Raw genomic sequence first — 140,367 nt, forward strand, 5'->3', positions numbered from 1 at the left:
GATGGTGACGTCCCATTTACACTACAGAGTAAGGCCACTGAGGCAGGGAGGCAAGAGCTTTTTATGGAGGGGAGGGCACAAGGCAGAGCAGATCCCAAATTGCCACAACCCTGACTTCTAGCCTGAGGACTTTCCTAGTAACTATGGCATAAATGGTAGAAAGGAGCTGGGCTTTTGGATCACACACTCTTGGTTTGTGTCCCATCTCTACAACTTTGTTTTGTTACTTAATCTTGCTGAACCTGTTTTTCTCATCCAAAAACTGGGATAATAATACAAGCTCTCAGGGTTGTTGTGCTGATTACATGAAACAATATATATATGAAACGTGCTTCGCTGCAAGTGGTTTTCAAACTACTGACCACAAAAGCATACACGCACCATTTAAAAATTCTTTTTCACATAAGTCAGTATATAAAATATACATATTTAAATATACACAACTGAAACAAAGGTTTCACAGAAAGAATATTTACTACTTGAGAGTCACTTGGTATTTTCTATTTATTCTATTTTGTTTTTCTAAATGCCGGTTCAACTACATTGTTTTAAGGACTCCTAACGGGTAACTATATAATTTAAAAAACAAAACAAAACACTGTTGGAAACCATACAGTTGTCCGTAATTACGATTATTATATTCTCTAGTTTAGCCTGATGGCTGGGAATCTTCGTCGCTAGGGCAACAAAGGGAAGAGGTCAAGGTTATTAGGTCAAGCCCTGGGAGCTAGTTGCCTGGGGAACACATCGGGTCCCCCCGCCCCCCGGGTCAGGGTTGGTCTACCCCTTGCTCCCCGGAGCTCTGGAGGAAAGGAGTGGCCCAGGCCCCTGTCACTCAAGTCGGTAGCTGGGTAAGCCCGCCCCCACGCCCAGAGGGCTCGGAAGACCCACCTCCTGTTTTAAGATTAAGCGACGAAGGCCGCGATTGGAGGCTCAGGCGGTGACATAACTTTCCGCTTCGGCTGGCCTTCCGCTCGGGCGGCTCTCGGGAGGGGTTCGGGGAACACTTAGCGGCGCTCCCCGGTCCCTCGGCCCTTGCAAGTGCGATGAGGTCGGTTAGCTACGTGCAGCGCGTGGCCCTGGAATTTAGTGGGAGCCTCTTCCCGCACGCGATCTGCCTCGGGGACGTCGATAACGACACGGTCAGTCTCGCATGCGCACTGCGACAGATGCGGCCCGGCTCTGCTGCTCGGCTCAGGGTGGGGCGGGGCCGGGGAAGCGGAGAAGCCCCCGCGGCGTGCGGCGTGCGCGTCGCGCGTGCGCAGTGGGGCTGGTGCGGTGGCCTACGGGAGAACTTGAGGGTAGCTTCTGTTCCCGGACGTCGGGACGGAATTGCTCTGGTTTCGTGGTCTGGCGTTCTTTTAGGGGCATAGATAACTGACCCTTTGCTTAAGTCAGTAACTTGTTCACAGTGGGTGCCTGGTAAACCGGTGGCCAGATCTCCGGTTCATTGCTTCTGTTGTGATGCCTTCTCCAGGGGCAACACCTCTCAAATATTACCTTTCGAAGTCTCAAAATAAGCTTACAGAGCGCCTTTGCTGCTATGACACGTGCCCCTTAAGCGGGAATACACTGCTGTACTTTCCTGCTTCTCCAGGCCTCCACCCCAGTCTTGCAGGGTTTCTATAGCGCCTGCCCCATAGGGTCTGGCAACTTGAAAGCGCTACTCCTTGGTTGAATTACAAAAACAGTTTACATCTACCGTTTCATCTCTCCCCAGTCGTTTTTTTCCTCGTTGTTTAAATCAGTTAATACAGGTAAAGCAGGCAATGCCTGGCAACACAGCTAACGCTGAGTGTTAGTGTTGTTAGTATTAGCCTCTATTTTTCCGCAAATATTTATTCAACTGTCCATCGTGCGCCAAGGACTGTACTAAATTCTGGGAATTCCAAAATGAACAAGACAGCGCCAGCCCTCAGGTAGTTCATAGTCAGGTGGGGTGATAGTCACAAGAATAACAAAATATGCATTGATTAAAATATGTAAAGAGTTTTGGGGTGGAGCCTCAAAGTGGATGGGGGCTGTTGCTGGTGTGAGACGCTCTTTTGACAGACTGTATGTTTTCGTTCGTTATTTCAGATTTTTAATGCAAAGCACCTTATTTCCATCCTGTTCTACCCTCTCTCCCGTCTCCCCCATCTCCCTATTCTGCCTCCTTACTTCTTATTCTCACCTCCCTAACCGTTCTGTGCTCTATTCCCTGGAAAAAAACAAGGGCTAAAACATGCCCCTTCTCCCCCACGCCCGGCCGCCTCCCCCCCAGCCTCCTTTGTGCTGTGATAGAGAAGATATATTATGAGGCCTCTTTTGGCTCTCCTCCCTGGAGGGAGGAAGGAGTTATTCTCATAAATTTGTATTGTTTTCTGGGCTTTCGCATTTCTTCATATGCCAAGCGTTACAATTTTATGAGAAAATCAAGAGAGGCATTTTCAAATAGTAAATTAACAGTGACTTTAGGTGTGCATTCTTTTCTGTGTTATCTGATTGTCTTCTTTGTTTAAAAGGGAAAAATACATGCCTTTTTTCATAGCTTCACAGCATCAGCTTTTTTGGAAATTGAACTTTTCTAAGTGGATTGCACTAATAGACTAAGTTCTGCAATATTAGATATATTGTACTACCTTTTTTTTTTTAATCTGAGTTGTAAACTTCATAAGGATGGAAATTTTTATCTGTTTTTTCACTGCTGTATTACCAACACTTAGAATAGTGCCTGGCACATAGTAGGCACTCATCAAATGTTTGTTGACTAAACGAAGACAGTTATGGAAAGCAAATGTGATTATGTCTCTGAAAGCAGTTTGAAGGGCTTTGCCTGTTATTGATAAATATAACTGAAAGAAGGGCAAGTAGTTGAGATAGTTGCCTAGTGATTGTGTGTGGTACATTAAGCCTGCATGAGAGTGGATAGAAATTCTGTTATTGGTTCCTCAGGCTAGCATTTGGAGATTTGGGGCAGGAAAAAGACTTATTTCATCCTAATAAATCAGTAACCTAAAGTTCTTTGAAGTTAACTTATTTCCTGGTAAGTTGGGGGAGGAGAAGGCAGAAATAGAATGTACACCCTCTTGGACTGCCCACAAAAAGCCTGGCTACACCAGGGGGATGTCTCTAGAAGGCTGTAGCAGATCAAAGACCTCACCTCCTCTCTCCTTGAGTATTTCTGGTGATGGTACTCTCCAGCTGGGGTGCTTTAGTGTCAGCGAGTGACCTCCAGAGGCCAGAGCCAGGATCAGCCACAGAGAAGCAGGACTGTTGGGAAGTTATAGCTGTGGGAAAGCAGATGGGCCACTTTGGTAATGTCCCTTTCCAGGAGACCAGCCATTACCTCATTGTCATTGCCTGTCTTGCCTGTCATTGCCTGGCTGGGTCAGATCTACTTGCACACCGTTTTATGATTTTATTCCTGTGTCTGTGCCCTTGTTAAACAGTGAGGCTCAGCAGGGAGTCTGCGACATTTATCTTCCTACCCTCAACTCATTGTCTAGCTTTACCTGAAAAGTCAAGGGCTGACTGAGCATTCTTTTTCATTCTGATTTTTCTTTGTTTCTTAAAAAAATCTTTTTGGGGGGCGCCTGGGTGGCTCAGTCGTTAAGCGTCTGCCTTCGGCTCAGGTCATGATCCCGGGGTCCTGGGAAGCCTCCTTCTCCCTCTCTCGCTCCCGCTCCCCCTGCTTGTGTTCCCTCTCTCGCTGTGTCTCTCTCTGTCAAATAAATAAATAAAATCTTTTTTTAAAAAATTTTATTTATTTATTTTTAAAGATTTTATTTATTTATTTATTTGAGAGAGAGAGTGAGCATAAGCTGGGGGGGGGCGCAGAGGGAGAGGCAGACTCCCCGCTGAGCAGGGAGCCAGATGTGGAGCTCGATCCCAGGACCCGTCCCCCGTATCATGACCTGAGCTGAAGGCAGACGCTTAACAGACTGAGCCATCCAGGCACCCCCCAAAAATCCTTTTTGTTATTAGCCTATTAAGTAAACCTTTATTGAGGGCCTGCTATGGACTGTGGCGTTTGTTGAATGAATGTATTAAAAAGAATGGATTGTGTGAAAGATTCTAGGGTCCCTAGCGTTGGAGGCCTTTAACTAGAGGCTGAAAACCACCTGGTGTTAGTGCTCGCGCTATGCCAGTCACTGTTTTAAAGGCCTTGTGCTGTTAGCTCAATTTCGCGACAACCTTATGTGGCAGATACCCTTATGATCTTCGTTTTATAGATGAGAAAATTGAAGCATAGGAAGCTGGATTCAAATTCAGGTAGCCGCACTGAGCCTCTGGGCAATGCAGCTGCTCTCCTGTGTCTGTCCAAATTCTATGGGGCAGACGTAATGGAAACATAGGTGGAGAGATGTTAACTTAAAAAACACTTTATCCTTCTGTCATCTAATATTCCACCAGAAACTCCGATAACTATTTAAAAAAATAAATAGAAGATTCAAATCAAGTAAATCATTATTAATAAATCCCAGTTCATTTTTAACTTTTCCTTACTGTTGATCTGTTATGTCTTTGTTGCCTTTAGAATTAAAGCTCTTGAGAAACTAATATTCACTCTGTTTTGAGGATAGGAAGGAGGTGTTGACTGGCTCCGCCCCCCAAGAGGAAATCAGGAAGCTGTTTGTAGAAAAGGGGTTTGGTGGTACCTTGTTACCACTGCTAGGCCCTGGAAAGGTAGCCAGCCTTTGGGGAACCACTGGGCCAGATACAAATAGTGAAGAGGCTTTGCGCAGGGCGCCCCCTCCTGAAAGCTCGGCCACCACTTGAGGGCGCCAGAGGCCCAGAGCATGGAGGCTGATGCTCGCAACCCCTTCATGCTGTCCCGTCCAGCACCTCCATCCCCTTTGTGTTCACTCACACACACCGTGATCAAAAGGTCTTGCTAGAAAGAGGAGGACCCCCAGAGCTGACCTTGTCTTTTCATTTGGACCTTGATTAAATACACAATCTGAGGTTTATAATTTTCCAAAAGTTAAATATTTTGGGTTGTTTTCAAAACATGTCCCATTGACAATGGACAGATTTGGAAGAGCTTCTTCCGGTCCTTCTGTCAGGCATGCAGGCCATGGAACTGTTCCCTTGTCAGACTTTTCTGGGAAGGGTCATAGATTTCTTTCTCTCTCTTTTTTTTTTAAGATTTTTTTTTTTATTTATTTAAGAGAGAGAGAGAGTACAAGATGGGGAGAGAGGCAGAGGCAGAGGCAGACTCCCCGCTGAGCAAGGAGCCCGATGCGGGACTCAATCCCAGGACCTGGGATCATGACCTGGAGCCAAAGGCAGATGCTTAACTGACTGAGCAACCCAGGTGCCCTGGGTTGTAGATTTCTATATTGCCCCATTCTGCTAACCCCCCTGACACACACACACACACACACACACACACACACACGTACACACACACACCTACAGGGAAATAAAGAAACTCTGGGAAACTGTGGCATTGTTAGTTGCAAAAGATTTTTTTTTTTTTGCTAAAGTTGATGAAGATACAAGTTGAGGTCTTGTGATGTCCCCCGGAGGGACCCCATAGAGAAAAGCTTGAGGTGGTTCCATAAGATCCCATCCTGACTAACCCTCTCTTCTCTCCCCATTCGAAGTTAAATGAACTGGTGGTGGGGGACACCAGCGGAAAGCTGTTCGTATATAAGAATGATGACAGCCGGCCGTGGCTCACCTGTTCCTGCCAGGGCATGGTCAGTGTTCAACTCCCTGGGGCTCGAGGGGCGGAGGGATCCTTCCTGTGCGGGTACTGTCAAAGCTCAGCTGCACAGGAGCCCACCAGTGTGTCTCATTTCACCAGCTCCTCAGACCAGCTGCTGTTTCAGGGTTCATTCGATTCAGGGAGGGGAGCCGCTGGGCAGCGTGCTCCCAGCTGGTGGGCTGTTTTTTATTTTCTGTTGTGGAGTGGTTCCCTTAATACTTTAAAAGCTGCCGAGGTCATCTGATTTTATAAAGCATAGTAGAAAATGGGGGCAGTACTTTGAAGAAGTCTAGAAATAGATAAACTGGCTATACTAGATTTGAAACTTTTGTTCAGCCCAGACCGTCTTAACTACTTTAGGTCTTCCTATTGGTGTATGGGTAAACCAAACCCATAGCGCAAGAACTCCATTAGCGTGAACTATTAGTGTAGGTCACATGGCACAAGTTTTCAGCGAACGATGGTTAGTTAGCGAACCCTCTCCTTGCTCATGGAGTTTAAGGAGTACTGGTCTCCCTCAGTGTGTCTACCCTTTTCTTTGCAGCTGACTTGTGTTGGGGTTGGAGATGTATGTAATAAAGGAAAGGTAAGAACCCTCGGGGGTGTTGGGACTTTGGTAGAACTCCAAGGCTTTACCTAGATCGATCCCCATCCCCTGGTGGAAACTTCTTCAGCCCTCTCACTTCTGTGCTTTAATAACAAAGCTCGTGCCCAAATGTCCCTCCCCAGTCCATCCCTCCCATGCCTCTGCCTCTCCCAGAACCTGGTGGTGGCGGTGAGTGCTGAAGGATGGTTTCACCTGTGTGACCTGACACCTGCCAAGGCCCTGGATGCTTCTGGGCACCATGAGAGCCTAACAGGAGAGGAGCAGCATCCAGTGTTCAAGCAGCACATCCCTGCCAACACCAAGGTCATGCTGATCAGCGACATCGGTGGGTATGGCTGTCTCTGCAAGCAGCCTGGGGGAATAGGAGTCAATGGGTAGTAGAGCCACTCTCAAGGGATTCAGGGAGGTAGTTAGCATTCATGTGCACAATTATTATGCATTTTATGTTGAGTCACTGAGCCCCCATTATAAACTAGGTATCATTCTAGGCAGTGGGATTGCAGCAGTGAATAAAACGGACAAAAGTCACTGCCTTCTTGGACCTTTACTGGGAAGGGACGGAAAATAAACAGTATAAAATGTTGTAAGAAAATGAAGTCGTATATTAGAAGGTAGGACGTGCCATGGAGAAAAGAAACCACAGAACGGGGCTAGCGAGTGTCAGGGTGGAGAAGTAGAGGTACCAATTCTAAATGGAGTTGTCAGGGAAGTCCTTGCTGGGAAAGTGACATTTGGTAGAACACTGAAGGTGGTAAGGGAGTGAGCCCTGCAGATACAGGGCTTGATGTTTTGGCCCGAAGCTGTCTTGAAGGTGGTGGTAGGTACATGGCATGAGCCAGGACACTTGAGTTGTGTATCTGAGAGGAACAGCAGGAGGGAAGAAGTGACAGGACCTGCGGAGCAGACACAAAGTGCGTGAGGGTTCACTTCGGATCTGAAGTTGTGGAGGGTAAAGGCGCCAGTAACAGTGATACTAGTGGAGGGGCAGGGAGGACATGTGTGAAGGATTCGAGCTCGTGACTACACATTTGGCTCCAGACGCATCTTACTTTCTGGATCCGCAGATGGAGATGGGTGTTGTGAGCTGGTGGTAGGTTACACGGACCGTGTGGTCCGGGCTTTCCGCTGGGAAGATCTGGGCGAGGGCACTGAGCATCCGACGGGGCAGCTGGTGTCGCTCAAGAAATGGACACTGGAGGGTCAGGTGAGAGGCTGAGTGTGGGGCTCGGGGGCCTCAGGGGGCAGGGAGGAGGCCTTCCTGGAGGGGCTCCAAGGAGAACAGTCGTGGGCCACGGTTTAGGGTGGGAGGAAGGGAACATCTCCGTGTTGAGAGAAATCCAAAGAAGAGAGTTTCAAATCAGGGTCTTAGGGGCAAATGACTAACCATAGGCAGAGAGGAGGAAGCACCGGGTAAGAATTAGGAGGCTGCAGGTGGTGTGATGTGCTCTGTGGCAGGGTGTGGACCCCATAGGACGGGTGCACAGTGGTGAGCAGGTGAGCTGTACGGAGAGAATGGCACTGGGCAGGAGCCCCGTGAACTCACATTCTTCCTCCTGCTGCTGCCCTTGAACCCCGGGGCATGGTCCCCAGGGCCCCTGCCCCACACTCTCCCCTGTTCTCTGCAGGGTCCCACTTCCTTCTGTCCCCAGCCCTCTGTCAGCCCCTGTTCCCTGGTGCAGGTGGACAGTCTCTCAGTGACTCCGGGGCCCCTGGGTGTGCTGGAACTGATGGTATCTCAGCCGGGCTGTGCGTATGCCATTCTGCTGTGTACTTGGAACAAGGACACCGGACCGCCCCCTACCTCAGAGGGAGCCCCGGAGGGCAGTAGGTAAGGGTGCAGGCCTGTGGACGGCATGGGGTGCATGGAATCCAGGAGGGTGCATGGAACTCCAGATGTGTCTGTAGTTGACAGAGCTGCTTCAGCCGGGTCCCGGCACAGTACCTTTGCCCCACTAAAGAAGATTATCTGGGGACCCAGGGAATCCTGGGCTTTAACCTTATAACACCCGGAGGAGATTCCAAGATTCTAACTGGGCAGCTCTATCCCTCTCTCTTGTACTTGCCACATGGGCCAGACAGGCTCAGCGATTGGTTTCCAGGCTGATTCACATCCTGGGAGCTCATAAGGAGATTGGGGCCACAAAAGTCCTGGAGAACTAGGTTCACTTGATCCCCACTGAGTACCCCCCACTGCCCCACACAGGGAGGCCCTAGCTGCCCGAGATGTCATGTTGCACCAGACTTCTGGCCGCATCCACAACAAGAACGTCTCCACCCACCTCATTGGCAACATCAAACGAGGTGAAGGTGGGCTGCGGGTGCAAGAGGGAGCCGGGCGGGTAAGCATCAGTCCTGGGAGAGTGGAGGTGCAGGGCCTTCCCTTCCTCCCTGCCTTGGACCACCCCTCACCCTCTACGCTCTGACCTTGCCCTGCCCTTCACGTTTTCTTCTTCCGGTCCTTCTGTCGCACCTGCAGGCCACAACGCTGAGAGGGGTGGCTCTGGCCTCTTTGCCCTCTGCACCCTGGATGGTGAGTTCCTGCGGGGTCGGGGGCTGTGTGCCTGTGGGGTCCGCTCAGGGGTCCTGTCTCGCCCACCCCAGCCTGCCTGCCCCCCCCCCACCTTTGCAGGGACACTGAAGCTTATGGAGGAAGCAGACAAGCTGTTGTGGTCGGTGCAGGTGGATCACCAGCTCTTCGCCCTGGAGAAGTTGGATGTCACGGTGAGAGGAATGTTCTTACCTTCTTGACGTGGGGAGCTGAGATTTAAGTGAGACATTCTCCTTTCACGATTCCCTCTCCACCTTTATCTCCGTCTCTTCAGACGGACTCTAACTGCATCTCAGGCGTGTGTGTTTCTCCGTGCTCAGCACTGTCCCCTTCTCGGCAGCACGTGGCCAGCACCCTGTGGCGGCAGGAATGGCTCCAACGAGAAATGAGTTGTTAGGGTCCAGAAGTGAGTTCCTCACCCCAACTCCAGATGTACGTCCTGTCATTGTGTGCTCGTCTGTCTGCGAGCCTCTCTATGCTAAGGCCGCGGCCCCCGAGTCTGCAGATGGGGCCAGGCTTTGCCGCACCGTTGTGCACGCGGGTTGGTTTAGGAGAAGAGGCCCGAGGCTTTAAAGCCAGGAGAACAGGCCTGGGTTTGAGCCTGACTCTGCACCGCCTCCCTGCCCTGTTGAGTGACTGCGCGTGAGCGACTTCGCTTCCGTAAGCTGGAGTGTCCTCCCTGGGAGGCTGGGAATACCGTTGCCCACTTCACGGGCTGTGTGGCCACGGATGCGCGGAGGGAGTTCTGTAAGAAACTTAGGCTCGTTTTCTTTCCCAGCTGGCTGTTTGTCACACGGGGCCAGATGCACTGCTCCTTCATCTTTCATCCAGCCCCCATCTCGAGGGCTCTTTGTGCAACAGCTGCTGGCCACCCCTGCAGCCTGGTCTCCGGCTTTTTTCAGGGCAACGGGTGTGAGGAGGTGGTGGCCTGTGCCTGGGATGGACAGACATATATCATTGATCACAACCGTACCGTCGTCCGCTTCCAAGTGGACGAGAACATCCGAGCCTTCTGTGCAGGTGGGACCCCGGCCCGTGGTCCCTCTCTAACCACCGTTTGTCTGCCTCTCATGTCCACTCTCTCTGCGTCCCCTAACGCAAGGCTTCATAAACAAACGGGCTCTTCAGCACTTGTGTTAGAGGGTGATGGGGGGTACTAAGTTGCCGTCTGTACAGTTTTTTTGTTTTTGGGGTCTTTTTTTTAAGACTTTATTTATTTGAGGGTGAGGGGAGAAAGAACAAGCAGGGGAGGGGCAGACAGAGAAGCAGGCTCCCCGCCGAGCAGGGAGCCCGATGTGGGGCTCAATCCCAGGACCCTGGGATCATGACCTGAGCCAAAGGCAGACGCTTGACCGACTGAGCCACCCAGGCGCCTCTTACGGTTTTAAATAAGGAATAAAAGAGAGTGACAGGCCCATCTCTGAATATCTTCAAGAATGGGCTGAGTTTGGAGTGCCTGGGTGGCTCAGTCGGTTAAGTGTCTGCCTTCAGCTCAGGTCATGATCCCAGGGTCCTGGGGTCGAGCCCCATGTCAGGCTCCCTGCTCAGTGGGGAGCCTGCTTCTCCCTCTGCCTGCCACTACCCCACTCATTCCCTTTCTCTCTCTCTCTCTCTTTCTCTCTCTCTCTCTCTCTCTCTGTCAAATACATAAATAAAATCTTAAAAAAAAAAAGGCTAATTCAAAAAAGCATGGGCTGAGTTCTTATCATCTCTCCGTCTGGGATGTGTGAAGACACTGGGAAGTTCTTTCCCATCCGAGCATGTCAGAACTCTGTGAGGAACATTCTCGCAGAGCATTCGCATTAGTTCCAAATCAGGGACTTGGAAAGCAGCACTGGCTCTTTCAGGGGACATGGGGATATCTTTGGTTGCTGAGATGCTAAGAATTGCACAGCACTCTAGGGTACATTCTCCAGTGTCCTGAAAGGTTAAAATGACTTTGAAGAAGGGATTGCCACTAAAGAGAAGCCTGAGTCTCTGATTGTGTTTTGCTAACCTACCACTTGGACTACCAAGACTACCCTTCATTCCTGCAGGGCTATCACTAAGATGGGAAAATCAACAGCTCTCACTTTTAGGGTGCTATTCTACCTGGTGTTTTTCCATATCTGAAATGGGCCACGTATTTTACCTGTTTTTCTGAGTTCCCACCACAGACGGAATAGAAAGAGGGCCTTCGGTTTTCTGCTTGACATCTGTGGGAGGGTGGAGAGTCTGCTGACTGCAAGCCTGCATCGTGTACTCTGGCCCTCCCACGGGGACTGGAACTCTCTGACCTCTGTCTCACCCTCCACACCCCTCAGGCCTCTATGCCTGCAAGGAGGGCCGCAACAGCCCCTGCCTCGTGTACGTCACGTTCAACCAGAAGATCTACGTATACTGGGAGGTGCAGCTTGAGCGGATGGAGTCGACCAATCTGCTGAAGCTGCTGGAGGCTGAGCCAGAGTTCCAGAGCCTCCTACAGGAGCTGGGCGTGGGTGAGTCCCAGGAGAACTTGCAGCTGGAGCAGCCCTGTGCCAGGTGCCCAGGAGATCCCCAACCTCTGACCCCCCCTTTTCTTGCCCTCAGATCCTGGCGATGTCCCAGCTGTCCGTGACCTGCTTCACCAGACCCTCTACCGTCCAGACCAGCCACCACAGAGCACTCCTGCGAGCCTCCACATTCCCACCTAGCCGGACTTGCCTCTTAGCTGAAGAAGGAGCCTCCTGAACCACCCCCCCGCCCCAGGTATCCATGGTGCTGGCAGAATAGGGAGCAAACATCACAGAGGAGCATGGAAGGATGGCGGCCACCCTAGGGGGGGTGTAAACTGTAGCCTTCATGGTCTTCTTGGTGAAAGAAGAGGCGAGTTGACCCTCTGTCCGTTTCCTTGTGTACCTTACCCATCACATCGGCAGGATCATAGGGACCCCAACCTCATTCCACATCATCTGGGACTGCCCCCTCCCCAGAGCTCCCCAGTTTCCTTGTGTGGCAAACAGACTTGTTTGTGAGTAGGGGGCACAAATCTTGTAAGGTGCTTGTAAAGAAAGCAGGCATTGGGGCCAGTGGAGCAATGAGTTAAGGGCCCCCCCCCATTATTCCGAGCTCCAGCTCCCTTGGCACAGCTCCAAGTCGTTGGAATTAGTGATTATTGCAGAAACAGCCCACCGTTTTGCTTTTGAGGAGAGTCTTTCAGGACATTTTACATTCTGGTCTTAACTGTTCCCAGCAACCCTGAGATGATTTTCTTCAGTTTAGCAAAGAAACAAACCGGGGCCTAGCACTTTCTCATTTTGCCATGTGTAAGTACTGTGCAGCTTCGTGGGCCTTGCTTCCATGTCCCCCCAGAACACTCTGTGAGACAATGGACATTTAAAATCTGATGCAGGTTTAGAATCCAGACCACAACAGAATTATATCTTGGGCCAATTTTATCCCTTCTGCTCTCGATTCTGCACGCTCTAATTCAGTGTTTTTTCACATTACAGGTTGCAATCCTTTGGTGGGTTGTGGTCAGCATTTTTTGGCTTAAATGAAATAGGGCAGAATAAAATAGAACGAAAAATATCAGAGCATATCGCTCACAGTATGGGGAAGTATTGTTTTGTTACGGTTGTGCGTGTGCATCTGTGTACTGAGTACAAGGTAAAATGCATTTCCTGCCATGGGTTGTGTCCAGGGGAGTTTGAAACCATTGTTCTCAATTATCTCGACCCAGCCGGATGGATCAACGTGGGGGAAGGTCCACATTCACACTGCCTTTCCGGTAGGAAGCCAGGGCAGAGTTATCAATTCAGACTCTGATCAACATGGAGGAAGACCAGAGAAGGAGATCAGCATATAGAGAAACAGGTGTTTATTCAAATGGAGAAGCAGCTGAGCCGAAGGCCTGCCCCTGGGTCCGGGGTCTGCAATTACAGAAGCAGCAAGAGGAGGAAGGGAAAAGGCGGGGCCAGGGAAGCAGAGGTGATGGGGTGAGGCAGGAGGGGCGAGGGTAATCCTTATTACACATGTGCTAGGGAGCCCCCTCTTCTTCTTCTGAGGGCAGGGAAAGGCAAGACCAGAGGTCAGAGGGCAGCTGGGTGGTGTCCTGCTTCTTCTCTGATCTACCCCAGACTCATGATTTTGTTTCCACTCCAAGAGCCCTAGTTTCCTAGCTGAGGTTAGTTAGACCCCTCTCTTCCTCTACCCCTAACCTATGACCCGAGGGACTGAAACCAGCCAGAAAGACACTCTGGAGTCTGGCTCCTTAAGGTCTGGGTTCCTCTCTTCACAGTGAAGGCGAAAAGCCTCCTTGTCTTTTCGCTTTGGCTCAGAGCCTGGCAGGGGATAGAAAGCCACTGATTCCAACATAAGATAAGATCAAGCTCAGGAGGCCAGAGATGAGAGGAAGGGAGAGGTGAGGTGAGGTGAGGAGTTCTAGAAATAAGAAAGAATACTGGTTAGGCGCAGTCTGAGTACTGAGCACCCCGCCATCCTGTCCACCTTGTGGGGCCAGTTCCTGACAGCACTCCTCCAACCCCCCCATCCCCCCCTGAAGTTCAGGGTCCCACTGTGTGAAAAAGCAAGTGGAGGAGGAGAGCTGCCTGGAGAAATGGTAAAGGTCCATCCAAGGTCTTGCACAGGGTGATCCCTGGCGTCAGACGTTGGCAACCCCAGAAAAGGTAACGAAGGAAGCTCCCAGCCTCGTGAGGCCCGGCGTTCCTCTACCAGCTCACCTTCCCATTGCACTGGAGTATTTGGTTGCCTGTTTCTTCCCCCACTCAACTGTGAGCAGTCGTGTGCAGAATCAGAAAGGTAGGCGTCAGCAGGGACAGGGCCCCGGGCGGGTGAGGTGCGGCAGTCTAGTTGGGAAAGGTAATGAGCCCCCGAGGCGAGGGGAGGGGCGTGGGAGTGAAGGCCCCCGAGGGGTGGGTGGGGTGGATGGCGGCGGACAGGTGAAGCACGGTCAAGGCCGCAGCCTTTGACTCGGGCCAGTCCCTACTAGGCCACGCTTAACGTCCTTTCCCGCAGTCCTGACTTGGAGGGGAATGGGAGGCGAGAAGCCAGGCCCCTGAGATCACGGGCCCTCTGTCTCGAAGACTCCTGGAAGCTTGGGCAGTGGCTGAGAAGCAGAGAGGAATGTGGCTGACTGAGGGACGGCAGGGTCAGGGTGGTGACAGGAGGGACAGACAAAGTAGTCCCCAGCTACCTGGCTGTAGTAATGCCCCATTCCCCCCCATACGGCTCTTCCCCCAGGCAAGGTCCTTCCCCTGGGGACCGACTGGTTCAGCAGTCACTGGCCAGGCTCTTGGTACAGAGGCAGGAAGGGCAGCTCTGGGAAGGGGGCTCTCAGGCGCAGTACTCCACGCTCCAGGTCGATACAGCACTGTGGGGGGGGGGGGGCGGGGACAGCGGCACCTCTCTCAGCAGGGAGCCGCTCTCTCAGGCCCCTCCCACTTCCCACAGCCTCCCCCTGCTCCTTGCTCTTGCCCCTGTTTCCATTCACCTGGAGCCCTGGGCTCGGGGGACAGTGGGACCTGGTTCTTACTTTTCACTTGTGGGCAAATAAGGAACCTCTAAGGAAGCGAAGGTGAAATCACGACATCTCCTGGTCTTTCTCATCAGAAGCTGAGCCACACTTCCACGCCTGTGCCTTTTACCTCCTTTTCCCAGCCCTTTGGGTCAGGCTCCAAGTGTGGGTCAAGCGCTAGCATCCTCCTTACCTTGAGAGAAAGCAGTGTCTGTAGCCCCAGGCAGAACTCGGGACTCTCAACATCTGCAGGAATCATTTGAAAACAGACGAGGCTGGAGGGGCCCCCAGTGGTCACGGTGCCCTCCTGTCAACGCTCGCTCCTTGTCTGCCCACCCCCTCCCCCGGGTCTGAGGATCTGGGCCCAGAGACAGGGGACTCCCCAGCCAGGAGAGGAAAGTGGGAGAGGAGGAAGAGGGCTGGGAATGAAGGGAGGACTCACCCACCACCTGAGCCGAGCAGGCCACCGTCTCCTGGCCCAGCTGAAGCTCCAGCTGCTCCACCTGGGTGGGGGGCCCAGGTGCCAGGCCGCCCCCTGGGGCTTTGAGGACCTTCCCTAACCTGTGGTTGGGAAGCAAGGGTTATGGCCACCCCAGCCCCAGCCCCCAGCTGACACCCCTGCCCACACACTTGGGTTCTCACCCAATCCCTTGGCCCCACGTGGGGTCTAAATCCTCGTCTTTGCTGTCAGAGACCCCCCATCAAGGCTTTTTTTTTTTTAATCACAGCTTTCTCGATATATACTTGATAGACCACAAAAGTCACCCTTTTATAAACGCAGTGGGTTTTAGTAGATTCATAGAGTTAATGCAACTACTACCACTATCTCATTTCAGAATATTGCCTGAATATTTTCCGCCATCCATTCTTGCGGGCCGCGCTCTTACCCCAGGCGGCTGAGGCATCCAGCGGAGATCTGGTTGTGGTGGGTGCCCGTGTCCACGGCCACCCGAAGCTCCTGGTCTCGGCACTGAGGAAGAGGGTCGTGGGGGACTCCGTGAGCCCCCGGGGGGGAAGGGATCGGACTTGGATCCTTCACCTTTCCCAGCCCTTGGATGTTTCCCTCTCCGAAACAAGTGAAGGGAAAGAACCGAGTCTTTCAAAGTGATTTTTATGGCACTCACCCAACTGAGGCCAAACCGGCTCTTAGATGAAGGCATCAAAAAAGGAAGTAGAGCTCCCCACGGGGAGTCCATACACTTGGGAGCGGTTTGACCAGAAATGGAGATCTGTTTGTGGGGAGAAATTCTTGGGAGGCTGAGGGCCTAGTTTAGAGAGGTCTGGGTGAGGGATAGAGGAGGGAGCGAGAAGACCAGGCTGCCGGGAACTTCACATGTGGGTAAGCGACAGGCTCACCACAGAAACCAAGACCGGTTCGCTTTCTTCTGGACATATACACACATTATGGGTGACGCTCAGATATCCCAAATGCATGCAATTTTCTCATTCCGGGCATTTATTGAGCACCTACTATGTGTGAGATTTGTGGCTGGAAGGCACAGGGGTGAATGCTGTGCTTGGGTGTATGGCATGTAACCCGCATGCTAGAAAGTGTTAAGGTCTACGAAAGGATTGGCAGTGACGTGCCCTAGACGAGAGGGAGGAGAGGCTGTTTCCTCCTGGGAAAGTCAGGAAAGGCTCCAAGGAGGAGGTACCATTTGAGGCCTTAGGCTGTCACCTTGGAACACACGACCTTTTTCTGAGTGTGTGTGGGGGGGTGGGTTGCAGGATGCCTACGTGCAGGCACCGTTCACGGACGGAGAAGGCACTGAAGAGTACTCACACATTCGCATTCGAAGACTGTGTTTGATAAAGGGAAGGAGGAATGACGATGACAGGTGGCACAGCATGGAGGGAAGATGGGTTGAGGCAGAGAGTAAAGCATGTACAGGATCCCAGTTTTTGGTCCAGGCTGGGGGGAGGGGTGCCTTTTCTCCCTCCCTCCTCCCCTCACCACCCAGGGGAGAAAGGAGGGTGGCTGAAGTGAGCCAGTCACAGGCAGGATCGTTCATGAAAGCCGGTGCCCTGGGGGGCCTCTCACCTTGCAGTTGACCAGAAGAGCCGGAATCTCTGTCTTGCTGGTCTTCCTCCTGCTCTCCTGGCCATGAATCAGGGCCTGCACCAGGGGAGACTCCCCCTGAAGCCGACTCTGGTTTCCCTCCACCAGGCGTCTCTGGATCACGCTGTGCGGCTGCTGGCTCCATCACAAAATGAAGAAGGCAGACAGGTCTAAACCCGAGTCTCCAGGCCACTCAGTTCTCCCACCTTAGCCACATCCCACGATGATCCCCAACCGCACCCCAGTCCTGCATCTCACGGGAGTAAGAAAGGGGCAGGAGCTTACCCAAGGATCCCAGCAGTCAGAGCATTAGAGCAGAGTGAACCCCAGTATCACATCATGCCAGTTTGCTGGGATCCCAGGAGACTGCTCAGCAATGAAGAAATGGGAAGACAACAGTCCATTCTGGGTCAGACTGACCTATAGGCCGGCACGACCTCTCAGGGACTAGTATGCGTGGGGAGCTTTTATCTCTGGTCTAGAACACATTATTTTTGACTTTTTTTTTCTCTGTTTCCCCCTTTGACCTCACCCTTCCATGGGCTGCAGATGCCAGGGTTGATGATGTGATGAAAAAAAATGAGTAACAGGGGGCACCTGGGTGGCTCAGTCGTTAAGCGTCTGCCTTCGGCTCAGGTCATGATCCCAGAGTCCTGGGATCGAGCCCCGCATCGGGCTCCCTGCTCGGCGGGAGGCCTGCTTCTCCCTCTCCCACTCCCCCTGCTCGTGTTCCCTCTCTCACTGTGTCTCTCTCTGTCAAAAAACTAAATAAAATCTTTAAAAAAAAATGAGTAACAACAAACGGAAGACAAAAGAAGTCACGTCTTCAAAACTAGGAAGCCTGAACTCGCCCTCACCTGCAACCAGCTTCCCTCTGTCCGGTCACTTCACTCCCTAAGTTCTGCCGGCTTTGCCTTCTGTATTTATTGAGTCCATCCCTGCTTTGTATCACTGGTTTTGTTCAAGCCTCACCCCAGCTGGCCTGGGTCACCGGGCCGCCTCCCTAAGTTCCTAAGAACCTGCCTCCAGTACCGTTGCCTCTCAGATATACCTGCTCGAAGCCAGTGATGATTAAAGCCCTCATGACTCAAAGTGTGGCCCTCAGATCAGTAGCTTTAACATCACTTGGAAGCCTGTTAAAAATGCAGAATCGAGACCTGCTGAATCAGAAGCTTCATCTTAACAAGATGCCCTGATGATTTGTGTGCATGTCCAAGTCTGAGAAGCACCAACGTAAAACAAAACTGTTACTCCTGTTTAAAATCGATCAAAGCACAGCCGCCTCCTGCCACCTACGTGCTAAAGCCTGAACTTTTTAAGGTGACGCACAGCCCAGCTGACCTGGCCACTGCCTGGTCTGCAGCCTTGTCCCCCGCTCGGCACATCTGCCCCTGTGACCCTGCTTGTACTGCTTACCCCAGGCTGCTGTTCGCCTCCACACCTTGGCTCCTGCTCAGCCCCCTTCCTCAGACTCCTCTTTCTCATTCTCTAGGCCAGACTGGATGACTGGTTCCACATACTTTGTTCAGGAACTACTCTTTAGGGGCATCTGGGTGGCTCAGTTGGTTAGCATCTGAAAGCATCTGCCTTGTGCTCAGGTCATGATCCTGGTGTCCTGGGATCAAGCCCCGCATCGGGCTCTCTGCTCAGTGAGGAGTCTGCTTCTCCCTCTGTCCTTCACCCCACTCATGCTCTCTCTCTCTCTCAAGCGAATAGATAAAATCTTTTTTTTTAAAGATTTTATATTTATTTGACAGAGACACAGCGAGAGAGGGAACACAAGCAGGGGGAGTGGGAGAGGGAGAAGCTCCTCTGCGGGGAGCCCGACGCAGGGCTCAATCTCAGGACCCTGGGACCATGACCTGAGCCAAAGGCAGGCGCTTAATGACTGAGCCACCCAGGCGCCCGTAAATAAAATCTTTTTAAAAAAAAAATGGGCTACTCTTTATTTGGGAGAGAGATTTTTATCTAAGTCTGAAATTCCGTACATATCCTGGAATTAATGTGCAGTTTACCTCCTCCGGGAAGCCCTCTCTGACTTCTCTGTACTCTTCATTCCACACACCAGGCTGGGGCCAGCACCCCTTCTCTTAGCTCCCTTTGTCATGCTTCTCACAGATGTGATTTGTGGATTTTAACTCCCCCATGAGCCTGGAGAGCCTGTGAGGTCAGGTCTTTATATCCCAAGGCTTAGCTTAGCATATGGTAGGCACTCAATAAATGTTTGTTGAAGAATGACTATCTGCCCAGGCTGCACACATGCTTCTCCACCTGCCCTGTCTTCTTGGGAACCTGGGATTGTTTTTCTACCCTTGGTTTAATGAGGCCCTTGAGGCTGGCTCCTCCTGCCAACAAGGCTGCCAGCAGGAGACCCAGCTCCGGGAAAAGGGCAGTGAACTCGAACCGGCCGGAAAGAGCGGCCCTGCGGTTCCCAGCCCTCCTCCCACCTTTCCCACGATGGAGGCAGGCTTCAGGCCCCCAGTGCTGTGCAGTTCGCTCCCGAGTTATCCTAGGGAGGGAGACAGTGGGGTCCTCCCAGGTGTCTTCACTCCCAAAGCCACACAACGGAACTGCTTGAGATAATTCTCTGGGAGGTCCTGAGGCAGAGGGGTGAGGTGAGAAGCTCGGGACTTCTCATCAGAAGGCTGCACCTGCCCTTCCGGGATGGCAGTGTTCATAGAGCCTCTTCTCCAGGGCCAGAGAAATGTAGGATGGTCTCCAAACCACAGAGCCTTTGAGGACCAGCTCCCCCGTTGCCCTGTTTCTGCCTATTTCTCAGCTGTGCTTGCTGTGTACGCGAGGAGGGAGCAGCCCTGAAGTTCCCTGAACTGAGATCTCAGTCACTTTTCCTCTCTGGGCGCTGCTGGGAATCAGCTGGGAATCGGCTGGCCTCTCGGCTGGGTTCCTGGAGGGGGACCATTGGTCTAGAAGGAATATGGCAGGGCTAGGTCAGGAAAGGGAGAGAGCGGCTACATTAGTCTCCTGGCTAACGCCAGGCTGAGGCCCCTGGAGTTGACTTTGCGCCTCTCAGGTTGCAGGACTGCCATCCCCTCGGACCCTCTGACGAGGAATTGCGTGAGGGTACAGAGTGCTTCCAAGCCCTTCTACCAAAGTCTTGCTTTCTTCTAGGAGCCAGAGGCCAGATAGGATTCCATATTCTCTAGACCCTAGAGAGCTTATTTTCTCTCTCGAGCCAAATGGAGTAGTAGCTGGAGGAACAATCCTAATTAGACCTTAGATAGTACTTTCTGTTTTCTAGGCACTCTTCGAAGACCCTTAGAGGTATTAGTTCTGCCACTCCCACGGCAACCCGATGAGGGAGATACTACTAATTTTGTCCTCGTTTAGCAGATGAAGAAACAAGCTCAGAGACAAAGCAACTTGCCCAAGGTAGCAAGTGGCAGAGCCAGGATCTGAACCCAAGCAGCCTGGCTCCAAAGCCCATGCTCTTCACCACTCTCTCAGAGGGAGATGAGTGTACGCAGCTGTCCCCCGACCCACTCACCTCCTCGTTGTTACGTGCCCCCCCCCCCATTCCCGCTGGAGGCCACAGCCGCTGCAGGAGGTGGAAGGAAAGGAGGCTGGAAGGGCCAGTGCCCCTACAAGGGAGTAAGGGGGCATTCTGGAGGGTCGGTGGCTCAGGCAAGAGCCATGCAAAACCCTGGGCTCTGGAAAGGCCAGAGGCCCTTACTGCTTCCATTGTGCAGGGGAAAGACAACAGAATGGCCAGAGCTGGTAGGAGGAAATTTGTTGTTTCGGGATAGGACAGAAACCACAACCCTAAGCTGGCCAGGCCTCCAGGCCCTTCCAGCAGCTAATGACTGCTCCAGAAGGTTCCTGTGTCCTTGTAAGCCTCTTCTCCTAAAGAGCACATCTCCTCATCATCCCAAGACAAACCTTGGACTGTTTGCGAGAAGCTGAGCAATGCAAACAGGGTCTCCCAGAGCCACCAAACCATGGGACCATCCCCAGTGAAGAGTCTGAGAGCGGTCAGAGCGGAGCCCCTCAAACTGGGACTAACTCTGCCCCATTCTCGGCAAAGGAGAGGGGATCTGAAGGCTTAGGGACTGTTTTTTTCCAGCCCTCCACCCCCCTCCCCAGGATACAGGGAGATGGAGAGGAAGAGTGGGGAGAGGGCTGCCTCACCAAGTCCTTGGAGGTGCCGAGCCTCTTGAGGCTGTCCAGGGGGAGCAGGTCGGCAGAGTCCTTGTGCAGGAACTGGGTGGCCTGTCTGAGCCGGCGCTGCTGGCTCAGGGGGGCTCGGTCCCCAAGCGCTGCCTCCTGTCCCCTCCTCCTCCTGGAGTCTCCCTCCTCTCTCCTGGCCTCCTGCCTGGTGCTCACAGCCCCTGCGGGGCTTGACGAGCTTGATGAGCAGGGTGGGGGCTGCTGAACAGTCCTTCCCTCCATCCCCTCTGCCTCCTGCTTCCCGCCTGTGCCCGCTCCCGGGACGGCAGCTCTCCTGATGGGAGGGTCTCCACGGGGGCAGAGGAAATCAATAAATAATGTGCAGGAGCAGCCGCGTCAGACACCAGTTTCCAGGGATTGCAGTAGAGGGAGTGAGGCTCCGGCTGGAAAAACCCAGCGCTCCAGGAGAAGGGGGGTTGGCAGGGCCTGCAGGTGGCAGGCTCTGCAGCGTATCCAACTCTGGGGTCCTGGTCAGAGTGGTTGGTGGAAGGGGTGTGTGTGTGTGTGTGTGTGTGTGTGTGTGTATGGCAGGCTCTGCAGCGTATCCAACTCTGGGGTCCTGGTCAGAGTGGTTGGTGGAAGGGGTGTGTGTGTGTGTGTGTGTGTGTGTGTGTGTGTGTGTGTATGCCTGCAAGCTCGAGGGCGTGTAAGAGTGTTGTAAACTGTCAGGGTGTCCGTGCCAGCTTGTTTGAAAGGCGGTGGGCGTGGGTGTGCGGGGGGAGTCAGCCTGCGTGCTTGCTGCGTGCGTGGGAGGCAGGCACGTGCATCCATGTGCATGCGCCCTCCCTTCTCCTGGGGCTGTCCCGTTGCTCTCTCCACTGGGCTTCTCTGCAGGTCGAGGGTGGGGTGCAGGCCAGTAGCTAGGTTCAGAACAGAGAGGGGCAGCCTCAGAATGTCCTTCCCTCCTCTCCTCCCCATCAACAGGAGAGGTCTCACCTTTCTGGGTCTCGACCTTTCGGCGTGGCAGGTGTCAAGAGTCTTTAGCTAATGTACTCTGCGTTCTGGGTCCCAGGGGGCGGGGGCGGCAAGAGCAGCTCTGAATCTCCCCACAAGCGGGGCCCCAGCTTCTCCCTCTTCTTTATGTAAGGCTGATTCAGTCCTGGCTCTTTAAAAAGTGTTATAATTCAAACACTCAGAAAGTTATCAGGAGGGGCACCTGGGTGGCTCAGGTGGTTAAGCGTCTGCCTTCCGCTCAGGTCATGACCTCTGGGTCCTGGGATTGAGCCCAACGATCTGGCTCCCTGTTCAGCGGGGAGTCTACTTCTCCCCCTCCCTCTACCCTTCTCCCTGCTCATGCTCAGACAAATAAATAAAATCTTTAAAAAGAAAGAAAGTTATCAAGAATAACCAATATCGGGCGCCTGGGTGGCTCAGTTGGTTAAGCAACTGCCTTCAGCTCAGGTCATGATCCTGGAGTCCCGGGATCGAGTCCCACATCAGGCTCCCTGCTCTGCGGGGAGTCTGCTTCTCCCTCTGACCCTCTTCCCTCTCGTGCTCTCTATCTCTCATTCTCTCTCTCTCAAATAAATAATAAAATAAAATCTTTGAAGAAAAAAAAAAAGAATAACCAATATCTTTTACTGGCTACCTCAGTTAAAAAAAATTACCGAACTATTATAAATATAGTTGAAGCGACCCCTGCAGCTCTCCTCCCCAGACAAAATCCCTTCTTCAATCTGTGTTTCACCATTCCCATACTTGTCCCTTTATTCTTTATGCATATGTATATACATGTATCCTAAGCAACATATCATTTAGTTTTGCCTGACCCATTACATATGTCCTTCTGCAGTTTGTCCTTTTTGTGCTCAGTATTTTATTAGTGAGATTCATCCATGAGATATGCATTGCTCTATTAATTCTCTTTAACTGCTGTATGTTATTCCTCTGTGAATGCATCATGTTTAGGAAATTTAGGTTATTTTTCGCTAGATTTTGTTTTTGTTTTTATTTTTGTAAGTAGGCTCCATGCCCAACATGGGGCTTGAACTCACGACCCTGAGTTCAAGAGTCACATGCTCTACTGACTGAGCCAGCCAGGCGCCCCTTAGGTCATTTTTCATTTACAAACAATGGTACTAATAATATTTTTACATGTACTTCCTGGGCACACGTGTAAACATTTCTCTAGAGTGCATACCTGGGTGTGGAATGGCTGGGGCCTCAGATACACAGCTTCTCCCCCGTTAGCATAATGCCAACTTGCCCTCCAGAGTATTTATACCAATGTGCACTCCAGTTATCCGTATTCGGGGGTTCCTCGGCCTCCACTTCCTCACCAGCACTTGGAATCAAACCTTTTACAGCCCTGACTCATCTGTCATCAGATTTTTCTCTCCAGCCTTTTACCTTCACCATCATCAAAATGCATTGGGTCAAGCACCTGCGCACATGTGTTGGACACGTACAGGATGGGAGCCCCAATCAAATCTTACTCCCTAGGGGCACAGTCTAATCCAGATATCGCCAAGGTGCACACACACATTCAGAGGGACAAGATTTCCAACGGCCTCCTGCAGACCCAGCCTGTTTGAAGCATTTTCACAGCCATGACAAGTATATGAGGAAGAATTGCATTGTGATCCTGTTTATAGACGAGAGAAATAGCTAAGTGTTATGGGTCACATTGTGCCCCCCCCACAAATTTGTACATTGAAGTCCCAACTCCCAGCACTTCAGAATGTAACCTTATTAGGAGACAGGGTCTTTAGAGAGATAATCAAGTTAACATGAGGTCACTAGGGTTGACCCTAATCCAACATGACTGTGTCCTTGCTAAAAGGGGAAATTTGGACACAAATTCCCGCACACAGGAAGAATGCCCCATAAACGTGAAGCCTGAGAGTGGCTGATGCATCTATAAGCCAAAGGGTGCCAAAGGTTGCCAAAGGTTGCCAGTATCCACCAGAAGCTGGGAGAAGGAGGGCCTGGGCCAGATCCTTTCTCAGCACCCTCAAAAAGAATCAACCTTGCTGGCACCTTGATCTTGGACTTCCAGCCTCCAGAACTGTGAGACAATACATTTCTGTGGTTTAAGCCATCTGGTTAGTGGTACTTGCTATGGCGGTCCCAGGAAGCTAATACACTGAGACTTAGAAATCTCACCTAACATTCAGTTACTGTATGGCAGAGCCAGGAATCAGACCCTTGTGTTCTGTCTCCCAAGTCCTGTGCAATGTCCACCATGCAAAAAGAGAAGACTGATGAAGACGATAAGCACGGAATGAACACCAAACTGTAGTGTGATTCCATTGATCAAGTTCTGGCCCACCTGCACCCTGGTTTCATTTACACTCAGTTTCAGTGGAATATTCCAGCTCCCTCCCATGCCTTGACATCCATTACTGCCACACATTTGCCTGGGATAGAGCTCAAAGAGGATCCACTGACAACATTGTGCTGGTTCCTGTGGTTGCTTCACTAGGGCCAACTATATGCATTGATAGATCAGGGAGTGGCCTACATACACAATGCTGGATGGGCCCAATGCTGAAATGTGTCTCCTCCCACTTTGTTTTTGGCAATTCACTCCTTAGGTTTGAAAATTCTTCAACATCTTCAGGAGGTCTTGATTAATTCATTTTTTTTTAGGAAGACTAATGCTATTAATGAAGAACAATGAGATGATTCCAGCGCATTTAGCAAAGTTGCCTCAGGCCAGGCTGACAACATGGATGGGATGTCTCCAAACTCTTAGGTGCACTTCGGTCTGCAGACTGAACTCCAGGGAAGAGTGAACACACCTTTGGTATAGAATGGAGACTTTGGAGTTGGCAGTTTAGATGGGGTGAGGTTCAGGATAGCATCACCTCTATTACAGTTGCTCTGACAAGGCCTTTGTTGCCTGGTGCTGGGAAGCACTGGTGCTCAGGAAATGCCATTTTCTGGAATGTAGCTGTGCAAAAGAGTCAAGTTGGTCCCTGTGTTCTGTGACCCAAACTAATGCTCTCTAATGCTTCACTATCTATCTCACCATCTGGGACTGGGACTCAGCAATAAGGAAACTCTTTCGCGTTTTTGTGATCCTCACTTACTTCCTTTGTAAATTTGTCCCCCCGCCCCCGCCCCCGCCAAATTGCAGAGAGAATGGGAATGTTCTGGCAATGCAAAACTCTGAGTTCTTCTTTCTCAGGAGCTAAAGCACTCCCATTGATAAGATGATGAACCCAATGCTATCTACTCATCCAATGCAATCCATATCAAAATACCAGTAGTATTTTTCACAGAACTAGAATGAACAACCCTAAAATTTGTATGGAACCACAGAAGGCACTGAATAGCCAAAGCAAGCTTGAAAAAGAAAAGCAAAGCTGAAGGCATCACAATTCTAGATTTCAAGTTATATACAAAGCTGCAGTAACCAAAACAGTATGGTCCTGGCACAAAAACAGACAATAAATCAATGGAACAGAATAAAGAGAACCCAGAAATAAACCCACACTTACATGGTCAGTTAATCTACGACAACGGAAACAAGAACAATGGGGAAAAGACAGTCTCTTCAACAAATTGTGTTGGGAAAACTGGACAGCAACATGCAAAAGAATGAAACTGGACCACTATCTTACACCACACACAAACATAAACTCAAAATGGATTAAAGACATAAATGTAAGACTTGAAACCATAAAAATCCTAGAAGAAAACATAGGCAGTAAACTCATGGACATCAACCTTAGCAACACTTTTGTGGATCTGACTCCAAAGGCAATGGCAACAAAAGCAAAAATAAACAATTGTGGGGTGCCTGGGTGGCTCAGTTGTTAAGCGTCTGCCTTTGGCTCAGGTCATGATCCGGGGGTCCTGGGATCAAGCCCCACATGGGGCTCCCTGCTCCACGGGAAGCCTGTTCTCCCTCTCCCATCCCCCCTGCTTGTGTTACCTCTCTCTCTGTCAAATAAAGAAATAAAATCTTAAAAAAAAATAAAAAATAAACAATTGTGACTACACCAAAATAAAAAGCTTCTGCACAGAGAAGGAAACCATTAATAAAACAAAAAGGCAGCCTACTGAATGGGAGAAGATATTTTCAAGCGAGGTATCTGGCAAGGGGCTAATATTCAGAATATATAAAGAACTCATACAACTCAATAACAAAAGCCTCCCAAATAATCCTATTTGGGCAGAGAACCTGAATGGACATTTTTCCAAAGAAGACATACAAGGCATACATGATCAATAGACACATGAAAAGATGCTCAACATCACTCATCATCAGGGAAATACAAATCAAAATCACAGTATCACCTCAGACCAGTCAGAATAGTGTGCTGGCGGGGATGTGGAGAAAGGGGATCCCTCTTGCACTGTTGATGGGAATGCAAACTGGTGCAGCCACTCTGGAAAACGGTATGCAGTTTCCTCAAAAAACTAAAAATAGAGCTATCATATGATCCAGTAATTCTACTTTTAGGTATTCACCCAAAGAAAATAAAAACACTAATTCAAAAAGATACATGCACCTCTATGTTTATTGCAGTGTTATTTATAATAGTCAAGATATGGAAGCAACCTAAATGTCCATCAATGGATATATGGATAAAGAAGATGTGGTATAAAATCGCACTACTGGGTACTCACCCGCCGAAAATGAAAACACTAATTCAAAAAGATATATACACCTTTATGTATATTGCAGCACTATTTACAATAGCCAAATAATGGAAATGACCCAAGTGCCCATCCATAAATGAATAAAGAAGATGTAATGTGTACACACACACACACACACACACACACACACAGTGGAATACTACTCAGCCATAAAAAGGATGAGATCTTGCCATTTGCAGCAACATAGATGGACCTAGCGGGTTTTATGCTAAGTTAAATAAATCAGACAGAGAAAGGCAAATGTCACATGATTTCACTTATATGTGGAATCTAAAAAAACAAAACAAGTGAATAAACAAACAAAAAACAGAAACAGATCCATAAGTACAGAGAACAAACTGATGGTCGTGGGAGGGGAGAGGGTAGGGGGTTTTGGCAAAACAGGTAGAGGGGATTAAGAGGTACAAACTTCTAGCTATAAAATAAATAAGTCATGAGGGTGAAAATTATAGCCTAGGGAATATAATCATTAATATTGTAATAACTTTGTAGGGTGACTAATGGTGACTACATTTAATCATGATTGAGCACTGCATAATGTATATAATCGTCAAATCACTATATAGTACACCTGGAACTAATATTATATGTCAACTGTACTTTGACTTTAAAAAATCTAGGCTTGTCTAACTAAAAAAAAAAAATAGAGAGAGAGAAATGGAAAAATGCCAGGGAATGTTCTGAGGCCAGTTTGTATACTCAGCGGGTGGTCTGTATCTTTGCCAACAACTTACCTCACTTCCCTCTCCTGGTCATTTTTTTTTAAGTTTATTTATTTTTAGTAATCTCTGTACCCAATGTGGGGCCCAAAACCCTGATCAAGAGTTGCATGCTCTTCTAATAAGCCAGCCAGGCACCCCATCCCCTGGTCATTTTTTAACCTGAAGGTTATAGAACTCAACAAACCAATTCATTAGCAAGGAATAACTACACTGAATTCCAAAGATGAGACACAGGAGGAGAAAACTTCCAGGAGCACTATTGAGGAAGATTAAACCAGTCTTCTATTATCAGGAGTAGAAGTGGAGATTTTCCTCTCATTTTTTCCATCTTGTGGTTCACATAGATGGTGAAGTGAATGGATCCAAATTCAGAAATTTTGCGAGAAAAAAATGGAAGCATGAGATTTGGCTCCCTCACTGCATTGATTCTCCTCTGAATTACAGCAAATTTTCCTTTCATTCAGTCAAAAAGGATTTATTGAGCGCCTACTCTATGTCAGACACTGAGGTAGGCTCTGGGCGTACAATGGTGAACCAGATGAAAGGCCCGCCCTCACGAAGTTCACATTGTAAGGAGGAAGGCAGATGGTGAACAACTACATTTAGAACAACAGGTAGTGATGAGAGAGCCATGGGGGTCAGGCGATGGGTAGATGACACCATGCATAGATGAGAACAAGGTGAGGGAGAGGGCTGTGCACGTAGCTGGAGGAAGGGGGTCGCACACGGAGAACTGGGAATCATGCAGGTGAGAAAGGCTATAGGCTGGGACGGTGCTTGTCCCCACGCACACCCGGACAGGGTAGAGCTGCACCTCTGCATCCCTTCTGTCTGGTCTGGCTCCTCAGTGACCAGTCACTCACACCAGGAAGATGAGCGGGGGTAGAGAGCATTGTCTCCAGCTATTGAGAGAATGGAGTTACCTTGTCTACTCCAGGATGGAACCCTCTTCCTGGCTCTCCTTGGCACAGTGCTCTTTCCCCCGGGGTTAACAAGCCACCAAACCCTGAGTCCGACAGACCTGAGAGGGTTGGGATTCCCTCTACTGAAAGAGTACACAGAATGCTGCTGTGTGGGTTCCAGAACAGCAGTATTTCTAGCGATGTATTTCTAGCGATGAGGAAGGCGGAGAGAGGCATCGAACATAAGGTTCTCTTGGTCTTCACGCTCACAGGCTCCGGATCTTCTGGAGAACTTTCTGCCTTTAGATAAAACCAGACCACACCTTATACTTGCCAGTGGGTATCAGACAATCATTAGCAAGTCTAGATTTGTGTTGGCCAAGACAGCAGTCACCAGCTACAGATGGTTATCGAGTACTTGAGGTGCGGCTGGTCTAAAGAGAGCTTTGTTGTACGTGTAAACTATACACCAGATTTTGAAAACAATACAAGAAACAATGTGAAATACTTCAATTATTTTTACATAGTTTACATTATTTTATATGGATAATATTTTGGATCTATTGTATTAAACAAAATATGTTATAAAAATGAACTTCAGGATGCCTAGGTGGCTCAGTTGGTTAAGCATCTGCCTTCAGCTCAAGTCATGATCTCCAGGTCCTGGGAATCAAGTCCCACATCGGGCTCCTTGCTCAGTGGGGAGCCTGCTTCTCCCTCTGCCTGTCACTCCCCCTGCTTCTGCTGTCTCTCTTTCTGACAAGTAAATAAAATCTTTAAATGAACTTCACCATTTTTACTTTTTTATTTATTTAAAAATTTATTTATTTATTTGGGGGGGGCATGAGAGTGCAGGGTGGCAGGGAGAGGCAGAGGGAGGGAGAAAGAGTTTCAAGCAGACCCTGAGCAGAGCCTGGAGCCCTGAGCAGGGCTCAATCACATGACCCCAAGATCACAACCTGAGCCAAAACCAAGAGTCAGAAGCTCAACCAACTGAGTCACCCAGGCGCCCCAACGTTTTACTTTTTTTTAATATGGCAACTAACAAATTTAAAGTCACATATACAGGTCTATTATATTTCTACTGGATGGCACTGGTCTAAATAGATTCACAGCTCATTTCCTTGAACCTGATATAATCTGTGTGAGCAACTCTCTGCTCTTTCAGGAAGTTCTTCTTTATATCTAATCTAAATCCCTGTAGCTATTATTCAAAATCCCTGCCTTCTTGTCCAAGCCTCAATGTTGATGGAGATGAACTGGTTCCCACCTTCCTTGGGATAAGCTTTCATGCCTCTAAATATCTTTATACCTCTTCTTTTTAGCCTTTTTTCTTCAAGGCTTGAGTAGTGCTGATTCTTAACTCTGACAGTAGGGATGGGGAGGAGAGCTCATTTGGCCGGGTGAAATCACCCAGACATTGCTCTGCCACATAAGGAAATTCCCAGAATATTCTTCATAGAATGGGTCATTCAGAGCTTAGACAAACAGCTCCCTTGAGCCCGTGGAAGGTTAAGGGCAGTCAGCTCTATTTCGGGCTTTCTCCTCTGGCCCTGTCAGATCTGCTGAGGACAGGAATAAAGCTGTTTTCCAGAATTCTCCTGTCCAGCAAGGGTCCCAGGAAGTCTGTGCCAATTTTGAAATTTATCGCCCTACCTCCACCCCAAAGACTACCAGACTATGACAACGTTTTATATTTGGCACTTGGTTGATCTTCTCCTACTTTATGGATGGCAAAACCAAGGCACAGAAAATCCCAGGGTTCATCTCCATTGACGAAACCAGACCGAACATGGTATTTTGAAATCAGATAAAGCTTGGTCAAGTATTCCAACTCAGTTATTAACTAACTCTGAGTGAGGTGCTTAAGCTTTTGGAATCTACTTCCTCTCCTGTAAAATTGAAATGACATGTAATTTGTAGAATTTCCATGAAGTTTAAATGAGAGGCAGGAAAGCAAATTGGTTAAGAGCGCTCTGTGCCTCAGTTTACTCCTCTCTAAAATGGAGATTATGATGGGACCTATCTCACAGTGTGAGGATTAAACGGGGTGATTCTTGGAAAGTTCTCAAAACACTGCCTAACACGTAATGAGTGCTGAGTAAATGTTTGCTGTTGTTGGGGAGCTGTACATGTCAATACACACATGTGTGCTTGCACACACACATGCACACTCTCAGATGCCTCTCCCCTTTGCTCCCAGAGTACAACTGGATTGGTTATCTCTGACATTATTTCTCACACTATTTTTAATTACTTGTCCACCTTCCCACCAGACCCTAGGCTTTCTAAGGGTGGGTTTTTTTTATCCCCCCTGTCTTTTCTCTCTCTTCTTAGCCAAAATTAGTTGAACGAATGGGTCGGCAGGACTCCTGTGGACACAGGAGGAAATGTGCCATTATTAACCCATCTACTCAGGCGATGAGACACTAGAACAGCCCGTTGAGTTCCCCACCTGAACTTGGCAGCAGAATCCAACTAATGCCCTGGGCTCTCCCTCCAGACCCCCGTCTATTCATTCCCCTTTCTTTTGCACCCACAGGAAGTACTTGCCAATTCCTCTCATCTCCTGGGGTCTGTGCCAAAATCTGGATCCTGCAAATGCCCTCAGCGGATCTGACAAAGCTGCCCGGCGCCTCCACCCATGCTGGACCTTGTTGCTTCAGAGACTCCTGCTTTGCCTTTCCTCTGGCTTCAGCACGTCTCCTCTTCCCTCCTGGGTTTATCTGCTTTCTTTCCTGCTTCCATTTTCCTCCATTCTCCCCTCTCTCCTCGCTGAAGCTTTGGGCTGGCCCTTGGCACCTCTGGCCATGACCCCCATTTCCTAGTGATACTCGTGCCAAAGAATTCACTGGCTATTTGCTAGGAACCATGTATGATACCTAGTGTCAGTGTTGACTGAACATCCGGGGAGAATGGTGGTAGGCTAAGAGGAGCCACCCTGCAAAACCTTGACCTTCGGCTTGGAACAATGGCAAGATGCAACAACATGGAGGTGTTTGTAAGGTTTTGTCCTGGGACCTGCAGAGAGTGTGTCAGCTTGAGATTACCGTGAGATGGGCAACTATATGAATGACCGCCGAAACCACTAGTTATGATGATACATAGGAAGAAGCAACTATTTGTATAGTAAATAAGTAAAGGTCAGTGGACACCACACGTAGGAGAGGGCTTGGAGGCTGATAGAGAAACAAGAAGATGAAGGGCTTGGAGCAAGCGAGTCAGCAATGAGTAGACATAAAAAGGCCAGAGGATCCTGAGGAAGGTGGGAAGTGAGTCTGGGGGAGAAAGAATGTCTGATTTGTCACCTCAGGGAGCAGCAATGGGGCTTTTAGAGGCCTGGCAATTAGACGGGACAAGGCAGGCAGACAGCCAGATGAAGACTGAAGACTGAAGATCATGGTTGACAGTGTGGCTAGCTCTGCACCCCTCCCAGGGGTTCCCAGCCAGCCCCACAGCTTCCGACATGCACTGACCCTCCCAACCATCCCCCCCACCCCCGAGTCAGGCTCATGAGACTAATACCTGCCTGAGGCAGAGGGAAGTTGCGGAAGGGGAGGTGTTGACCCAGAAATGGCTCTGAGGCCTCTGTGCTGGGATTAATTAGTGTCCATGAAGCCCGTGCCATTCAGCAGAGCACGGGGTGTTCTGGGATTGGTGTGCTGGGTATGTTGGGGGAGGAATGTTCACTCTGCTTCCCCTCGAAAGTTACGGTGAGAGAGTAGATCTTTAAGGCAGGCCGGGGAGAGCAATCCCCCGCTCCACCCCAACAAAGGCTTTCAAGAACTCCATACTTCTTAGTGTATGTGGGGCAGGGTGAGGGGGATGGTGTTCATGGCTGCTAGCAGGCTGAGCTGGGGATCGCCTTGGAAGAGTCCCCAGGCCCAAGAGGGGGTCTGGATACTATTGCTGTCCCTCAGATCTCCACAGCCCAGTGCAGCTCAGGAATTTCAGGAGTCTTGCTTCTGCATCTCAGGCTGGCCTGTGGACAAGAAGGCCTCTGATGATCCTGTAGTCCCCCCTTGCCAGCAGGAAGGAGGTTGCTATCCAGAGAGCTGAGCAGAAAGGCGGTGGGTCGGGTGGAAATCCCGACGGGAGGCTAGCAGCCTCTGGACTGGTGTGGGTCTGCCAAGGCAGGAGTCTGTGTACGTGCGCCTTACCTTTCGGCCTTCCCGTAGCTTCCAGGCCAGCGGGGGAGGAGGCTTTCTCTGGAGAAATCCAGTGGCCTCCTTCCCCCGACTCTCTAACTCTCCATATTAACCCTCTAAGTTTCCCTGGGGCCTCTCACTGTGCAGGTTGATGATGACCTTTGGGAGGGGCATCATTACTCTCAGGCTTTCAGTTTCCTCATCTGCAAGGTGGGATTACTAGGGTACACATCAGTGGAATAAAGAAAATAGTAGAAGTGAAGTACCTGCAAAGTGTCTGGCCCAGTGTAGACCCTCCATAAATGGAGCCATCAACCAGTCATCACTCATAGAATAAAAACAATGGGTGGGATGTTGTTCAGCCATAAAGAGGCGTTAAGTACCGACACATGCGAGGTGTGGATGAACAAAACCCAGGCATCGGTAGGCTAGTCGCTGAGGTAGAATAATAGAAGAGAAGTGGGATGACAACACAGGCCCTTAAGTCCCAGCCCCCAGCCCAGTGTCTCCCGTCTGCTTCCGGGAGGGCGGGGATGCCTGGCTGTGTAGCCCCGAGCAAGCCGCTTCTCCATGGGCCTCGGTTTGCCATCTAAACCCTGCAGCTCCCCCAGCTTGTGCTCTCTCTCTGACAAACAAATAACATCTTTTTAAAAAATTAAAAAATAGGGCGCCTGGGTGGCTTAGTTGGTTAAGCGACTGCCTTCGGCTCAGGTCATGATCCTGGAGTCCCGGGATCGAGTCCCGCATCGGGCTCCCTGCTCGGCAGGGAGTCTGCTTCTCCCTCTGACCCTCTTCCCTCTCGTGCTATCTCCCATTCTCTCTCTCTCAAGTAAATAAAAATAAAATCTTTAAAAAATAAATAAAAAATAAATAAAAAATAAAAAAATAAGTAAATAAATAAACCCTAACGGGGTTCGACTTGTGTCCTCACAGCCTGCCCAGTCCTGACCTGTTAGGACTCTAGGTAAAGGGACCTCCTGCTTTCCGCCATTGTCCTTAACCCAGAGTGGGAAGGAGGGGCACATTCCCCAAGCCGTCACTCCCCTGGAGTACTCAGGGGACTCTCCTTCACCCCCGGGGCTCTGGTCCCCGCCCACCGCCCACACATCCTGGGAGGAGTGTTAGGAAGAATGACTACTGAAGAGAACCACAGATGTGGAACCAGAAGGAAATCTGGAAACTCTCTATCACACCCCATTTACTGTAATTGTTTTTAATTGAGACTAAATCCGCATAACAAAACAATTGCCATTTTTAAAGTATACAGTTCAGTGGCATTTTGTTCATTCGTGATGTTCTGCAACCACTCCTATCTAGTTCAAAAATACTTTCCCCACCCTAAAAGAAAACCCTGTACCCACTGAGCAGTCAGTCCCCACTTGCCCCTCTCCCAGCGCCTGGCAACCACCAACTCACCTTCTGTCTCTATGGACTCGCCTTTTCTAGATATTTCATAGAAATAGAATCATATCATACGTGGCCTTTTGTGCCTGACTTCTTTCACCCAGCGTCATTTAAAAAAAAAAAAAAAGGTTTTATTTATTTGAGAAAGTGAAAGAGAGTGAGCAAGTGAGACAGAGCACGGGCGTGGGGTGGGGAGGGGTGGGGAGGTTCAGAGGGAGAGGGAGAAGCAGGCTCCCCACTGAGCCGACAGCCTGACACGGGGCTCCATCCCAGGACCCTGAGATCATGACCTGAGCCTAAGGCAGATGCTTCACCGACTGAGCCACCCAGGCGCCCCGCAGCGTCACATTTTCAAGGTTCATCCACATCGTAGCATGGGTCAGTACTTAATGCCTCTTTATGGCTGAACAACATTCCACCCATTGTTTTTATTCTATGAGTGATGACTGGTTGATGGCTTCATTTATGGAGGGTCTACACTGGGCCAGACACTTTGCAGGTACTTCACTTCTATTATTTTCTTTATTCCACTGATTTGTACCCTAGTAATCCCACCTTGCAGATGAGGAAACTGAAAGCCTGAGAGTAATAATGCCCCTCCCAAAGGTCATATAGCTGGTTAGTGGTCAAACCAGGGCTGGAACCCTGGTGGGGTTTCAATTCCCAGGTACCTAGGGGGCTTGAGAAAAGCGGGCAAGAGGGCAGTGGTCAGAAGGCCAGGAGAAGCCCCGCTGAGGAAGATCACCAACCTGGGGTAGGACAGGGGCACGAGGAGGTGAGGCGGGCCCGCACCATACAAGTTCTCCCCTTCCAGCCACCTCCCTGCTGCCCCTTCTCCTGGGCCTCCCACACCAAATCTCTACCCTAGCTGGGGGCAGCACCTTTCTGACCAACAGGATTTGCCTGCCTCCACCTCAGGCCCCTTGTCTCTGGCCCCCCACAACAAAAGCTGGGGCATCCGGGGTTACCTGTAGCACAGGCCCAAGGCCCTAACATAATGCTCTGAGATGACCACCATTTTACCTTGAATCTCTACTTTGCTCTACTTCTGTCCCTCCGCAGAGACCTGGCCAGCCTTCCTCAGCCCTGACTTTTCCATTCTCTGGCACCAGTCTTGGCCTGACCTCGGCTCCCAAACCCTGTGGGGGAATGGCAACCCAGCAGAGTTGCTTCTGGTCTTTGTCCAGACATCACATGGTCTAGGGAGGTAGGGAATCGAAGTTATTTTGCCTCAGAAGCTTCCTGTACCCTGACCAATCCCAGTTTTGTTCCAAATGGGTTATGGGAGTCAAGGTAACTTCATAGCCATATTGCTTACAGTGCCTCGTCCCCCACCCCAACACACACACACACACACGCGCGCGCACACACACACACACACACACACACCCCTTCTTCCTCCCCACTCCTCATTCTGTCCCTAAAAACTGGATCCCCCTCTGCTGTCCCTGCTCTACCCTCACTCAATCTTCCCACCTGCTATGAGAGAGTCCTCCAAGGAAGACAGATAATAATTTAGTTTCAGTAGAGTCTCTAGGAGCCTGGGGGACAGAGGTGGCTTGCAGTTGGAGGGATGGTGGTGAGGCTCTGTTGTGCAGAAGCCAGTCCTTCAGCCACCCCAGAGGCTTCTTGCTGAAGGTGTACTGGTTGGGAACACTGTAGCCCACCACAGTCCTCGCCCAGATGGAGGCTCTATCTTTAGATCTGTCCAGGTCTTCTCTTTGTCTTCCTTGCTAAGGTTTTACCAGGCGGCGGTGCTTTGGAGAGATGACAGAGGGGCAAGGCCACCCGGTTCTCTATCAGGGTTTGGTAATTCCTCACAAGGTCCTGGCTCAGGGGTGCGCTGGGCAGCAAGGCCAGTTTTAGCACCCTCTCCTGGTAATGGGGCAGAGGGTTCGGGCAGAGCCAGCCCCTGGCAAAACCACTGGGAAGTGGGTTGGGCATGAGTTGGAGGCCTCGGGGCTCAAACCTTCCACCAGCTGAGATGTGCCGGTACCTGTTGGAGGAAAGGGGTATAACAGAGAGGTCAAAGGAGAGGTGTGGCCATGGTGGGAGGAGTAAGAAAGGAAAGCATGATGCTTTTCTCATAGCTTAATAAAAGTTTATTTTGGGGCGCCTGGGTGGCTCAGTTGGTTAGGTTTCTGCTTTCCTCTCGGGTCAGGATCCCAAGGTCCTGGGATCGAGCCCCACATCGGGGTCCCTGCTCAGTGGGGAGCCTGCTTCTCCTTCTCCCTCTGCCTGCCACTGCCCCTGCTTGTGCTCTCTCTTGTCAAAGAAATAAATAAAATCTTTAAAAAAAAAATTAATAAATAAGAGTTTATTTTCACAATGCTACAAAGGTAAGACCCCCAATTTATAATTCTTCATGTTCCTCTCAAAAGAAAAATTTTTTAAAGATTATTTATTTATTTATTTGAGATTTATTTTATTTTATTTATAAAATTTATTTAATTAATTAATTAATTTATTTATTTATTTATTCCTACTCAGCGGGGAATCTGCTTCTCCCTCTCCCTCGGCCTCTCCCCCCAGCCCCCGCTTGTGCTCTCTCTCAAATAAATAAAATCTTTAAAAATGAAATAAAAAAATAAAAAAAAAAACAGTTGAATAGTGGCAAATTTGCTGTGCTTCAACATGCTTTGCAGCTCATCCAGCAGATATCCCCGTTTGCTGTCTTTGGTTTACATGAGACATACTCAGGCCTGGCTGCATGTTAGAATCACTCCTAGGGAGCTTTTTTAAAAAATTCCTGTGCTCAGGCTGCCCACTCCCCGGGCCAACTAAATCAGAATCTCATGAACGGGCCTCAGACCTCACCATTTTTTAAAGAGGCCCAGGTGATTGTAATGTGCTACCAGAGTTGAGAACGGCTGGGTTTATGTATAAATATTCTATTTCCCAGCAATATCGTGGGCATCGTGAAGCTTAGACCTGTCTGGACCTCTCCTTTGACCTCTCTGTTCTCTGCATACCCCTTTCCTCCAACAGGTACCGGCACATCTCAGCTGGTGGAAGGTTTGAGCCCTGAGGCCTCCAACCCATGCCCAACCCACTTCCCAGTGGTTTTGCCAGGGGCTGGCTCTGCCCGAACCCTCTCACGCTCAAAATGTGCCCTCTCGCTGATCTAGAGACTTTTTTTTTTTAAAAGATTTATTTATTTGAGAGAGAGAGAGAGTGAACAAGCATGAGCAGGGGGAGGGGCAGAGGGAGAGGGAGAGAGAGAATCCACAAGCATGTGAGTGCAGAGCCTGACAGGCGGCTGGACAAGAGGCTCGGCCCCAGGACCCTGAGAACACGACCTGAGCTGAAATCGAGAGTTGGCCGCTTAACTGACTGAGCCACCCAGGCGCCTCCGATCTAGTGACATTTTTTTTTTTAAAAGATTTTATTTATTTATTTGACAGAGAGAGACACACGGCGAGAGAGGGAACACAAGCAGGGGGAGAGGGAGAGGGAGAAGCAGGCCTCCTGCCGAGCAGGGAGCCCGATGCGGGGCTCGATCCCAGGATCCCGGGATCACGACCTGAGCCGACGGCAGACGCTTAACGGCTGAGCCACCCAGGCGCCTCCGATCTAGTGACATTTTTAAAGGTACTTTAACCCCTTACAGAACTGCTCCGAAGGAACAACAGGACGAGATGGGCCCTTCCTCTCACCATTCTGTCTTGTTCCCTCCTGGTGAACTTGTACACATTCTTCAAAGTTCAGCTCATGTACCACGTCCTCTGTGAACCGCAAAACCTTGTCTGGGACTCCTTCATTCCTGGCTCCAGTGACTGGGCCTCCAGCAACAAACAGAGGGAAACAAGGATCCTCCTCTCATGGGGATGCCGTACTAATGACACGATTTACTGAGCCCCCTCTCTATGCCAGACACCACGCCTTCTCATCTTCTAACAACCCTGCAGGGTACCAGGTACATCTCCAATACATACTTGGGTAAAGTGAGGCTCAGAGAAAGTCAAGGTGGTACAGCAAGTTTGCTATCGAGCTGGGTAGATTGCTACCTAGATGTGGGTGGCTCCTGAGCCCATGGAGCTCCTGCCCTCACACACATTCTCTGTACCCCCAGCACTGCGCTGAGCTCTTTTTGTGGATAATTGTGGTTTTCTTATGCTGTCTTTATAGAACATTATATCACATCAGAAGTAGCGGTGAACATGTCTGATTCCCCAGTCAGGCAAGAGGGAAAGTGGTTAGGCGTGCAGTTCCGGAACTGATCCGTCTGGGTTCGAATCCCAGCTCTGCCCCTTTACTGGCCATATGAACTTGGGCGAGTTAAGTGACTTCCCTGTTTCAGATGCCCCATCTGTAAAATGGGGTTGCTCGTAAGAGTTTCTAATCGGAGTAGTGGGAGGTGATAAATAATATATTTATCTCAAGTGATTACAACTTCTGGCACTATCATTTCACGGAAGTTAATTTTTATCGTTATTTTGGGTGGGGGCGCGATCTAAGTCTTATCACCTTTGTATGCCTAGTGTTAGCACATACTAGCAATCAACAATCCGTCCTGCAAGGGCTGCAGACAGAAGCCAAAGTCCTGAATAATCTCTCAAAATCACCAACTGTTGGCATTTTTTGAAAAGATTAAAAATCTCCGCGGCCTCCCCTCCAGCCCCTCACTGCTTCTGTTAATGCCCTCGGGGTTGGAATTTTAGATATTCTATCCTTATTCCCCCTTTCCTGTCTTATCCCCTTGGAAACGGGACTCAGTACGGGGAACAACCGGGCTGTGCGTTCCCACGGTGGACAGTGAGGGAAAGCTGCAGGGCGCTCCATTAACCCCTTTCACGTTCCTGTCTCTGCTCAGACTTGTCAACCCTCCATCCCCTTCTTTCCACCTTTCTGAGGGCTTCCTGCCCTTCCAGCCCTCACCCGGTTTCCGCACAAAGCCTTCCTGGGGGGACGCTCCAGCCCACAGCGACCCCTCCCTCCTCTGCATTTCTGTAGTAACATCTGTTTTTTGTATAGTGCTTTCATATCTCCGGTAACCTATTTTATCGTCTCCCATTGAGGGAGAAGTGGTGTTTACCGTCTGCATTTTATCAGTGATGGAATTGGGTCTGGAAGAACTAAACAGTCTGCCAAGTCTGGACTTTAATCCAAACCTCTGACTATAGCTCTCAGCTCTTTCCATTAGTAACTGATATTCTTACAACACTCACTGTCTGTGTCACACTTTGGACACATAGGGTGCATGGGCTTGTGTTGTTAGCTGCCCCTCCAAGCCTGTAGGGAGGTATCGGCCTTTCCTAAGCTCCCTGGAGGAAGGGAATGGATGACTTTTGTCTGTACCCCCAGGGCCTAGCAGGTGTTAAGCGCCTAGGTGTACCCCGTGCATTCTAGTGATACGGTTAGGCGATTTCCCCTGGCTGGCCTTCCCTTGCCTCCACACCTTCCTTCCAGCCACATTCAGCTAGAGTACCAAGGGAGCCATCAGAAACAGGGACGAGAGAGAGGGAGCGTCACCTGAACATGAGTAGGCTGTGTGAGCCCCCCCACCCCGAGCCCCCGAGGAAGGAGCTCCTCTTCTTGAAGTTCTCTGGGCACAGGATGTTGCCCTTGGTGTCGAGTGGAGGTGCCCTCACTTCGCTCCTCAGTTTGAGTTTCTCCAGCTCCCTCACTTCCTGTATCGTCCTGACAATCACCTGGTTCTTCCTGTTCTCGTCCACGAAGATAGGAGTACAGCAGATGAAGCTCAGGAAACTGTTCCGACCCACCCAGGAGGGAGGGGGGATGGGGGGCTCTGCTGGGGGGCAGCCATGGGCCCTGGGGTCCGTCAGCCAGCGCCACACGTGGCTATCGTAGGGCCTGTCAGGCCTGGTGGGAAAGGCGGCAGGCAAACGGCCCACATCAAGCCACGTGTGAAAGCCCCAGGTGTGCTGTGCTGCATCCTTCGAAGGGTAGATTAGTCGGCGACGCACCTCAGACTTGACCTCCGTGCAGGGCGGCGGCTTCAGGGCCAGCCGGTGGTGGGCCTGCCGGGTGAAGCCGGGCCACTCCCAGGACTCACTGGGGAGGAGGAACTCACGTTGAGCCCACGTTTGGTGGGTCAGGAGGGGCTCGCTGGCGTGGGCCATCTAGGGAGAGACAAACGGGAGCCTGGGGGACCACTCTGCCTCTCTCTCCCAGGAGCGGCCGCAGAGACAACAAGAGGCCGGCCTCCTCAGACCCCAGATTCTCATCAGGACCCTGGCGGCCTGGCCGAAAACCATGTCTCCATTCCTGCCCTGCCGTCAGAAGTTCTGTCTGTTCTGTAGGGGTCCCCTGGGTTTCTCACCTTCTGCTCTCTCTCCCACCCCCTCTCCTCAGCTATCTCCCTGCCCTTCACTCTTTACGTTACCGGTCCTCTCCACTCTGGCTGCCACCCCCACCCCCTGCCTGGAACTGGTGCTCCTAACACGGTACATCAGGCCTGAAGAAACTGTGAGGGGGAAATGCCCCTTACTAAGCAACACGGAGGAGGAAAATCTTTCTCCAGAGAATGCAGCCCAGGGTTTCTTCTCTCCCGGACTCGTCCTGTTACTCGTTTCTCTGTCATCCGTGCATTTCCCTCACTTCTCATCCAAACACAGGCAAGTATGGAAAACACCTAGAAAGCTGGTTCCTTCCCTTTCCTGTGTCCCACCTCCTGTGAAATCCACAGTAGCCACTATGTATTGACACTGTGCTAAACACATCCACAACTCAATTAAGCCTCATAGTCCTATGAGCAAAGTGTTGTTAATTGTCCCATCTCAAGGATACCAAAGGCAAGACAAAATGAGGGTGACTAAGTCACCCAAGGTTGCCAGGTCAGTGAGGGGCAGAGCTGGGACTCGAGCCATCTCCTGTGCTACCCAAAATGCCTCCTCCTCCTTTCCACCCTAGAACTTGGATTCCAAAAACTCACCTGTCTCTTGGGCCCACTCCGCTGTCATTTCTCTCTGACCGCCCCAGTAGGTGGGGCTGGGAGATGTAATAACCAGGCATCTCCTTTTCTCTGTTCTGAGCTGTGTTCACAATACCATAGGAATAAGAGAGGAAGACGGTAGAAGAGCTCTGGGCCAGACCTACTGACCAGAAGAAAGTATGGCCCACCCCAGGGGGACAGCCCTTAGCCCAGCAGAGTGCAGACAGATAGGCTGTGGAGATGGGGCCCCACCTCCTACCTGCAAGAAAGGTTTATGGACATGGGGTGGATCATCCCGCCCTCTGGGTTGTCTTTGTGGGCTACTGGCCATTCCCCCTGTGGGCCTGATTGCCAGGAGGGGCCGCTTTGTAGGGAAGACTTTCCTGGCAGCATTGTTTGCTGTTGGGGTTGCTATGGTGATGCTTCCTGGATGGTGACGCAGGAGGCAGCCCTTACCTCCCCCTGGGAGGGCTCATCAGTCCCTTGGGCCCTTGGCTGCCTTCCAGGTGAGACAGGCAGGGGATAGGGCTCATATGTTTTTAGCAAAAGATGGTAACCAGAGGGGCTTCCGGGGATGGACTTGCCTAGGAGGGGCAGGAAGAGAAAAGGCCTCGCTTCCAGGTCCTGGGTTGGGGTAGAGGTGGTCCTGAGGTACCTATAACTGGGCCCATCCTTCCCTACTGCTCCAGGAGGTGAGGGCCCTGCCCCTCTGTAGGCCTTTCCCTTACAGGGAGCGCTAAAGGGCCAAGTCAACCATCAGGTTCAGAGGTGCTGAAGAGGCTGGCCATGGAGGACCAGCCTGGGAGATCTGCCAGTTTCTGTGCTAGAAAGGATGTGTGTGCCTGTGCAGGATATGGGAGGCAGTCCAGGCCAAAGCCCTCAGCACTCTCATGTGCTTCTTCGCGCTGGCTTCAGGCCTTACCTCTTCCCGGTCACCACCATCTCCATCGTCTCCCATGGTCTTGTCCAACCCCTCTGTATGCCTCAGGGACCAGACACTGACACGCCAGAGACCACACTTCCACCCTGAATTTTATTGACAGTTATGGTAGTGTTCTTGAGCTGGCTCACATGCATGCGGTCAGTTGGGGCCTAGGGTGGCTCTTTGCAAAGCTGAAGTGTGAGCTAAGGAAGCTAGGCAGGGCAGGGCCCCTTCAGTCTTCTCAAGCCTTGGGCCAAGTTCTTGGCAATGGCTAGTCTCTCTGGCATGATTAGGGACATTATCAGAGAAACGTCTCATGGGAGCACATCTAGGGACCCACATTCTTTGCTTCAGATGCATCCATTCCCCCACCCCCAATTCAACTCTTGACCCATTACAAGAGACCTTTTCACATCAGGATTTCTTCTTGCAGGAAAGCGGACTTGGAAACATGGGAAGGTGGGAGGGAGGGGCAATAAGAGGGACCCTAGGAAGCTGACCTGCTTGTCTGGGTGCCTACAGTAAAGAGCCCTTGAGGCAGGTGTCCTGGGCCTGGAAGAAACCATGCACTGCAGGTCCTCCCTTCTCCAGGAATTAAAAGCAAGGAACAGAAGCAAACTGAAACCCCTTGTCATCCTACCCACCTTCTGGCAGTCTCTAGATAATGATCTAAGGAAATAAGCTTACATTTATAATTAGAGGATAATTTGGAGAATATACACTATTTACAAGGGCCACCCTGCAAGAAGCAGGGAAGGTGGGAAACTGCTGGGCACAGGTGTAAACAGTCTGGGGAGTTCCTAATCTCTTTTTACCCTTGTTTTTGCTGTTCCCACCCTTCAGCCCCTAGCAGGGAGAGTGAGGAACCGGATTCTCTTGGGGAGCACTGGTGGCACAGTGACCGGTCACCAGGACCTCGCTGCTTGCAGAGGGCTCAGTAGTGGCCATGGCGTGACCAGGCGAAGTGGAGCTAGAGGAGTGGACGGTCCCGCCTGCTGTCCTCACTCCAGATGAGGCTTGGATGGCCCAGCCACACGAGCCCCTGGAAGTGTGGACGGCATGGGCAGCAAGGGTAAGGTCAGGCCTCTACCACAGCTCAGGAATGAACTGAGCCCAGTTGATGCTGTCAGGGCCCAGAGGGTCCTCCTCCAGGCCAGGAAAGCTGATGTCCAGCAGGATCTTGCTGAGGCTGTCATTCATTGTGTCCAGAACCAGGCCTTCTGTCAGAGAACGGTTGGCAGAAAGGCCGGCCACCTCTGGCCCAGGGGAGTGTGGCTTGGGGACTTCCATATCTGAGGGGGAGGAGGTACTGAAGGGGTCAGAGGTGAGGTCAAAGGGCTCCGAATTGAGGAGCTCTCGGGGTGAGTCAAAGAGGGGGATACTTTTCAGCGGGGTGGTGCTAAAATCCGTGGGCCCCAGGGAATCAGGCAGGGGGCCAAAGGCAGCCTGTGGGGGTTGTACTGGGCTGAAATCTAGCCCCCCTCCTTTGGCTGGGGGTGTGAGCCTCCAGGATTCAGGGGTCACGGGGAGGACAGATTTGCTCGGGGTGGAGGAGATGGGCAGCGTCTCCTTAATGGGGGTCTTAAAAGGTCCTCCCTCCTCTTGGGAGTAGCCAAGCTGGGAGGCAGGCTCGGAGGACTCTGCAGGCAAAGGGAGCTCTGTGGCTCGCTGGGAAGCCCCGGGGCCCTCAGAGAAGAGGAGCTCAGGCTCGTCCAGACAAGGAGGCAGGAGGTGCTGTTTCCTTCGAGACCGGCTCATCTCCCTACCCTCCCTTCGTTTAATCACGAGCATTTCCGAGACACACCGGGCTGGGGACTTGAGCCCACTGTAGGACTTCTTCGGCCTTGGAGTGGGAGAGTGGGACGAACCCTCCCAGGAGTGAGATGATTCCTCTTTGACAGACAGGCATGGTGAGGGCCACTCCTCCAAGGGTGGGCTCTCCACTTTGATGGGTCTCCCCAAGGGTGGCGTTTCCTCTCCAGGCTGGGGCTCTTCCTCCTTGATGGACTGAACTGGAAGCAGAGGAGACAGTCCTTCTCCAAGCAGGAGTCTGTCCTCTTGCACAGGCCCTGTGGCGGGCAGAGGGGCCACCCCCTCCTCGGCTAGCAGCACCTGAAAGGAAAGCAGGGGTGCGGTGAGAGGGAGCCCTCCAGGCCTTGACACTCACCCCAGTCAACAGGCGGAACACAAGATCATGACTGAAATAAGCCACATGCTGGTACTAGTCCTCTTTTTTGTCTTTTAAAAGTCTTACAAACTATGGGAAATATGAGAATATATGATGAAGGTGGTAGTTCAATTCTGGGGGTAAAAGGTAGAGTGTTGTTTTAATATGGCGCTGGTATACTTAGTACCCAGCTGAGACCATAAACTTGGATGCCTGTTTCATACCATATACAAAGACTTCAACAGAAAAATTAAAACCATACGAATCCTGAAAGAGAATCTAGGAGGCTACATGTACAATCTGAGGGTGGGGGGGGGGTGACCTGCTTAAGCAAGACTGGAAACCCAGAAGCTGTAAAAGAGAAGAGAGACATAGCTGACTATATAAAAACTTAAAATCTTACTATGGCAAGAGATTCCATAAACAAAGAGACAAACAATAGAAGTAAAATATATATATTTTACTTCTATTGTTTGTCGATATACATATATATATCTACAATATATATATATACCCATAGATATATATATATATCTTCAGCACCAAAGACAGAGGTTAATATTTTAATAACAAAGAACTTTCACATATTGTTATCAAAACCTCATAGAAAGATGGGCCATGCCTGTACATAACTAGCTCGGTGAACCATTCCAAGTGACCTAACATGACGAGAAGGTACTCACACTTACTGATAAGCAAAGAAAGATAAAATGAGACAAGGAGATATCATTTACACATGGCAGATGGGCAAATATTTCAAAGACTATTAATACCAATTGCTGGCAAAGATATTGCTCTTGTCACGTATCGCTGGTAGAAATGTAAATGATTGGGACGCCTGGGTGGCTCAGTTGGTTAAGCGACTGCCTTCGGCTCAGGTCATGATCCTGGAGTCCCGGGATCGAGTCCCACATCAGGCTCCCTGCTCGGCGGGGAGTCTGCTTCTCCCTCTGACCCTCTTCCCTCTCATGCTCTCTATCTTTCATTCTCTCTCTCAAATAAATAAATAAAATCTTAAAAAAAACCCAAAAAACTAATGATGTAATGTATGGTGATTAACATAACAATAAAAAATTAAAAAAAAAAGAAATGTAAATGATTATATATTTTTTTGGAAATCAATATCTAGCAAGATTTAATAAAATGGAAAAGACCTTTCTACTGGGCAATCTCATGTCTGGTTTTCTGGCCTACAGAAACAGAAGCACTTGTAAGAAAGGTACCTGCAAAGATGTTTATTGCCGTGTTGTTCATAGGGCAAAAAACCCAGAAACAAAAAAAAAAACAAAACAAAAAAGTACCCATAAAAGTGGAATGCTGGAAAATTTATGGCTTAGCCACACGGTGGAATATTATGTGGCCATTAAGAAACAATGACTTAGAGCCAATGCCAAGTGACTTGGAAGAATCTCCCTATGGCAGGAAAGTGTAGTGTGATCCCATTTTGAATGTTCTGGGTGCTGTATGTACATATATAAAACGGTTATGGCTGTATGTGTACGTATAGTACGTGAAGAGCAGGAACAAATGATGAAGGCAAGCATACTACGTTGTCAGCATGGGGTATCATGGGCAGCAGGGGGATGTGAGTGAAGGTGGGGGAGGGCAGGCAGAAAGAAAAGAGGGGAAAAAAAAGATTGCAAATAAAACAAAAACAGTATATGTGCTACAGTCACATGGATACATTTAGGTAAAACTACATATGATGGTAGGTATTATTTTATGTATATTTAAAAAATATTTTTTCAATTAAAAAGAATAAAGCAAACCCAAGTCTCTCTAAACTCCAGAGCCTATGTTATTTCCATCTCAATGAAGGAGGCAAGGGGACCCTTTTCTCTGCTTTGTTATCAGTCGGCTCTCGCTCACAAATCCTCTATAGAGTTAAGTCCAGACTTGGTAGCTCATCACGAAATGGTCTTAACTTCACCCTCCTCACCTTCTCCTCAAGCGAGGCCACCGATGCTCAACCAGGGGCGCTATCCGCACCCTCCTGCCCCCTAAGGGACATCTGGCAATGTCTGGACACATTTTAATTGTCACACTGGGGGATGCTCCTGGCATCCAGTGGGGAGAGACAAGGGATGCTGCTAAAGATCCTTCAGCGCGTAGGTCCACCGCCAACAAAGAGGTATCCAGCCCTGAATGTCAACAGTACGGAGGCTGAGAACCCCTGAGCTAGACTGATCCAATCACCCTACCGTTACTGGGTATAAACTGGCATCTCCTGCCTCCATGGCACCGCCCATTAGAATGCTGTTGCCACACCTGTTTGCTTACCCAAATGTAATTTTTATAAACTCATTAGGTATCCATGGGCTTCTGACATCACTTATACCGTAATCCAAGTTCCTTTTTAGCTCTTACAATGCTCTTGAATTCTCCTTTGTCATACAAAGGAAAATGCCTCGTCTACCCAACTAGATTTATAAGCTCCTCCAGGAGCATTTAAGCAGAGAGCTTGCAAACCATAGATCCAACACTTTTAATTGACTGGAGTGTCTCGTCAGAGGAAAATGGAAGCCACTCACCTTGGGCGCGATACGGACTCGCTTGCTGTGGCGGGCAAGCTCTGAGCTCATGAGTGAAGCTGCCAGGGGCAATGGCACCTTTACCGAGGGCTGCAACACCAGCGACTGGTTCACTGGGAACTGGATGGGTACCAGGTACGAGCTGACCCGTGGTAGCAGCGGCTTCATCTTCCGCCCTAGGAGGACATGGGTGAAATCAGGAGCAGGGGTCCAGGGATCCACCCCTTCCCAATCCCAGGAGCTCTGCTCTCCTTCTCTGGGCTCAGCGCCCTTTGAGCTGGGCCCAGACTCCTGCAGTCAGGTTGTCTAAAATACGCCCCCAGAGCAAGGACTAGCCTGACGCCCACTGTTCATACTAACGTGCGCCCAGTGGGAGTTCAGTTTTGATGGTCACGTTCCGGCGGAGCTCAGGATTGGGTCGTTTCTGCTGCTGCTTGTGGCAGAGAGGGAGAGAAAGAAACCTGGGTTAACGAGGCAGAGGGAGAAGGCAGGAGGACCCGCCAGTGGCTCCGGGACCGTGCACTGAGCCAACTGACAGCCCAGAAAGAAAAGGCCGGTCTGGGGCGGATGCAGGTGAGCACTGTCTCCAAAGCCTGGTTCGTGGGAACAGGTGATGGCACGCAGACATACGATGGCAGGACAGTCCTACCACCTCGTCCACGTGTCCTCACCACTCCCGGGGGATGCTAAAGCGCGGAGCTCTACGAGCGGCTGAGAAAAGCCAGGCAGGAAAGGGAGAGGGAAAACTGCCTCCTGCCAGGCCTACGCCATGCACTCGAGGTTGCCGTCTGGCACGAAGCCCGTGGCACGTCCTCCTGCCACAGCATGCTCTGCTCCGCGCACCGTCGAGGGGGAGCAGAAGTGGGCAGGAGCTGGGGGGGGGGGGTACGAGGTGGTGGCCATCAATTTCCTTACTCCCAGGGGCTAGGGGTGCTCTGCGTTTAGGGCCAGCAGTCATACAGCCACACAGGCTCCCTTCCCCTGTCCACTAAAGCCATGCTGTGCAGTGAAAGGGAAAAAACAAGGGTAAGCCCCGAGCCGGGAGGAAAAGAATCTTACTGATTCCAAGTGCTCAGGCGATTGTGGAGACCCTGGGTCCAGTGGCTGGTGGCGGTCAGGCATTGTGGGAGAGAAATGAGATGAAGTTACCACCAGCGTGGTCAGTCTGCCCGGGTCGGGAAAAACAGCTAGTGCTGTTGGATGCTGAGGGCCATGGGGGATGACTTTCCCACCCAGCGGAAGAGTTAGAGCTAGCAGCCGCCTTATGGGCACTCTGAAATCCCCAAACTTCTGAAAAGATGTTCGGGCGGCTCAGTTTCTGGTCTCCAGGCTGAAGAAGGGCTCTTTCAAAGCAAGGGTTTCCAGACTTTCTCTGTAAGAATCACCTCAGAGGCTTGTTAAAAATGCATATTCTGAGGCCCATCCCAGACCCACTGAGTCAGAAGCCCCCAAGAGCGGGGTCTGGGAAGCTATATTTTAACAAGCATCCCGGGCAATTCTTACGCACAAGGCACTTAGAGAAACACTGCCCAGGGAAGTTGTCTATTTGGATTAGGGCAGCCCTCCCCAGGGCCTGGTCTAGCCCAGAAGTGTGTCATTTGGTGTGTGTCAACCGTACTTAATTCAGCTAGTTTTACGCAGGTGGTCTCTGGGCTGGCTGGCTTCTAACTCTGCCCTGGCCAGGGAAGATCATCACAGGGAGGACTTGTTTCCTTTTGAGATGGATATTATGATGACCAATTCTGGCCCTATTTAGATGGAACCAGGATACTCACCTTGAACACCTGGTCCAACGTCAAGTAGCGATTGGCACTGGGGTGGATAGTCCAGAAGGAGACCTTGCCATTGGCAGATGTCTCCCGAACAAACATGTCGTGGAGGGAAAGGTTGTGGCGGATGGAATTCTGCAAGGAGAGAAAGACAACTACTTATTAGCTACTTTAGCTTCGGAGTCATCCCCTTTGATGTTTCCCCAGGAGACATCAGCCTCAGGCCTCCCCCGCTGTAGCCAGCAGTGTCCTCACGGTCTAGGAGCTGGCAAGCTGGGCCATAAAGCCATCAATCCAATGGCTGGTGGTAAAGAAAAGACCTGGATGGCTGTCGGTGGCTGGGAAAGAGGACCGAGGCCATGAAGCATTTGGTAGCAAGACAGGTGAGTGAAGAAACTAAGAAACTAGGAAATTTCGTTGAGGTAAGCGTGTGAAGAGTTCTACTGTGGGGGCGCCTGGGTGGCTCAGTCCGCTAAGCGTCTGCCTTCAGCTCAGGTCATGATCCCAGGGTCCTGGGATCAAGTCCCGCATCGGGCTCCCTGCTCTGCGGGGAGCCTGCTTCTCCCTCTGCCTGCCGCTCCCCTCTCTCTCTCTCACAAATAAATAAAAATCTTAAAAAAAAAAAAAAAGTTCTACTGTGGAGGAAACAAAACAAAAAAACCCTCGCTTGGAGCTGCGCCTCTGTCAGAAGACCAACGCTGTGGCTCTGTCAGGGTAGCGTGAGTGACAGCGACTCCAAGGGACCTCAGTGTCCCCACGAGTACAATGAAGAGAACGTCCCTGCCTTCTGGAGAGGACATGTGACATTAGAAGAGGTGAATCTTGGATCACAAGGCTCACGGACAGCATTTTTTTGTTCATTAAGATCTTTTCATAAAGCTACTTAGCCACGGCAGCTGCAGTTCAACGGAGCACAAGAGGAGGCTCAGTGCTACCCTGGACAGTCTCTCCGAGACCTCTACCCTTAGACACCTTAGACACCTCAGGGAGGGACCAATGAAGTGGCTGCAGAGCTCCTGCCGACCATCTTGCCTGGAATCGGCAGGATCAAGTCATGTCCGAGAAACATACAATTGTTTACGGTTCCAGCTTTCTTTGCATTTAACGGTTCCTCAGAGCACCACACACAAAGGGTTGCACATCTGCGTGGACAAACTGCTGGGCCAGAGTGACCTCGGCGTTCGTCGCTATGGGTTGCTATGTACCTTCCAGCCTGGCTTGGCAATGTGCTTGAAATAGGGGAAGTGGTCCTCGATCCACGTATAGATGTCTTTCAAGGTCATGCGCTTCCTCTCGGTGCTATTGATGGCGAACTGTATCATGGCCATGTAAGAGTATGGCGGCCTCTCAGACGCAGAGTCCTGCCAGGATGTTGATGCTCCCGGGGGCTCCTCGACCTGAGGGTTATGAGAAGCCAAAGCCCAGGAGAAAAAGAAATGACATGGAAGAGTTCATAATGCCTCCCCTGGGCCCCCAGCAAAGAACATCCCCCAGAGAAAACTCTTAAGCGGCAGAATCGTGCTAGAAACCTACTCATCTGAGACGACTAGTCCATAGAATAAAATTTTAGGATTAGGAAGCATAGCGACGATCTAGTCCAGTCCCTAGACAATGTGGAGCCGCTTCTCTGTCATTGTCCATTTTGTCAAATATGTTGTCCCATCGTAAGTGGAGGTCCAGTCTGCTAGTAGAAACCTCTCGGGAAAGTTTGGGTGTACATTAGGAAAGCATTGATTTTATCCTAAAATCATACTCATTTTTCAGAGTCAAGAGACCAGTGTCTTCGTCTGCTTTCTACTACTGATGTGATGTGAATAAACCCACCTCTTTTCAGAGTTTGTATGAGACAGATACTCTCAAGAGTATAGGACAGACAAATGTCTGCAAAACATACAACTGGCTAAGTCTCAGGCAAAGAGCTGATCAGTCACATTTGAAAAAACTGAGCTCTGGGCTGCCTGGGTGGCTCAGTCAGCTGAGCCTCTGACTCTTGGTTTCAGCTCAGGTCATGATCTCAGGGTCGTGGGAATCAAGCTCTGGGTTGGGCTCTGTACTCAGCTTGGAATCGGCTTGAGATTCTCTCTCTTTCTCTGCCCCCCACCCCTCTGCTCATTTACTCTCTCTCTCTCTCTCTCTCTCTCTCTGGAATAAATCAATCTTTTAAAAAAATACATAAAAAATTTTAAAAACTGAGCTCTAACTTCAGAAAGTACACAAGTCTTTTAAGTTTTACTTATGCACACATCCATGTAAATTTTCACTTTTTAAAGGCTGCTCAATGACTGATTTAAGGGTGTATGCAACAATATGGCAATAGTGAAAACAACCCCAGGCCACATAGATGGGTCAAATCAAGTTTGATTACCGGGGAAGTATTTAACATTCGCACCTAACTCACTTTATTTGCTATTAATGTATCTTCTAATAGAACTACCTTGTACTCTATCTTATGCTCTAACCTTTCATACTGTTAGGCTGCCTCTTTCAGGCTCAAGTGGCTTTCCCAACTAAGATCTCTTCATCATTTCCTGAGTACCTGCCAAGGGCAGAGTACTAAAGTTAGTGCTCATGGAATACTGAGTGAGCCAGGAGCCCTCGAGGAAATTTCACAGATGGGGCAAAAAAGATTCCAGGCAGAAAGGTAGCTCAAACGTTATGCAGAATCGCACTAAGTGAAGTGCTAATACCAGAACTTGGAAATTCTGCTCCACAGGTCACTTGGTCCATTTCCCTTCTTAGAAATTCCCTGCACTGGCCCTGACTCCCCTAGTGAGAAGTCACCTTTACCTGACTCTGCTCCAGGTGACGATTTTCCTTTTCCTCCATCTCTTGCTTGATGCTGCTGGAGCCCAGTCCATCAGAACTCATCTTTCCGAGCCACTGGATGTTGGTCAAGCTGTTGTCAAGAGTGCAGCCTGCTGCCTCGCCTCCAGCTAGAGGGGAAACAATCCAAGATGCCACTTAGCTGCCTGATCCAGTATGTGGCAGGCCCATCAAAATTGGAGGTTGGGGAGCATCTCTCCGAGACCTCTACCCGTAGGGACAGGGATCACATGCTGAATCTACTGTGGCCCTCAGGTACTCTGCCCCATCAAGGATTTCAGGAGAAATTCAGGAGAGATCAGTCAAGGCAACCTTAACAAAGAGTTAGTATTTGCACAAAGTCACTTTTCCTCCTCATGCTTCAGTTTTCTCCTTTATTAAAATGGAGAAAGATTCCTATTTCCTTATACGGTCGATGGGGAAGATAACTAGCAAAAATAAACAAATCCTTTCCTAATTTAAAGAAAGTAAGAGAAATGCTAAATTATAATTTGGGCACTTTAAACAGCACCCAAAGGATCTGGGTCAAGGATTCGGGATAAAGAAAGACAAGACTTCCCCCTGGTTCAGGCTAGGGGCCTGTCTGTTAAGTATCAACCTGACGGACTGCAGTCCTTGCCACCAGAGAGGAAAGGCTGGGCTCCTCACCCCTTTGCCTTGCAGACCACATACCACAGCTCTCCCATCTCTGCCCGGGAAGGGCTCCAGGTGGTCTAGGAAGATTGACATCCCTAGCTGCAGGCTTTGGTCCCAGGGTCTCGGTGACCACTTCTGTCCTCTTGGGATCATTGCTGGTTTGGGCTTGAGGCTGGGGTCCTGGAGGGTGAGTGGGGGCTCCCCCACAGCTGATGAGGATGAATTTGTTGGGCCCACTGCTGCCACTCTCTTTTCCTTTGGCGGTCAATGCTGTGATGATGCTCTGGATATTGGCATTGTTAGGGACGGCCACCACTTGGGTGTTGGGCATGGTGGGGTGGTTAATGATCTTGATCCCAGCTGGAAACTTGCAAGAGCTGGACTCTGCCGCCTCCTTGGAAGCCTGTGCTTGACCAGGCTCTTGTTGGGCAGGGGGCCTCTTAGGTTCCTCTCCTGATGTTTCACCTGGGGCATTTTGAATGGGAAGGGGCAGCCTCCGTCTTTTGAGAATCAGTGGCCGACGGGGGCTGGTTTTCATTATGAATCTGTGCTTTCACTCTCCATTGAGAATCACAAGCATGGGCCCTGGAAAGTGCAAGGAACAGCAGGATGTCAGAGATTTGTTAGGCTGAGAAGGAGGTACTGCTAGAGAGAGGCGTTCCTCTTTCCATGACCAAAAGCATGAGCCCACAGGCCCAGGTTAATGATCCCTGGGCCTCTGTAAAGACCTCAGACAATAAGGGGATGAGTTCTATGACAAAAGAAAGCTAAAACTGAAGCATTTCAAAAGGAGAAAGCGGGACTGGGTTGAAGGTAGGTCAACATGGCCAAAGGTCTTCCGGAAGCTTAAGAATGTTTGGCTACAGAAATGAGTGGGACAGTTATAAAAATGTGGAAATTTCTATTATTGCTTATTATACTACAGATCACTTGCAGTGACTCTGGGGACAGGAATGCTGGAATTGAGGACATTTGGCAATTTGAGGAGTCCGGACAAAACTCTGACCCCATAATCTATTTTATGATTGATAAAGCCTGTATATTTTTACACCATCTTAGTCTATAAATAAAAGGATCAGTGCCCATGGGATCAGAGGAGAAAGGCAAATTGCACTATCGTTCCCTTGCCATCATCTCCTACTTCACAAGACCTCAGAGAATACGGAAACTGCTCTAGTCAAGGCCCATGGGGCGATTCATCTCACAGGCTATTTATCCTCGCACTGGTAAAAGAAAGAGTACACTTTTCTTTCACAATTTGCAAAATATTTCTATAGCGACATTCTAGTCCTTGTGTGTGTTTTTTCCTATTTTAACTTTCTAAGCATGTTACTCGAGTCCTTGATTTCTCTTCCAGAACCAAGACTATAATCCCTATCTCCTGACCAATAGAACGTGCTGTCATCAATATGCTAAGGGGGTTCTGTCATGTTAAGGAAAATAGTTTTATCTTTAAAAAAACAAAATGTGTTTGTTGGGTGCCTGGGTGGCTCAGTCGGTTAAGCGTCTGCCTTCGGCTCAGGTCATGATCCTGGGGTCCTGGGGTTGAGCCCCACCTTGAGCTCCCTGCTCAGCAGGGAGTCTGCTTCTCCCTCTGCCCCTCACCCCTCTCTCATGCTCTCTCTCTCGCAAATAAATAACATCTTTTTTAAAAATTTCGTGTTTGTTGATTTTAATAGATACACGGGATACTCTGCCATCATGTAAAATTGTGTAATCCTATTTAAAGGTACTTTGACAGAAGAATGCGCTGTCTGTGTTAGGACATCCACTATCTCCCTAAAACTGACTGTCACAGTCTGATGACATTTGCCATCTGCTTAGAGTTCATAGGCTCTCTCCACTCTGCCTCCTCCCTTTCCTTTATAACTAGGTTTCCTCTACTTTCAAATCTCAGTTTCATTTCTACCTCTTATCTCTTCAAGCCTCCCCCTGCCCCACCAATGAGTAAATACTATTATTCCTTCCCCATCCCCCAAAGATATCTTCCTGGTCTAAGGCTTAATTTTGCTTTCAACTCTCTGACCAGTCTCTTCCTATCACGGCCAACACTTTAAGCTAGGGGACGTCCAGAGTGACCCCTCTGATGCCACTGCGCATCCTGACCACGGAAACTTTGCAGGTTCTCGGGAACCAGGAGAAGGGCCCTGGAAGAGGGTGGACTGGAGGCAGTGCGGCTCAGTGGTGAGAGCGCTTGGGAGCAGGGGAGGGTGTGGGCAGGTTTGTCTTTGACTTAATGCAGAATAAGCTCAATCTTCATGCCAGCCACAGTCTGTCTAGAAAAGTAGGCCACCCCAGCAGCCCTCCCGAGGTTGTGGGCAGGGCGCAGAGGTCAAACTTCCAGGGAAGGCCAAGAGGTGGTTTGAGAAAGAAGTGAGGACAAGGCCAGGAGGTTGGCTGGATGCAGAAAAAGTTTGCACCCTCTCCCAGCCCTCGTTCCCGTGTGGCCCCAAACCTCCACGCCGGTCCCGCGCCCTGCTGCTAGACCCCCCGACCTCGGCGCCCGAGCCCGGGCTCCCTGCCTCTGCCCGGGCCGGGGCTCGGACTCCATTCCTCCGCCCCCCGCTCACCTCCCGACTGCAGCCGCCGCCGAGGCTGGGCTGTGGCTCCAAGGGCGGGCTCCGGGCTCCTCCAACCTGGGGGCCGAGCCAGGGGCCCGGACAGAGACTCGCGCCAGGCCGGCCCGGTCCCCGGCGGTGCGGGAGGGGTGGGGAATCCCGGGGGATCCCGGGAGGGGAGGGGTCCCGGGCCGGGGGGCCGGGGGTGGGGTCGGGCACCGGAGCTTTCAGTTTGTTCCGCTGTTTGAAATTGGCGCCGGCGGAGCGTTGCGGTCACGTGACGGAGCGTCGCCAATCGGCGGCCGCCCTTGTCTCCGCGTTCGGGGCTCGAACGCTGCGGCGGCCCAGGGGAGCGGCTGCCGGGACGCCGCCGGGCGGGTAAGGCGGGCCGGCGGCCGGCTCGTGGGGAGGGGGCGGCCGTGGGCGGCCCGGAGGGCGCAGGAGGGGCCCCCCGCGGCGGGCGGCGGGCGGCGGCCGGGGCGGCGGGGAGACGGCGCTGCTCGGGGCCGGCGTCCCTGGCCTGCGCTCCCTCGCGCGTTCTGGGTCGCTTCCCTGAGCCCGCCCCCGGCGCCGCTCCTCCCGCCTCCCTCGCCAGCCTCCGGCCTTTCTAAAGCCTCCCTGGCTTGGCTTCCTTACTTGAGGGAAACTACTCCATTCCCCTCCAACTAACGATCGTCTGGCCGCCTCGACTAGTCGACCGGCGTATCATCTTGTTTAAGCTTCCTCTTAAAAAAAATTCCACGCCATGATAATACTTCATTAACTTGGCACGTTTGGTTGAGCACCTACTATGTGCCAGGCCCTGCTAGGATAACAGTGGTAGGGGAGGTTCTTTCCTTACTCTGTATACAGTCTAACGGGAAGAGAGGAGACCACAGACATTTTTGAAGAATCGAATAAGGAAAGGAGAGTTATAGCTGCGAAGGGATAAATTAGAGGTCATTGATAACTGAGTATCTACGATAAGATCTTGCCTTCGGTAGGTCAGGAAAGGCTTTTCTGGAAGGAAGCTTGTTCTGAGGTCTGATGCCTTTGTGTAAAGAAGGGAGTGAACCCCGCAAAGCAAAAGGAAGAAGGTGTGCAAAGGCTGTGTGGGAGGAAGAAGATTGGGCTGTGCAAAGGCTGAAGAACATCTGAGGAGTCAGAGCTGAGAGGACCTGAATAGAGTGTGGTGTGAGATGAAGCCGGAGCCAGAGGAAATAGGACCTTAGCCATAACTGAGGAAGTTTGGTCCTTATCCAGAAATCAACAATTTTAAGCAGAAGTGAGTCAAGATCCGATTTGCATTTTTAAAAGGCTCCTCTGCAGGGGGTGCTGGAGTGGATTAGGGTAGACCCGTTTAGGCTATTGCAATACTCCAGACCAGAACTGTTGAAACTTGAAGGGTGGTGGGGAGAGAAAGATACCAAGAGAGAGGGGCCAAAGGGGCATTATTGAAGACATACTTAAGAGGTAAGATTGTCAGGGCTTGGTGGTGTTGGATGGGGACAGAAGTGGGACATGTCAGGGTTTCTGGCTGCATAACTAGATGAAGGATAATACCCTGAGCAAGGACCTTAGAAGATAATCACCTGTGGAGCAGGTGCAGGGGAGATGATCATGAATTCAGTTTTAAATATGTTGAGTTTGAGGGCGCCTGGGTGGCTCGGTCGGTTAAGCGTCTGCCTTCGGCTCAGGTCATGATCCCGGGGTCCTGGGATGGAGCCCCACATTGGGCTCCCTGCTCAGCGGAGAGCCTGCTTCTCCCTCTCCCTCTGCTGCTCCCCCTGCTTGTGTGCGCTCTCTCTCTCTCACTCTGTCAAATAAATAAATAAATAAATAAATAAAACCTTAAAAAGGAAAAAAAAAGATTTGGAGTCAACTGGAAAATTTTAAATAAATGAGTTCAAGGTACATTTGAGACATCTAGTTGCTGTCAAGTAGGCAGTGGCTATGTGGGTACTGAGTGTAGAGAATTCTAAGCTGAGTGTATAAATACTTAAGTCATCCCCTTGTAGGTGTGAGCTGATCATTGCCTAAGAAAGGTGTATAAAGCAAGGAAAGCTCCAAAACACAGTCAGGGGGAACGGTTTTACAGAGCAAACGGGACTGACCTGCGATTATAGCATAAAGAGAATGGATGCAGATACAGGTTTGTATGTTGGTATCTGGAAGGTGAGCGTATTTTCTTTGATGTCTCCTGCGTTCTCTGTGAAGTAGGAAATAAGGTCATTTGTTAAGAGGGAAGGGGAGTTCTAAGGTTTTAAGAAAGTGGAAACATCTTAAGATAATCTGCGGATATTGAGTTGAAGGGAACATAGTAGGATTGCTGCTGAGCAATGTCGTGTCTGTTGGAGGCTGGCTAATGTCAACACTGACTGGAGGCATTGCTACTGCTGTCATCTCTCCACTGGATTCCTGCAGCAGCCCTTTAACTGGGTGCCCTGCTTCCTTTCTCCATGCCTGCTGTCCCCAACCCACCTGTTCTCACAGAGCGCCTAAAGTTCTCATTATAGAAATGTCGCTTCCCTGTCCAGAGCCTTGCCTTGGCTTCCTGTCACACTAAGAATAGTTGAGTCCAGAGTCCTTAACCTTGCCTGTGAAGCCCTGTGTCACATAAACTGGTTCTCATCTGCTCTCCTTTCTTCATTTCAGGTCTTTGCTCAAATATCACTTTTTTAGTCGCCTTCCCTGACAGCCCTCTCTAAAAGAGCACTGAGTTGGCTCAACCCTTTATTCTGTTTGGATTTTCTCCATAGTCACTTCCCAACTAGGATATAAGCACCACGAGGGCAAGGATTTCATTTTGTTCTCTGGTATATATTTCCAGCACCAAGAACAGGGCCTAGTACTGCGGGCACTCAGTATTTGTTGAATGGCCGAATGAACGAACAAACAGCTGTGTGTATTACCTTTGTTATCCCTAAAAATGATTTGTCCTTTCTTTCTTCTTTACCTGTATCACCACTGCCTAGTGACATAAGTCAGAGTATGTTACTTTTTACTGTTGACTAAATGAGTCATGAATTATGTGGTGGAACCAGTCTGCCCTGTTGTGTGACTTCGCTGGATGCTCAGCTGTACTTCCCGTGCACCTCTCCATTGCACGCAAACTTCTATCCCACCCTTCCACTGATGAAGCTCTTATTAAAGTCGATCTGGTTACTAGAGTCAATGGACACTTTTTTCACTTTTTTCAGCCTGTTTATTACTCCGGGTCCTGTTGATCCTGCTTCTGTGTCTTGCCTCCCATTTCCGCCAACACAGCCCAGATTCAGGCCTGATCATTTCTCACTTAAGTAACAGAGTAACCTCCTAAAACTGGTCCCTCTATTTCCAGAGTACTCCCTCTCTTTCCACATTGTTGCCAGGATCTGTCTTAAAAGACAAAAACAACCAATTAAGACATTTATGGAACAATTGAAAATTTGAACATGTCTGGATATTTGATAATATATTTTTTTATTTGTAAGAGAGAGCACAAGCAGGGGGGAGCGACAGGCAGAGGGAGAAACAGGCTCCCCTTTGAGCAGGGAGCCTGATTCGGGACTCGATCCCAGGACCCTGGGGTCATGACCTGAGCTGAAGACAGACCTTTAACCCTCTGAGCTACCCAGGCATCCCTGGATATTTGATAATATTAAGGAATATATATATATATATATATGTTGTATTAATGGGGATGGTATAATGGCTGGGAATATTCATCTTTTCTTCATAATAATATAGGGGTAGGGGAAGTGGATAAAGGGTGTGGATGTATCCTGATTGCCTATGGGCTGATGTTGGAACTGGGTGATGGGTACACGGGAGCTCATATTATTCATTCTCCTTTTGTGTATGTTCAAAATTATATGGAGGGAAAGTTAAAAAAAACTAAGTGTTATCGTATCGTTCTGCTTGAAAATTTTCAGTGACTACTTAGGCTAGAGTCCAAACACCTATGGTACACCTGCTTTTTCTGACCTGACCCTGACACCGGGTCCAGTCTCTGAGGTCTTGCATTTGTCTTTGAATACGCTGTGTCCAGCTCCATGGAGCCTGTGATACTTGAATTCACAGTCTTGTCTCCGTGCCTCTGTATGTGCTGTTCCTCAGCCTGGAGTGCCTTGCTCTCTCTGCTCTCTGGCTTTCCTTATCCCTTCCGTACTAGGTCAGGTATCACCCTCTCTAGAAAGCCTCCCCTGAGGTGAATGGAAGCATTCTTCCCATTATCGGAATTGTCTGTCTCCCTCTGCTAGCCTCTCAGCACTTTGAAGACAGGGACAGTCTCTCTTATGTGTCCCTACAAGCGCTTGGCACTTGATAAATGATTGTAGAATCAATGGTTATTCATCTTTAAATTCCCAACACCCAGCACGGCACTCAACACGTGCTCGATCAGTGTGCATTGAATGAATGCTGTTGACCGGGAACTACTGTGTATTTACTTGGTGGTGCAGGGATAGAAGCTGTACCCCCCACAGTGTGGAGGTAGGGGTGATAGTTGGTAGTAGAACTGGTTGGCAGAGGATGAGCAAGAGCTGGGGACGGAATCATCAGAATTGTCTCCCAGCTTTTGTTTTTTTCTCTGCAGGCATGGGTTGGAATCGGAGCCTGAACCCGGACCTGACAACAACCAGCATCATGTGGTTACTAATTTTAACTGCTCTTCATTCACCTATTGATGCCTCCCAGAAAAAAACGCCGCCAGCCTTCCCAGAAAGCCCAGCTGCTATTCCAAGAACCACCACTGGAGGGCCCCAAACACCATTATGGCTCTCCCCAGCTTACCATCACCCACACTAGACAGGTGCCCAGCAAGCCCATTGACCATAACACCGTCACTTCCTGGGTAGGCCATGGTGTTCTTACTTTGACTTTTGCTCTGTTAGGCTTTGCAGAATGCTGCCTCTTCTGCCCCTTAAACCAGGGCCTCCAAAGATTCATGGGGGCAGGGACAAGAGGCAATGTATTTCTGTCATCAGCCATTTTCTCGGGGATATCTTCTTTTCTAAGTTCAAGCTGAGGCAAGGGCTGGTTGGAGTTGGAGTCTTTCTCCCCACATTCTTCTTAAAGAGTTCAGTATAAAAGTTTCATTACTCGGTAGCCCAGTGAAGAAGCCAGATAAATGGCCGAATGAATAAAAAATGAGATTGTTCCCCAAGCGTCACTTGAGAGGTAAACTATTTAGCTCGGTACTATATTTATAGTTTAATAGAGTGAACCTGGAAAAAACCCAACAGAAATGGCATGTCGTATTTTGACAGTTTCAAGGCCCTAGAAAGAGAATATAGCTACTGTCAGGAAAATGGTATAGCCAGAGGGCCAGACAAAAGCATAAACTTCACTTTATTAAGAGTGCTTAATAAATATAGCTTGTTCAGGATTGCTTGGAAGAACCATGATACTTGCTTTGGGATTGTAGAAGAAACTGAAATGTTAGAATCCCATGGATGAGAAGAGGAATGAACACTTATTGAGGACTCATCATGTGTCAGGTCTTATGCTAGTTGCTTTCCATACATGATCTCACTCCCTATTCTTGCACTCAGCATTCACTCTACTGGGGGCCTTCTTCGTGCCAGGCACTCTGCTAGGTGCTGGGCATCAAAGGTGAGGAAGACTGCTGGTCTTTGCCCTCAAAGTTTAAAGATAGTTAAACAAGTTGCAGCTGTATGGTATGATAAAGTGAAGGAGGCATTGTCCCCTTTCTTACACACAAGGAAACGGAAAGCCAGAAAGATCGAATTAATTGCCCAAAGCTCATATCCCTTTCTTTTAATATCCCATTAGACAAATACTTTGTTTCGTGTCCATTACTCTAGTGGGCCCCCATTTAGACTTCTGGTCCTTGGATATAGTTTCCTCCCTCAGGTTCGTTCGTACTTGGCAGGTGGCTCTCCTCACTTCTTTTTGGTTTTTGATCCTTAAGGTATCACCTCAGTTTGATACGACAGCAGAAAGCTCGTTCCCTGTGAACCAGAAATGTCATCATCGAAACCAGGCAAGACATGCAAGTCGAAAATCTACCGCCTCCAAGTTCCCACATCTAACATTTGACAGTCCACTGTCTTCCTCCTGTTCAGCCACACTTGGGATCCCCTTAAGCAGGGAATGCCCCGGTCAATCAGAAAAGCGCATTTCCGGAAGGCCCTTAGTTCCAATGCTCAGTCCTCAAAGCTGTGGGGAAGTGTCAGTACATACGCTTCAAAACTTACCTTATGTATTCATTCCCCCTGATATCCAGACCCCAGAGTCATCGTTTGTGAAGGAGGGGCCCATTCCCCCAGATCAGAGGGAAAGTAGCCTTCCGAGCTGCTCCTTCCACGCTAGTACTCCCAAGAGCCCAGAGCCTGGGCCTGTTCTAGTTGAAGACACTCCTGAGGAGAAGTATGGGATCAAGGTCACATGGAGGAAACGATGCCACTTGTTTACTTACCTCAGGGAGAGAGGGAAGCTGAACAAAAACCAGTTCCTTGTGAAAAACTCACTGGATTTCTCCGACACCAGCAGTCTCAAGAAATTTTCATAAAGTTGCTAAAGTACTTTTCTGGCTCACAGGAGAGTACATCAGGAGAATAAAATGGAAATAATACCAATAACCTCAATAGAAAAAAAGATGTTTTAACTAGAACCTTGGAGTCATAAGGGAATTCAGTTCCCAGATTTGCTTTTTAAGATGTCTTTTCCTAAAAAATTTTTATTGTCATAAACAGTTCATATTTTTCTTAACATTAACTGTCTAAAATTTTAAAGTATCTTATAGTAACTTTTAAAATGTATGTAAATAAATGGTTGCAGAAAGGTTTTAGAGAACCCTGCTTCTGATTACCGATCACGCAGCAATATTGCCTTCTCCACAAAAGGTCTTTCTTCGTTGTTTTTTAAAAACTACTAATTAATCCTTTAATCACCTCGTCCAAACTAATTCATTCCACACTTTTGAGTACCAACTCTGTGTCAGGCTCAGCAGCAGCTTCCTTTATGACATGATGGACAGGAAAAATAAAAGCAAACTCTATGACTTTTTTTTTTTAAGATTTTATTTATTTATTTGACAGAGAAAGAGAGATAGAGCAGGAACACAAGCAGGGGGAGTGGGAGAGGGAAAAGCAGGCTTTCCGCCGAGCAGGAAGCCCGATGTGGGGCTCGATCCCAGAACCCTGGGATCATGACCTGAGCTGAAGGCAGATGCCTAACCATCTGAGCCACCCAGGCGCCCCAAACTCTGTGACTTTGTAGCTGAGCTGCTGCCTCTACAGCCTTGCTCATCTGCTAAAAGGCCAAGGTGAGGAAAGGCAGCAAGCCCTGTTTTACTGAATACAGTGGGGTCAGGGGCGATAAAGGGGACATAGATAAGTTACTTAGGTTTGCTGTGTTTTGTTTTTTTATTTCCATTCAAAGAAGTCTGTAAATGTCAAATAGGGTGGGAAAATGATTTCTTGAAATGTATGTAATTAAATATGGGAACTTTTCAGAGAAGACTACTTGCTGTAACTAGAGCAGGACTGCCCAGGCAAAAACTGTCTCCTTTGCCCTTTCACCAATACAGATAGCATCTCTTTCAACTGTATCCATTCATTTTTAAGAACCTACTCTGTGTCCCGTCTAGCCAGAGCTAAACAAGCAGGGAGTATTCTGTTTATTTCATAGATGGGAATCTGAGGCCTAGATAAAGGACTGTGTTTAGGGTCACACAAGGAGTGGAGGCTGACACATCAAGGCGATGCTCTGCTCTCCTAGCTTGTGCCAACTCCTGTGCCTCTTAGAAAGGCAAACCCAACGTGGAAACAGCTAGCTGACCTCCGAATGCTATAAACACAACATGCGATAACTTTTGCCAGGATGTTTTGTAGGGGTTACAATGATATGTGTAAATTGGTGGTAGGAAAGGAAGTGGAGACAAGATCTATTGGAAACGAGAGTATATTTAGATGGCAAATTTCATGGGATATGGATGTTTGAAGATCGTCCATAGGCCCGTAGAGAGAGGTAAATGGGAAATAAAGTCTGTAGAATTGGTCTAGCAATGCTCTAAAAAGCTTGGGCTGGAGTAGGGGAGGCTGAAGGAGTTTTGTGCAGTTGGAATGCGAGACCAGATAACTATGAAAGATGCATTTAACGGCTAATGACTGCTGGAGAGGGTACAGGGTGCGTCCCCGAAGGCTCTGGTGTTGGGAGAGGCCGGACTATGAGGGAGCCAGCAGAGGTCTGTGAGTGAGTCCTAACATTACAGACCTCTGGAAAGCGCTCTGGGTGGTCTCTGGGTACAAACGGTGGGGACGCGGGAGAGGCCGCTCCGTGGGTGGCGGTTAGGGGGATGGGCCGTTCCTCTGACTAACAGAGACTTCCCTGCCGTTGGGAGCCAACGCAGCTGTAGCGAACGCATCCCTCCGCCCGCGCCCCCCCCCCCCCCCCATCGCTCCATCCCATCCCCGAGACTCGCTCCACAGACCCAGCCCTACTTTGCTCGTGACCGGAGTTCGGGCGCAGGCGCCTTTAACTGCCGGTGCCTCCGCCCCCTAGAAACCCTCCCGCATCGCCGGGCGGCAGCAATAGCCAATGAGAGACGAGCGGCGGGCACGAGGACCAATAGGCGGTGGCAACAGTGCAGGGTGCGGTTGCTAGCGGCCGGTGCTCGGCTGTTTGCCAGACTTGCCACCCTAGCGGCGGCGTCGGGGCTCCTGAACTTGGTTGCCACTTCCTGAGCCGCGGGGATGGAGGCGTCGCGCTGCCGGCTCGGACACCGCGGGGACAGGTCCGAGAGGGGTGGTGGCTGGTCTCGTTTCGAGCGGGGCGGAAGGACGGAGTGAGACCGTGGCGGTCCTCCGGGAGCTCTGAAGAGAGGGCGGGGGGCTCGGGTCGGGAGGGACGGATTTGGCGGCAGGAGGCGAGTCTTCTGTCCCCCACTCCGCGGTGGAGGATCCCCTTTTTACCGGTGAGCGGTAGAAGGCAGCGGCTCTGCAGCGTTCACCGAGAGCAAGGACTTTGTGTTCAGGTCCTTGCTTGGGAAACTCTTGGGGTTTTCGTTACGAGCTCGTGTTGCTCTCTGTGGGCCTCGCTTACTCACAGTGTGTTAGTCCTGCTCCTCACGCACCGCCCGGCAGTGTCATAACTGTGGTGGATGAAGTCTCTCCCGGGGGTGTCGAAGCGTAAGGTTCGGGGTGATATTTAATCATTTGCTCTAATGCCATTGCTTTTGGCAGGCGGTGCTGAATTCTGGAACGGAGTCCGAGGGCCGAAAGTGCAAAACTAATCTTTTGCTTCTATCTCCTTTATAGTAATTCTCTTTATTTAGTATTGTTCGTCTTACTTGCAATGTACCATACCCCTTGTTTGCGCTCCTCTTTCCTGCCTCCGCCAGAGGGAGAGCCTGGGAAATAAAACAATCCGAAATCACAGTCTGTCAATTTCTTGTTAGCTAGGTTAATGAAAAGTTAAGGGGGAGCGGCATGAAATCATTGGCTTCAGACTTTGGCGCTGAGGATTGAAGTCATACACGCCAACAGTATTCCCCGCTTTTTATTCCATTACCGTGGCAAATAAAGATGTAGCCTGTAAGGAGTCTATTTAGATTAGTAGATATTTAAACAATTCTAAACCATTTAAAAACGTCACAAGGAGGTGTTGGGCATGGAGAACACCTATTTTCCCCTTTCGTCAGATTTTACTTACGTGATAGCTGCGATCTGAGAGATTTGTTCACTGCACTTTCTTTTTTTCAAGTTGAGAGAAAAATAACCCACGTTTACCGGTATAACTGTGGAAGTGCTAGGAGGATGTAAAGTTAAAATTCAACGTCTTCGTTGAATTCAGATGGTATATGTTCAGTGTGGGCATTCAATAACTTAATTGAATGAATTTACGGCAATAAATTTCTTGGGTACCAGATTTTGGATATATGACTCATGATTTTGGGGGGAGGGGGATTGACTTTGAAACTGAGACCAGGAGGCAAAATGGTTTTTAATTTATTGGACCTGAAGTTTAAAGGGATAATTTTAAAGTTTTTCTCTCTTTCTTCCCAAAGAAAACTGCCCTTTAATTTAAAAACTGACATCAAAGGAGAGTGTGAGTCACCAAATGTTTCTTCTGCCCTAGGTAATATTAAGTGCAGTTTGTATCACTGTTTTAACTCAGTTTGTTGCTGAGAAGGAGTGGAATGTCTCCTATTTTGGCTTCAGGTTGTATGCTTAATGTTTTTGATGAAATACATCGATAGAGTTTTTGGTATTAATACCTTTCGATGTGAAGTATAACATCTGACTTTTAAGTTTCCTGTGATTTTTTTTCCTTTGAATTTTACCATGTTTCCTTTGACTTTTTACCATGAGGCAGATTTCTTTTCAATGAAGTGGAAAAATTACTAACAAACTTCAAATATTTTTCCTATTTCTGAAATATCTAGTGAAAATTGGAATTTGAAACATCACTCTCAGGACCTTTGTTGAAGCTAGGTATTTTATATTATAGATTCCCTACCTTGAGCTTTCTCTGGCTTTTTGTCCCTGATAGAGTTGAAGGTATGGTGAGAGATTTCTCGGTGTGATGTGACCTTGTGACCCAGTTGACTAAGGAAGTCCTAGTCTGTGGTTTATCTATGTTTTCTCTTTAGAAATATGAGCAGTTTTAATAGCTGGAGGTTATGTATTGTCCAGGCTTGTTACCGTCTCTGACGTTCTCTCTTTTTTGAGGATTTATTTATTTATTTTAGAGAGTGTGTGTGCCCGTGAACGCAAGCGAGCAGGCGGAGGGGCAGAGGGAGAGAATCCTGAAGCAGACTCCCTGCTGACCTGGATCCCCAGGACCCTGACAACATGGTCGGAGTCAAAACCAAGGGTCAGCCACTTAACCTTCTGCACCATCCAGATGTCCCTCTCTTTTTTGAATGTTTCATCAGATCAACTAATTGTTGGCAAATAGAGACTTACCCGGTGCTTAAATATATTCAGAGTAACTAATCCATGACTGCAGTATGTTTGGCAGATATTGAAAGCTCCTAATAACATCAAACATGCACGTATTTTTCCAAATGTGAAAGCTACATAGAGACCTGGAAAGGAGAGGATAATCCTCTGCAGTAAACTTTCTTCTTTCTGACAGACTCAGACATTTTTTGGAATAGTTTTTATTTCTGACTTTGCTTGTTCTTTCCTATGGAAACTCTGCCGTTTTCCCTGCATCTGTGCCCATTGAAAGAAAATGCTAACGTTTGTTCTTACTAAGGGGAAAAGTATGCTTGAATTACTCAGAGGCAGAGTTGAAGTTGCTTTGCTTCTCCATTTTTGAGAATTTTAGGACTAGAAGGGGCCTTGATAATTCCCTTCATTCTCCTGTTTGAGAATAGTAGAATTGGCTTCTTTCAAACTAGAATTTCCTGTGCTCTGCTTGTGCTTTATTTGCTTTATTTCCTCCGAATCAATTCACTAGAAGTAAGCTCTTTGTTCTACTAAATTTATTCTGCCTCCTCAGACGTCCTTACTGTCAGTAATAATGAAGGCTGCAAAATGTTCCTGGCCCAGTTAAGGCTTAGATCCACGTATGCCTGAGAGAAGACGCCCTGTCCACATGCTGATCGATGTGATGTCTTTATTTACCCACTTTAATCCCTGCTATGAGGGCTTGATAATGAGGGTTGCCATCTCTGTCTCTCTGCCTTAGAACTTCTGGGAAAACATAAATGATGAGTACTGTGTCATGTGAGTCACAGAACCTCTGGAAGACCACGGTTCTGAAGAGGATTATAGTAATACTTTTATTGTTTATAAGATGGCATTTGCTTTTTTACCACATGGCATTGTGGGAGGCGCTGGAAACTTCCACTGCGTTCCTGAGTTCTAGTCCCAGCTTTTTCACTCTCTGGCAGTGTGATCTTGAGCAGCTCATCTACTTTTTTGGCTTCAGTTTTCTCCTTTGGAAAATGGGGGCTTCTTTGGATTCCCTCAGTGATTTATAACGAATTAATAAAATGACATATATATTTTTTAATAGCGTATGGCCCAAATTTCAAAAGATACAAAATGATATTCAGTGAAAAGTATGTCTTACTGTCTCCATGTCACCTTGTTCATTCATTGATGGACATCTTAGGGGACCTTCCAAAGATACTGTGTTAAATCTATAAATATTCCTTTCCCACTCCTAAAATTTGATGATTTTGAGTTTTAGGGTAAAATATAATCCTCTAAACCCTACTATCTACTTTCATCATTGACAAGAGGTGTTTTTAGAATATGAACTATAGTTCCTGCAAGTTTTTTTTTCCTGTGGTAATTAAAGTATAGAAAATAGGACCATAAGTAGTATTTTTCAGACAGGCTTCTAGAAGAATAAATCTTGCTATTCAGCTTTTGAGGAAGAAACTTCAGTATATAGTTTGCCTTTGATTTTAGGTTTTAGAATGTAATCTGTTTAATAGAGGATTGACTTGTTTCCCTATTGAAACATGGTGTAATTTTGTTATGGCAATGGCATATGAGCTAGAGTTTGTTTTTTTTTTTTTAAAGATTTTATTTATTTATTTGACAGAGAGACAGTGAGAGAGGGAACACAAGCAGGGGGAGTGGGAGAGGGAGAAGCAGGCGTCCCACCGAGCAGGGAGCCCGATGTGGGGCTCGATCCCAGGAACATGGGATCTTGACCTGAGCTGAAGGCAGATGCTTAACGACTGAGCCACCCAGGCTCCCCAAAGTAGGAGTTTTTTTGGCTGAGTAAAGGTCTTAAGCTGTGTTGTTTTAAAAGGGAAGATCTGTTGAAATAAAATAATCAGTGATAAGGCTTACATTTGGGTATCCTTTGCTGCCTTCATAGTGTGTCACTCATTTGATCTCTTTTGAGCTTCATAGCTCTGAAGAAAACAGGGCTGGTGTTGTGGCCTTCCCCATCTTATAGGTGGGGAAGTTAAAAATGAGAAAGGATGTGATATACCTAAGGTCACATGGCAAGTAAATGATGCAGTGAAAAGTAAAATTCGGAAGTAAAATCCAGGCTTTTGACTTCTAGTCCCTCTTCCACACACCCCCCACCATGTATTATCAAAATACCTATTCCACATATTCTGGATGCCATTTTTACAAATAAATGATAACAGTGGATACTGATTACGTTCTAACTATTTTTAGGATGAGCAGTTGAAGAAATCAGACATTTTAGCCAAGTATTAATTTCATCCAATGGAAAGGGAATGGAAATATGTCTTTGGTATCGTTAGGCAAACAAATGCACTTTCATCTTTATCCAAGAAATAGAAGGGGAATAAACATTCCTGAAGAGAGAAATGTAACTGTGAGGAAAGGAGAATCAGGCAAAAGGTAGAATGAGCTTAGATCTGAGTAACATCCCTTTTTAAATCTAGAAAGAAGAAATGAATTCTTTGACTTCTGAATCAAATTATACATTTAAAATAACCTTTCTGTTTGGTTCACTCAAAAGAATGTTTTCTGTGGAACATGCGAAATGAAGAGGGGTTCACTCTAAAGTAATTTTTCTTGCTGCATCATTTGGGGCCAAATGAATGATTAAATCAGTTACCAACTTTTCCTTCTCATTGCCTCTCTCCCCCCAAACAATTCTCCCTTCTTTCTGAAGGAAAGAAATGGGCCCACTAAATGGGCCTCTTAGGAAATGGATTTTCATTCCCTAGCTTCAATTATGTTAGTTCCAGAATTGTGGCAGTCATTCAAGTAAGAGACGGCTGAGCCTAGAATACTAACATTTGTCCTCAGATGAGGAAGGTTTCAAAGGAGTCTTTTCTCGCAGTTCTAATTTGATCTTCATGTGCCTTTTCCCAGAAGCAGTGTTTTGTTCTAGCCACAGGTGCTCTTGGTGGCTCAGTACATGTAAAAACACAGCCTTCCAGTACTGACATTTGGGATTGGGACAAGGTGAATCTATTTGTCAATTGACTTAGAGAAAATTACTTTATTAATAGCTATTGCCCCACCTACCTGACACCAGAATCAGTTCAGACAGTGAAATCTGATGACTCCTTTTCACTATGTAACTAATCAACTCCTCCCATGGGTTTCTTCAGAATCCACTCACTGGCTTAGAAATTCTGCTACCTGAAAATACCAAATGAACTGGGATTCTGACTGTGAAAAGATACTCGGCAGACTTATTGAAATATCATAGTGTGAAATTCCGGAGTGTGCTGACCATTGGAGTATATGTGGTTAATGGTGCAGTTTAGCATGCTGAGTTGTTCCACTTTTTGGCTATTTTGAATAACGTTGCTATGAACATTAGTGTCCAAGTCTTTGTGTGCACATATATTTTCATTTCTTTTGCATATATACCTAAGTGGAGTTGTTGGGTCATATGGTAACTCTGTTTTACAACTTCAGGAATTAGCAGACTTGTTTTCCAAAATGGCTGCAACATTTTACATTCCCCGCAGCCAGGTGTTGGGGTTCGTTTCTCTACATCCTCGCCATCACTTGTTATTGTCTATCTTTTTGATTATAGCCCTCCTCATGGATGTGAAATAGCATCTCATTGTGCTTTTGATTTGCGTTCCCTTAATGATGATTAATTGAGCTTTTTTGTGTGCTTATCGATCATTCTTATATTTTTATTTTTATTTTTTTTAAAGATTTATTTGAGACAGAGAGAATGAGAGAGAGAGAGAGCGCGCGCACATGAGGGGGGGAGGGTCAGAGGGAGAAGCAGACTCCCTGCCGAGCAGGGAGCCCAGTGCGGGACTCGATCCAGGGACTCCAGAATCATGACCTGAGCCAAAGGCAGTCACTTAACCAACTGAGCCACCCAGGCGCCCCCATTCCTATATTTTTAGAGAAATATCTGTTCATTTACTTTGCCTGTTTTTAAATTGGGTTGTCTTTTTATTAGTTAGTGGTAAGAGTTCTTTATAGGTATTCTGGATACAATTCCCTATCAGATAAATGATTTATAGATATTATCTCTGTCAGTGGATTGCCTTTTCACTTTCTTGATGGTGTCTTTTGAAGTGCAAATGTATTTTATTTTGATATAGTCCAATTTATTAATTTTTCTTTTTATCTCTTTTGTTTTTGGTGTTGTACCTAAGCAATCATTGCCTAGTCCAAGTTCACAAAATTTAGTCGGATGTGTTCTTCTAAGGTTTTTAAAGTTTTAGCTCTTATATTTAGGCCTTTGATTCATTTGGTGTATGCTGTAAGTGTCCAAATTCATCCTTTTTGCATGTGGATATCCAGAACCATTTGTTGATAAAACTATTTTGAACCTATTTTTTAAAACTGAAGTGTCATAGACTACTTTCCAACTTAGTACCTCTAGATCTACCTTATTCTTTTTAATGACCACAAAGTATTATTTTCATAAATGTATGTTATTAGTTGCTCGCCTGTTGACAGACATTAATATTATCTTGGGGGGGTTCTATTGAAAACAATGAAAAATAGCATCCTCGTTACATGTATCTTTATATATTTGGCCTAGTATTCTGTAAACTTTGTATGTTTGGGGATGCAGAGTTTAATTTTAGTAGGGGCTGCTAAATTTCCCTCCAAAAAGGTTATAAACTTTTTCTTCAGCAGACTGTGAATGCCCATTTTTATATATTTTATTTATTTATTTGAGAGAGAGAATGAGATAGAGAGAGTACATGAGAAGGGGGTGGGATCAGAGGGAGAAGCAGACTCCCTGCTCAGCAGGGAGCCTGATGCGGGACTCGATCCCGGGACCCCAGGATCATGACCTGAGCCGAAGGCAGTCGCTTAACCAACTGAGCCACCCAGGCACCCTGAATGCCCATTTTTAAAGTGAAGCAATTACCATTCATTCTTGTTGCTCAATCCATTATATGTACAGATTGAGTACATAGTAGGCACTTAGTAAATATTTACAGGTGATAAAGATGAGGGCAAAATTGAGGGGCTACCTGCAATTTGGATTAGAGTCACTTTAAGCTGGTCATTGAGACAAAGAATATAAAGCCAACTAATGCAAAATTCAGCAGCTAAAAGAAAATTGACATATGAAAGTAGGAACAAAGGTAGCCAAGGTTATGTAGGTGACATTCTTATGTTCTTTACAGATTAAATAAAGCATATTGTTTGTGGAGTCCAAGATGTTTACTGGCAATTATGATAAAGGATTGCCACAAAAACTGTTCCAGAAGTATATAATAAAAGAAATTTTGATTGACAGGTATAAGAGTTGTAGTTAGCAAAATATAATTAAATGTATGATGGGAAGATGTACCACCTTGGAAGTGCTAAGATTAATCATTGTTGTCTCTCAAATGTGGTTTGGTAAGAGAATTATCAGTACATTAAGTTCAAATTTAAGAATGTATTTGAAAATCACTGCTTCCAGCTTTTCTGATATGGAGTGATGATCTCAGACTGACTAATCTTGGCCAACAGAACTGAAGGTCAGCTATGTAACAGAAATGACACTATTGTATAGTGTGAAACATTGTCCCGCTTAAGCTCATAACTGACAGAGGAAATAAAGGAGAAAACCAAAGAACAGAGCAGAAGTCTCTGTCATCTCTGGTAATGCGTATGCTGATAGGGTAGGTACTATTTTATTAACTGTGAAAGGTACATCCACAGTTTTAAATTAAAAATAAAGTTGTTTGGGCGCCTGGGTGGCTCAGTTGGTTGAGCGACTGCCTTCGGCTCAGGTCATGATCCTGGAGTCCCGGGATCGAGTCCCACATCGGGCTCCCTGCTCAGCAGGGAGTCTGCTTCTCCCTCTGATCCTCTTCCCTCTTGTGCTATCTCTCATTCTCTCTCTCTCTCAAATAAATAAAAAAAATAAAGTTTTTTCTTTGAAAAATGATTTTTGGTTTACAGTAACTTTTGTTCAAATTATTTCTCATAGTTAGGCAGTGATCTTTTATCAGTTTCTTTATTATTTTCCATAGCCATACAACTATAAGATGGAGACAGTAATATCTAATTTTTACCTACTTTGGAAAGTCCAAAAGTAAGAGATGATGAATTAAAATATTTCTTTAAGGCATAAGTCAAAGGACTTTTTTTCATCTAACTTTAAAATTCATTTGTTTATCAAACGTTTGTTTCACATCTTCCATGTTCTAGGCATCACGTGCCATGAACAATGCTGAGTAATGTTAGAAAGTACTGATGTTCGTTAAGTTTCTTTTGTAATTTTGCTTTTCTTTTGAGTGTTAGAGGTTTGTCTCAAGAGTCATAAAAGAAATGACTATGCATGTTGCTTAGCTTATCAGAGGCACTGTTTTGGCAACTGCTCTATGGTAGTGAAAGCAAGAGAAGCCCCAGAGAAGCTTAAGCTTAGAGTGCATCTCCTGATACCACAGCTTATAGCAGAAACGCCCTATATAAGACACTGACGTGGATACATTTTGCTTCATTACCCACAAGCTTGCACTCTAATCAAAAGTATGCACATACCCCTTAATAGATCCCTCCTAAAAGTGTCAACTGTCTTCCTAAAACTGAGCAAGTTGCTCCTGTGGGTGTTCTGGGGGTTCATGTTGCTAACCGGGATAATGGCATCAGTTTTGATTTCTAGTTGAAAAATAACCAACAGAAATTCTCAGGGTTGTGAATTCAAGACCCACATTAGGCATAGAGCTTACTTAAAAAAAAAAAAAAAAAATTTAGGGCCGCCTGGTTGGCCCAGTTGGTAGAGCATGCAACTCTTGGTCTTGGTCTTACCCACATTGGGTAAGAGATTACTTAAGAAATAAAAATAAAAGGGGTGCCTGGGTGTCTCAGTCGGTTGGGTGTCTGCCTTTGGCTCAGATCATGATCTCAGGGTCCTGGGATCAAGCCCCTCATCCAGCTCCCTGCTCAGCGGGGAGTCTCCTTCTCCTTCTGTCCCTCCCCCTTGCTTGTGCTTGCCCACTCTCTCTCTCTTTCTTTCTCAAATGAATAAAATCTTTTTAAAAATTCTAAAAAATAAACAACAAAATCGACAGTCTCTTTTATCTCATTTTAAAATGCAGCCATTAGGGGCGCCTGGGTGGCTCAGTTGTTAAGCATCTGCCTTTGGCTCAGGTCATGATCCCAGGGTCCTGGGATTGGTAGGCATGGGGCTCCCTGCTCCGCGGGAAGCCTGCTTCTCCGTCTCCCACTCCCCCTGCTTGTGTTCCCTCTCTCGCTGTGTCTCTCTCTGTCAAATAAATAAATAAAATCTTAAAAAAATAAAATAAAATGCAGCCATTTAAGAGCTTTCAAGTGCTTGGGTCGGCAGCACATGTACTAAGCCTTCGAGATACTTTGAGCACATGTAGCAATTAGTGGAGATCAGATAAGTGTGCTTATAACTGAGACATTGGGTTGATTAATACATAGCAGAACATTGCTGGCTTCTATATTGATTTCAACCATTTATAGTTTCAAATTGTTTTATTCTTAGTTATATTTAGTGGGCTAAGAAGTTGACTTTTAATATGTATATTTTAAATGTCTTTACATGGTACTGTTGTGAAAAAACTCAGCTTTTTCCTTTCTAGATGAGGGAAAACCCAGTCCCTTTCCTACTGTGTGTTCCTTTCCTGCTATGTGTTTCTTCCCTGTGTCTCTCCTTAACTTCTCACACAGAACACTTCACTTCTGACATTTCTGGTCCCCAAATGTGTGGGTTTTTTTCCCCACAACAAGCAATTCTCTCTGACACCACTTGGGTGTCCTACAATTCAACTGAATTCTGACACTATCTACCAAGATAGTTTCGGATCCCACAGGTTAAGGGCTTGGTCCTACAAGACTGCCCCTCCCCTGCTACCTCCATTCTTCAGACGTCATTCACAAGCTGTTATCACCTGTACTTCTGACCAACTGGCTATAGACGGTAGGTTCCAAAAATCCCCTCCTTGGGTTCAATTAATTTGCTAGAGCAGCTCACAGAACTCAGGGGAACACTTAATGTTTACCAGCTTATTAAGGGATATGATAAAGGATGTGGAAGAACAGCCAGATGAAGAGATACATAGGGCAAGGCCTGGGAGGGTCCCAAGCAAGGAACTTCCATCCCAATGGAATTGGGGTATCTCACCCTCCTGGTGTGGTTGTGTTTGCCAACCTGGAAGCTCTCCAAGCTCTCCATTTGTGGGATTTAATGGAGGCTTCATCAGATAGGAATTATCAATCATTTTCAGCCCTCCCTTTTCAAGAGAATGAGGAGCAGGGCTGAAAATTCCAAGTATCTTATCATGGTTTGATCTTTCAGGTGACCAGCCCTTCATAGGTACAAAATTCAAAAGGATTGAAACAGTACATAATGAAAAGTAAAAATGCCTCCCTTTCCCCTGCCTATTTAGTTTTCCTCCCTGAAGGCAACACTGATATCAGCTTACTGTGGATCCTTCCAAAGATACTCTGCATTGCAGATGAAAGATATGTATATATTTTTTTCTTTCATAAATGGTGGTAAATACTCCCCAATTATCGGCACCTTGCCTTTTTTCAATTAGTAAAACATCTTGGAAATTGTTCCAAATCAATATCTCTATATTTCTATATTTTATTCATATCAGTGGTTTTTTTTAAACAGCGGCATGGTATTCCACTGTATGGATATGGTCTCAGTCCCTATTGATGAACATTAGAGTGTACTATCTTGTTATTACAAACAGTGCTACAGAGTCATATAAAGTTTGTAATCATATGGGCCGCCTGGGTGGCTCGGTTGGTTAAGAGACCAACTCTTGATTTCAGGTCATGCTCTCAGGGTTGTGAGATTGAGGCCTGTATGTCAGGCTCTGCGACAGCCTGCTTTGGGCTCCCCACTGGCTGTGAGGCCTGCTTAAGATTCTCTCTCACCCTCTCTCTCTCAAAAAAAAAAAAAAGTTTATAATCATACTGGACAGTTGGCTAAAGTTGGGAAATCATAAGTCAATAAAGAGTATAAACTGGCCTAAAGAGTTTCTCTAAGAGTGTAAGTTGCATTCGTTAGTGATCAGAAATTTTATATTTCATACCAACGTATTTTTAACATTTCAAAAACTAATGTTAGAGTGGGCACCTGGGTGGCTCAGTTGGTTAAGCGACTGCCTTCGGCTCAGGTCATGATCCTGGAGTCCCAGGATCGAGTCCCGGTATCAGGCTCCCTGCTCAGCAGGGAGTCTGCTTCTCCCTCTGACCCTCCCCCCTTTCATGTGCTCTCTCTCTCTCTCATTCTCTCTCCCTCAAATAAATAAATAAAATCTTAAAAAAAACCCCTAATGTTAGAACAAATATGTGATGATTGTACATAATTGAACTTCTTATTTGTTGAGGGTAAAGATATAATGAAACCCTAGGAGCTATTGGAAGGTTAGAGTGGAGAGAGGGAAAGAGTGGGACTTGTGTTTGTTACTTTTTTTTTCTTACTTCATTGACACTATTTCTGATAATTCCTTATGGAAGTTTTACTGTAAAAATCACTGCCTCCTCTTTGATGAATTATACTACCAGAGGCCGCACATTTTATTTGTAGTTGCTTGAATGTATTGAGTCCCCATTATTATTTTATAAGTAGTAGTAGACCATTTTATTTTGACACAAAGATTTTCTTTAACATTTATTAATGTTCGTGTCATTAAATATAAGCTATTTTGAGCAGTACCTATATCTCAAACTCTTACATAACACATAAAGTAGAGATTCAGTAAACCATACGGATTTAATGTGTGCTTTCTATGTACCTGACACTATTTTAATCATCTTCTTAATTTGTTCAAATCTTATATGGTCATATGAGATATTATTATCGTTATGTTGTGCATGGTGGGCAGAGTTTAATAATTTGTCTGAGAGAGAAAGTAAAGGATCTGGGATATTAAAAAGCCAGGGAATCTGGATCCAGAGGCTGTCCTTGAAACTATTCCTCTGTAAAGTTGATTGACTTTACTTTCATTCTTAGATGTTTTATGAGATCATTATAATTATCCCCTTTGTTAGGGAAGGAAAATGTAGAGAAGTTAAGATTGTTTGCACAGAGTATGTTTATGGAAGGGAGGCCTAAAGTTAGGGTATTGATAGGCAAAGATGCCTGCCGGAAGAGGATAGATTTTTATCTTCTGGACTTTGAGTGGCAGAAGTCCATTCTGCCATTCATTGCTCAACATGTTGAGCAATCACTGGTTTGACTATGGTTTAAAGAAAGCAATTTATATGTTTAAGTAAATTGTTCTTGTCCTTTCTGTTTAATCTGTCAATGTAGTGGCTTTTTTATCTTTCCATAACAAAACAATTCACAAGGAAGGGTGGGTTGTTTAAAAATAAAATAGAATTGAGGTAGCAGGAAACAAGAATGATTATTCACTCTGCTCTGTAGAGAGGGATTGTATTATGTGTCCACGTCAGCGCCAGAAGAAACTTCGCAGGAGTCATGAGCATTATGGTCGGCTTCACTAACTGAATTTCACTGGTTTTTAAATTCAATTTTAGGGTGCCTGGGTGGCTCAGTTGGTTAAGCGACTGCCTTCGGCTCAGGTCATGATCCTGGAGTCCCGGGATCGAGTCCCACATCGGGCTCCCTGCTCAGCGGGGAGTCTGCTTCTCCCTCTGACCCTCTTCCCTCTCGTGCTCTCTATCTCTCATCTCTCTTTCTCTGAAATAAATAAATAAAATCTTTATAAAAAAAAATAAATTCAATTTTAGGATTCTTGTAAATATAGTGCAGTCTTGCAATGCTCTTTCTTTTTGATATTTTATCATCTGACATCCCATAGAAAGGGGCAAAATTCAGAATGATGTTGTTCATTGAAAGAATTGGTCAGGAAAAAAACAGAAGGAAGCCTCAAGAAACAAAGACCAGGTACTATATTTGGGGGAAAAGAGGAATCTCTTCAATGGTGTTAGTAAAGGTCTGATATTTATTAAAGTAAATCTTGGCTGAACAACTCCAGGGAGGTGGGTAAAGTGGGGACTTGGGGGTGGATACATGTGGGGAAGGAATGCTTCCCTGTTCCCTTTTCCTCGGTTTTTCTGGTCTCTGATTCATCTGCATCTTTTCAGCAATTATGAGTTCACACCCATATTCACATTTATAAATGTTTATCATGTGCATATAAAATAATGAAAATAGCTTATATGTAGTTTGTCAAAATTCTGATTTCTTTGTGACAAATGCGGTATATAATTTCATAGGTACACATGCCAAAATTCCTTGGCAGTGGGAAATGAAGTGAAGAATTTCACAATATGACAAAAATATTATGACTCAGTGATTGGGAGTAAATGTATTAAAATTTCAGGTGCATTCACTTGAAAAGCATATGGGAAATTAAGGCTTTTCACAGGAGTTCTAGAGGAAACATTTTAAAAAGAAATTGTATTTTGGGATGCCTGGGTGGCTCAGTTGTTAAGCATCTGCCTTCAGCTCAGGTCATGATCGAGCCCTGCATCGGGCTCCCTGCTCCGCGGGAAGCCTGCTTCTCCTCTCCCATTCTCCCTGCTTGTGTTCCCTCTCTCGCTGTGTCTCTCTGTCAAATAAATAAATAAAAAATCTTAAAAAAAGAAGTTGTATTTTGAAAGGGTCTCTAAAAATATGGAATACAAAACATTACTTTGCGGGGCGCCTGGGTGGCTCAGTTGGTTAAGCGACTACCTTCGGCTCAGGTCATGATCCCGGAGTCCCGGGATCGAGTCCCGCATCGGGCTCCCTGCTCGGCGGGGAGCCTGCTTCTCCCTGTCACCCTCCCCCCTCTCATGTACTCTCTCTCTCTCATTCTCACTCTCTCAAATAAATAAATCTTTAAAAAAAAACAAAACAAAACATTACTTTGCATTGGTTGATGGTATAGTTGAAGGGTATGCTAAGAGGGTGAAAGGCAGTGTCTTTTTTCCTACAGAAAGTTACCTGTTTATGGAGTGTTTATATGCATCTATATTTTTTCTTAGATCGCCACTCTTTGTCCTTTCTAAAAGAAAGTTTGAGTTAGAGATGGCAGCTGTAACTACCTATCAGCTTTAGGTGTCCTAGTATTCTTGGTCCCAAATAAAATGTAAAGTATAATATCCTTTCATATAGTGATTGAGAGTATAAAATTTGGAGCTAGATTTCCTGGGTTTGGATCATGGCTCTACCATTTACTGATTGTGGGACCACAGAACTTAGCTGTGCCCCAGTTTCCCCAACTGTAAAATAAAAGTTGAATTACTTCAACTAAATAACCAATACTGAACTCAGATCTCAGATCTCTCAGAGCCAGTTAAAAATCCCAGGAGAGTTTGATTACTTCCACTTATATCAGTGTTTACCCCAGTCTGTTAGTTTATGGCCATGGAGACAGGGCTATCCAGAATAAATAAGCTGTACAGACATGATCCAGACATTCTGTCTTGTCAGAGATAAGGGATTATTTTGGCAAGGCAGAAGCTTAAAAACACAGTATTGATGCTATTTTTCTTTTAAAATTAAAGATTTTATTTTTTAGAGCAGTTTTGGGTTTGTAGAAAAATAAATGGAAGTACAGAGAGTTCCCATATAGTCCCTCATCCACCCCACCCTTTTCCAATATCATTAACACTTTGCATTAGTGTGGTACATTTGTTATAATTGATGAGCCAGTATTGATATGTTGTTATTAACTAAAGTCTGTAGTTTACATTAGGATTCACTCTTTGTGGGTATTTTCTGTGGGTTTTGACAAATGTATAATGGCATGTATCTATCATTACAGTATCATACAGAATAGTTTCACTGCCCTAAAAATCCCCTGTGCTCTACTTATTCATTTCTTCATAGATCTTTTTGTTGTTGTTGTTTATTTTTTTTTAAATACAAGTATAATGAACATACAGTGTTTTGTTAGTTTCGGGTGTACAATATAATAATTCAACAATTCTGTACATTTCTCAGTGCTCACCAAGATAAATATACTTAATTCCCTTTATTTCACGTCCAACCCCCATCCACCTCCCCTCTGGCAACCACCAGTTGGTTCTCTGTATTTAAGAGTCTGGTTTTTTGTTTCTTTTTTTGTTGTTCATTTGTTTTGATTCTTAACTTCTGCATATGAGTGAAATCATATGGTATTTGTTTTTCTTGAACTGACTTCACTTAGGACTATACCCCTCTAGGTCTGTTTTTACTATTTCTAGAGTGTTGCCTTTTCCAGAATGTTATATAGCTGGAATCATACAGTATATACAGCTATTTTAGATTGAATTTCTTTCACTTATCAGTATATCTTTAAGGTTTCTCCATGTCTTGTGTGTGTGTGTGGCTTGATAGCTCTTTTCCTTTATCACTGAATAATATTTCATGGTATGGATGTACCACAGTTTGTTTATCCATCCACCTATTGAAGGACATCTTGGTTTTGGCAATTCCAGCTTTTGGCAATTATGAATAAAGCCGTTATAACCATAATAAAAATATTCATGTGCAAGTTTTTGTGTGGACAAAAGGTTTCAGCTTTTTGGGTAAATATTAAGGAACACAACTGCTGGATCCTATGATGAGAGTAGATTTGGTTTTGTAAGAAACTGCCAAACTGTCTTCCATAGTTGCTGTGCCATGTTTTACATTTCCTCCAGCAATAAATGAGATTTCTTATTGTTCCACATCTTTGCCAGCATTTGGTATTGTCAGTGTTTTGGATTTTAGCCATTCTAATAGGTATGTAGTGGTAACTCATTGTTTTTTTCTTTTTTTCATTTGCCGTTCTGTAATGGCATATGATGTAGAACATCTTTTCCTATGCTTATTTGCCATCTGTATATCTTCTTTGGTGAGGAGTCTGTTTAGATCATTTGCCCATTTTTTATTGGCTTGTTTTCTTGTTGAGGTTTTTGTTTTTTAAGATTTTTTATTTATTTATTTGACAGAGAGAGACACAGCAAGAGAGGGAACACAAGCAGGGGGAGTGGGAGAGGGAGAAGCAGGTTTCCCGCTGAGCAGGGAGCCCCATACAGGGCTCGATCCCAGGACCCTGGGATCATGACCTGAGCCGAAGGCAGATGCTTAACGGCTGAGCCATCCAGGCATCCCTTATTGTTGAGTTTTAAGAGTTCTTTATATATTTTGGGTAGGACTCCTTTATCAGATATGTGTTTTGTAAATATTTTCTCTCAGTTGACATTGTTTTTCACCTCCCCTCCGCTTTTCTTTTCTTTTTTAAAGATCGTATTTTCGTATTTATTTCCTTATTTCTTTATATGAGAGAGTGAGAGAGTACAGGCAGGGGGAGAGGGAGAAGCAGGCTCCCGGCTTAGCAGGGAGGCCTATGTGGGGCTCAATCACTAGGATCATGACCTGAATTGAAGGCAGATGCTTAACCGACTGAGCCACCCAGTTGCCTTGGTCTCTGCTTTTCTATCGTAATTTCCTAGTTGGCAGAGCTGCAACTGCATTGTTCTTGTTGGTCAGTGAGGTTCAGTATCACTAAGTGGTGACACTTACATAGGCTTCCCAGCAAGATTCTCACATATGTATCATAGGATATAGGAAATTGTAAACTTCCTTTTTCTAATATTTTCCCCCCAGATATTAATTATTGCACAGGTAACAGAGGAACAACAACAACAAAAAAGGGACGGCTACCCCAAATTCTAATATCTGTTCTTCTTTTGCTTGTATTCTCTTTACTTGTCCATGTGGGAAGTAGTAAACTTGATTACTTTTTGAGGTTACCACAACAATTTGCCACCTTTAAAATTTATTTTTATATACTTAGTATATAAACTTAGCTAGTTAAATAAGAGACCCATGTTTTTATGTTTCTCTTATTAGTAAGAAAATGGACGTTTTGAAAGATTGTGGAAATAACTCAGTAAATCAGTAGTAGAGTGGAGAAGAGACCCTCTTCTCTCCTGTCTACTTATTCTGTTTTCAAATCTATTAGAATTACTGTTACTGTTACGTTAGCACCCTGTCCTTGCTGTAAAATGCTGATGCTGTCTGGATGGACTATATTGCCATTATAGCCTAGGACAATCTTTTTAAGCCCCAACTTTGGTACTTGAGACGTCTTTATAAGGATACAGATAGTTCCCCAATTTATAACTGTATTAATGTTCTGAATGTTGGTATGAATTGGTTGTTTGGCATTTAGGGTGTTTTCCCATAGAAAAATCTTTGCCTTGTTCCTGATCTTAGAGGAAATGCTTTCAGTTTATCACCATTGTGTATTATGTTTGCTGTAGACTTTTCATATATGACTTTTATTATGTGGAGGTAGTTTCCTTCTATTTCTGTTCTATTAACTGTTTTTATCTTGAAAGGATCTTGAATTTTGTCCAATGCTTTTTATACTATACATCAATTGTTTTTGTTTCTTTTGTTGATGTGTGCCTGTTTTTGAGAAGCAGGGTTACAGAGGGAAAGAACAGGGACTTTGGTGTCTTATATATTTGTATGAAAATTTGGTTTTGTTTTTTCTAATTTATGTGACCTTAAGCTTGGCTTAGTAAATTACTTAATCTCCTGGAGCCACCTTTTTTCATCTATAAAATAAGTAAAATAATAGCAACCTTACGTGGTTCAAATGAATAGTAAGATTTATATGTATAAAGGCCTAAGCACTCTCCCTAGCAAATAGAACCTTTTCCTTTCCTTTTACCTCAATGACATGAGTTTATTATTGTATTTCTGTTGTTGTTAGGCTTTGAGTTCATATTAATATTATTGGTTGGGGTTCATATTAATATTATAGTTTGTTTTTACTTTTAAGGAGAATTGTGAGGAAACTTGTAGTAGACTTAAAAAAGAACAAGATGGTTAAATTTAAAACTATTTTAAAAGGCAAAGTTAAAATATCTGTGGTGTTAGAATACATATGGTCAAGGGATAACTAAATTATAAGAATTTATTCAGAATATGACTCCAGTATATCAAACAAGCAAAGGATTTAAATTATTGAAGAGAGACTTTGGACACTAAATAATTTTTTATAACCTTGAGCAGGTTAATCTAAATGTGGACTACCAAGAGAGATAATTTCCATTTTATGTATGATCAGCACTGATCATACTGCTGGTGGAAGTATGAATTGATGTAGTTTGTTTGGGAAGTTAATTTGGCAAACAACTAGTCATACCCTTTGACCAGTCTTCTCATTCCAAAAAGGATTTAGGTCTACCCTTAGTAATCCTATTTCTGGGAATCTGTCTCAAAAAGAAACCTTGAAATGCAGATATAAGCTTTATTTAAATTTGTTTTATTTATTTATTAATGAGGTATAATCTCTATACAGTAAAATACACATTTTAAGTGTACAGTTCAAGGACTATTTTATGTTTATATATATCCCTATGATGCAGCTATAGAACATTTCTATCACCCAGAAAGATTCCTTGTGCCTCTTTCAAATTTTATCTTTCCTCTACCCTCCACCCCGCAATGGTAACCATTATTCTGATTTCTATCACCATAGATGCTTTTGGTGGTTCTTGAACTAATATAAGTGAAACCATACAGTATATACTCTTTCATGCAAGGCTCTTTTCTTTTTTCTTTTTTAAGATTTTATTTATTTGTTTGAGAGAGAAAGGGAGACAGAGATAACAAGAGCCAGCAGGAGCAGGGAGGAGAGGGAGAAAGAGGTTCCCCACTGAGCAGGGATCCAGGCCTGGGGCTCAATCTCAGGACTCTGGGTTCATGACCTGAGCCAAAGACAGACACTTAACCGACTGAGCCACCCAGGCGCCCCCATGTAAGGCTGTTTTCAATCAGCATAATGTTTTTGAGATTTAACCATGTCGTTTATGTATATTACCAGTTCTTTTTACTGCTGAGTAATATTACATTGAATGACTATACCACAATTTGTTTTTTTGTTGTTGTTCTTCTGGTCTTAGACATGTGATTCTAGCTTTTGGCTTTATGAACATTCTTGTACAACTCTTTTTGTAGGCATATGTGCTAATTTCTTCTGGATATAAATCTATAACACTTTTTGTTATTAAATTAACAACAACTATGAGCGCTGCAGAGCGTGAGGGCTGTGGTGTGCAGCCAGAGTGCGGAGGGCGCACGCTGCCTGCTCTGGCCTGGGGGGCGGCACGGAGGGCAGGCGCCCAGTTGGGTGCCCGGGGCGGCACTGTGGGAGGGTGCGGGGAGGGGGGTGGGGGGGGCAGGGACGGAATGACAATCGCAAAGCTGCCTGCAGTCTCCTCTGCTACGCGTGCATAAATTCACATACAAGCATGAATGAATAACAAGAGAAAATGGTATTGGAACAGTGGGAATCAGCAATTTTGCACAGGAAGCTTTGGGAGATGTTGTGATGTTGTTTACTGTAGTCTGAAGTTGGGACAAAATTGAACAAACAATGTGAGTTTGGTGCTTTGAAAAGTATGAAAGCTGCTAGTGAGCTCTATTCTCCTCTATCAGGAGAAATAAATTAATGAAGCTTTTGCAGAAAATCCGGGACTTGCCAACAAATCTTGTTATGAAGACGGTTGGCTGATGAAGATATCACTCAGTAATCCTTCAGAAGTGGATGAATTAGTGAGTGCAGAAGCATATGAGAAATAATAAACTAGTATGAAATAAAAAATAAATAAATTAGTAACAACATAAATATCCAACAACAGGGGAATAAATCGGTATTGATAAAATATTATGCCGCCACTAAAAATTGTGCTTATAAAAATGAAGGAAAAAGTTTACAATGTATGACTTGGAAAAAATAATGCATTATTATTATGTAGTATATTTTAATTTACTTTTTAATTTTTCTGATGGGAGTAAATTACTTTTCTAAGAAAAAATTTCCTTTTTTTTTTTTAAAGATTTTATGTATTTATTTGACAGAGAGAGACACAATAAGAGAGGGAACACAAGCAGGGGGAGTGGGAGGAGAAGCAGATTCCCCGATGAGTAGAGAGCCCCATGCGGTGTTTGATCCCAGGACTCTGGGATCATGACCTGAGCTAAAGGCAGACGCTTAACGACTGAGCCACCCAGGTGCTCCAGAAAAAATATACTTTAAATTTAAAAATCTGAGTGAGGATCATTGTACTTTAGATATTGTGAACTTTGAGGGCGCCTGGGTGGCTCAGTCGTTAAGCGTCTGCCTTAGGCTCAGGTGATGATCCCAGGGTCCTGGGATCGAGTTCCACATCGGGCTCCCTGCTTAGTGGGAAGCCTGCTTCTCCCTCTCCCACTCCCCCTGCTTGTGTTCCTGCTCTCACTGTCTCTCTCTGTCAAATAAATAAATAAAATCTTAAAAAAAAAAGATATTGTGAACTTTGATTCTGTAGACAGTAGAGGGTAGTCAAGTTAAACTTCTTTTGTATCTTTTCTTGTCTAACTTTGCTTGTATGACTTTTATTTGAATTACAGACGTTTGTTTCCCAGTTGTAGATCAATTATGTGTATCAGGTGGAATAGTTATTCATTCTGTGGTAAAAGAGTCCTTTCCCTTAGTAATTAAAAACATGCAAGTAAACGACTTTAAGTTACTTTTTTTTTTTAAGATTTATTTATTTTATTTTAGAGAGAGAGAGAGGGGTTAGTGAGCATGAGCAAGAGGGGCAGAGGGAGAAGGAGAGAGAATCTAGCAGACTTCATGCCCAGTGCAGAGTCCAGCATGGGGTTTGATTTCACTTGAGATCAGGATGGTGAGATCAGAACCTGAGCCAAAGCAAAGAGTTGGCGTTTAACCAACTGCACCACCGAGGCACCCCTTAAGTTACTTTACTATATCATTAACCTAACAGAGGTAACATCCCAAATTGGCCAGAGCATAGAGAAATAGGTTTTTAACTTGCTGGTAGCAATGTAAATTTATAAAGTTCTATTTTGGGGGAAAAACAATTCAGAAGAATTATAGGCAAGGACTCATAATAGTATAGTTTATAACTTTTGACTTGAAAATTCCACTTTGAAGAATAAAGATACTCATTGCTGTTCTATAGTGACACAAAAGAAGAAGTTCTACATTTAACAGAGGGAACAAGTCCATCTTACCAGTGGGGTAGGACACGTTAACCATCAAGATATGATATGTATATGAATTTTGTCAATAAAAGGAGACACATACATAGATAAAATAATTGAAAAAAAAAAAGACCAAAATGAGTTTTTGGAGTGTTCACAGCAAATCTGTGCATGTGTTGAATTTATAGTGCACTTAAAAAGTCAGTTTTACCATATGATAACTTAAAAAATTAATGCAAACTCAGTTTGAGAAAAAGGAAAAAAGTATATGAAGGTACTGACAAGAATTAGAAATTGATTGTGATGTGAGAGTTTGTAGTATATTGGGATTTTTTTCTGTAAAGTTTTTTTTTAATATTTTAAAAGATCAGCTATACATGTGTATGTGTGCATTTGTATTATGTGTGTGTTTGTGTGCTAAGTCACATTGAATAATAAAGTTCTTACTCTTTCACTGTCAACAGTTTTTGGGAATGTTACTGTTCAAATGGATAGGAAACTGATACAAACATACCATCAGGATATTCAGGATAAGTATAATTTAGAAATGTTCAAAGCACTGTTGAAGTAGAACAGAGGAAATTATTATGGAGAAATTGAGGACTTTTTCATAGAAAAAGTGAGACTTGAACTTAGGGGTGTGTGGGGGTTTTTTTTGTTTGTTTGTTTTAGATTTTCAGGAGCTGTTTATTCAATGGCAGGTCATTTATTCCCATAGAGAAAATTCTTTTTACAATGACATTTTTAAAGAGATGTTTCATTTATCACAGAGTTACTGTGAAGCTGTACAAAGATATTTAGTTATTTAGTCAATATGTATGTTTTATTTAAAAAGCATTACTCCATAGCACTTTTATAGGCTGTGGAACACTGATACGAGAGCTCAGTGTAATAACTAACGCTTACCACAAGATTCCTAAGTCAAGAAGCGAAGCATAGGCTAGGCCCTTTTACTAAGGCAGGGATATACTTAAAAAAAATTTTTTTTTAAGATTTTATTTATTTGATGGGTTGCCTTGGTGGCTCAGTCGGTTAAGCAGCTGCCTTCGGCTCAGGTCATAATCCCAGGGTCCTGGGATCGAGCCCTGCATCGGGCTCCCTGCTCAGCGGGGAGCCTGCTTCTCCCTCTCCCTCTGCCTGCCTCTCTGCCTACTTGTTCTCTCTGCCAAATAAATAAAAAATAAAATCTTAAAAAAAATATTTTATTTATTTGACAGAGAGAGACACAGCGAGAGAGGGAACACAAGCAGGGTGAATGGGAGAGGGAGAAGCAGGCTTCCCGCCGAGCAGGGAGCCCGATGCAGGGCTTGATCCCAGGACCCTGGGATCATGACCCAAGCTGAAGGCAGATGCTTAATGACTGAGCCACCCAGGCGCCTCTTAAGTTATTTTTTTATCCAGAAAATCGTTCCTCTCTCTTCATGTTTTAAAAAAGTTTTCTTCCCTGTTCTTCAGATTGGATAATATCTACTGATATGTCAAATTTTTCCTGTTTCTTTGGATATGGAATAATTTTTTATTGTGTACTGAACATTATGCATGGTACATTGTAAAGACTCTGGATTCTGTTATTTTCCCACGAAGACTTGATTTTTTTTTTTTTCGGTTGGTTTGTTTAAAGGTAGATCAGTTATTTGATCTCTTTAACTGCAAACTGGGCTGGAAGGCAGCAGCTGAAATCTCAGTTTGGTTTTTAGTCTTGCCAGGATTGCTTGGAGTCTGCCCCTTGTGTGCTTGGTTTGAGGTCAACTAGATATTAGGGCCGAGTTTAGTGTGGCTGCCAGAGATAAAGATTTGGGGTTATCAGTCATGGCAATAGATAAATGACATAGGACAGGCCTGTAGATCAGCATGTAACCCTGACTACAATAATGGTCAATGGAAGAGGACGGAAAGTAAAGGGGTGTAAGTATTGTGGAGGCTGAAGCTAATTCCTTGTTCATTCCTGTATCCTTAGTGCTACCTCAGTGCCTGGTATGTAGGGCATGCTTAATAGTTGCTGACTGAATTTAGTGAGAGGAGCAGCTAGGTAAGAGTAGAACTAAGGAGTTTTCAAGAAAACAAGAGAGAGAGTTTCAGTAAGGAGCTGGTGGTTATTTTTTGTCAAGTACTTCAGGCAAGTCAAGCAGGAATGCAAGGTGAAAACAAACTACTATTTTTGGCAATTAGAGGATGAGTTTCAGGAGAATGAGGGAATAAAGCCAGACTGCAATGAGTTGAGAAGTGAAGTATAGTTGAAATAGTGACAGCAAGTGTTGATTATCCTGAAGTTATGTGCTGATGATGGGAAGTGGAGATTGATTAATAGCTTTATAGATAGATAAAGTCTAGGAAGGTAGCTTTTTAAAGAATTATTATGAGCCGAGGAAAGAAACTACTAGAGATGGAAAGCCTGAAGATAGAGGAGTAGTATTCATTGTAATTCTGGGGAAACAGGGGCCAGAATCAGTTCACCAGTATCAGAGTTCACTTTATGTAGAGGAACATCTTCCTCTGTGATAGGAAGAGAGATGGAGCATGTGTATTTTTATGAGTACAGTTGGAGAGGAGGATGAGAATTCTCAAATTGTTACCTCACCTAAGGAAAGAACTCTGTGGCCCTTGGGCCCTCTTGGGAGAGGAGTAACAGAGTAGCTGAAACCTAATTCATATGATATGTTTTATTCTCCAACTTACATACTTAAAAAAATTTTTTTTTAAGTTTGTTTATTTAAGTAATCTCTACAACCCAATATGGGGCTTGAACTCATGACCTTGAGATCAAGAGTCACATGCTCTTCCAACTGAGCCAGTAGGCACCCCTCCAACTTGCATGCTTATTTTTTGTACATATTTTTGAGGCAAGCCTGATCTTAGATCTTTATTTCCAAATATTTATAAAAGGCCCGAAGTATGTGCATGGGAACACATTGGAGTTATATTTAACATTTAATGTGTTGGAGATTTTTCTTTTCTTTTTTTTAAGATTTTATTTATTTAGAGAAATAGAGCAGGAACACAAGCAAGGGGAGTAGGAGAGGGAGAAGCAGGCCTCCCACAGAGAAGGGAGCCTGATGCGGGGCTTGATCCCAGGACCCTGGGATCATGACCTGAGCCGAAGGCAGATGCCTAACGACTGAGCCACCGAGGCGCCCCTGTTGGAGATTTTCCATCATTATAGTTTGCAAAAGCTTAATATATATAGTTTGCATTGGTTTAACATTATATTGACACTCATGCTGTACTTGGAACTGGACTGAATTATTTACTTGTTTAACCCCCTTTGTAGGTGGATTTAAAAAATAGATTTATAATTGACATACATCAAACCCCACATTTGAACTGTACCTGTTGATGAGTTTTGACACCTGTATACCCCTGTGAAACCATTACTACAGTCAAGATAATGAACCCCAAAGTTTCCTTTTGCCCCTTTATAATCCATCCTTCCTTCTTTTTTTTTTTTTTTAAAGATTTTATTTATTTATTTGAGAGAGAGAGAGAATGAGATAGAGAGCATGAGAGGCAAGAGGTTCACAGGGAGCAGCAGACTCCCTGCTCAGCAGGGAGCCCGATGTGGGACTCAATCCCGGGACTCCAGGATCATGACCTGAGCCGAAGGCAGTCGATTAACCAACTGAGCCACCCAGGCGCCCCTCCATCCTTCCTTCTTACTCTCAGATACCCCCTGCTTTTTGTTACTACTGATTAGTTTGTATCTTTAGAATTTTACATAAGTGTCATCTTGGGTGTGTTCTCTTGTACTTAGCAGAATGATGTTGGTATTCATCCATTTTGTCGTGTGTATCAATAGTTTTTTCCTGTTTATTGCCAGATAGTATCCCTCATAAAATTTATCTATTCATCCGATGATGGACATTTGGGTTGTTTTCACGTTTTGGCTAATACAAATAAAGCTGCTAAAAAAAAATAAAGCTGCTATGAACATCCATAGATAGTTTTGTTTTTTGTTTTTGTTTTTGTGGACATATGCCTTCATGATATCTTAGGTAAATTTCGGAGTGGAGTGCTTGGATCAAATAGTTGGTATATGTTTGACATTTTAAAGAAAGTACCTGAAAGTGGTTGCGCATTTTGCATATACCTGCTGGTTGGCCAGCCATGTGAGTTCAAGTTGCTTTACACCCTCACCAACACTGATGGTCAGTCTTTAATTTCTAGCCTTTCCATTGGTTATGTATTGATATTTCATTGTGGTTTTAATATGCATTTTTGTAATGACTCATCATATTGAGCATCTTTCCTTGTACTTATTGACCATTCATATTTCTTCTTTTGTGAAATCAATGTTGAAACCTTTTGTCCAATTTTTAATTGGGTTGTCTTTTTTTTTTTTTAAAGATTTTATTTATTTATTTGAGAGAGAGAGAGAATGAGAGATAGAAAGCACGAGAGGGAAGAGGGTCAGAGGGAGAAGCAGACTCCCTGCTGAGCAGGGAGCCCGATGCGGGACTCGATCCCGGGACTCCAGGATCATGACCTGAGCCAAAGGCAGCTGCTTAACCAACTGAGCCACCCAGGCGCCCTGGGTTGTCTTCTTAGTAAACTGATAAGACTACTTTTGATTTTAAATATAAATCCTGTGTTAGATATGTATTTTGCAAATATTTTCTCATCTGAGGCTGGCCCTTTAAATTTCGTAAGAATATCTTTTGCAGAACAAAAGCCCCAGGTGAGGAGAAAATATTTTTTATTGAGGTATAATTGATATATAACATTAGTTTCAGGTGTACAGCATAATGATTCAATATTTGTATGTATTGTGAAATGATCACACTAAGTGTAGTTGATGTTCATAACCATATAGTTACAAAATTTGTTTTTTCTTGTGATGAATGCTTTAAAGATCTCTCTTAGCAACTTTCCAATATGCAATGCATTATTATTAACCATGCATTACATCTCCATGACTTACTTATTTTATAATTTATTTATTTTATAACCCTTTGATCCCCTTCACCCATTTTGCCTAGTCCCCATCTGCCTCTGGCAACCACCAGTCTGTTCTATCTATCAGCTTGTTTTTTTTATTTTGTTTGTTTGTTTTAGATGCCACAGATAAGTGAGATAATACAGTATTTGTGTTTTCTCTGATTTACTATTTGGCTATTGTAAATAATGCTGCAGTGACCATGGGGTGCACATATCTTTTCAAGTTAAGGCTTTTCTTTTTCAGATAAATACCCAGAAATAGAATTATTGGATCATATGGAAGCTCTATTTTTAATTTTAAAAATATTTTGATTTATTTATTTGAGAGAGAGAGAACAAGTCAAGGGGAGGGGTAGAGGGAGCGGGAGAAGCAGACTCCCCACTGAGCCAGGAGCCTGACATGGGGCTCCATCTCAGAACCCTGGGATCATGACCTGAGCCAAAGGCAGATGCTTAACCAACTGAGCTACCCGGGCTCTATTTTTAATTTTTTAAGGAACCTCCATACTGTTTTCCATAGTGGCTGCACCAATTTACATTCTCACGAGCAGTGCACAAGGGTTCCATTTTCTCCACATCCTCAACAACACTTGTTATTTCTTGTCTTTTTTTTTTTTTTTTTTTTAAGATTAGGCGTCTGCCTTCAGCTCAGGTCATGGTCCCAGGGTCCTGGGATCGAGCCCCGCATCGGGCTCCCTGCTCAGCGGGAAGCCTGCTTCTCCCTCTCCCACTCCCCCTGCTTGTGTTCCCTCTCTCACTGTGTCTCTCTCTCTGTCAAATAAATAAATAAAATCTTAAAAAAAAAAAGATTTTATTATTTGAGAGAGAGAGAGCGCGCACAAGCGGGGCAGAAGGAGAAGCAGGCTCCCCGCCTAGCAGGGAGCCTGCCACTGGGCTTGATCCCAAGACCGTGGGGTCATGACCTGAACTGAAGGCAGCTGCTTAACCAACTGAGCCACCTAGGCACCCCTCTTGTCTTTTTGATACTAGCCATTCTGACAGGTGTGAGGTGATATCTCACTGTGGTGTTCATTTGCATTTTGCTGATGATCAGTGATATTGAGCACTTTTTCACGTACCTGTTGGCCATCTGTCCGTCTTTGGAAAAATGTGTATTCAGATCTTCTGCCTACTTTCAAATCAGATTATTGGGGGTTTTTTTTGCTATTGTACGAGTTCTTTATTTATTTTGGATTTTAACCTCTTATCAGCTATATGATTTGCAAATATTTCCTTCCATTCAATAGGTTACTTTTTCATTCTGTTTGTTTCCTTTGCTGTGCAGAAACTTTTTACCTTGATGTAGTCTCACTAAAAGTTTTTTTTTAATGAAGTCCAATTTGTTGATTTTATTGATTTTTAGTATGTGTATTTAAGTAAAAGGCATAATCAAACCTACAGTTTTTCGCCCAGAAGTGGGAGTCAAATCTTTGATTAAGTATGAATAACTGGCTAGATTTAAGAATTTAAAAATTACATTGCTTTATGTAATTACTTGTCTTCAGTTACTAAACCTTTTTTCCTTCATCTTTCCTGTAATATCACCTTTTTAATAATTCTTTTGCACACATAGTACATTTGTTCCTGATAGAGTTGAACCAGATTTTCATAAATTGTTTTTATTGTAACTCTGTACAGGCAGCTAATGACTAAAGATTTACAATTATGAATGCCTCTAACTAAAACAAGTATGAAATTGCCTTCTAAGTTGTCCCCTTTCTCAATCCACATTGGCATTTATTGCATTTATTAAAATAAAATAGGGTAAGCCTTTCCTTCTCCTTTTTTTTTTTTAAAGATTTTATTTATTTATTTGACAGAGAGAGACACAGCGAGAGAGGGAACACAAGCAGGGCGAGCGGGAGTGAGAGAGGGAGAAGGAGGCTTCCCAGGACCCCAGGATCATGACCTGAGCCGAAGGCAGACGCTTAATGACTGCGCCACCCAGGCGCCCCTCCTTCTTTCTTAACTAATTCCTGAGACTAAAAAGTATCATTTGTGATATTATGAAGCAATATTATAATCAGCAAAGGAAGTGCTCACTCAAGTTACTATGAGAAAAGCCACGGACTGCTCACAGCCTTCAGTTTTGCAAGTCAGCCTGCTGCGTTTCTGGCAAGGGTGTTGTTTACTCCCTCCAGTACCACAGAAGGAGCCTGTTTAGCCTCCTGCATCACTGGCCAAATTGCAGCTAAGTGCTGATTACAGCATCCTGATTATCTGGTATCGTGTAGGAGGCAGCAAGAAGCCTTCCCTGACTGGACAGCGGCAATGGACTTTGTGTTCGAAAAATTTATTACTTTTTTTTTTTTTGCACGCTGAGAGAACTTGACAGGAATGTTAAAAGTGCAGAGTGATCCTAGAATCTACTAGGTCATTGATACGTTATTAAATGCTTCAAACTGTTTGGCAACATGGTCTGTTGGGTCCAGCTCTAGACTAGCAATTCAGTGAGTAATGTTTTCAAGTAGGCTCTAAGTGTCTCAGATTTATCTTGGGTAAATTTTGTTATTGTTCCATACCATCTCCATTCCTTAGAAATACTGTGTGTGTAAATTAGGTGCTAGATTAAAGGGCATGTGGATTTTTAAGTGTACCCTGAAATGTGCATTACACAAAATGTCTGTTTTCTTGTTTTTTCCCTCTAGTTTCTTATTTTGAAAAAATTTTAATATGCTGAAATCTAGCAAGAAAAGTAAATTGATAACCTATGCCCTGTACCTAGAGTCACTGCTTATTAACATTATTTTTTATTATCTCACATTAAACAATCTTTTAAATTAGATGTACAAAAAAGTTGTAAAAATATAAGAGAATTCCTTGACCAAGTTTCCCCTAATGTTGATATCTTACTTAACCATAGTAAGTTACCAAAACCAGGACATTAATACTGATTCAGTACCATTAACTAATCCACAGGTCTTTTTGGAGTTTTTTTTTTTTCTTTCCAAGATTTTATTTATTTATTTGACAGAGAGACAGCGAGAGAGGAACACAAGCACGGGGAGTGGGAGAGGGAGAAGCAGGCTTCCCGCTGAGCAGGGAGCCCAACTGGGGGCTCGATCCCAGGACCCTGGGATCATGACCTGAGCCGAAGGCAGACGCTTAGCGACTCAGCTACCCAGGTGCCCCATCTTTTTGGAAGTTTTGCCAGTTTTCCCACTAATGTCTCTTAATAGTTTGGGATCCAAATCCAGGATCCCGTAGTCTACTTAGTTGTCATGTTTCTTTAGTCTTCTCCAACCTTCTCCAGCCTGGGTAGTGTCTCAGTCTTTCTTTGCCTTTTCTGATCCTGAGGCTTTTTTAAAAGTCAAAGTATAGTTGACACACAATGTTCCATTAGTTTCAGGTGTACAATATAGTGATTCAACAACTCTGTGCTCTGCTCACCACAAGCATAGCTCCCATCTGTCACCATACAAGGCTGTTACAGTACCATTGACTACATTCCCTATGCTGTACCTTTCATCCCCGTGACTTATTCATCCCCTAACTGGAAGCCGTACCTCCCACTCCCCTTCATCCCTTTTGATCTTCAGACTTTTGAAGAGTACTGGCCATTTCTTTTGTTAGCGTGTTTCTCAGTTTGGGTTCCTCTGCTGTTTGCTATGTTTAAATTAAGGCTGTGCATTTTTGGCAAGAATACCACCAACATGGGCGCCTGGGTGGCTCAGTCGGTTAAGTGTCTGCCTTTAGCTTGGGTCATGATCCCAGGGTCCTGGGATTGAGCCCCATGTGGGGCTCCCTGCTCAATGGAGAGTCTGCTTCTTCCTCTCCTTCTACCCCTCCCCCTGCTTGTGCTCTCTCTCTCAAATAAATAAATAAAATCTTAAAAAAAAAAAAAGAATACCACCAACATGATTCTGTGCCTTTCTTGGCACATCATATCAGGAGGAGCATGATGTGTCTTCTTACTGGTGATGTTAATCTTAATCCCTTAGTTAAGGTGCTGTCTTCCAGGTTTTTCCACTATAAAGTTACTATTTTTTTCCGTTGGAATCAGTAATTATCTTGTGGGCAGATACTTTGACACTATGCAAATATCCTGTTTCTCATCATATTTTCAACCGCTAATTTTAGCATCCACTGGTGATTCTTGCCTGCAATAATTATTACTGTGGTGTTTGCCCTTGGTGACTTTCTATTTCCATCATTCCTTTTATCTTTTTTATTTTATTTTTTTAAAGATTTTATTTATTTGACAGAGAGAGACAGTGAGAGAAGGAACACAAGCAGGGAGTGGGAGAGGGAGAAGCAGGCTCCCTGCTGAGCAGGGAACCGATGTGGGGCTCAATCCCAGGATGCTGGCATCATGACCTGAGCTGAAGGCAGTCACTTAATGACTGAGCCACCTAGGTGCCTCTCCTTTTATCTTTTTTAATTGGATTTTTTATTCTGTAAGGAAGAGCTTTTTACCTTTTTTTAGTTTATTTATTCATTTATTCATTATTTATCTGTATAATTATGGACTCATGGATACTCATACTACCCTGTTCCTGTTCCCTCGTTATTTCTACCTTATTCACACTCCTGTATGACCACAATACTATTATCACGTGTGGGACACTTCACATTAATATACTAATACCCTTGTCTAATGTGCTGTTCATAGATATCCTCAGTGCACCCATAATAGTCTTTACTGTATGTTTTGATCCATAATTCAAGGGTTATGTGTTATATTTTCTTTTTTTTTTAAAGATTTTATTTATTTATTTGACACAGAGAGATCACAAGCAAGGGGGAGGGGGGCAGAGGGAGAGGGAGAAGCAGGCTCCTGGCCGAGCAGGTAGCCCGATGCGGGGCTCGATCCCAGGACCCTGGTATCATGACCTGAGCCGAAGGCAGACACTTAACCGACTGAGCCACCCAGGTGACCCTGTGTTATATTTTCTTGCCAGAAATCTCTTAAATCTCCTCCACTCTAACCTAGAACTATTTTTTTCATCTCTCTTGATAAGGATGTTTCTGAAGAATCATGAGAGTTGTCTTGCAGAATTTCCCTCCATTTGGTTTGTTTCCTCTTGAATAGATTTAAGACAAACATTATTGGCAGGAATGTTGCATACATTATATTGTATTCTTTTCAGTACCTCACATCAGGGAATACCATATGTCGGTCTGTCCCATCATAGTTGCTGTATCCCTTCATTTGGTTAAGGTGATGTCTGCCAGATTTCCTCATTGTAATGTTACCTTTTCCTCTTTGTAATTAATATAATCTGTGGGGGAGATACTTGAGATTGTGTTGAATATCCTGCTTCACTCAGTGGTTATAGGATCCATCAATGTTTCTTGCAAGAGTCAATTATTAATATGGTGGTTATAAAGTCATGATATTCTACTTCTATTCATTCTGTATTTATTAGTTGGCATTCTGTAACAGATCGAGCCCCGCATCGGGCTCCCTGCTTACCGGGAAGCCTGCTTCTCCCTCTCCCACTCCCCCTGCTTGTGTTCCCTCTCTCGCTGTGTCTCTCTCTGTCAACTAAATAAATAAAATCTTATAAAAAAAAAAAGATCTTTGTTATACCATTTTTTTTTAGAATTAGTATAGACTCATTTTTATAATAACAGCTTTATTGCAATGTATTCCTATACCATACAATACGCCCCTTTAAATTATACACACTTCACTGGTTATTAGTATATTCACTAAAGTGTGCAGCCATCACCACAGTTAATTTTAGGACATTTTCATCACTTCAAAAAGCTATCCCATGCCCTTTAGCTATCATCCCCCAACTTTCATCCCTCCAAGACCCTAAGCAATCACTAATCTTTCTGCCTTTATAAATTTGCCTATTCTGGACATTTCATGAAAATGGAATCATATAGGGGGTTCTGGGTGGCTCCGTTGTTAAGCATCTCCCTTGGGCTCAGGTCATGGTCCCAGGGTCCTGGGATCGAGCCCTGCATCAGGCTCCTTGCTCTGCAGGAAGTCTGCTTCTCCCTCTCCCTCTGCCTGCCCCTCTGCCTGCTCGTTCTCTGTCTCGCTCCTTCTTTGTCAAATAAATAAATAAAATTTTTAAAAAGACCAGAATCATACAGTATGTGTGGTCTTTTGTTGATTGGCTTCTTTCATGTAGCATAATGTTTTCCAGGTTCTCCCATGTTTCAGTACTTACTCCTTTTTATGGCTGATTTAATACTTCATTAAGTAGATAAACCAGATTTTGTTTACTTGTTCATTAGTTGATGGACACTTGAGAGGTTTCTACTTTTGGGCTCTTGTGAATAATGATGCTATAAAAATTTGTATGCAAACAACAACGTAAATGTACTCAACACTACCGAACTGTCCACTTAAAAATGGTTAAAATGTTTCATTTTATGGTACATGTCTTTACCATAATAAAAAAAGAAAAAAATTTATGGAAAGTCCATGTGATAGACTATTAGATAGCCATTTAATATTCTATTTCAAAAACCTATATAATAACATAAAAGATGCTTATGATATAATCTTGAGTTAAAATGGTACAAAAATCATAAATATTATTTCAAATGTATAGAAATACTCGTAAAGATTGTTTCCTTGTTAGCAGGGATTATATCTCAAGATGGTAGGATTATAAAGAGACTTTCATTTTCTTTATAAATTTTTTCAAAATTTATAAAATCGGTATGAATTGTTTTTATAATCGATGAAGAAAAACAGTAGAAAGAAAAATAATTGTACAAAAAGGATTGGCACCAACAATCTTCTTGTAACACATATATTATCTCAAAAATCCTTTCAATTAAAGAAATAATAGGGTGAATAGGTGAAGAGCATTAACAGATATAAACATCCTGTTATAAAATAAGTCACGAGGCGGGCGCCTGGGTGGCTCAGTTGGTTAAGCAACTGCCTTCGGCTCAGGTCATGATCCTGGAGTACCAGGATTGAGTCCCGCATCGGGAGCCCCTGCTCAGCAGGGAGTCTGCTTCTCCCTCTGACCCTCCCCCCTCTTGTTGCTCTCTCTCTTTCATTCTCTCTCTCAAATAAATAAAATCTTTTAAGAAATAAAATAAGTCATGAGGATAAAAAGTATAGCATAGGGGATATAGTCAAAAATGTTGTAATAATGTTCTATGGTGAGAGATATGGTACTATACTTATCGTGATGAGCATTGCATTATATATGTTAAATATATATTATGCTATATGATATATATATATGATGCACATATATATAATGGAGAGTACTTCAAGAGAATGGTGTTCTACGGGCATAATTATATGCCACCCTTGAATGTTGGATTGGTTTTTCTAAGATGTATGTTTAGGATTTTCCCAGTTTGTATCAAGTAAATAGGAAATTTTCCATGAGAAAAATGGGAGGAAATACAGTAATTCCATTTCTTTTACTCTGTAGGAACTGTTTCTGTTTTGTGTTACTTTACTACCGGCCTTGGTTAGGCTTGCTATTAAACAACTTCATTTGAAAGGAAGTAGAGAATATTAAAGGAAAAAAATGCAAATTTCATAAGATCATATTCCAGGTTAGACTAGAAATTCTAGTTCAGATTAATATAAGTATATAAAAATCTGTTATTTCTGCTAAATTATTTAAAACTAAAGCTCAAAGAAAGTATAGCTTTTGATGTATAGGAGGTATCTAAATGTTACAATTATATAGCATCTTTTTAGTGCCTCTTTTGTTCAGGTCAAAACAAAACCTGTTTATTTAAATTGTCTGTTCAGTTTGCCCAGGCTTGATGAAAGGAATTAAGTGGTGTCAAGATAGGCATTGAAGATACAGCTGGTTTCCTCACTATTAGAGGCCTTAAGAGAAATGTTTGAGGACTTAAGTTGTGTGTCAGAATTTACCGTGATTGAGGAGGTTTTAGCATTGTGTGTGTGTGTGTGTGTGTGTGTGTGTGTGTGTGTGTGTGTGTGTGTGTGTGGAGGGATGGGGTGAGGGGGTGGGATAAGATGATTTCTTTTACATGCCAGGGGATTTTGCAGTTCTGGATTTTGCAGTGTTGAGAGCAGAGTGAGGTAGAGGAAAAACAAGATTCATAGCAGTAGCTGTTGAAAATACTAGTACATAACAGTGCATTTTTATACCATGTTACCCATTGCTGTATATTCACAGTTTTTTCCCTATATATATTTATATTCATAATTTTTTGTCTTAATCATTTTCTTTAAAAAGAAAAAGATTTATTTATTTTAGAGAGAGAGTGCAGGGGGAGGGGCAAAGGGAAAGGGAGAGAGAATCTTCAAGCAGATTCCCTGCTGAGTGCAGAGCCCCACACAGGCTCACGGGCTCTCACGACCAATGAGATCTTGACCTGAGCCGAAACCAAGAGTCCAACGTTCAACCAACTGAGTCGCCCAGGTGCCACATCTTAGTTGTTTTATGTAGAATTTTTTCAAATTTATACTAATATCCACTGAATACTAATAAATTCTAGCACTATATTCATAAAGCTAAGATTTTAAAATATGTGAATGAGAATTAAAAACACTAAGGGAAGCAGGAACATATCTAGGAGAAATGTTAGGGCCCTACAGAATCAAGGCCTGTGTATATCATATCTGACATTTTTATTTGTTTGCCCCCCCCCTTTTTTTTTAAGTAGGTTCTACACCCAGAGCAGAACCCGATAGAGGACTCAAACTCACGACCCTAAGATCAAGACCTGAGCTGAGGGGCGCCTGGGTGCCTCAATTGGTTAAGCATCTGCCTTTGGCTCAGGTCATGATCTCCAGGTCCTGGGATTGAGCCCCACATTGGGCTCCCGGCTCAGTGGGGAGTCTGCCTCTCCCCCCACCAACTCGTGCTCTCTCTTTCTCTCAAATGAATAAATAAAATCTTTTTAAAAAATATTTTATTTATTTATTAGAGAGAGACACAGCGAGAGAGGGAACACAAACAGGGGGGATGGGAGATGGAGAGGCAGGCTTCCCGTGGAGCAGGAGACAGATTTGTTTGGTGGAAGAAAACAACAAAAACTGAATCAAATTACTGTCTCCACATCCTTTTGAACTTTTGAAAAACTCTCTCAGAAGCTGTTCCTATTTTTGAAAATTTTCTAATTTAAGATTTTATTTTGTGACTCAGCATTCTTGGAAAGAGTAGAGTATGAAACAAGGCAGAAATGGTTCTCAATTATTATTGTATTATAAATTTTTACTGGGAACCTTCTGTCAGAAAAACTATAAATACAAGGTTCTATTTAAGAAGACAAATTCCATGGCTACAAAAGGAAGCATGGCTTTTCCTGCATTTGAGGTAAAAATACCAAAGCATCTATCCATGGCTTAATGGTTTACCACTACCTTCACATATTTTAGAAGGTGTTATGCATTTTAATAATGCATAGCAACTTGGAATTTATGTACTATCTCCAAGGCTCCTCCTGCCTACTAACCTGTAAGCAGATTTAATAATCCCTTAGATATATAGATGACATTCTGGTTCTCTGACAGTTCCCCTTTATTAATTTCCTTATAAATTATATGCTTAAAAAAAAAAGCTGGGTGTTCAAAATAAGTCATCTCCTTTTCCCAGTTCAAAAGAGGAACAAATGGGGGCGCCTGGATGGCTCAGTCGTTAAGCATCTCCCTTGGGCTCAGGTCATGATCCCAGGGTCCTGGGATTGAGCCCCGCATCCAGCTCCCTGCTCCGTGGGAAGCCTGCTACTCCCTCTCCCACTCCCTCTGCTCGTGTTCCCTCTCTCACTGTGTCTCTGTCAAATAAATACATCTTTAAAAAAAAAAAGATACCATACACAGTTGTTGCGGTGGGGGAGATATTTTACCCTGCCCATCTTGGTTCTTTTGACTGGTCTAATAATTAAGTTGACACAAGACATTAACAGGAGAAAAAGAATTTTAATTTTGCATGTATGGAGGTCTTGTAGATATGGGCCTAAGAAATAACCAAAGCAGGTGGTTTATATACCTTTTAGAAAAAGAAACAATAAATTTGTGAAGAACAAATTTGTGAAGAACAAGACAAAGAAACTTAGTCCTGGGTACTAATTAGTGAAGAAATTAAGCAGAGTTTGTGTACACGGACTTCTAGGCTTTGAATTCTCTATCCCTGGTGATAAGGATGTTTCTTTACCTCCGAGTACAGGGAGGGCAACTTTCACATGGGAAATTTATTTCCTGCTTTCAGGGGGACAAACAGGAGTGTCAGAATGTGCCTGCATTGGCTGTTTCTCGAGTAAACTTTACTTGAGAATTATCAGTGTGCCACTTAGACATATCTGGGAGCAGCCTTCCCTGAGCCCCTTTATAGTCTCATTCTCTTCCCTAGAGCTAGCTCCAAAAAAGAAGACAAATGAATTTTAGGTGGAATTTAGACTCTGGAAAGAGACCTGGATTACGGTCTGTTTCTGCTGTTTAACCTTATGCGTGGGCCTCCAAGTCTGTTTCTCCAGCTTCAAAGTGTGAAAAATAATAGTACCTAATTCAGAGAGTTGTTTTGAGGAATTAATAAAATAATGCATGTAAAGTACTTCACTGTGCCTGGCCTATAGTAAGTACTCAACATACGGTTTAAAAAAAAAAAATCCCTGCATGCGTGAGGGTCTGTGTTCTACATCTTTTTTTTTTTTTTTTAAGATTTATTTATTTATTTGAGGGGGGTTAGGGCAGGGGGATAGAGAGAGAGAGAATCTTGAGCAGGCTCCATGCCCAGTGTGGGGCTTGATCTCACAAATTTGAGATCATGACCTGAGCCGAAATCAGGAGTCAGACACTTAACTGACTGAGCCATTCTCGTGCCACACTACATCATGTTTTGCTCTTTGGGTACTTCAGTCTCCTGAGGTCCTCTGTGGAATAAGTGTGGCATTAAGGATGCCAAGTCCTGCAGATGTGGGTAACATCTAAACACGGATGCTTTCCATTGGTTCCAAACAGCCCAAAGGAGTAGATACAGGAAAAGATGAAATTGACATAGTTGTAACAGAATTTTCTCTTTACATGCTTTTTTCTTTTTCTTTTTTTGTTTTTAAACAGTGCCTTTGAAGATGAGACCATGAAGGTTCGACAGATGAAGCTCAATTATCAGGTGAGTAAATCAGGAGTCTCCCTCCTGTTTTGAAATAAGTGGACAGCTATACTGACCCTGATGCTGATAGTCTTGACTGTGAAGTCTTGGCAGGGTCCTGGAAAGAAGGCAGGAAAGCAAAAGACTTTGATGTTACTAAGCATTGTCTGGAGGTAGTATTTGCTGAACCAAGGCCTTGGGCTCCGCAAGACCAAACTGCTTCCAGGAGCACAGCCATAACACTGGCCTTGGATTTCTAATCACTGAAAATTCCTTGGCACCTTTCCTAAGAATTAGAAGAATGTTAACACTGTATTTCTATGTAGCAATTTGGTCCTGCTGCCTTACATTTCTGCACTGTAATTTCATTTAAGTACAAGATTTTTTTCTTATTCTAAAATGTAGATCTGAATATGCTGCTGGGCTGCTTAAAGCCTCAACTGCTTATAGCACAATTTTCTTCATAACACTAGGTCCTAATTTTCAGCTACATATTAATTCTGTTTTTCAGTGATTTGATTTATGTTTGTTTCCTCTACTGGGCTAAGCACCATGAGCACAGGAGCCAAGTCTACTTGTGATGACCATTATATCAGAAGTTCCTAGCATAGGGCTGGGCACATACTAATCCTTCCCTAAATATCTGAATGAAGGAAGAAATAAATGAACAGTTGTACATCGTTATTTGCTATGATCATTGTTAGTCAGCTTAGAACCTATATCCAACATCTATTGCTTTCCTTTTTGCAGTTTCATATGCATGTTATTTAATTCAGGACTTCCTACAGCTTGAGTCTACCTATGTAGGATCGTTAACAAAGTGTCTAGACTCTGTAGGTGCCTAGACACCTCTAAAGTTTTGTCTAATGTTGGAATGAATAATGGGACTTCTCGTGTAATAAGTTGCTTTAAAGGTGGAATCCTTAAAAACTGGGAAAGAGGTCTCTGCGTGGCGTGCAGGGATGTGCAGGGCCACCCTCTGTAGGGCGAGGCCCTGGCAGGTTGGAATGCCATGCCTGCCCTGGGAAGGCTCTGGCGCTCGCACTCATGTATAGCCACTCCCGCATGGCACCTTCTAGGTCTTTTGTGGCAATGGTGCTAATGGGGCTGTCGTTGCGTTCCACTGCCACTCAGGTCACCAGCTGGTGGGCTCCTGTCTCCTCAACTGCGCCTGGAAGGGGAATGTTGCCCAGTGGTCTTCAGGGATCCCTGTATGTGAGTCTTTGCCACTATAGGAGACCTCTGGCTTCTAGGTGGCTGTGATGGCCTCCATTGTCCTGCTCAGGCCCCTGGCCCACCTCGTGTGCGCAGAGAGGAGCAGCCGCCTCGGTGTGGCTCCAGACGCCTAGCTCCAGATGCCTAGGTGTGGCTTAAAGGTCTAAATAACAGCATCAGTGGCCATGGACAGTCCAGAGCCGTCTGGAGCCACCTGGCTGGGCACATGACCATCACAGCTTCTCCCCCTCCCCCACCCCACTGCAAGGGCCCCAGAGGGCTGGCCACTGCGGACAGGGACCTGTGGGTCCAGCCTCTGGGCCCCAGCCGCCCCGGGCTCTCCCTGCGTCCAGGTGACACACACAGGACAGAGCTTGCCTGTCCGTGGGCCCCTGTGGGAATGCCCGCGCAGCCAGGTGTACAGAGCCCACCCTTCACGCATCTTGGCGAGTGTCAGTGAAATCTACTTACGGGCTTAGGGATCCCCAGGATGCTTGGGTTCCAAAGGCTGGAGACCCTGGCGTGGGTGACCTGTCCCGGGGGAGCCTGGCAGTAGGGCTTTTTATAGATAGACTTCCTTGAAACCAGTGGGGAGGTTAATATAGCAGCAGTAGCCTCCCTCCACCTGGCTTCCTTTAAAGAGACAGGGATGGGCACCTGGGTGGCTCAGTCACTTGAGCATCCAGCTCTTGATTTCAGTTCAGACCATGATCTCAGGGTCGTGCGATTGAGCTCTGCTTGGAGCCAGTGCTCAGCCGACTGCTTGGGATTCTCTCTCTCCTTCTCCCTCTGCCCCTCCCCTGCTGCACTCTCTCTCTCTAAAAATAAATAAATAAAATCTTTATAAAGAGACTGAGGGACATTTTAAGCAAATCTAGTTTTTCGCAACCTCGCAGGAAAATGGCAACAAACTTCTAAGCAGTTATAGGTGGCTGTCTCAGCATTCTCCTCCACCGGACGGGCTGCCTCTAAGCAGGGAACTGCATTCTGCGCACATTATCTGTAAAGTTGTCAGGTGAAGGGTGTAAAATAATCCTTTCTAACAGTGTGAAAAAATAAAGGTGGCTCAGATATTTGGTAATGTTTATTCTTTTCAATGAGAATGCTCTGTGTGATAGGTATATGGTATACATGTTGGGATTTTGTAGGCCTTTTTATGGCATGGCTTTTTAAAAATTATGTTTTTATATGGGCAATAAAAGCATATGGTAAGGATTCCAATAATACTGAAAAGATGTTTCATGAAAAGTCTCTCTTCATCTACTTGGCTTAGTTCTTTACTGGAGACGGTCACTGACTTTTTTTTTTTTTAAAGATTTTATTTATTTTTTAGAGAGAGAGCAAGAGAGAGAGCACAAGCAGTGGGGAGCGGCAGGCAGAGGGAGAAGCAGACTCCCTGCTGATCAGGGAGCCCCACACGGGACTGGATCCCAGGATCCTGGGATCATGACCTGAGCTGAAGGCAGACGCTTAACCAACTGAGCCACCCAGGGGCCCCAGACTTTTTTTCCTTTTTTTTTTTTTTTTTTTTTGAGGGAGGGGTATGGGACAGAGGAGGAGGGAGAGAGAAAATCTTAAGCAGGCTCCACTCCCAGCACAGAGCCCGATGTAGGGTTCAATCCCATGACCCTGAGATCATGACCTGAGCTGAAATCAAGAGTCACACACTTAACTGACTGAGCCACCCAGGCGCCCCCAGATTCTGTCACTGACTTCTAATGTATTCTTGCAGAGATAGTCAATGAATATAAAGATATAAAATTTTATAGGATTTTTTTTTAAATTCAAAAAAATCTTGGGACCTGACTTATAAATGAGGGTGTTAAATAGCCTGTGAGAATACTGTAAGGGCCTGAAGCGCTGCCTTGGGCATAAGAAGGAGGTTTCTCAGCAGGGGGTAAGGGAATTTCCTCAAATACAAGCTGTGCATTCAAATGGCCTGAAACAAAGGCAGCACTACCGAATGAATAAAACATTGGGCTGGGAATCCAAAGACTCTGGTTCGGATTCTTACTCTGCCATTAATTAGCTGGGTGATTTTAGGTAAGATTCTTAAGCTCTGTGGGTCCCACTATTTCATCTGTAAAACGAGGTCAGATTGGATAACATAATAGAATGTGGGGATCTGAAAGTATGGAAGTTAGAGCTGAGATGGAGGTACACTGAGGAAGGCTAGGGTGTTGTTCAGTCTGGGCCTCAGAGGCTGGTAGGATCTTGGTGGAAGGCTTTCAGTCCAGGGCATGCCAACCTACCCAAGACCATGTACTCCCATATCCATGACAGTGGCTTCATCTAGCCGTGATTGTCAGTAAAGGTGGGAGAGGCTAGGGAACCTTACTTTCCCCACCTCTGCCTGAAGTATACAGTGGATTAACCTCTTAGGAATCCTGTTTTGGGAATGTCCCCATGGTTGAGAGTCACTGGTCATGAACTTTGTAGGCTGAGAAATAGTTTGCTAAAAGCAGCCAAAGTTCATAAGTCTCATGAGGATTGGTTCATACTAACCGATATCATAAGTGATGAATCTAAACCGGGGGATTAATTTACTAATTTCTAATGAACTATATACCAGAATCAGCTGATCATCACAATCCTATCAGATAAGTCTGTGGGACGTTTACAGTTAGAGAAGTGGCCTGGTAAGTTTGAAATCAGAGCAAGTAGAGTTTGTAAAATGATATTTATGATAAATATCATTGTGTGATCGTATAATTAATTCATCTCTTCTAAAGGGATACACCTGCCAACGGAATGAGATAGGTGAGTATCTGGCCAGGCCACTCCCTGCCTTGGATGATACTAGACACACAAGATAACTCTTGCTTTAAGTTTTATCTTACCTTATTTCCACACAGACCATTTCCCTTAACTCATTCTTTCATTGTCCAGGTTTCAGTAGTACTGAGTAGGTTAGTTTCTTTCATATTTGTCTTTTTTCCCATGATAGTATAATCTTAGGATTTAATGTTTAAAAATCCTAGGTTTACAGATAATTTATACATGGCTATTTTTGTCCTGTATAGATTTTTGAACAGCTTTATTGAGATCTAATTCATATACTGTAAATATACACCCAGTTAAAGTGCACAAATGATTTTAGACCTTGTATCATATGGAATCATACTTGGTCATTTGTGTCTGGCTTCTCTGACTTAGGAAGAGGTTTCATCCATGTTGTTGCCTCTAGCCGTGCTTCAGACCTTTTTATTGTTGAAAAACATTCCTAGTTGTGGCTACACCATATTTTGTTTATCCATTCATCAGTTGACCAACATTGGGGTTGTTTTCACTCTTTGGCTATTACTGGTAATGCTGCTTTGAATATTCGTGTACAAGTTTCTGTGCAAACATGCTTTCATTTCTCTTGGCTGATGTATCTAAGTATAGGTATCCCAAGGCATGCCTAATATACCTCGGGTAATAGGAGTGGAGTTCCTGGGTCATATGGTAATTCTCTGTTTCACATGTTAAGGAGCTGCCAGACTGTTTTCCAACATCATTGAACCATTGTACACATTCCTACCAACACTCTCTGGGGCCTTGTTTCTCCACATCCTTGTCAACACTTATTATTATTGTCTGTCTTTGATTATAGCTATTTTAGTGGGTACAAAGTGGTATCTCGCTGTAGTCTTGATTTGCATTTCCCTAATGACTAATGATGTGGAGCATTAAAATGTATTTAGTGGCTCTTTGTATGTTCTCTTTGGAGGCATGGAGAAATGGAGAAAACCCATTTTTAAATTGGGTTATTGTCTTTTCATTGTTAAATTGTAAGAGTTCTTTATATAGTCTAGATCCAGGTTTCTTATCAGAAATATTATTTGTAGGGCGCCTGGGTGGCTCAGTCGTTAAGCGTCTGCCTTCGGCTCAGGTCATGATCCCAGGGTCCTGGGATCGAGCCCTGCATCGGGCTCCCTGCTCAGAGGGAAGCCTGCTTCTCCCTCTCCCACTCCCCCTGCTTGTGTTCCCTCTCTCACTGTGTCTCTTTCTGTCAAATAAATAAAATCTTTAAAAAGAAAAAAGAAAAGAAATATTATTTGTAAATATTTTCTTTAGTTCTGTGGGTTGTCTTTTTACTTTCTTGATGGTATCATTTTCAGCATAGAATTTTGATTTATTTTTTCTTTTGTCTCTTGCACTTTTGGTGTTGTATCTAAGAAACATGCCTGCCTAAGGTTATAAAGACTTTTGCTCCTGTGTTTTCTTCTAAGAGTCTTACACTTCCTATGATTTGTTTTAAGTTAATTTTTATATATGGTGTGAGATGAGGTTCCAACTTCATTCTTTTGCATGTGGATATCCAGTTGTCCCAGCACCATTTATTGAAAAGATATTCTTTCTCACTGGGTATATTTTGCTTTTATTTTTACTAGTTTCATTAGGGTACTCTTTTTTCAGGGTATGTGGACACCTTAGCTGGCTACAGGTGGTAAAGATTTTTAGACTCCAACAGTGATGTTCCTCAGACGCAGATGCACAGTAGATGGAGAACATTTATGCCATCTGGTGGACAACAGATTAAAATACAAGATAGTCCTTTTGGGTCAGGTTGCCCATCTATTTGTACCTATCGTTCTAAGAGAGGTGGTCATCGGTGTACTAAATTGATATTTTAAGAAGTGATTTAAAAATTTAGCCTTATCTTCTTATGATCTCACTTTGTATGCCAGGAAGATTATTTTTAGCCAAACTATTAGATCTCAGGCAATCATTCTGATCTTGCTGGCTGTACCTTGTGGTCAGCCAGTCTATCCCAGGAACGTCAGACTATAACCAGCCCACCAGCTCTAGGGAGTCTTTGTGGAAAACTGAGAATCAGTGATGTCAGGCTGTCATTAATTTGAGGCTTGCCTGAGCTTTATTATTTTATAAAATGAAGCCCTTTGTCAGAATCCCTGCCCCCCCAATCTAATCTCCTTTATTTCCTCACTTATTTTGGAATTACCATTCAGTATTTTGCTCCCAGGGAATGATAATAGGATGTACCACCACATTCTGAAGAAGATGGATTCTTTGAGTTATTGTTCAGTTTCCGAGGGAACTGTGAAATTTAAAGGCTTATGTGACACTTAAAAACAGTCCTGAAAGCAACATATTTTGATTGCATTTAGGGCATCAGACTGTCACCTGCGGCTCTCTTCCTGACTTGCCCATCCTTTAACATTGTTTATGCAGCCTCCTTGACAGCCTTTTAGGGAAGGTAAACCATAAATGAAATATGAATTGAAATTGTTGTATTGAAGCTCAATTAACACCTACCTTCTCCCTCCTCCGAACTATGTGAGGATGATTAGAATGCTAAATCAGGTGACACTTTTCACCAAGACGGCAATTTGGTAGATATTTTATAATTGTGTTCTTGTTTACAAACTTGGACAATTGTGGGACATATTTAGTGCTGTAATATAGTAGCTATAGCCCTGGAGTTCACAGCTCAAATCTACGGTTATTTGTTTGTTGTTTTCCCTCAAGTTGTTGATCTAAATGAGTTTGACCGGTGTTGAAGTTGACAGAGAAAGGCTTCACCAGATACATTCACAGGATCACTTTGGCCGAGAGTCTAGTCTGCCTTTACAGGTCTAAAAACTTGGTTTTGTCAGTGAACCTAAATGTAACCAGGTCCTTTGGCACAAACTCACAACAGTCAGTTATGAAACTGGACACTAATTTATTAATTTACAATGAGAACTCCAGCTTTTCCAGTATACACTCATCTCTGCTGGTCATGATTCCCTGTTCCCGGAAATATGATACCTAAGAAGTTAATTGACAATTAGAAGGCTGATTGGTAAGCAGGGAATCTGAGGAAATGAAATTAGTAGTCCTGAGGGACATTTCATCAAGGCCGAAACTATATAAGCCTTACATAGTTTCCTGTCCACAAAGAGAATAAGCTATCCCAGTAAACAGAATACTCTTGTCTACTAGATTCAGCATTTCTCTGTTTTTGGACAGGTTGGATAACTCTGCCAAATTCTTGTTCTTTGGCTCCCCTTTTCTGGACCAATACCCCTATTCTTTTTTTTCTTTTCTTTTCTTTCTTTTCTTTTCTTTTCTTTTCTTTCTTTTCTTTTCTTTTCTTTTTTCTTTCTTTCTTTCCTTCCTTCCTTCCTTCCTTCCTTCTTTTCTTTTCTTTTCTTTTCTTTTCTTTCTTCCTTCCTTCCTTTCCTTTCCTTTCTTTCCTTTTTTCTTTCTGAGAGAGAGGGAGGGAGAGTATGATGGGGGGAGGGGCAGAGGGAGAGAGAAACTTAAGCAGACCCCCCCCCACCTGAGCGTGAAGCCTGATGTGGAGCTCCATCTCATGACCCTGAGATCATGACCTGAGCCAAAATCAAGAGTTGGGCACTTAACTGCACCACCCAGGCACCCCAGATGTCCCCTTTTCCATAGGACATTGTTCTTTACATATGTTAACAAAAGGACTAGCTGTGGCCTGTGTTTTTGCTTCCTCGGTTGTTGCCAGTTATGAGACTATATGAGGCTAGATAACTGGCCACATAGAGCAGATGTGGCAGTTTCTCATGTCTCTCTGTTTCATACTTCCCATCTCGTCAGCATATCCCCTATGCGAGACTTCACAGTTGCTAGAAGAACCGTATCAGCAAGTTCTGTGGGGAAAAGCTCATCATAGCCAATTATATATTTTGTGTTCCTTTTACATTATGGTCCACCTATTCATATTAATTCATTAGTTTCAAAATAGTCTCAGAAACTTCAATTATTCCTTCCTAGCTTGCTCTAACCTTTATTCTTTCTTGACAGGATAGTCCATTTGGGCACATTATCTTAGCTCCTAGTCTGTTCTCTTATTCACAAGGTTGGGCAAAGAATAGTTCTGTTTCTTCTGTGTTCTCTAAATTTATCCACAAGCTTTCATCAGCCCCATTGTGGAAAAACATATTTCCTTTCCTACTGATAGTCTCACCCCTTGGAGTTACTCTTCTTTCTAGTAACACTTTTTAAAAGCAGTATCAATGAAAAAAAAAATAGATAGTTTTTGCCCAAGAAACACTAAAATAGGTTATAATATCTTTGCTTTAGAATCATGGCTTAATTTTTTAGCTTGGGGCTTGGCACTTTCCTATTCTGAAATATGTCAGATCCATAATTAATTTCTAGGTATTATAAGCTCTTATTTGCCAAAGCTTAAAAATAATATATGTGCTAGTTTTCATCTTGTGGGTTTTTTTCTTAGTCTCTCATGCTTTTTTCCCTGATTTTCCTTGCTACCATATTCTCTATGTCACTTTTAGCCACAGCTTTGATTGCTTTCTATTTGGAATGTTCCAACTGTAATTTTTTCCCTTTTTATCCTTGGCCCAGATTTGTTTGATTTCTAATTATGTAAAAATGAGCAAGAAAGCAAAACTTACTGCTCTGTGGCTGACTGAAATAGGAAAATAATTTGAGGTTTAGAGAATAATAAGTTTTATTTTTTCTCTCAATTATAAAATTAAGAAAGTTTAGAAAAAATATAGAAAACTAGAAAAAGGGAGAAAAATCCATATTCTACCACCCAAAGTAATCACCATTACTGTGTTTCTTCATCTTTTCCCCTATGCATAACTGTTCATATATTTTAAACTCTTGACCATGCTTGGTTAATAATATAATTACTATAAATACTTTATTTTATTTTAAAGATTTTATTTATTTATTTGAGAGAAAGAATGAGAAAGAGAGAACATGAGTGGGGGGAGGGTCAGAGGGAGAAGCAGCCTCCCCGCTGAGCAGGGAGCCCGATGCGGGGCCCCAGGATCAGGAGCCGAGCTGAGGGCAGTTGCTTAACCAACTGAGCCACCCGGGCGCCCTGCTATAAATATTTTAAATAAACTGGGTCATGGTCTCAGCTTGGCTAGAAATGCATTTGTATCATTTTACATAGATCTTTAAAGGTGTTTGGTAAATATTTATTAAATGAAGTACGTGAATCCTTGTCCCTCTCTGTGCCTCAATTTTCCCATGTCTCAAGCAGGATAAACTAGTTTACAAGAGGTTTGTGAGGATTAGTGAAAAACTGTAAATGTTCAAAGCAGCTAGGTCTTGTCATAACTCTCCTGGCTATAATATCACATTTTTTTTCCTAGAGAGCACTGCTAGAAAAGAAGCAGAGAAGAAAGCACTTTGAGCCACTCATGGTACAGCCAAATCTAGAAGTAAAGCTATGTCGATCGAAGCCAAGAGGTAGCAAGGAGCAAACGCCTTTGGTGGAACCTCATACCCCACAGAACGATGTTACCCTACAAGGTGTGTGTTTAGGCAGCATCTCTTCCCACTAGGGTACAGTTTTCATAAACCTAGGAGAAGGCAGGGAGATTCTCAGATGGACCAGAGGGACAATATTAGCATCGTTGCTAGGTACCTTCATAAATTTTCATAATCACGTTCTGGGTCTTTGAATTAAAATAAAAGCAGTGGTTTAATTAGTGGAAAATACCTTGAAGTTTGTGTCCATCTTAGAGCTATTGTTTTCATTGCCAAATGAATTAGTCCAGAATGGCCTATTTAAGGAACTTACAGTCTTGACTGTCACATCATGGCAGAGTTAACCGTGATGCTGGGAGTGGTAGAGAGCACCCATTCTTCCAAAAGATAGGACTCCATGGACCACGTGAGGTGGTGCGCTGTTGACTTGGACAGGATCTGAACTTTGGCGGACCTACTTTGTTTTCACGGTCTCATTCTTTAATTTCTAAAGCATGACATCAAGTACATTTTATTTAGTAACAGTCAGAACATGTTAATAAAACGAACACCAGTCTGAGTTACTCTACTAACAAACGTCCGCGTGGATGTTAAGGAAGGAGAAGTGAAATGCTTTGGTGGTTCTTAATTCTGATCACATACACCAAAACCACCCTGCCAAATAACAGATAATACTTTCCTCTTTTTTCCTCTCTTTTGGACCCTAGGCATTGATGGTCCAGCGGCCCTCTTGAAGCCAGATGCTCAAGATTTGGAAACCAAACTTCATGTTCTCTCAGTAGGCTCTTCTGCTACAGAAGAGGATACAGAAGGAAGTGTTGATGGGGAAAGCACTTTGGAGACTGTGTCCAAGCCAGATCTCCAGGAGATTCTCCAAAAACATGGTGAGGATTGGTAACGATTGTAAGGCAGTTAATCGTCTTAGCCACGTATAATAATCTTTTCCTTTCCTTTCTTTCATTGTCAGTTAATGAGCTAGATGATTCAAAACTGCTTGGAATATGGCTTATGGCTTTACAGAGGGGACAGTATTAGGTATCTTTGACATCTGAGAATTGACTGTTGTCGACCATGGTAGTATTTACCCTATTGCCTGAGAAAAATAAGATAATTACATATAAATTATCAGCAGCATTAGCTACTATATGTGGCTATTTCTTTTTGACATTTTATTTTAGTTCCCACTCCTTTCTTTTAACAAAGTTGCCACTCAACACCCCTACTCAGCCTCCATTTCACAGTTTTTTTTTTTTTTTAAGATTTTATTCATTTAATTGACAGAGAGAGACACAGTGAGAGAGGGAACACAAGCAGGGGGAGTGGGGGAGGGAGAAGCAGGGGGAGTGGGGGGGGGAGAAGCAGGCCTCCCGCTGAGCAGGGAGCCTGATGTCAGGGAACCTGATGTGGGACTCGATCCCAGGACCCTGGGACCATGACCTGAGCCGAAGGCAGACACTGAATGACTGAGCCACCCACGCGCCCCTAAAGGGGACTCTTGAGTGGAAAGGAAAGACTAAAAATGACAGTATGAGGGTAGGAAACACAAAAGCAGTAAAAAATATTTCTGTAAAAAATCAGTTAAGGAACTCACAAAATTAAAGGATGTAAAATATATACCTAAAATTCAGGGAGGAGAGGAGTAAAGAATGGGTTCAAACTTAAACGACCACCAATTTAATATAGATTGCTATATGCTATATACAAACTTAATGGCAACCACAAATCAAAAACCACTAATAAACATGCAAAGAATAAAGAGAAAGAAATCCAAATATATCATTAAAGAAAACCAGAAAACCATGAAAGGGAGAAAGACAAGAAAGGATTAGAGAAAAATCTTCAGAAACAACCACAAAACAAGTAATAAAATGGCAATAACATAAAATTTACCATTTTAGCCATTTTTTTAAGTGTACAGTTCAGTGACATTAAGTACATTCATGTTGTTATGCAACTACCACCACAGTCCATCTCCAGAACTTTTTCATCTGTATCGCTGATAACTCTGTATCGCTAAGTAATAATTCTCCATTCTTCTGTCCCGTGTCCCTGGTGACCACTATTCTATGAAATTTCTCTCTGTGCATTGACTACTCTAGATTTCTCATATAAGTGGAATCATACATTTGTACTTTTTAAAAATATTTGTTCTTTTGTGACTGGCTTATTTTACTTAGCATAAGGTCCTTCAGGGTTCACCCATGTGTAGCCTGTGTCAGAATTCCATTCCTTTTTAAAGCTGAGTAATAGTCCATTGTATGTATATACTACAATTTGTTTATCTGTTCATCAGTTGATGGATATTTGGGTTGTTTTCACCTTTTGGATATTGTGAATACTGCTGCTGTGAACATTGGTGTACAAGTTTGTTTGAGTCTATGCTTTCCATCCTCTTGGTACATACCCAGAAGGGGAATTGCTGGATCCTGTGGTAATTCTATATTTAAATATATGGGGAACCACCATACTGTTTTCCACAATGATTGCATCATTTTACACTGCCACCAGCAATCCACAAGGGTTCCAATTTCTCCATATCCTCGCCAATACTTATTTTCTGTTTTTTTTGATAATAGACATCCCAGTGCTTTTTAGTGTATCTCATTGTGATTTTGATTTGCATTTCCCTAATGATGAGTGCTGTTGAGCATCTTTTCTTTTTTAAAAAATTTTATTATGTTATGTTAGTCACCATACAGTCATCATTAGTCATCATTAGTTTTTGATGTGGTGATCCACGATCCATTGTTTTCATTTAACATCCAGTGCTCCATGCAGTACGTGCCCTCCTTAATACCCATCACCATGAGCATCTTTTCATGTGCTTATTGGCCATTTATATATCTTCTTTGAAGAAATGTCTATTCATATGCTTTACCCATTTCTGGGTAAAGGGTTATTTGTTTTGTTGTTTGTTTTGTTGTTGTTGCTGAGTGTGTGTTGTAGGAGTGCTTTATCTATTCTGGGTATTAATCCTTTATGGAAAGGGAAAACAAAGGATAGATCTGAGTGAGAATACGAAGAAAGAATTGTCAAAATTTGGATGAAGTAGCTATGTTTTAATCAGAAGAGCTGGAATGTTTTACACAAGAAAATTAAAATTATATTTCGTTCGACGATTTATTTTTTAAACCAGTGTTGGCAGTTTTTGACAGTTCTTCCTTTCTGCCAGGTATCTCAAGTAGTTTGAACTTTGATGAAGAGGAGACCGATGGAGAGGAAGAAGGGAAAAAATTATGTCATTCACCATATTCAGAGGCAGAGAGACCCAATTCTGCATCCAGCCAGAAATCAACCACAGTATGTAGTTCTGAAACTTCTTCCTGGGGAACTATTTCCCAAATGTATCTCTAGTATTTAAACATGATTACTAAATGAGGGTTCCTTCAAAAGACTGAAGCTCAAATTTAGACTTGAAGTTCATGACCTCCCTAATTTCTTGTGTCTCAAGCCAGCTCTTGTGAAGTTATATCCCACTTTTGTACTTTGCTCCTTCATTACTCCCAATATTCACATACTTATTTAACTTCGCAGAGTTTCCCCTTATTTTGTCAGAAGACTAGAGACATTGGGGTAAATCACAAAATTATTTCGCCCGTTGTTTCTGGAAGAGAATAAGAAGTTTTCTGATTCCACCTCCTACTGCTCATGTATATGGCTGTTCTTTCAGGATGCGGGAGCTTCCGGTACTGCAGCCCAACAAACAGATAACCAGCTGGGAGAAGTGGAGAACTTAGAGGACTTTGCATATAGTCCTGCCCCTCGGGGGATTACAGTCAAGTGTCGGATAACCAGGGATAGAAAAGGAATGGATCGGGTTCTCTTCCCCACTTACTATATGCACTTGGAAAAGGGTGAAAATCGGAAGGTATGAGAACTGATTCTTAAGACAGATCTTGAGATAGAGGGGGAGAATGTTGTGGGACTAGATTGTTGAAGGATGTTGGGATAGGAAAATAGCACTGGTTTCAGACCAAGTCAGCAACTCCCAGTTACTGTGTTCTGTCTTCAAAGAGCTCAGAGTCTCAGAGGTAAAATCTACCCCACCCCAAAGAAAAAGAGTTTTATCCAGAATATAAGAAAATGGAAGAGAATATTTGAATGTAATTATTTGCACCTCTATCCTATTTTTTGATGGAAGGGAGGGTGTTACTGTGTGTTTTTTGGTTTTTATTTTAATTATGGTGGAACATGACACTGTGCAAGTTTTAGGGAATAGGGGAACTGGAAATAGAGAAGGACATGCGAGTGAAATGTCTTATTTCTCACTCTAGAAATTCTAATTTACTTCAAACACAAATTTGAGGCAATTTAATACTTGCTAATGAACACTGTATTTTGTTTTGCTACCGAGTCTAAATGGATATTAAGAGCATAGAAAGGAGATGATGATTGGTACCATTCTTATTATAACTGCTAATTTATTAAGTGTTTATGATGAACCAGGCATATGCTAAGTGCTTCCTGTATATATTATCTCCTATAATCCTTATCACAACTTTGTAAGAGAGGCTTTCTTATCCCTGCTTTATAGATGAGTAACTGGGGCTTAAGGAGTGACATACCTGCCCCAAATCCCACTGATAAGTGGCGGAGCCAGAGTCAAACACCTATCTGTTTGATCCCACAGTCCCTTCCTTAGCTGCTGCCATTCTCCTGCTTCCCTGTTGTTGTCCAAATCTAGTAGGTTTGGGAAGGATGCACAAGTGTGACAGTATTCATGCCACTGAAGTCACAGGGGTTTAAAACAACATATGGGGCACCTGGGTGGCTCAGTTGGCTGAGTGTCTGCCTTCAGTTCAGGTCATGATCCCAGGGTCCTGGGATCGAGCCCCGCATCAGGCTCCTTGCTCTGCGGGAAGCCTGCTTCTTCCTCTCCCTCTGCTACTCCCCAGGGAGCCTGCTTCTCCCTCTCCCTCTGCTGCTCTCTCTCTTTCTCTCTTTGTCAAATAAATAAATAAAATATTTTTAAAAAATACAAAAAGGAATATGAGGAAAGCAGCTGCGGTAAAGAATGGGAAGAGTGGGTGTCCAGTGTCCTGTCGCTCCTGAAGTTGGAAGGACCCTTCCTCTCCAAATTGGATGAAGCTTTTTTGAAAAAGCCACTGGAGGTTTTAGGGATAAAGTTGTACCTAGTTGCAGTAGCCGCCCCCCCTCCCCCGCCAATGTTTTGCTTTCTGTGGTTTCAGTCACCTGCAGTCACTGCCATTTGGAAGCAGATAGGCCCTTCTTCTGACATAGGTTCGGCAGGTCAATAGTAGCCTAACACCCCCTCTCTTCATCTCATCACATAGGCATTTTAAAATCTCACATCAGCATGAGAAGAAGGGGAGTACAGTACAGTGAGATATTTTGAGAGAGAAAGACCACATTCATATAACTTTTATTATAGTATATTGTTAGAATTATCATGTTATTGTTGCTAGTCTCTTGCTATGCCTTATGTATAAATTAAACTTTGTCATATGTATGTACAGTAAAAAACAGTTTGTAGAGCATTCAGTAGGCATCCACGGGGGGTCTTAGTGGATAAGGGGGGTCTATTGTATATGGAGAATCCAGCTAAGTGAATTTTGAAAGTTGTACAGTAGGAAAACCCTGATAGTGAATTCTGAGAAACATTATAAGGGTTAGAAAAAGAGATAAAGCCCCCAAGATTGGTCTTCTCCAAGAAAGCACCAAACGGCAGATGAGACCGGTGCCTCTGGAGGCCCTGGGATGGGAGGCCACGTGGCTACATGGCCTCCATAGCCGTCAAGGCCAAGGAGCTCATGGCAGCAAGAGCAAGGATGAGGAGTGGATGCCTCTCACCAGCCTGAGTTGTCTGGGCAAGGACATGAAGTTCAGGTCCCTGGTCCGCCTGCCCATCAGGGAATCTGAGGTCATTGAGGTTTTCCTGGGATCTTCCTTCAAGGATGAGGTTTTTGAAGATCATGCCATTGCAAAAACAGACCCATACTGGTGGGCAGACCAGGTTCGAGGCACGTGTTACCATCAGGGATCACAGCAGACACATGGGTCGGTGTTAAATGCTCCAGTGAGGTAGACACTGACATCTGTGGGACCATCATTCTGGCCACGTTTTCTAGTCCCAGTGCAGCAAAGCCTCTGGGAGAACGAAATCAGCAAGCTCCATACCATCCCTTGTAAGGTGACTGGATGCTGCAGCTCTGAGCTGGTGGGCCACATCCTCAGCCCCGGGGGCCCTGGCACCATGTGGGCTGCTCTACCTCCACGGGGGACTGCATAGCCACCCTGGGCAACGTCACCAAGGCCACTTTGGATGCCATCTCCAAGACCTACAGCTGTCTCATCCCCACCTCTGGAAAGAGACCATGTTCACCAAGGCCCCCTGTCAGGAATTCACTGACCGTCTTGTAAAGACCCATACCAGAGGTTCTGTGCAGAAGACCCAGGCTTCTGCCGTGGTCACCACATAGTTTGTATACAAGAAAAATGAGGGTGAATTAAGCCTGTTAAAAGCAAAAAAGACCAAAAGAGTGACTGCTTGGTACATGATAGGCACTTGTTAAACATTTGTTAAGTGAATAGTTAGACCGTGGTGGTTCTCTTGATATTTTTGACTGACATTTTTTTCTTTTTCCAGGTATTTCTTCTTGCAGGTAGGAAGCGGAAAAAGAGCAAAACATCCAACTACCTTATCTCCATTGATCCAACAGATTTATCTCGTGAAGGGGGAAGTTATATTGGCAAACTCAGGTGAGAGCAACCTTGTATCACTGACCTATTCTTTCTGATATTTTTATTCCTGTAGTTTCAGAGCAATCTGTATCTTTTTTTACAGTGAGTATGTATTGATATTGTAATCTTAAAAAAAAAAAGTTAAATGAAAATCTAAGTCCCTTCCTTTAATTTTAATGAGAGATCTTTGAAACAGTGGTGATGAACATTTGGAAAACAGGCAGATGGGCTTCCATTCTGTTCCATACCTGTCCTAGATTTGTATTTGTGCAGGAGAAAAAAATATGGATCATCAATGGTAACTTTTTCCTCTTGATTCTAGATCCAACCTCATGGGGACCAAGTTCACAGTTTATGACCATGGTGTTAGCCCAACCAAGGCCCAAGGTCTGGTAGAGAAGGCCCATATCCGGCAGGAGCTGGTAGCCATTTGTTACGTATGTGCCATTCTCATAATGCACTCTTTTCGCGAGTCTTTTCCCTGATTTCCTGGGTGTTCTGCTGGCACTTTAAACAACCAACACTGAACTCACGGTCTTCCTCCCAAGCTTGTTGCTATTTCTGTGACCCTCCTTTTCTGTTGCTGGTTGCTTTTTTCTCTGTATATTCAAGTTTTAATCATTTACAAATTGCCAAGTTTGGTTCAATTTTTTTTTTTAACATTTCTTGTCTTACCTGCTCTTTCATTTTCCTAATGCCATTTTATTAACTTGGTCTTTCATCACCTTTTACCCACTGGCCAGAGGTTACAACAAAGTAGACTGATCTCTCTCTCTCTTTCTTTTTTTAAGATTTTTAAGATTTATTTATTTGAGAGAGAGAGTGAAAGAGAGAGCACAAGCAGGGCGAGGGGTAGAAGGGATCATGACCTGAGCCAAAGGCAGACGCTTAACTGACTGAGCCACCCAGGCGCTCTTATTTATTTATTTTAAAATACTTTACTTATTTACTTGAGAGAAAGAAGAGCATGAGGGGGGAGGAGGATCAGAGGGAGAGGGAGAAGCGGAGGGCCCCCCCCCACAACGTGGGGTTCAATCCCAGGATCCCGAGACCATGACCTGAGCCAAAGGCAGATGCTTAACGACTGAGCTACCCAGGCACCCCAAGATTTACTTATTTATTTGAGAGAGAGAAAGAGAGAGCACATGTGTGCACATGCACACGTAAGTGGGGCAGAGGCAGAGGGAGAGAATCCCCAGGTAGATTGCGCTTAGTGCGGAGCCCGATGCTAGGCTCCATCTGAGGACCCATGACATCATGACCTGAGCCAAAACCAAGAGTCGGATGCTTAACCGAATGAGCCACCTCAGTGCCCTAATGTAATGAATTTATGTATGTGTATATTGCAAAATGATCATCACAGTAAGTCTAGTTGACATCCATTACCACCCATGGTTACAGTTTTTTTTCTTGTGATAAGAACTTTTACGATCTACTCTCTTAGCAACTTTCATATATACAATACAGTATTATTTTTTTAATTTGCATAGCTAACACACAATGTTATATTAGTTTCAGGTATACAGCTTAGGGACTTGATAGGTTTATACATTATGCTATGTTCATCACCAGAATAGCTACCATCTGTCCCCATACATCACTATTACAATACTGGTGACCATATTCCTTATGTGGACATAGGCATTTGAATTTTTTACCTCCTGGTACAGGCCCTATGTAAATTAAGCTATAATTCTCATTGTATATCATATAGTGCCATGCCCTCATTGGGAAATAAATATTTATTGATGATGACAAATTTGGACAGTTTGCTCACAATTGTCTCAAATTTCACTTAAGACTCAAGAGTAAGAATAAAGTTTCAAGCCAATAGAATCTGTTTTAAATTCAAGTGTTCACATTAGGTTTAAAAGGAGGTACAGTATTGCTTTTCTTTTTTTGAATCCCTGTCTCTCTTTGTTTACGTGCAGTAAAGAAATAAAATCGTTTTTGGTGTTTTTGACATCATCTTTGGACATTTTACATGCCCAAGAAAATCTTGTGTTAAGAATGTGGTCTCTTTTTCCTTTCTGTTCCTGAGTCCCTGCCTTATTCTCCTATCTTCCAGGAAACAAATGTACTTGGATTTAAAGGTCCTAGGAAAATGTCTGTGATCATTCCAGGGATGAATATGAATCATGAACGGATCCCCTTTCAGCCACAAAATGTAAGTAAGAACATATTTAATCAGCAAGGGAGTCTGAAGGATAAGAATACAATACAGACAAGATCAATACAAAAAAGTATTGATTCTTGGAGAACCCCAAGTTGGGAGTATGGCTCATACTCTTCTTTAGGAGAGTGATCACTGCAGAACAGCAGGGTAAGTTGCAGAGTAGTTGCAAAAGTGGTTGATTTGAAACTGCTTAGTCTGCAAGAGAAATGCTAGATAATCCATCAGAATTTTAAAATCTGCCTTAACTTTTGGCTTTCTTTGTTCCTGCTGTGCCCTTCCTGAAACGGAGAAAATACTCCTCTACTCCACCTTCTACCTCACAGTGTTGAGAGCGAATGATTTCCTATGGTTCTTAGTACAAAGCAATGATTTTCTCTTCAAACAGGACCGCGAGAGCTTGCTTTCCAAATGGCAAAACAAAACCATGGAGAACTTGATTGAACTGCACAATAAGGCCCCAGTCTGGAATGATGACAACCAGTCGTACATCCTGAACTTCAATGGCCGGGTCACTCAGGCATCTGTGAAGAACTTTCAGATAGTCCACGAGAATGACCGTAAGCCTGCAGGAAGGGTTGGGCAGGAATAGGAGGAAAGATGTTCTTACACGGTGGGGAAATGAACACTTCCTATCATTGACAGGAAGTTCTATTCAGGGGAGAATTATTTAAGAAAGAAATTATTTCTTTGGAAAGACTAAAGTGCAGTTTTATTTATTTATTTTTATTTTTTAAAGACTTATTTTTGTATTTTGGGGTGGAGGGGCAGAGGGAGAAGGAGGGAGAGAATCTCAAGCAAGCTTCATGCCCAACATGGAGCCACACATGGGGCTCGATCTCACGACCCTGAGATCATCACCTGAGCCAAAATCAAGAGTCAGACGCTCAACCCACTGAGCCACCCAGGCGTCCCTAAAGTGGCAGTTTTAAAGTAAAACCTCTGAACCACTGTTTGGGAAGTAGATGGAATGGCCCCCACTCAGTAAAGGTTCCTTGGTATGTCTAGCCCTTGGAGCTTGTGCTGTTCCCTCCTCTGGCCCTTTCATGTTAGTCCAGGGTCGTCTCCTGCTCTCTGAGAGGAATAGTAATAGAAACTTGGCTCATGGTTAGCACACACTCTTGTCAGTGCCTCTTGCCATCCTTCTCAAGGTTTCCCATTTTAAAGAGATCTGGTGATTGTCTGACCTATTTGGAGGATTTTTCCCTGTATCGTAAGTAGGCTTTTCCCCAGTACAGCTCCATTACGTTCTAATGTCCTAATTTCTTTCTATTTCTAGCTGACGACATAGTCATGCAGTTTGGACGTGTGGCAGAAGATGTGTTCACCCTGGACTACAGCTACCCGCTGTGTGCACTTCAGGCCTTTGCCATCGGGCTTTCTAGCTTTGACAGCAAACTAGCACGTGAATAAGAGAAACAGCAGGTGCCAAACTTTCTCACTCAGAGCTTTCAGGAGCGGATAATTGCCTCCTCTGCTTTTGCCCCAGAACAATGAAGAGCGACAGCCTGCCCCTTGGGGAGTAATCCCCGAATGTGTGTGTGTATATGTGCGTGTGTACATGTATATAGGTGTATATGTACACATGCACATATACACACACACTCAACTTCTCTGGGTTTCACAGACCTGGTTAGGGGCCATAGCTTCATATGGGTGAGAAATGGTCCAGAGCACAGAAGGTTCCTGTCCAGGAACCTTTTGTATGCTACAGAAATAAAAGATAATTTATATAAAAATGTGAGTGTCGCCAGTCTTCTGTGCGAAGTCCCATCCCTTAGGGAGTTCCTGCAGTCATGTTCTGGAATAATAATTTTCATCCTGTGAATTTCATCCTGTGAATCAGGATGCTATCATCCCAGGATAGCAGGAGTCTGCAGACTCAGAAGTCTGTCTCATCATATTCATGACACCAAGAATTTTCTAGATAGATGATGGAGCCAAGAACTGAGCCAAGAGGGGGCCGCAGAAGGGTGGGGTTTATATTGTTCTAGATACCTGCACTAGTCAGCCTCCTGGATCATCATCATCTTTTTTTTTTTAGGGACATCTCCTTTTGAATTTTTTTTTATTTGATTTATTTTTAAATAGGCTCTACACCCAGCGTGGGGCTTGAACTCACAACCCTGAGGTCAAGAGTCATGTGCTCTATCAACTGAGCCAGCCAGGCACCCCTCCTGGATCTTTGTTGGCATCACTTACTGATTCAATATCTAAAACTGAAATAGACCCTGTCTCTTGCCTCTGAGTGTTCACATTTTAGAGCTACCTCACAGAGACAAGTTGAAAAAAATTATATGTTCACAAATCTTTACTAGGCCTTCCTGCTCTTATCAGTGTCATAGTGAAAATGAGTCACATGGAAGGAACCAGGAAGAGCGTAAAAATCAGGATGAGAGCTGGAGTCAGAGTTCTTAGGGCTTGGTTTTTCTTTTTCACATGGTTCTTTTTGGCTAAGGTGGACGGCTGGCTAAACAGATTATTTATGACACAATTTTTTGTATACTTTTCAGTGACCAGGAGTAATATCAATGCTTCAATGGGCATCAACATGAAAGATACCAGCAAGTGGTTTTTAAAAATCTAAAACAGGCCTACAAAAGGTTCTTTTTGATCAGAAGTTTAGCAGATCACACAACTAGCATCAATCTAAATGCCTTTAGACAGCATTATAGGTACAGAAATAAAGCAATAGTTTGATTGAGGCCAAATCCCAGGGTTTTGAACCCTTTTCTGCTGGTGATTTGCCATGCGCCTCTTTCCTCCTCTATACATTGAGAGGTCTCAAACTATATGATCTTCAATTCTTGCATATGGTTCTCCCCACTCATGCAGACAACAATGTGGAATTCCTCTACTTGTATTTGGAATTGAACTCTCTGGTTACCTTCTGGACAGCATCTTGCCTTTCATAGCTGAAGATAATGCTGGGAGGAGTGCCAGAGATCCCAGGAAAGGACCACGGATGCTTAAGCTAAGCAACTGGAGAGGGCAGATTCTGAATGTCTTTGGTGGGAGATTCTGGAATGGCAGGAGTGCACGATGTGGGAGAGGCAGGATCTGGTGCTGAGGAAGTGCAGGACCTCTGGGCTGCTTTTCCCCAACCACTGGAGATATCTTGTTCCACTGAGAAATCCCTGGGAAGTTGCAAGCTGCCCTTCTCCTCAGCTTCCAGCTCCCCATCTAGATATAATGGCTCCTGCATAAGTACTCATGCCATATGCCTAAAGGCTGCTTCCCTCCATCTATAGCCCTGTTTTCATCTTCCCCATGTGAAACTCAGCTAGGGGCTTGCCAGGGACTGGCCAGATCCTGTCCCACCCCTCAGACACATTTCTTGATCAATTGCCTATTGATCATTTTGCCTTCTCTCCCCGCTTTGGTTGCCTAGTTGTCATAGTCAATGTATATTCCTTAAAAGTCTCACAAACTCCTCTCATCTGCAAAAAGCCAGGGATACCACAATAAATGAAGGATTTGCCATTGGTGCTCAGAATTTAGGCAAGCCTTAATTAAACCACAGATGGGTTCGTGGCACCACCTACCGACCGAGGATGCACATTACAAGTGCATTAAAATGAAAAGCACAGATTCTGTAATCCAGAGGAGGAAGTCACAAAGGGCTCAGTGACTTCAACACCTGGACCATGTTATCACGTATTTACAAAGCACACTTGTGCTTCGGTGTGACTCTTCTGAAGGTCTGAGAACAGTAATACTTCTGGAGTTTAGAAGCCAGTAGAGGTATTCCAAGTAAAATGCCGGCACTTGGTATAGGATTGTGGCAAATATCAGTATCACTTTTACTAACATCCTTTTAAAATGGAGTGACACATTTAAGATGACATTTTTAGCCATGCAGTTATAGAAAATGGTTTATACACACTCAGAAAGAAATTCTAGATGGTTTTCCAGGGCCTATAATGAGAGGAAAGAAAAACAGAATAGTTTAACTGGGAAACTAAACATCCAGGTTCTAGTGTCAGCCCTGACCTGACCTCACATTCCTTACTTTGTACCCATATCTCTATTTCTACATGAAGGAACAGCTTAGGCAAAAAATGCCCCTGATGTTAGTGGAAATTTTGGAAATACTTCAACTATGAAATGGGCCTCCCTGATTTTTTTTGGCTCTTTTGGTCCATCAGGTCCAAGCTCCTTTCACAAGGTTCTAGGACTATGGCCCAAGAGTCTGGAGGGCAAGAAAAGAGAGGAAGCCCCAGAAAGGGCAAAGCTGGTGGGGGCCAAGGTGGGAGTGGGAAATTTCCTGATCTATTACCACCACTTAATACACGTTTTGGTTTAAAATGCTGGTTCTCAAGCCTCAGAGTTTTAACATCTAGTTAGGTACTATCTACCCAGATTCTGTCCCTTATGATTTTCAAAGATTCAAAAAGCACCAGTACTTTTCTGTAGTCTGGGGGCGGGAAGGCTAAAGAGGAAGAATGATCTGAGAGGAGAGTGGCAGGCAGAGGAGGGCTAGGAATTAGATCAAGATTTTAAAAATGGGGTGAATATGTCATTTCTAGGGTATACATGCACATCAGGACAGACTACATCCATATAAGATAGAAATTTGGCCTTAAAAAATATGTCCTCATTTTGTCTTGAATCAATTTTATGTTGTTCTGTATCAGATATATAGAGACACGAATTCTAAATATTAATAATTTCATATGGTTTAAAAGAAACTTTAAAAACTACAATGAAAGCATCTGCCCATATCTGTCCCCTTCTTTTTCCCTTGCCCTGTTCCCCTCCTGTAGTTAACTCTTTTTAGTTTCCTTCTAGTGTATCTTACTAATATTTCGTTATGCAAAAATAAATGCATCTGTAAGTCCCCAACCTTTGTGCACAAAATATGTATAGCATACTATATACTCAGTTTGACAGCTTGCTTACTATACCCTGGAGACAATCCCTTATCAGTAAATGCACACCTTCCTCATCCTTGTTTACGCTCCACAGTATTTCACTGTGGGAAGTACCGGTGTTTTTAATTAACTCCCTCTGTATGGACAATTTGCACATTAAGAAATTTTATCAGGGGAGGAGGGGGAGAAAAAAAATTGTATCAGTGTGTTTTGAGGATATGCAGTGTTCCAGGGACCCGTGGTACCTATTTTAATCCTCTTCTTTTTCACTCTTCACACTCAGTCACTACCACAACGTGACAGCTTTACACTGGGTGCTCCCATGGCCCTGAATGCTTCCCTTAGCTCTGCAAGTGTTCTCTGCCGGCCTGCTAAGCGGCGCCTGGAGGGTGGTCCACGGCCACTCTGTCCCACACCTTAGCCACTAGTTGTGTGCCGTTATTTACATTTAAATTAATCAAAATGAAATTCCGTTCTTCAGTCCGGCTAGCTACACTTCAAGTTCTCAGTGGCCACAAGTGGCTAGTGCCTACCATGCTGGACGGTGCAGATAAAGAATGCTTCATGTGGAAATTCCTTGTCTAGCTCCCTCATTCGACCGTTAGTATCTCGAGGGGCAGGGATGGGGATTTTTCTCTGTTTCTCCTTGGTGCTTCCCTAGCACAGTGCCAAGGACGTCATCCGTGTTCAATAAATGTGGAGTGGGAAAATGAGTGATGAGGACATGGGGCTCACGGTCTAAGCGTGCCCAAGGTTACAGTCAGCATGCGCCTGAGCTGTTATTTGAACCCAGATGGTTTAGGTGCCCAGTAAGGTCATAATGACTTATGTTAATTTTCAAAATATTGAATCTGTAGCTACTGCAAATGAAATCTGTAGCTGAATAAGACCGCAGAAAGCTTTTCCTTCCTTTCGATTTTTTTTTTTTTCTGGAAGTCTTGGATATCTGAACCTAAAGATCCCCTGGGAACCTCAGAGAAACTTGCAGGTGAGAGTTGGGTGGGGAAGGCCCCAAGCGCTAGCCTCTGGAAACCAATGGTTTGTTTCGGCCTGTAAATACACTGGATGAGTTTGCCAGGGCTGCCATAGCAAAATACCACAGACTGGGGGGCTTAAACAGAAGTTGACTTCTCACAGTTTTGGGAGCTAGAAGACAAAGATCAAGGGGTTGGCATGTTTGGTTTCTCCTGAGGCCTCTCTCCTTGGCTTACAGATGGCGGCCTTCTTGTGTCTGCGCGTGGCCCCCCTCTGTGAGTGGTCTGTGTCCTTCCTGATCTCTCTCCTTATAAGGGCACTGGTCAGCTGAGATGAGGGCCCCCCTAAAGACCTCTTTTTTAACTTAATCACCTCTTTAAAGACATTATCTCCAGATCCACTCACACTCTGAAGTACTGGGGATTAGGACTTCAACGTGTGAATTTGGGGGAGACACAATTCAGTCCATAGCATCTCCTTAGTTCCCTAGATAGACTTAGAGTGAATCCTCTTTCACATTTATCTTTGACAAGGAGAGAACAGAACTAATATTCCGTTTATCAAATTAAAGGCTGCTTTTATTTGATAAAGACTGCAAACAACTTTGGTAAAGTTCTGCTTTGTTCTTCAGAACACAAAGATGCACTTCGGTTGATATGGAGTGAGAAGTCTTAAGGAAAAGCAAACAGAAGTATGGAGAGGTTGAAAAAGGAAAAGGAACCTGAGTGCTGGGGGACCACAACCACAGGAGGAACTCAGTCCCATAACAGCGTTGCAGGCGGGCCGGGGGCATGCTTTGGAGATATCTGAAAAGTGTCTTTTACCTAGCGGCTAGGGAATGATTCTCTCTTTGGCAACTTGTTATTAGGCCATTAAATTCAGTTGCGGGTGGTTTTTAAAAAAAGATGTGGTGAAATTAGGGAAGGGTTAGATATACAGTACTAGTCACACTTTCTCCCCCACTGTAAAAGTACAAGTTTGTTGCATATAGGAGGCAGAAGAATAAAATGCAGAAGAATGAAGGATATAAAGAATAACACCTGAAACTAATGTAACATTGTGTGTCAACTCTACTTCAATAAAAAAATACAGAATGAAAATGAGAGGGCGCCTGGGTGGCTCAGGCCGTTGACCGCCTGACTCTTGGTTTCAGCTCAGGTCATGATCTCAGGGTGGGGAGACTGAGGCGGGAATCTGGCTCTGCACTCAGCAAGGAGTCTGTTTGAGATTCTTTTTCCCTCTCCCTTGCCCATACACCTCCCCCTTCCTGCTTGTGCCCACGTTCTCTCTCTCTAATACATAAATGAAATCTTTAAAAAAAGAATGAAAATGAGAAAATTAAAAAATCCTGTTAATCTTCAACATGTCAGAGGTAATCACTCTAAAATACTTTTCAATTTATTTTTCAAAAACAGTATCATCCCACATATACTGCTCTTGGAATCTGTATTTCCATTTACATCATGAACAATGTTTGTTTTACTTTAAAAAATCTTGTTAGTAATAACTGAAAAGAATTCCATCATATAGATGTGGTTGAACTTGTTTAAAACATACAGATAATTTAACTATGACCATGCAGGTTGGAAAAAAAAATTTATTAAGGGAGTGGAAATAATACCAAACCACACGTGATAAAAGTAATTAATATAATTTTTGACTGTAATTTTGGAGTATAGACAACACAAATACCACCCCCCCGCAGGAGACCTGGCTCTGACCACAGCCCTGCCCCCCCCGCCCCTCCCCCCACCCAGCACCACTCACCATGAAGCCTGGCTGAGATGCAGCTGTAGGACTGGGTGGGGTGGTCTGCTTCACTAAGAAGTGAGTTGAGCTGTGGATTATATGGTGTCATTTGAGGGGACCCATATGTATCTCTTCGAGCTTGATTCGGACAGATGCAATACTTCCACCAACAGATTCATTCCTGAGGGTCACTGAAAGAGGGTCCTGTCCCTTCAGAAAGGCATGTGTGTAAAATCAGTCAGTCTTGAACCTTCAGAATTTCTATGTCTGATAACTATAGCCAGAAGGACCGCGACAGCTTGGGAAATGAGATTCCTGAAGGCGCAGAGCTCTCTAGAAGCCTGTGAGGGTGTGGACCAGGAGTCTGAGCTCCTGAAGGCACGCTATTCCAGCCTGTATCATTTAGGGTCTCGGCTAGTTAAGATTTGGAGGGAATTAGCCAACCCGATCTCCGAATTTCCTCTCAGCAATCTGGGCTGGACGTGACACTCCCAAGGTTGCTTTATTGTCTCCGCTCTGGACCCTGTTCCTCTAAACCCTCTGAACCTTGGCTGGACTCAGCTCCCAGTTAACCTATTTCTCCTTGCATTTGAATTCTTATCTCCGTGAATGGTACCACCGATTGTTCAGTTGTCAAAGCTTAGTGAGTTTTGTTTCCTCTCTCACCCTCACAGCCAACCTAGTTACCAATTGTTGATTTTGCCTGGGGACTGTTTCTGAGACCCTCTCCCTTGTCAAGCTCAGGAGCACGGCCTGAGCTTTGGGCACTCCGACTCCCCAATCCAGCCCAACACCGTGGCCAGAGGGGTCTTTCTAATGGTCCTACTGATTATGTCACACCTGTGTCAAAATGGCCTTTCCGATGCCCAAACTCTTGAGCGTGGGATAGGATGATCTTCACAAGCTGGCACCCACTTATTGTAATCTATTCTTCCAGCACACCAGTTTACAAGACTTTTCCTAAACACCCTGTGTGTACATGCTGCTATACCTTTGTGGGTCTTCCACCCTTGAGTTGGTAAGTTCTCATCCTTCGAGGGCTGGAGCAAATGTCGCCCCTGTAACTTAGAGTTCATTGTTCCTTCCCTTGGGTTCCCTGTGAGCTCTGTATAATTGTCTTCCCACCTAAACTGTGAACTTCCTGAGGGTAGTGACCTGTCCCTTGCACCTAGTATGGTGCTCCAAGTCAATAGACACTCAACAAATAATTATTGCATTAGATAGCCATTGTTTAGTTTGTACTTCCTTTGGTGCCTATATACTGCCCTGCAGTCTTTTCATGTATATGAGGTGTGACCAAGCCCTGATGTGACTCATTATTTAATAAGCATACCAGAATTTATGTAATCAAATCAGAGCTGCTTCCCTCAAAGTCTTCACCTTATGAGACTGGATATTTCGTCCAGTGATGCTGTCATTGCTCAAAACACCTTTGGAGCACCTCTCTTGGAAATAACTTTGGCACGTATAGCACTTTCTTTTCAATCTCCTCTGTGGTAGCTTTTTGGTTTCCATTTATTCAACATTTATTATGAGCTTATCTATCCCACGCACCAGGCTGATGCTGGGGGAAAGATAAGATAAATCAGACGTTTACTCTGTCTTCAAAGAAGTTTCTGTTTGGTAAGGGAGATACGATCTGGACAGCCACAGCAATACAAGGTGAAGTGATAATGCTCCCTCCAGGTTGGATCTGATTTTTGGAAAAAGCCAAAAGTCCTTTGGTTTCAGCCTCCCAACAAGGTGAAAGACAGAGAGGTATGTGATAACACTGCTTTAAGCCAATGTGTTTTCAACACTTCCAAAAAGGAGCCCAGTGCGTTTCCAGCACCCCTCTCCCCAACAAGAGAGTAAACTATCTGGTACGTTTGTTTCAAACCCAGTCTCCCACTTTGTGGCAATGCTCTTCTACATACGGAGTCTTCCCAGCTACAGCTAAGCTCTTTGAGGGCAGGTGCTGAGGTCTTATTTTCATTTTTGTTTTCACAGCATCTAGGGGACACACAATATATGTTGGATAAATATTCATTGAGTTACTGAGCCCAGAAGGTGTCTCCCCGTGCCACACGGACTTCACATAAGAGTCTCCTCTCCCCATGTGCTTTATATATGCTCTTGGTAGGAACAGATCCTCAAGGGACAGACAACGACCGAAAGGACCAACGCCGGGGAGGGCACGCGTGGGGGCACTGGCGGCGGATCTGGGACTAGAGCCCGCGAGTTCCTGCTTCCTGGTTCCCCGGAGCGAGTGTCCTTTGGTGGGAGCCGCGGGGAAGGGAGCAGCCCTTCCTGCGCGTCGGGCGCCCGCCCCTTCCCCGGCCTCCCAGGGACTTGTGCGGAGCGGCGCCGGCCGGGGACACCGAGGGTGGCAGGGACGCCGAGGGTGGCAGGGCCACCCACAGGACCCCCCCTCCCCCCCACCCCGGTTATGAGGAAGGTTTTCAGCTCCTGGAAAAGACAGTCGGAGACTCGGCCAGGAGAGGCAGGAACCGGGGGGCTCCGGGAGGACGAAGAGAGTCGCGGCCGAGAGATCCAAGGGAACGTCTGGGCGCCGGGGAGCGGCGGAGGCCGCGTCCGAGCCGAGGGGTCCGCGCCGCCCGGCCGCCGTCCCGCCGCCCCGCCGCGCGCGCACCTCCCCTCCCCCGCCGGCCCCGCCCCCGCCCGGCCGCCCCCTCCCCCCGCGGCCCAGTCTCCTCCCCGAGGGGCCGGGGGCAGGGCCGTCCCTCCCTCCGGCTCCCTCCCTCCCTCAGCTGCGCGCATCTCATACCAGCCCTCATTCCGCACATTCCAGGCTTCCTCCTTTCAAACTCCAGGCCAGGGGGCGGGCAGGGCCCGAGCTCCCGGCTCCCGCCGCCCGCGGCCGCGTCCCCCAGGTGAGTGGCGCCCGCCCCGCCGCCGCCGCCGCCGCCGCCGCCGCCGCCGCCGCCCCGCCGCGCGCGTCTTCCCCCCCACCCCCCCCCGCAGCGCGGGCCCCTCGGCCGCGTGCGCCGCCGCTCTTTTCTTCCCCCCTCGCCCTTCCCGCCCCGGACCTCTCGGCCCGGCCCGCGCCCCCGCTGCCCTCCCTTCCGCCGCTGGCCCCGGAGCTCCCTTCCTCTCGCCCGTTGACTCATTCCTCCAGGAATAGGGAGCTCCCGTGCTTTCCCGTCAGTCCCATTCTGGGAAAACTCCTCCCTCGGCGCGCTCCGCTCCGCTCGGCTCGGCGCGCCAGCCCCCGGCGGCGGCGAAGCGGGTGCGGGCCGGCGCGGGGTGGGCTCCGGCCGCCGCCCGCCCTCCTCCCTGCCCGGCCGGTGGTCCCGGGCCGCCGCGAGGCTCCGCGCGCTGCCCCCTGTCGTCCCGCAGTGCCGTCGCCGCCCCCCGGGAGCTTAGCGGAGCCGCGGCGACGAGTTGGCGCGCGCGGCGGACCCCGTGGAGCTGGCTTAGCGCCTCCGCCCCACCTTCCCGCACCCTGGGACCGGTAAGGGTGCGGTGCGGCGCGGGGACTCGAGGACCTGGCCAGAGGGCCGGCGTCGGGCCGGGCGTCAGGAACTCTCGCGGCACGTGGAGGCGGCGCGGACCGCGGGCTGGGGCTGGGTGTGGGGTGGGGGGATGCAAGGGGCTTCGCGGGAAGGGGGTCCCGAACGCTGAAAGGCCCAGAAGCGGGAGCGGCGGCGGTCGGCCCCAGCGCCCATGCCTCTTTTCTGCCGGGCCCTTCTCCGACTTGGAAAAGCGAGCCTTGGAGGTAGTGTATTGGCTGGTGGAAATGCTGAGGCTTTGCGAAAGTGGAGGAGATCCCTCCGGAGGGTGCCCAGCTCCCCGGGGCTTGAGAAGCCTGTCGTATTCCACGGTGAGGACCAGCCCGAGGGAGGAGAACTCCCAGACCCGAAGTGCGCCTTTCCCAGGGACACAGCCTCCGTGCACATGTGTGTAAAGGGGGATTCCGGTCACACACAGTGACTGTCCAATGAGTTCATGTGACCGCCTGACCGTCCCGGCTCCCTAGCTTTGGGTGTATGTGAGGGTGATACCTGTTAACATATGACTCACCTTGGCTGCCAGTAGGCGTATTTGTTTGTGTTGAACGTGAGTGTATTTCCACTCGAGGAGAGTGCTGTCTGTCTGAAAGTCTGAGTGTCTCTGAGTTCTTGTGCAGTACCACGTCTGTATGTGTGTATTTCTTTGTGAGGATGTTGGTTTCGGGCATGACTGTTTTTCCTGCCTGCATGACCATGGGCAAGAGACCGTGTTTCTCTGTCTCTCTTGTATGTGTGCAGGGATAATTGGACTGTGGTGGTTGGAGTGTGTGGTCCCCAGGCTCCATTCGCCCTGGACTGGGCAGAGCTGGAAGGAAGCTGTCCACACTTGCCTCCTCCAGGCAGCTGTCTTTCTGAGGGCGAGTGGGTTCTGTTCTTGCCTGAAACAGTTGAGAGAGCAAGCTGGTAGAAGGCTAAAGGAAGTTGAGATCTTTGTCTAGCGGTGATGGGATGGGTTGTTGATCGTGAGAACTGGGGATGGTTCCAGGCTGTCTTGAATCTTCAGGGGTGTGTGACCAGTGCTTTTCAAGTTGGCCCCAAGGACAAAGAAGATGGATGTCTACCAGCCTGGACTATTTTCAGCTGGTCCAGCTTTTCTTGGAGCTAGCTACCCAGTAGTCATATGGAAGAATCTGATTCTTTACAACTTGCTAGATTACTCTCCACTTGGCTGTGGGAAGGGAAAGGGAGTAACTGCGCACATGCTTTAGTGCAGGCCGGGAGGGAAGGGCTGCCTCTGATTTGCTAGTTGACCTGTGGGAAGACACTTCTGGGTGTCTTCAGTTTCCCCATCTCTTCCTTTCTGTTTTGCTTTTTTTTTTTTTCTTTCTTTCTCCACTTAGGGTTTGATCATTTGAAATATTTTAGAGGCAGGAACTGGGCAGGGAGGGAGCCATGACTGTCCAGGAGATTGGCAGAAGTGACATAGCCTGTGATGGTGTTGGTAGGGGGACACAGGCAGATTAGGCACAGAGTTCTTTCTTCATTCCCACAACAAGGAGATGGGGGCATAATGTTGAGGACTTCTTGGAAGGAAGAAACAAGGCACTCTCGGGTGGGGGCTGGTAGCTGTTCCTCCATGCACCCCGAGGATGCAGGTGTTCTGGTGAGAGCCACCTCACCCTCTCACCTGCTTAGACTGGGCATGTGGCCAGGACTTTGACGGCATCGGGTCTCAAGGCAACATTGATGGAATAGAAAATATACAGATTTGGGGCTGGACTTACCTGGGTGCAAATCCCAACAGTCACTTAAAATTGTTAAGGCCCTCAGGCTTAGTTTCCTGATGAGTAATATGGGAGGGGGATAATTAATATCTCTCTAAAACGTTTGTTGTGAAAATTCGGTGTTTGCCAAGTACCCAGCATACTGTATGGCCCGTTCAGACTCAATATGCAGTGTTTCCTAAGTGTATTTCAGCATGGAACCTCTTTTTTTTCCTAAGAACTTCTCTGAACACCCTTTGACAAACCCTGCCCTGTTCATTTGTGTTTACTTAGCAAACATGAGTTGAGCCTTTGCCATAGGCCAGACCCTGTATGATGTTCTTCATCTTTAGGAACCAGGGTAGCTGATGGCCCAGGTGGAGGTGGGGGCAGGGCTTTGTCCTGGGAGCACAGGGTCTGCAACTCCTTTGCTCTAACTCCAGTTTTGCCTTGACCCCAGGATGAACCTGCTGAACGTTATTGGACACTCTGATTTTAGTATCTAACTCCCTCAGGAAACTCCTGGGTGGCTCAGTTGGTTAAGCATCTGCCTTCAGCTCAGGTCATGATCCCAGGGTCCTCGGATTGAGTCCTGCATCAGGCTTCTTGCTCAGTGGGGAGCCTGCTTCTACCTCTGGCTTCCACTTCCCTTGCTTGTGCTCTCTCTGACAAATAAATAAAAATCTTTGAAGACAAGGAAACTGAGACAGGGAAACTAGTGGGACAGTAACTTGCTTAAAATTGCACAACCAGGGAGTCACAGAGCTGGGACTAGAGTCCATTCTGTTCTCACTTCACATTCTGTCTCCTCTTCTCTGAATCCCAATGCTCAGAGCCCCTAGGCACCTTCATCTAAGAGGTGTGGAGGCTGGACTGGTCTGGCTTGGTGACATCTCCCATCTTGTGGCTCAGATAGGAGGCAGAAATACTCCCCTCTGTCCCAGCAGAAAGCACAGAACTGTAGAATCTGAGAATGCCAACTTTGGAAGGGGCCCTCTGGGGGTCTTTAAATGCACCCTCCTTTTGCCTCACTGGTTTGTACATTACTCCGCCAGGTGGAGAAGGGTCTGCTTATCTTTCTAGATCTCCTGGGTTGCGAATGTCGCAACGTCCCTCGACTTCCATTCTGGAGTCTTGCACTGGTGACGGGCACAGAGTGATACCTGTTGCCTAATCAGCGGCTCCTCTCCTCCTCAGTGCAAGTGGAGGACATGGGTCACCAGCTTTGCTCTGTGGCCTTTCCTGTAGTCGAGGTCAGTCTGGGGGCAGTGGGAAATTCAGGGCTTGTGAGGGTGGCTTTACCTTGCCTGTCTTGCTTTGCCCCCCATGACCCTTTGTTGGCAGGGGTTGGGGCGACAGCTCCCTTTAAAGCTCTGAAATTGGAGCTGAACAGCTGCTCTCCCGTGCCCCCCTCCTTCCCCCGGGGGTTTAACCAGCTCAGGGGCCCAGGTGGAGGTGGGGGCAGGGCTTTGTTACTGGGCAGTGCTGTCTCCAACTCTGTGTTCTAATTCCAGCTTTGCCTTGACCTCTTCTGAATGACAGTTCTCCCCTTGCTTTTGGTTTCTCCATTTAGATAGTAGGGGGACTCTAATCACCTCCTAGGTGATATGGTCCTGGAACCTTCAGCTGGTAGCAACTGGATCTTTGTTTGGGAACGTTTCTGCTGGAACTCCAGTCCCTAAGATGGGTGCCCACACCCTCCTGCCTTTAATACCGGCAGGCCCCTGGAAAGGCAGGAGGATGGGCCCGGCTCCTGGTAGTGTGGGCCAGCTCCATCACCGTGCCGAGGGTTGGCGGGCCCCCGTGGGTGGGGACCTGGCTTCCTTTGACCCAAACTTCATGGGAACAATAGACTTCAGAGGAGTCACCAGGGGCAGGAAATGGGAGCTGTGCTAAGGCAGGGTGACCCTCCTGTGGGATGAGATTGCATATCCGGCTGAAAGGAAAGGCAGGGTGTTGGGGGCAGTGCAAAGGGCTGATGGGGAGGGCTGGTGACACATAGGGTGGGCCTCTTCTTCCCAGGGTGCCCTTTGCTTAGAGTGAAACCTGAGCTGCTTAGAGCCCATTATTTGGTGGAGCCGTCTGCTTTGTGTCTTACCAGCAGAGGTATTGTGGTGTGTGCCCGCGTCAGCTCATGCCAAGCTCACCCCTCCCAGAACCATGAATTCCCCTTCCCTTAAAGCCCTTGAGAGGTCTTCGTGAATTGTCCTGGCCAGGATAAAAGGCTAGTTTTGTTTCTTCCTGGCTGATCTCCATCTTGGCTTTGAGCCTTGAGTAATAGTTGACGAGGGAGGCAATTTGTTCAGTAGGCAGAGCTCTGGGTGGGGAGGCAACAGGCCTGGGTCAGCTGGACAACATAAAAGGATTTTTTTTTTTTTTTTTTTTTTTTTTAGTAACAGAGCAATAAGACAACCAGGACAGGCAGGGGGAGATTCCTGCTTGAAGCATGTGGTGGATCGTTCTTGGAGGCAGAGCACACTTCTCTTGCCTTTCTCTCTGGGAACGAAGAGCGGACTTGGTGAGAGGGCTCAGGAGAAGAGGAGCAGGCTTTGGGAGAAGGGAGACCCTGCACCGACTTGCCTTTGGTGAGTTCCGGTGGCCGGGTTTTTACACATCAGCCCTGCCAAATCAGAGGGGGAGGGAGAGGTGGCAAAATGATATCCGTTGTTACCATTTTTCCTTAATGTGGCAAGATCTGGAAATGGCAGGCTGGTAAGCCTCTTTTTTAAAGATTTTATTTATTTATTTATTAGAGACAGAGAGAGAGAGAAACAGCATGAGAGGGGAGAGGGTCAGAGGGAGAAGCAGGCTCCCCGCTGAGCTGGGAGCCCGATGTGGGACTCGATCCCGGGACTCCAGGATCATGACCTGAGCCGAAGGCAGATACTTAACCAACTGAGCCACCCAGGCGCCCCAGGCTAGTAAGCTGCTTATTGAGTAGGGGACTCCACAATGGCACTGAGAGAACTGCTGGCCAACACAGTCACCCTACCAACTCCTGGAAACGTCTAGTTGAGGTTCGCAGAATGTTTAGTAAGGACTTGGAGTCTCATTTTTCTTGGGTTCAAGAGAAATAAATAGGATCGGGCTGCTGCAGCAGTAAGATGAATTTGTAGCTGGTTGAGAGGCTACCCTGGCTGCTCATCCTGAGCTCACGTCGCTGTGGGGGGGGTTAGGTCTCTGGTGACAGGCCACGGAACTCTCATTTTGGCTTCGTCCTCTCATCAGTTCTGTGGGTGTCTAGGATAGCAAGCAAGGAGGACAGAGCCAGGGTTCAAAATCATCTTAATTGTCTAAATGCTGAGATTAAGCAGAAATGGGAGATGAAAAACCATTTTTTTTCTGTTAAGATTAATATGTGCTCACTGTAGAAAACCTTTATAAATTAAAGATAAAATGGTACACAATGCCACAACCCAGAGATGAGCACGGTTAATATTTTGGTATATATCCCTCCAAATTTGTGTTCATGCAAATAAATTTATGTATTTTAGCATAATTGCAATTACACTGTATCCTGTTTTTTTTTCTTAATACTAGCTAGTAATATCCTGTATCATAAAAAATAATTTAAAGCCATAATTATAAGGATCTGGATAAGATTACCTTACATGGATACACCTTAATTTTTTTAACTACACAATACCAAACTTTCTTTAAGATTTTATTTATTTATTTGTCAGAGAGAGCACAAGCAGGGGGAGTGGCAGTCAGAGGGAGAAGTGGGCTCCTCGCGGAGCAGGGAGCCTGATGCAGGACTCGATTTCAGGACCCTGGGATCATGACCTGAGCCGAAGGCAGACACTTAACTGACCGAGCCACCCAGGCGTCCCCTACCAAACATTTTTGTAAGTTGTGTTCAATTTTTAGCCATTAAAAAATTCCTTGACGTTGAGTAATGTTAAATATGTATACTTATCTTAAGATGAACTCGAATAGTTTTAAATATAAAATCCTGCATTTAAGTATGTATAGAATAGGAACTTACTATCTCAATTCTTGGGGGAGAAAACTTGGGTTTTGGTTGATGAAGGAAGGGGAAGGGAAACGAGCATTTATTGTGTGCCTATCAGGTGCCAGTTCTAGACATTTCTGCCTATATCACCTTGTTTAATTTTCATGGCAGCCCTGTGAGATAGGGTTTGCTGGTTTGTTTTTGTTTTGTTTTTCAACCTCTACAAAAGAGGAGGAAAATCACAGAGATTAATTCTGGGGTTGGAGTTTGAACCCAGGTCAAGCTGACTCTTCCCCCTGCCCTTCCCACCCTGAGCCTGTGTGGGCCAGTGGTGTGGCGGGGTCTGCATCAAGAACCCTAGTCTGGTAGGCTCTGTGGCGCTCTGGCCACATTGGGAGCCGTGTCTGGTTTCGGAGTTTGGATACACCCTGACTTATTATGTACTGAGTTTGCCTATATTGTGGATATTGTGTGTGTCTTAGCAGAGGGGGAATAGCGGGTTGGAACCTGTCCCTCCCTCAGGGTGCTGTCATTTCTCACTGCCAGAAGGCAGGCCCTCTTTGCAGTAATATGGATCGGGTCCATGTGATGTGAAGTCAGTTTCACTCTGTAGCACTACATAGACCTACATGGAATTTCATGATGTAGGATGATGTAGATAGAGCTTGTTAGGGCTGCTTTGGAGGAGGTTTCTATAGTGGGTGGGAAATGGCACTTCTAGGGCTTCTGCTTCCTCCACGTGGTCCTGGGCCTCAGTTTCTCCCACATGCAGCAGGTGGGGATTGCCCTAGGCAATGAGGGAGGGATTTTCCCCACCTTGCCATTCAGGGATTCCTGCTGGCAGGAGGTAAAGATAAGCTATCTCCAGAGCTGGAGGCAAGGCTGAGAGATGTGGGGTGGGAAGGGGCCTTGTCTGAGCTGTTGGAGGAGATGGAATGGGGAGTTGTGGGAGTTACTGCCAGGCTCCCCATCACGTACCAGCTGAACGAGCAGGTGTGAAAGACAGGCTGCTCCCCTGAGGCTGGGGCAGGGGAAGATGAGTAGTGGCCACGAGCACAGACCCCAGAGCCGTACTGCCTAACAGGAGTATAATGTAAGCCACATATGTAATTTTAAGTTCTCTAGGAGCCACATTTAAAAAATAAAAAGAGGGGAACCTGGATGGCTCAGTCGGTTAAGCGTCTGCCTTCAGCTCAGGTCATGATCTGGGATGGAGTCCTGCATCATGATGGCTCCTTGCTCGGCATGGAGCCTGTTTCTCCCTCTGCCTGCCGCTCCCCCTGCTTGTGCTCTCTCTCTCTGTCAAATAAATAAATACAATCTTAAAAAAAAAATTGGTAAAATGAATTTTAATAATATATCAAACAACTATGTCTAAAATATTATCGTTAAAATGTGCCATCAATAGTAAAAAAAAATATATTAATGAGATAGTTTATATTTTTTCATACAAAGTGTTGGGAATCTGGCATGCATTTTACACTTAACAGCACATCTTACTTTGGACGAGCTGCTCTTCAAGGGCTCAATGGCCACATGTGGGTGGTGGCTAGTGTTTGGACACTATAGCTTTATAGCCCGCCTGCCTGGGTCTGAATCCCTTTTCTGCAGCTTACCAAGCTATGTGGCCTTGGGCAAGCTATCTAACTGCACTGTGTCTTACTCTCCCCTCCGCAAGTTGAGGAAAATATTAATAGAACCAACTTCATATGGTTAATGTGAAGATTAAATTAGTTAATATTTGTAATATGCCTAGTTTTTTACATGACACATACTAAACTATACAAGTGCCTATCAAATAAATGGTCCTTAAACTCTGGACAGGCTAAGTTTTAAGTTTGTAAGAGGGCGGGGCCAGGGATATGCTGGGAACAACCCAGTCCTGGAGTGTCCCTATGTGTAGGCTGTGCCTCTACCCTGTAGTTCTACATAATGAAATTGTCTTCAGATCAGATGGAACTAATCTACTACTGCTGAAAAGAAGGCCCGCCTTCTGGAAGTGAGAAGAAATGTCAGCACCCGTATGATAAGACAGGTTCCAGTCCATCAACAGGTGTGTCCTGAGCATCTGTCCTGCTTGGGGCTTGGAAACTGTGCTGGGTGGCGCCGAAGAAGCAAAAGCATCCTCCGAAATGCTCCATCGTAAATTGCATGACCTCATGTTGGAATGGGGGTTGAGGTCACTTCCAGCGCTTGGAGGTTTAAGCAATAGTTGTGCTGCTTATGCAAGAGAGGAAGCAGAGCTGTATTAGTGGCTTCTGATACCCTCCTCCAAGCTCTGCCAGCCCCAGCCCTGCCAGCCTGCCTCTCTTGGCATTGGCCCCCACCGCCTGCACCTGCCCTCAGCCACTCCACAGTGGTCACAGAGCACCCACCGTGTGCCTGGCACTGTGCCAAGGGGCAGCGGGAGAAACGTGGAACGGAAGACCTGGTCCCTGTCCTCAGGGGGTTTGCAGTCCAGCAGGGGAGACGGACTGAGTAGCAAACACTGAAAACCTGCAAGATTAAGGAAGGGCTAGTTAGAAGCGCAAACTAGTGCTGAGGGGATGCCTGGTAAAGATGATTCATTCTGATGGGGCCAGGAGGGGTCAGGGAAGGCTTCTCAGAGGAGGAGGCACTTGAGCTGGCTTTGAAGGATGGGTAGGGTTTCGATAGCTCTGTGCGTGTGTGTGTGTGTGCACACGTGCACACGCCAAGAGTGTGCGTGTGTGAGCGGGAGCAAGAGGTGGGGCGGGAGAGAGGGAGAAATACAGGTGAGAAGATAGGAAAAGTGGTGATCTCAGTGTCATGGTCATAAAATTAGAGGAGGGGAGATAAATAGGCTTTATGAGAGGTGGATTTGAACTGGGTAATCTGGGCAAAATAAGGAGGACTTTTTAAACGTTTATTTTTAAATTCATGTACAGCAAAATTTACTCTTTCTAGTGTACATTTCTCTGGGTTTTGACAAATGCAAAGTGTTGGGTATTCCCCAGCACGGTCAAGATACAAAATGGCTCCATCTCCCCCAAAGATTCCCTCATGCTGACACCCCTTTGTTGTCTGTACGTCTGTCCCCACCCCATGCCCATCCCCTGACAACATGGCTCTGTCCACTCCTGTCATTGTGCCTTTTCAAGAATATCAGATGGAGTCATACAGTATGTGGCTTTTGGGTCTGCTTCTTTCACTTAGCATGATGCCTTGATTCATCCAGTTGTGTGTATCAATAGCTTGTTCCTTTTTATTGCTGTTTAGTACTCCATTATATGCATATACTGCAGTGTGCTTATCTAGTCACTGGTGGACGGACTTTAGGTTGTTTCCAGCCTTTGTTGATTTTGAATAAAGCTGCTGTGAACATTTGTGTACAGGTTTCTGTGTCAACACAGGCCTTCATCTCTCTTGGATAAATAGCAAGGAGTGGGATTATGGGTTCACATGGTGGTGTATGTGCGATGGGTGAAGACACGCCCAGCATATCCCTGGCCTCTCCCTCTTACAAACGCCCAGACACTTGGCGCAAGTGTACCACTCTGCATTTCCGCCGGTGACTGGTGCTCCACATCTTCAACGGCACTTGGTATTGTCGGCTTTCTTTTTGTTTCTGTCTTTGACAATGTAACAGGGGTGTAGAGGCATCTCATTATGGTTTTAATTTGCATTTCCTGTGATGACCCGTGATGTTGAACATTTTTTTGTGTGTGTTTATTTGCCATTTATACTTCTTTGATGAAATGTCTATCCAAATCTTTTGTCTATTTTTTCTTTTGATGGTTATGTTTTGAGAGTTCTTTAATATTCTGGATACAAGTCCCTTGTGGGATGTGCAATTTACACATTTTTGGAGAAAATTCATTTAAGGAGAAAATCTCCACAAGATGTTGGGTGTGAACGACTCTGAAAGCAAGGAAAGAGTTTGGTTGGTGTCCTGAGCCTTGGCCTTTCTTCAGGGGACCCAGGTGAGGCAGGGGGCAGGGAACACCCAGGGAATGACCTATGCAAAAGAAAGGAGGAGGAGGAGGGAACAAGGTCCTCTATGTAGTTCTTTTCCTGGCTCAGCACCTGCCATAGAGTATGCTTCCGAATAGGGGGCATGGGTGGTTTCTTGCTTTGCTAGGTACCTGGTCTACTCCTCAGGGCCCCTGGCTCAAGCTGGGCCAGCCCCATCCAGAACAACAAATGCTTGTGCCCAGTCTGGGTACCAACCATTTGCATGGCCTTGTTACCAAACTGGATGACCATGTATTCTGGAATGGGAGGTGGGGTGATTATTGGGTCTGCAGGGGTAAGCCACTGGTAGGTGTGTGGCTGGTGCAAGAGAGAATCAGTGCGGTGAGATTTCTGGGTCAGGGTGGGTCCTCTGTGATGGTGACCTCAGCCTAGGGTCTGAGGGCTCTGGGCCGTTAGAATCTTTAGAGCATTGCAGTCTGCATCTCTATCCCTGTCCTGTCAGGGTGGCTCTGAGGCAGAAGAACATTTCTATGAAAGGTGACCGAGGGTAAAATAGGTGCTGCCTCTCCTGCGTCTTATCTGAACCCAGACCAACCTGTGCCCCGCTCCTGTGTCCTGGCAGCTGGGGCACTGTCCAGATGCTGGAGCCTTCATTCTTCCCAGGGGCAGGCCTTTTCCAGAGATGATTAAGGCCTGTCAGGTGGCCTGTAAGGTGGAGAGAGGCCTACGGGAGCCTTGTAGGTTCCCTGCAGCTCCCTGATGCTCTGGACCTTTGGGGGCTGTTCCCCAGTGCTGAGAGCTCCTCCCTGAGCAGGGTGTGTACCCAGAGCCCCCCCCTTGGTGCCCTGTGCTGCGTGGGGGCCCAGTGTGGGCACAGCCTCGGGCCCTGGCAAAGTGGGGCACAGTGATGTCTCTGGGAAAGCCGCTGATTGGAGCAAACCCACCCAAGGCTGGGGAAAACGAGCACTTGTTGAGCAGCCGTTGGGCTCATGGAAATAAATTGGTTCAGTCCGTGCCCAGGGGGAGACACTATTTGACAGGATTCAGTGGCAAAGCGTGTTAGGCAAAGATCCTAGTTCTGGGATCACTTTGAGATCTGAATTTTCATAGGACAGGAGCACTTAAAGTGAAGTCCACTAGTTTGGTTCAGTACTTTTGCCTCTCTAGAACTTTATGACCTTTGCTTTATTTTAGAATCCCGAAGAAAGGCCCCAAGGAGAAAAAAGTGCAAGTCTTACTCTCCTCATCTTAAAAAAGAAGTTAATAGCCTCACCATCCCCCCCCCCACGCCTTTATTATTATTTTTTTTTTAGTAGTTTTGGGTTTACAGAAAAATTGAACAGAAAATACAGTTTCTTCTCTTCTCCCCCACTTACTTATTCCCATTATCGACATCTTGCATCCGTGTGGCATATTTATTACGTTGATGAGCCAATATTGATACTTTATTATTAAAGTCCATAGTTTACATTTGGGGTTCACTCTTTGTGTTGTGTGTTCTGTGGGTTTTGACAAATGTGAATGTTATGTGTCCACTATTATAGTATTGTACAGAACGCTTTCACTGCCCTAAAAATCCCCCGTGCTCCACATGTCCCTCCGTTGATCCTTTTCCTGTGTGGTGCTGCCTTTTCCAGAATGTCCTGTGGTTGTGATCATACAGCGTGTATGTAGCCTTTTCAGATTGGCTTGCACTTAGCAAGATCCCTTTAAGATTCCTCCATGTCTTTTAGAGACTTGATAGCTCATTTCTTTTTATCTCTGAATGGTACTCCGCTTTCCCCACCTTTTCTTTGTGTGAGTGGGGACACGGAGGTCCCGAAGGGGAATGAATCTGGTGAGGTTGAGCCTGGAACCGGGTTTGCCTTCCTTTGAGAACCTATTTGGAGGGGCTTCTGTGCAGGCACTGTGCCTAAAGCCCCATCACCGCTTCCTCAGCCCCTTAAGTGGCTCCGGGGCCAGCCCTGGGGTGGAGTGGGGAGTGGA

At 45.6% G+C, this 140,367-nt stretch overlaps 6 protein-coding genes across 13 annotated transcripts; 3 read left to right on the top strand and 3 right to left on the bottom strand.

Moving 5' to 3' along the window:
- The first annotated feature begins 914 nt into the window (after positions 1 to 914).
- Positions 915 to 17,026, top strand: ITFG2 (integrin alpha FG-GAP repeat containing 2). 4 transcript variants are annotated; one of them, XR_003611969.2, is made up of 13 exons: positions 915 to 1,142; positions 5,592 to 5,687; positions 6,240 to 6,281; positions 6,456 to 6,627; positions 7,367 to 7,506; positions 7,982 to 8,130; positions 8,506 to 8,609; positions 8,779 to 8,832; positions 8,932 to 9,023; positions 9,753 to 9,870; positions 11,154 to 11,327; positions 11,419 to 11,577; positions 16,512 to 17,026. XR_003611969.2 is itself a non-coding variant. In XM_028121122.2 (12 exons), the coding sequence occupies exons 1-12, from the start codon at positions 1,047 to 1,049 to the stop codon at positions 11,520 to 11,522; spliced, it is 1,341 nt and encodes a 446-aa protein (XP_027976923.1). In that variant the 5' UTR covers positions 915 to 1,046; the 3' UTR covers positions 11,523 to 12,399. The 4 variants fall into 4 exon arrangements, 2 of the variants coding, with proteins under 2 accessions (XP_027976923.1, XP_027976925.1); XR_003611968.2 differs by lacking the exon at positions 16,512 to 17,026 and adding an exon at positions 15,181 to 16,500; XM_028121122.2 differs by lacking the exon at positions 16,512 to 17,026 and having other exon boundaries at positions 11,419 to 12,399.
- NRIP2 (nuclear receptor interacting protein 2) lies at positions 14,108 to 20,810 on the bottom strand. Its single transcript, XM_028121125.1, has 6 exons — positions 20,550 to 20,810; positions 16,386 to 16,538; positions 15,232 to 15,314; positions 14,787 to 14,905; positions 14,538 to 14,590; positions 14,108 to 14,200 (listed from the first exon to the last, which is right to left on the bottom strand). Exons 1-6 carry the CDS (start codon positions 20,808 to 20,810, stop codon positions 14,108 to 14,110), a joined length of 762 nt encoding a protein of 253 aa, XP_027976926.1.
- A 14,265-nt stretch (positions 20,811 to 35,075) lies between these two features.
- Positions 35,076 to 40,603, bottom strand: TEX52 (testis expressed 52). The gene is made up of 3 exons (XM_028120999.1): positions 40,532 to 40,603; positions 38,883 to 39,460; positions 35,076 to 35,373 (listed from the first exon to the last, which is right to left on the bottom strand). The coding sequence occupies exons 1-3, from the start codon at positions 40,601 to 40,603 to the stop codon at positions 35,076 to 35,078; spliced, it is 948 nt and encodes a 315-aa protein (XP_027976800.1).
- A 680-nt stretch (positions 40,604 to 41,283) lies between these two features.
- Positions 41,284 to 53,804, bottom strand: FOXM1 (forkhead box M1). 2 transcript variants are annotated; one of them, XM_028121214.1, is made up of 9 exons: positions 53,691 to 53,804; positions 51,157 to 51,705; positions 50,449 to 50,594; positions 48,867 to 49,058; positions 47,668 to 47,796; positions 46,952 to 46,996; positions 46,253 to 46,322; positions 45,893 to 46,068; positions 41,284 to 43,306 (listed from the first exon to the last, which is right to left on the bottom strand). In XM_028121214.1, exons 2-9 carry the CDS (start codon positions 51,656 to 51,658, stop codon positions 42,281 to 42,283), a joined length of 2,286 nt encoding a protein of 761 aa, XP_027977015.1. In that variant the 5' UTR covers positions 51,659 to 51,705; positions 53,691 to 53,804; the 3' UTR covers positions 41,284 to 42,280. The 2 variants fall into 2 exon arrangements, with proteins under 2 accessions (XP_027977015.1, XP_027977016.1); XM_028121215.1 differs by lacking the exon at positions 46,952 to 46,996.
- On the top strand, positions 53,049 to 60,455 carry RHNO1 (RAD9-HUS1-RAD1 interacting nuclear orphan 1). Of its 4 annotated transcripts, none has more exons than XM_028121217.2 (3): positions 53,049 to 53,304; positions 58,234 to 58,491; positions 59,572 to 60,455. In XM_028121217.2, exons 2-3 carry the CDS (start codon positions 58,324 to 58,326, stop codon positions 60,169 to 60,171), a joined length of 768 nt encoding a protein of 255 aa, XP_027977018.1. In that variant the 5' UTR covers positions 53,049 to 53,304; positions 58,234 to 58,323; the 3' UTR covers positions 60,172 to 60,455. The 4 variants fall into 4 exon arrangements, with proteins under 4 accessions (XP_027977018.1, XP_027977017.1, XP_027977020.1 ...); XM_028121216.2 differs by lacking the exon at positions 53,049 to 53,304 and adding an exon at positions 53,984 to 54,056; XM_028121219.2 differs by lacking the exon at positions 53,049 to 53,304 and adding an exon at positions 53,984 to 54,056 and having other exon boundaries at positions 58,234 to 58,449.
- A 1,824-nt stretch (positions 60,456 to 62,279) lies between these two features.
- TULP3 (TUB like protein 3) lies at positions 62,280 to 119,413 on the top strand. Its single transcript, XM_028121129.2, has 11 exons — positions 62,280 to 62,397; positions 99,352 to 99,403; positions 108,688 to 108,847; positions 109,513 to 109,689; positions 111,978 to 112,105; positions 112,476 to 112,673; positions 115,413 to 115,525; positions 115,830 to 115,944; positions 117,576 to 117,674; positions 118,069 to 118,240; positions 118,960 to 119,413. The coding sequence occupies exons 1-11, from the start codon at positions 62,357 to 62,359 to the stop codon at positions 119,091 to 119,093; spliced, it is 1,389 nt and encodes a 462-aa protein (XP_027976930.1). The 5' UTR covers positions 62,280 to 62,356; the 3' UTR covers positions 119,094 to 119,413.
- The last annotated feature ends 20,954 nt before the right edge of the window (positions 119,414 to 140,367 follow it).

This window comes from Eumetopias jubatus, unplaced genomic scaffold (genome assembly GCF_037043125.1).
Source record: "Eumetopias jubatus isolate StellerSeaLion01/CBP00866 unplaced genomic scaffold, mEumJub1_p1.0 scaffold_8, whole genome shotgun sequence".
Lineage (NCBI taxonomy): Eukaryota > Metazoa > Chordata > Mammalia > Carnivora > Otariidae > Eumetopias > Eumetopias jubatus.

Excerpts from the sequence above, each read along its gene's own strand:
- ITFG2 (XM_028121122.2), top strand. The coding sequence starts at position 1,047 with ATGAGGTCGGTTAGCTACGTGCAGCGCGTGGCCCTGGAATTTAGTGGG. Across the intron at positions 9,871-11,153 it reads CATCCGAGCCTTCTGTGCAG|GCCTCTATGCCTGCAAGGAG; the intron begins GTGGGACCCCGG and ends CACACCCCTCAG. Across the intron at positions 11,328-11,418 it reads CCTACAGGAGCTGGGCGTGG|ATCCTGGCGATGTCCCAGCT; the intron begins GTGAGTCCCAGG and ends TCTTGCCCTCAG.
- FOXM1 (XM_028121214.1), bottom strand. The coding sequence starts at position 51,658 with ATGAAAACCAGCCCCCGTCGGCCACTGATTCTCAAAAGACGGAGGCTG. Across the intron at positions 50,595-51,156 it reads GCAGAGATGGGAGAGCTGTG|CTGGAGGCGAGGCAGCAGGC; the intron begins GTATGTGGTCTG and ends TTTCCCCTCTAG. Across the intron at positions 46,069-46,252 it reads TGAACTCCCACTGGGCGCAC|GGCGGAAGATGAAGCCGCTG; the intron begins GTTAGTATGAAC and ends ATGTCCTCCTAG.
- NRIP2 (XM_028121125.1), bottom strand. The coding sequence starts at position 20,810 with ATGGAGGGAAGGACTGTTCAGCAGCCCCCACCCTGCTCATCAAGCTCG. Across the intron at positions 16,539-20,549 it reads TCGGCACCTCCAAGGACTTG|CAGCCGCACAGCGTGATCCA; the intron begins GTGAGGCAGCCC and ends TGATGGAGCCAG. Across the intron at positions 14,201-14,537 it reads AGACACTGCTTTCTCTCAAG|TGCTGTATCGACCTGGAGCG; the intron begins GTAAGGAGGATG and ends CCCCCCCCACAG.
- TEX52 (XM_028120999.1), bottom strand. The coding sequence starts at position 40,603 with ATGGCCAGTAGCCCACAAAGACAACCCAGAGGGCGGGATGATCCACCC. Across the intron at positions 39,461-40,531 it reads TCCATAAACCTTTCTTGCAG|ATGGCCCACGCCAGCGAGCC; the intron begins GTAGGAGGTGGG and ends GTCTCTCCCTAG. Across the intron at positions 35,374-38,882 it reads TCCTTCCTCGGGGGCTCGGG|GTACCGGCACATCTCAGCTG; the intron begins GTGGGGGGGCTC and ends TTCCTCCAACAG.
- TULP3 (XM_028121129.2), top strand. The coding sequence starts at position 62,357 with ATGGAGGCGTCGCGCTGCCGGCTCGGACACCGCGGGGACAG. Across the intron at positions 108,848-109,512 it reads GAACGATGTTACCCTACAAG|GCATTGATGGTCCAGCGGCC; the intron begins GTGTGTGTTTAG and ends TTTGGACCCTAG. Across the intron at positions 118,241-118,959 it reads GATAGTCCACGAGAATGACC|CTGACGACATAGTCATGCAG; the intron begins GTAAGCCTGCAG and ends TTCTATTTCTAG.
- RHNO1 (XM_028121217.2), top strand. The coding sequence starts at position 58,324 with ATGCCTCCCAGAAAAAAACGCCGCCAGCCTTCCCAGAAAGCCCAGCTG. Across the intron at positions 58,492-59,571 it reads ATAACACCGTCACTTCCTGG|GTATCACCTCAGTTTGATAC; the intron begins GTAGGCCATGGT and ends TTGATCCTTAAG.